This window comes from Leptidea sinapis, chromosome 3 (assembly GCF_905404315.1).
Source record: "Leptidea sinapis chromosome 3, ilLepSina1.1, whole genome shotgun sequence".
Classification (NCBI taxonomy): Eukaryota; Metazoa; Arthropoda; class Insecta; order Lepidoptera; family Pieridae; genus Leptidea; species Leptidea sinapis.
The window spans coordinates 1475357-1597252 of record NC_066267.1 but is presented as its reverse complement, the minus strand read 5'-3'; the positions used below and the strand labels follow the sequence as shown (position 1 = coordinate 1597252).

The window sequence follows — 121896 nt, the reverse complement described above, 5'->3', positions numbered from 1 at the left end:
CTAGTCTTTTTCTGGTTATATGCACGCTATCCAGGCTTTTGTTTTTAGTTATTTTATTTATTTAGAGCATTGCTAACAATACCAAAATATATTATAAGCAGAATATTTATATCATTTATAATATTTATTTAGGGAAGCTACTCGATTACAAGGTTAACCCTCGTTAGGTTTATGAGCTAAAAATATTCTTAGGTTAAACCTCCATTTGAAGTCTTTCTCTCCTGGCTTTTCAACTATTGCTACGAGACGTCAACAATCAATGTCGTATGTCAAGAGTCAGTGTTTGTCAACTGTCAAATCATAAATAAATTGCAGCGGCTTGTTGGCGATTTGACTGCGTGTATTGTTTAGATTTATATTTTTAAGATAATTAAATTTTATTATTATAATAAAACAAAATGCTTAATAGTCACAATTAAATATTAAAGTTATAAAGTTTTTTCCTGAATAGTACCTATCACATCTATAATGGCTAATGTAAGTGAAGTGGAGGCGATGAGAGACGAAACGAACTGTGAAGGAAACGAAAAAGAAAATTTAAACATTAAAGAAGAAGTTGTTATAAGTGTTAAACGCGAAGAAGTTGAGTGTGCAGTGTGCTTAGGCCGAAACATAGACTACTTAGAGCTCAATAAAACAAAAACTATGGCAGGGACTTCTCTCAGTGTTTTCCTTTCCAGGTACACTCAACAATTAAATTTGGCTCTCATCAACGCCAAATATATATGTAAAGAGTGTTCTGAGCTTATAAATGTATTAGAAAATGCCGAATTAGAGTACATGAAACTCAAGGAACATTTTGAGTCTGTTATTAGTAAAAATCCACTATTTGAGGTGCAGCAATTGAGCACACTAGCTATAGTCAAAGAAGAAGAGAACATACATGAGTCTCAATACAGAAGTGCTAATAATTCGGACTCTGAAGATCTACCTTTAATACTGACAAGAAAGAGAAAGACAAGAAAGAAATTGGTTAAGAAAAGAGCTGTATCAAATAAACAAGTCAAGAAAAAGAACACTAGAAAGAATAATAGAGAAAGGTAACATTAACAGCCTCGGTTAATTTGTATATGGTAGGAAATGCCCCTGCAATATTATTGGGGTCTGTAACAAGGTCTCCATTATGATTCCTTATTGCTGGTGGAATGCTTCTGTAATATGTGAATGGAAGGCTTTATCTCCATGTTCCAATTATTCACCTCAAACAAGCTTCTTTGTGTCTGTGTCAGTGCAATTCATTTGTTATTGACATCGTCAAATGATTTATATCTTCTTCTGATGATCTGTATTTGTTCTAATGTTTTTTGTTGATAATTACTATTAGTATGCACTCATCAATAGGCCTTGTTTTTGGTTTTAAGTTGTATACTTTTTTCTGTGTCATTTTTATTGGTTGTGGTTGATTGCTGTTCTAAATATCTGAACAGTTTAGTGTCACAGTTTAAGTCCACTTTGTCTAATTTGCATTCTATTACCATATTGTAGATAATATGGTAATAGAAGTGTCTGACACTGGACTCTAGCATGATGACTTTTACCTAGAGGGTCACCAGTTGATCGACAAGAGCTGACCTTGATGAGTCCCGGGCTATGCCTTTTGAATTGAATGTGTGATGGGCTGTGATCTGCCATCATTAATTACTACAGGGCTTGGTATAAGAATAAAAAAGCCCTTTAGTATGACATCAGCTACTGCAACAGCACTGGGATTTTCCAAAGGGCAACAAACCTTGCCCCAAGGATAGGATTAAAAAAGGATTACATCCTATCCCAATCTGCTGACTTGTAAAACATGAAATTTTCTCTCATTTTTCATTTAGACCCTTATAATTTAGTAGACTGAACTCATTTCATATAACAATTGTTATCGCTGCAGACTTGTACATGCAGAATGTGATTCAGCAGTTGAAACAGAGGAACAAGAAGCCACACCTTGTGCCTTAAGCAATACTTTACAAGTTGATGACATTAAGACCGAGGACAGTCATGACAAGTATGTATTTACTATCAATTCATTAATTAACCATGTTATGCTATTCAGTTGCGAGCTTAATAGTAGTTACACCATTTGCTTAGTAAACATACATTACTTTTTGAAGCTGTTTCCATTTCTATAAAATATTGTTAGAACTTGACAGAAAGGAAGAAAAGAGTTTAATAGCTAATATATATTTATAAAGTGAATGGTGTTACTTTCAATAAAACAGTAGCTATTTCAACCATATAAATATATGTAACCACCCTATTTTAACCATAAGGAGCATGGCATTTTCTTCATAAATTCATAAAAAAACAAACACCAATAAGTGTCACTTTATTAAATGGAGTCTTTTTAATTAGGAATAAATGTTACAGCCTTCTAGTATCATTTGATTTTTCTGAAATGTTTGAGGTTCATGTGATGATAAAAGTTGAGTTTGGGAAGCTTGCTATTATAAAATAAGTCAAAGGAATTGTTTCCATAATGTATAACTTATGCATATATGTGAGGTGGATAACCGCACAATGATATAAACAAACCATTAGAAAGATTAGAGAGTACATGAATGTTGCGACCCCTAGATTAGTGTACTTCAGTTATTTTCACAGCATCATGATGTACGGTATTTTACTAGAGATGAAACGGATAGCAGTTTGGCCGAATACCGGATACCGGATATTCGGCCAACCATATGGCAGAATAGCCGAATATCCGGCGGAACTTAGCCGTTTGGTGTATCGCACACACAAACACAGACTTGCGTAGGCGGGGCGCGAACTATAGAGTAGACTCGGTAAGATTCGGTTCTTTTTCTAATGAGCGAAGTTAGGAACCTCTCAATGTAGAGAAATTAGTATTTATCCACCATAATTTGCCTTTAGTGCAGTATGAGTACTAATTAATAAATTTTTTTCTATTACATTCATTTACTATGGTGTGATTAAAAATTTACAACTAAAACTAATTATATTTCCTAAGTGATACTAAAACTAACTAAATAAAGCAAATAATTACTTAAAAATATATTTTTTTATACAGTTTTTTTTAATTCGGCCTGATGCCTATCCGGCCGAATAGTAGATAGTTATCCGGTATTCGGCCGGATAGTGTTAAGGCCGCCGGATAGGCCGGATACCGGATAGTTACCGGATATCCGTTTCATCTCTATATTTTACTATGGGGTCATGCTGCAGACATTGATATAGTATTTGCTCTGCAAAAGAGAGCTGTTCGTGCTATATATTAGCTTGGTTATAGACAATCTCTCAAGAAAAATTTAAAGAAATAAATATTATGACCGTTCATTATCAGTATATTTATGAAAATTTAATATATGTTCACTAAAATCGTCACCTTTTTGCTCTTAATAGTGATTTTCATTATTATAACACTAGAAATGAGGGATTGCTTGTAACTTATTCTACTAGGCTTCATAAGATACATAATAGCTTTAAGAGTAAATGTATACACTTCTACAATAAAGTCCCAGCCACTGTTCAGGCATTATAGGCAGGCTATAAATAAATTTAAATGTTTTATAAAAAAATGGCTCTGTCGTAAATCCTATTACTCCACTGCTGAATATCTAAATGATCGGACAGCCTGGGACTAGATTGTGATTATTTTATAGCGATAGAAATGACTGTACAATATTGTATATTTTTATTAGAGCGCAAAAAAAAGAATGCTGGGAGAGTTTCTTGCGCCGCTTCTTCTCTCTCAGAGCGCCATTTGTTTCCGAAGCGGTAGTAGTATCTAGTATATTAGAAATGACATCAAATAGAATTCTAAAGGAATCAATTTTGAGAAAATATATGCCTTTAATGCCAATACAACTGTTAAAATTAGGCAGATATTGATGTACTTTTAGTGATAGTATACTGTTACAATTTATAAATCAGGCATTAAATTACAGATCAAACAGTGAAAATATGTATGACACAATGTTTAAAGTGGAAGATGATGGATTTGATGATGATGATACAGATTACGTTCCCGAAGAGCAAGGTGAAGAAAAGAGAAATGTAAAGTTGGTGAGGAAACATCGACCAAAAAATAAATGTAACCACACATGTGATGTCTGTGGGGCGCGCTACACCTCCCTGGGTGAGAACCATGGTCTTGTTGTTACAACCAACACTATATTATATGACGAGATGTGTAGGACGTTCAGCTGATGGTAATTAATACGCCTTGCCCAACAACAAAGCAGTGCCAAGCAGTGCCGCTCAGGATTCTTGAAAATACAAAAAATTTGAGTGTCTCTTCAATTGCGATTGTCACCTTGAGACATAAGATTTTAAGTTTTATTTGACCAGTAATTTCACTAGCATTTCATACCAAAACACAATAATGCTTCACGGCAGAAATAGGCGCCGTATTTAACCGTTTCAAACAAGCTGCTTTGGCAATGTTTATAAGTATGGAACTTAACTGAAATTTATCACTGACACACATCGAGGCGATAATATAAAAAAATATTTCTATCACTGCAAATTCAAATATTTTTATTCAAGTAGGTTATTAAAAATGCAATTGTGAATTAAATTTCTTATTGTACCTCTGATTCACAAGACTTGTGCGAGTGAGTTCAAAAAAAACATATCAATAAAAGTTAATAAGTAATCTATATTTCGTGAATCAAAAATACAGTTGGTTTATTTTTTATTTTTTCTATATATAAGAGGGGGCAAACGGGCAAGAGGCTCACTGGATGGGGAGAGGTGAGGCATCCGCCCATGGACATCCACAACAACAGGTGTGTCAAGCAATGCGTTGCCGGCCTTAAGAGCCCGCACAGACAGAGAGCGGTCAGAGTTCTGCGTTCTAGTACGTAGTACGAACGTACACAAGCGGCGTGCAAATTCTCGCGTTCTAGTTTCGTTTGGGTCTTTGCACATGCAACATGTCACTGGAAAGTTCGTCATCCGATGAAGAATTATTGATCTTGTGGAGCTCAGCTTCTAAGAAGAAAAGGAGTATTGGATGCACCCAATTAACATAACTCGAGAAGAACAAGGCGGATTCAGTAATATTTTTCAGGATTTACTTAAAGATGAACAACGATTCTATATTTATTTTCGAATGTCGAAAATAAACTCCTTTCCCAAACCAATTCAATTAACTTTTCCATTATTCCAAACTCAGACATCGCGGCGTTCCAGCGTTCTCTGTCTTGGAGCGAAAAGAACTCTTGGAACGCGACGTTCCGTTTTCACCGCCGCGGTCAGACTGCCCGCTGTGTGCGTTGTTGTTATAGACTCAGTATATTCTAATGAACGCCGAACGCGGAACTCGGAACTCCTGACCGCTCTCTGTCTGCGCGGGTTCTTAAGGTGGGAGTATGCTTTTTTCTTGAAGGTCCCTAAGTCGTATCTGTTCGGGAAAGCGCAGCCGGTAATTGATTCCACAAAGTGGCTGTGCGAGGCAAGAAATTTCTAAAAAAACGCGCAGTTGTGGAATGCCAGACGTCTGCGTGATGCGGGTGGTACTTTGCACGTAATGTCCGGTGGTGGAATTCGGCCGCTTTTATCAACCCGTACAGCTCCTCTGAGCACTCCCCGTGATAAATGCTGTAGAAGATGCTGTAGAAACTGGTACGGGGGAGCACCCGGCCAGAGATGAGAACAGTACTCCAGTGAGGTCGAATTTGCGCCTTATAAAGTTCCAGACGGTGGCTTTTAGTGAAGTACTGTCTCACCTTACTGAGTACACCAAGCTTTTTAGAGGCCAGTTTGGCCTTCTCTTCCAAGTGACCACGGAACTGAACGTCGCTCGATATATCGACGGCAAGTATGCCAATACAGGCTGTGGCAGTTAGAGGATTAATCTCGAATCGAGGGGATACGACAAAGGGAGACTTTTTTGTGGTGAACGCACAAACTTGTCCTCTTAGGATTGAATTGGACTAAATCTTGTCGGCCCCATTCGGAGACTTTGCAAAGCAAAGTCTCGATTTCAGTCACAAGTTTGTTCCGGTTCTCGTCGATGCTATCCCGGGACGTGTTGGCACAGCCGGTGTAGGAAGCGTACCTTGTGCTGTCGTCTGCATAGCAATACTGCCGATTTGCAGCATATCATTGATATGCAGGTAAAACAGTGTAGGATATAGCACGCAGCCTTGCGGGACACCTGCTTTATGGGTTTTAAGTCGGAACATGCACATGGAACCGCTTGCGCCCATTTATGGGTGAGGTATGTAAGAAGATCACCAGCTGAGCGACCCTGACGGAAACCGTACTGGCAGTCGCTGATGAGCTGGTGCTCCTCTAGGTATCCCAAGAGCTGGCGGTTAATGATCGACTCCATTACTTTGGAGAAAATGGAGGTAATGGCAATGGGACGGTAGTTGGACAGATCCGAGCGTACACCTTTCTTAGGGATCAGATGCACTAAAGCCGCTTCCATAATTTCGGGACTACGCCTGATGAGTAGGAGAGCTGGAAAAGACGGGTAAGGACTGGCGCCATTTCCGGAGCACATGTCCGCAGCACTATCGGGGGTCTGCCATCGAGCCCGCTTGATTTGTGAATGTCCAAGGTGAGAAGCGCCTTAAGCACAGCGCCATGCTGGATTTTTACCTCCGGCATGTATGACTCGCACCGCGGAATATGCGGTGGTGGTGCACCTTGGTCATCCAGAGTTGAGTTGAACACGAAGAGGGAGCCCAGGGGCCATGGCCAGGGCCGCGTCATGGGCCAGCGAGTCATCGTCTCTGCGCAGTGGCGGAATGGCTGGCTGGCAGAAGTTTCCTTAGACAGCCTTGGCGAGCGATCAGAACGCACGGGTTCCCGAGGGAAGGCATGCAAGTCTCTCGCCAATTCTGCCAATATGCTTGGACTTCGCGTCAGCAATAACTCTTTTGAAGGACCTGGAGACATGATTGTAGTGTTTTTTAAGTTCGCTGTAATTCACATCTTTAGATACCACCTATTGACCCAAGCCTGATAGCACTCCTGCTTTCGGCGAGAGGCCATTTTGCAGAAGCGGTCAAACAAAGGTTGGGACCTGCCACCGATAGGCACAGAAGAGGTTGGAATGAAGAGTTCCATACCTTACAGTACCACATCAGCAACAGCGTCAGCAGAGGCATCTTGATCACCCAGCGAAAAACAGATCTGCCTCCAAAGGAAGGATGCCAAAAAATTCCGCATCTCGTCCGACTCTGCTGACCTATAGTGCCACACACGGCGACAGCCTAAGAAGCGAGGCCGTGTTTGGCGCGTGATCGGCACGGTGCTCCGGATCAGGCAGTGGTCCGACGATCCCAGAGGAGGATCAACGGAAACTAGGTAGCCGTCCGGATGCGAGGTCAACAGAAGGTCCAACAGTGAAGGTGTATGATCTTCCACATCTGGGATTCGCGTTGGCGCAATAACCAGTTGCGTCAGACCATATGCTAAGGCGAAGACGTGAGCCTAGCCATTCGGCGTGGTGGGCGTTAAAATCGCCAAGAAACACGATCTCTGCAGTGGGGATCTGCTCCAACACGGAATCTGTAGCCATTTGGATGTGTTTGAGGAGCCGGTCAATTTCTGCGTTACTGCTATGAGACCTATACAGGCATGCGTAGATTCGCGGATGGTCGTCGCAGTCTACACGCAGCCAGATGATGGATAGGTCCTGTCCTCGAAGAAAACTCAGGCGTCGAGAACATACATCCTCCCTGACGTAAACGCACACGCCAGCCCGCGATATAAAGGAGTGTTCCAAATTATAGCCCGGGTATGAAAGGTAAGATCAATCAAGCAGAGAGGATATCTGGGTTTCGGTTAAAAAGAGCAGGGTCTCCAGGTGAAAGTGGACGGCATTTAAATTTGAGCGAAGTCCCCTGATGTTGCAAAAGTCCACAGCGAATGTGGAGGAGGATGGTATGAGCCTCCTGCTCTGTTTGCCCCCTCCAGAATACGCGGGGCAGCCTGGGCAACCACTATTAGGTACAGGGCTTAATTGTGGATACCCAGGGACGGATTCTCCAGGACTGCATAGCCTTAAGTAGTATATTTTTAGTCCGTGGCTGCCATTTGGGGATAGGGGGGGGGGGGGATAGGCCTCCGGATACCACACTCACCGGAAGAAACACAGCGGCAGAGCCGCTATTTCACGCCGGTTTCGAGTGGATGAGTGGTATTTCTCCGGGCGTGCCGGCCCAATTCGGTTGTGCGACTCCACTCCAGCCGTTTTTTGAAAAGAGTGGTGCTGCCAAGTCGGAAACTACGAGACTAAGAGAAATGTCGTGAAAGGAGTCATACCCTCAATTTATAAGAAACCAATAAGTCCATTGTGGGTCAATTTCCGTCAAAAGCTAAAGAAATTTTAAAAAACTAACTATGAAGTTTTTGGTTTTTTATAAATTGAGGGCATGACTCATTTCACGACTTTCCTCTAAGTCTTGTAGTTTCCGACTTGGCCATCAGCGCCCTTCTCACAAAACCATCCTGTATATTCTGTCAATTTAACACTATTGTGAGAGCGCCTCTCTGATCGGACTCTTGACCGTAAGTGTGTGTGTGTGTGTGTTGCAGTACGGCTGGAACAGCACAAGCAGAAGCACGGCGACACCAAGCCGCCCTACATCTGCGAGGTGTGCGGCGCACACTACAAGCACAAGCGGGCCTGTGACATCCACGTGGCTCTGCACAAGGGTAAATATACCAGACACTGTCCGACACGCTGCACTTACAAATACTAATGGTCTTATACACAACTAGCTTTTACACGCGACTTGGTCCGCATTGAAAAGTTACTTGGGGTAATTTATTTTTTATTTTTTAGGATACTTTTCAAATAATGCACATACAAACTGCTCTTTTCGCATTTTTTTTTCATTCCTTTCTTTAATAGTAATTCCCTGTGAACTTTAATCTGATATTTTATCCCCATGTAGGTCAAAGTTTCAAAAATGCTCGAACAATGTTTGTAAATTATTTCTTAGTTTTGATTTAAATGTATTGGTATCGTAAAGAGGCAGATAGTATTGAAAAATAATATATTAAACATAACAATATGTAAAATGGTGATGTGCCCTTCCTAGGTATCAGTGACTGGAAGTGTGAGGAGTGCAACAAGCTGTTCCCGTCTAAGTGTGCGCTGCGGAGACACAACAACATCCACACCGGGAAACTCAACTACCAGGTGCCTGCTACTTTCTACTGACGAGGAATACTCATCTACACAACATAGTATTTTACAACTACGTACTCCAAAGCTGTTGAATGAGCTTCCTTGTGCGGTGTTTCCGGGACGATACGACATGGGTACCTTAAAAAAAGCGAGTACACCTTCCGTAAAGGCCGGCAATGCTCCTGTGATTCCTCTGGTGTTGCAAGAGAATGTGGGCGGCGGTGATCACTTAACACCAGGTGACCCGTACGCTCGTTTGTCCTCCTTTTTCCATAAAAAAATACAATGGCTTATTGAACGTCAAAAGCTAACACCCATTCGCAAATGTATGCCTTAGACTGGAGAAGAACGAACGGGCACAAGGATCTCAGCGATCAGAGGGCGGTCGCTCCATTCCCAATCTGTGATATAATAAAAAAAGGGTTTTAAGTTATATTAACCTTTACGACATCGTTTTTGTACATTTATTTTGAAATTCGTAACATATACCCTGGTACATTTCACTATAATATTTGTTTTGTAAATTTTTCTATTAGTCCTAACACAAGTAAATAAATAAATTTTAAATTATTGAAAGCATGCTCTCAGTTATTATTTAAATATTTATAGAAAATATAACTTTAATTGTCCTTGATAAAAAATTCACTAGACTATAGAACCCAAATGTTTAAATGTGTAATGTATTAATTTGTTTATGACGAATGTAACTGAAATATGTGGTGGTAATTTGTAAAACAAAATAATCATTTATTTAAAAGGGCCATTGAATTGAATCCTCGTTCCACCAGATTACCGGATAGACTGGTTTATGGTCACACTCCCAGAACAAAATTATACCTAAATAGTAGCTACTTAATGTGTATAAAACTGTTTAATCATTTTACCTCTAGAAATAAAAAACTAACCACAGAAACAATTTACTGCACTATTGTTTAGATGGTTAATCGACAAAAAAATTTAGTGTTAAGGATTTTTTAAATTTTAAGTAAACTTTTGCATGCTAATTTAAATTAGCCCAATAGTCAGACACTACAATAAATTTCATTTCATTTGTTTGCAGTGCGACCTGTGCGGCAAGTCGTTCATCCACACGTCGTCGTTCAAGATGCACAAGCTGTCTCACTCCGGCGTGAAGCCCCACTCGTGCGACGTGTGCGGGCTGGCGCTAATGACTCGCTCGCACCTCAAGCGACACAAGCGGGTGCACTCGGGCGAGAAGCGGCACGAGTGTGCCGTTTGCGGCAAACGCTTCTCGGAGAGGTACGGACACCATGCCTCTAGCTCCTTCAACTGAAATACTGAAGCGAGAACGGTACATTGTCGGAATCACTGACTTCTACTATACCACTGGACTGGCGGATGTCAAAGTGCTTTTGTGCCTGTTTGATATTCGACATTTTGGCGCTGTTGGCCATGTAGCGAGAGTCTGCGGTACTAAAACTACTAATGAAAACCTCAGAAAACATCGATACATGGTGGGAATCTATTTACAAAAAAAAATTGTGTACTTTATTACGTTGATTCTTGAAGTATAAATAACACGGGACACGAACGAAATTAATTCAAAATGCAAAAATACTTCAGAGTATTGTACGTGTGGTGTCGAACCGGAATAGCACCACCCCATCTCCTCCCGTGGGTGTCGTAAGAGACGACTAAGGGATTCAAAGAATGGAGGATGGGCAGCAGCACCAACACCCACTGCGATCGCCAACCTGCATGCCAAGTGTGGCGATTACGGCAAAATACACCCCAAATATGAAAAAGGACACTGAAAGGCCCCGGTCCCCAGTCCCCGGCGGCCCCGCTCGTGGTGGCCACGGTAGCAGCCACATAAGCGAAGGGGCAGGAGGTGCTAAGAATCCCCGCGTACGGAATCGCTACCACCGACGCAGACCATTGGCCCTGGCAACATATAATGTCCAAACACTGCGGACCGACGAGAAGTTGGAGGAACTGGAGGAAGTTTTAAGCAGACTACGATGGGATGTCATTATCTGAGGTCCGAAGACAGGGTGAGGCCTCGATAATCCTAAATTCCGGACACCTGCTCTACTTCCGGGAGGGCGACCAACTGTCCCAGGGTGGTGTCGGGTTCCTCGTGCACAAGTCTCTCGTCAGCCACGTAACTGAGGTGGGGAGCGTGTTGAACAGGGTAGCGTACCTAATTCTCAGAATTACTCAACGGTATTCGCTGAAGGTCATTCAGGTTTACGCTCCGACTTCGACAGACTCAGACGAGGAGGTGGAGGCCATATATGAGGACATCTCAACAGCCATTGACACTCCTAAGACCCACTTCAACGTTGTCATGGGAGACTTTAACGCAAAGCTGGGAAAACGTAGCGGCGATGAGTTGAGAGTGGGGAAATTTGGTTATGGAAATCGGTGCCACCATAAATGAGATTGACTTCATCATGTCGACCAAAATATATATATTCAATGATGTCTCTGTGATTAACTCAGTGAAAACTAGGAGTGATCACCGCATAGTAAGAGGCACATTGAATATCAATCCAAAACTGGAGCGGTCGCGACTGGCGAAGGTTACGCTCCGGCCTGTACCCATCCAGATCCAAAACCCGGAAAACTTTCAACTCGAATTGCAGAACCGCTTCGAATGCCTCGGTGAATGCGTTGACGTGGACGAGTTTAATAACAGGTTCGTGACAGCTGTTCAAACTATAGGTTAAACTATATATAACTGCAGGGTCTAAATTCTTTAAGGCCAGCCGTTCAAAAAGAACCGGAAAAATCTCAGACTCTACCCTCACATTGATGGATGTAAGACGCCAAATGGCCCTTCAGTCACTGGACGATGCATCCCAGTATAGGCAGCTAAATAGACAAATCTCTAAGTCATTGACTCGCGATATACGCCGCCATAAGACAGATTTTGTGAAGGCGGCCATAGAGCGCAACACAGGCTCCAAAGTATTCGCACGAGATTTGTCTATTGGGCAGAGCCAACTGACGAGGCTTAAGACCGGCGACGGCAGGGTGGTTTCGTCTAAGCCCGAACTTTTGAGAGAGGTCGAGAAGTTCTACGGACAATTATACACGACTGCACGGGCACCTGTTACAAACAAGGCTGAAGACCAAAGAGCCAAACTAACCCGACACTATACTGAAGATATCCCAGACGTCAGCCTGTACGAAATTAGTATGGCCCTAAAACAGCTTAAAAACAACAAGGCGCCGGGTGATGATGGAATTAAAGCTGAGCTTCTTAGAGCTGGTTGTACTCCTGTGCTGAAGATTCTCCAGAAGCTATTTAATTCCCTCATCCTCGAGGGCAAAACGCCGCAAGCATGGCACAGTGGTATAGTGGCGCTATTCTTCAAAAAGGGCGTTAAAACGATTTTGAAGAACTATAGGCCCATATCACTTCTGAGCCATGTATATAAGCTGTCTTCTAGGGTTATCACGAATGGGTAACGCGCAGGTTCGACGACTTCCAGCCTCCTGAACAAGCCGGATTACGAAAAGGCTCTAGTACCATAGACCACATACATACGCTACGGCAGGTTATACAGAAGACGGAGGAGTATAACCAGCCACTATGCTTGGCGTTCGTGGACTATGAGAAAGCCTTTGATTCGATCGAGATCTGGGCGGTGCTTCAGTCTCTTCAGAGGTGCCACCTTGATTATCGATATATCGAAGCGTTGAACTGTTTGTATGATAACGCCACCTGACTGATGTCAGTCCGTCTTCCAGGATCAGTTCTCGAAGCCTATCTGGCTGCAGTGGGGATTCAGACAAGGCGATGTTATATCGCTGTTCACCGCTGCATTTAAAGATGTCTTTAAGCTTCTGGATTGGAACGGGCTGGGCATCAATATCAACGGCGAATACATCACTCACCTTCGATTCGCAGATGATATCATCATAATCATGGCACAGACCATGGAATACTTAAGCCATATGCTCGATGGCCTCAATACAGCTTCCCAATGAATATGGACAAGACGAAGATCATGTCAAATGTCCATGTCCCACCTACTCCCGTAACAGTTGGGAACTGTACTCACGAAATTGTTGACGAGTACGTCTACCTTGGACAAATAATCCAGTTGTGCAGGTCCAATTTCGGGAAAGAGGTCACTCGTCGAATCCAACTCGGATGGGTAGTGTTCGGGAAGCTCCGTAAAATCTTCTCGTCCAAAATACCACAGTGTCTGAAGACGAAGGTTTTTAACCAATGTGTGTTGCCAGTGATGACATACGGAACACAGACGTGGTCGCTAACTATGGGCCTTATGAGGAAGCTCACTGTTGCTCAGCGGGCAATGGAGAGGGCTATGCTCGGAGTTTCCGTGCGAGATCGAATCAGAAATGAGGAGATCCGTAGGAGAACCAATGTTACTAAAATAGCCCAAATGATTGCGAAACTGAAGTGGGCAAGGCACATAGCTCGGCGAACAGATGGCCGTTGGGGCAGTAAGGTCCTCGAATGGTGACCACATACCGGAAGGCGTAGTGTTGGTAGGCCCTCCATAAGATGGACCGACGATCTGGTCAAGATCGCTGGGTTAGGATGGATGAAGGCAGCGCAGGACCGGTCATCATGGCGATATTTGGGGGAGGCCTTTGTCCAGCAGTGGTCTTCCGGCTGAAAATGATGATGATGATGATTGTACGTTCCTTCGCAGCCATTTGTATTATACGTCAAAATTAGGTCTCAGGACGCTCGCGAGTGGCGCTTCAAAAGCAAAAAAATTGCTGTCAAACATATGAAATAGCCCGTCCAGTAGTATTTATACAGGTCAGTAGTCGGAATTGAACAGAGACTTCTTATTGAACCTTTGTCCTTTCTTTCTCTCCTCTCAACACATGCATGGTTTTTTTATATATAAGACAAACGAGCAAGAGGCTGACGGAATAGGGAGTGGTGAGGCAACTGCCCATGTATATCCGCAACACCAGGTGTCAAGAGATGCTGGCCTTTAATGGTTTTTTCTTGAAGGTGACTGCATAGGGATGATGTTTGGTAAGATCACGGCACATTTGTAATTTCTAAGCCTTTGTTGTTTTTATTACTTTAAAAAAAATGATCTTACTATCAAACTTTTGAGAAATTACTGGGCAAATGAGACTTGAAATCTTACGTCTCAAGGTGACGGCATTGTAATGGGCAGGGCGTATCAATTACCATCAGCTGAACGTCCTGCTCGTCTCAACCCTTATTTTCATTAAAAAAAATATATAACTATAATAAGAATTTGAAAGATTGAAAGTTCACGGCTAAATGGAAAGTTAGAAGGTAGCCGTAAGACTTAACATTGTATGTCTACTGAGCGGCACTGCATTGTAATGGCAGCATGTGTCACTTGTCACCGTGACAGGTCACTTTGTCTCACATTTTGTCACAAAGTTTGGTGGCCGCAGGTACAACTTGTTGGCGCACAGCAAGTCCCACGAGCAGACAGAGGTCCCGGCGCCGCGCGACCGTCGCCGCACGTTCCGCTGTCCCTACTGCCCCGAGCGTTTCGAGCGAAGGTAAGACCCCCTCTTCTGTCATGTTAGGCTCTTCACACATATAAAGATATACATTTATAGCACGAGTGTTTGTTTCCGAGTCATGGATGTTTATATGAATTTATGTATGTTTAAGTAAGTATATTGTATTAAATATATCGTCGTCTTGTCCTCATAGTACAGACTATGTCTAGTTTGAGGTAAGATAATTTGTGTAAAAGTGTGTCAATATTATTATTATTTTCACATCTGAATATATTAAGATACAAAGCGATACGAAAATATCCATTTATATTTCGATATATCTTTAAAATCTCAATACAAATTCAAAAAACAAAAAGAGAAAGATTCATTATATTACCTGTTGTGTGTGTGATACATTAAGATTATTTAAAGCTATACATCCCGGAATTTAATGTACATTAACATACATTATAATTGCCGTGTGTGAAGCCCTTAATACTAATAGTGAGGAGTTTGATAATAACGACCACAGTACATTAATACGTAAGCTAACATAGACGTGCAGCGCAGCGCTGCTCTAGTGCGGCTCTTCTCTACTTTCTAGTAAAAACTTGTATTTCATTAAACAATTTGTTATGTTTTTAAAGTGATAACCCTCACGTCTGGCATTAATTACACAAATAAAACGGAAAACAAAATTATATGAACGATGCGATAAAGCATACAAGATTTTATCAACAATACGTCACTCGAACGGTTGGCTCAGTTGGAAAGAGCGCTCGCACGGAACGCGAGTCCCGCATTGCTCATAAAATATTGTTTTCAGTTTTATTTTACTATGAGTTGTTGTTTAAGTATTCGGTGAGTTTTGGGTTTTTCATAAATTAATAAATATGTAAAACCCGGCAGGTACATGTTGGAGCGGCATACGAGCGTGGTTCACGGTCGTACCCTGGAGCGACCGCCGCCCACTCCGCGGAACACCATGAGCAAGCTGCTCAAGGCACAGGCGCAGCGACGTGCTCCCGCTGCCGCCACGCCTCCAGCTGGTGCGTACAGACACCTCCAGAGATGATACCAGAGGCTCGCACAGGAAGCCGGCTAGATTATGGGTACCACAACGGCGCCTATATCTGCCGTGAAGCAGAATTGTGTGTACTGTGTTTCGGTGTGAAGAGCACCGTAGCTTGTAAAATTACTGGGCAAATCAGACTTAACATCTTATGTCTCAAGGTGACAAGCGCAAGTAGTGCCGCTCAGAATTTTTGGGTTTTTTGTAATTGGTAGGGTGTATCAATCACCACCAGCTGAACATCCTGCTCGTCTCGTCCCTTATTTTCATTAAAAAAAAACTATAAGATATGGTCGAGAATGATTCTTCAAAAGTATAAATTATCTTGGATATGTTGAGAGACCGTATACCTCAAAGATCTTTTATTAAAGATGTTTTCCAAATGTATGTGATGGTGTCAAATGTATTACATGTAAATGTTTGTTTCAGATTCCGACAGTCAAAAGCAATCAAAAAGTCCAGAGTCAACAACAAAGTCGGAGCCTGTTGCGTCAAAATTAGTCTCTCACTTGAGTGAGTATGAGAACCATTCTCACATTGTTTAAACTGCTCTTATTTGTACAAGGGTAAGGCAAATGAGCATATGGGGAACCTGATACTAAGACCTGAGGAAGTTATCAGATTCCATCACTTTTCACTGGGTAAGCTGCACTTTAGGCCATTATTACGACTATTAATCTCAGAGTCAGCCAATACGATGTTTGCTTACGATTATGGTATAGAATCCATCTTGATAGTTTGATGCGAATATGCATCTATCAAACCATTATTCATCAATTTATTTATCAGCTGTATGTTACCGGCTAGTCTTCCTCGGATTTTATTCTTCAAGTAGAAGGTTCCCCTACGTACAAGGAACGCTTAGTCTTTAATAAACAAATTCCGGCGTGGAAACGCACCTGCTCACAACCAGAAGACGTAGGCTGTAATGTACAAATTATATTTTTTCTTCAGGAGAAGCATATAATATAATAAAGCGTGTAAAAAGAACTCCTATATTTTTTAAGTGATAACGCTCGCATCTGGGTTTAATTACACAATTTTAATTTAAAATCAAAATTTCTCAAATAGATTTAAAAAGTCCCGCATCGTTCATAAATTTAGTTTATAAATTTTATTTCTGTTAAACTCCTCTTTTAGGAGGAGTTCAGTGAGACACACAGTGGGCAGAAGAAATATATAACGAATATATTGAAATTGATGATTTTAACACTGATTCATACGGCTCGTAGGTAACCAAATTATGTATTAGCGCGTGCGTAGGAAAACATATGATATTATTTAAAATGCAATCAGTTATGGTTAACTAATAGGCCGACGTACTTGAGATTCTGAGGCGCGTTGGTCAGCAGCTGGTGCTAAGGTGCGTGTTACTACCTCTCGGCGTGTGTAGGAAAAGGATTTATGCGTTGCGTTACACAGAGAACTTAATTCGATGCGATTAGATCACTGTTGAAGTCTCAATTTACTTATAAGAGTCTATTATGCATATATTGCGATTTGCGTGCGATCTGTGTTGCTCGGTGACAATTTGGTTATATTATTATGCGGCGCAAGAGACATCTGTTAAATCGCAATCTAAAATATTTTTATATCATAGGTAAATCTAATTACACTTAAAATATTTCGTCATACAGCTCATTCGGAAGGCAGATTTGCTCATAGAAGAATGAGCAAGAAACTCTAAGGCTCTTTTCAAAACAGATTATGTTACAAGTAAGAACTTTTAATGCAAATTAGAAATCATTTCAATTACAATGTATGCAACCACTGAAACATCCACGCAACTAGAGCGGTTATTTCTGTGACGCAACAAAAATACTCAAACGTCAAAAAATAAAAGGCTTATACGAGTAAGTAAAAAAAAAGTAAATTAATAATAATTATAAACACGAGTTATTGAGTACAGTTTCATTAGATTAACCTCTGAGATGAAAATTAGTCTGTAGTCTATGGTATTTATCTCTGTAATTTTATTTCTACAGGAAATCGTCTGCACTATAATTTGCCATAACCAAATTACAAAAAAAGAGAGCAGATAATTTCGGCGCATCCAACCCATATTTAAGTTTATTTAATTAGTCTCCACGTGTTGAGGTACCTATATTGAAAGTTACTCGGTTTTGTTTCAGCGTCGTCGGATGCTCTCACTGCGTGGGCCAGCGCCTACACGGCTGAGTTCTCTCTGCGGCACGACTACCCTCAGTGATGCCGCCGCCTACGATAAGGCCGGCTACACAGACATGAGGCCGACACCACACACCCTTCTCTCTCACTCGCTTCGCTACATACACTCTTTCTCTTTCGTTTCATAGCTTTCATTCGACGTCGATGGTTATATGGACCGGGCCCAACGTACTGGCAAAGTGTCTTACGCTCTATGTTTTTAAATTGAAATCCACCGACCTGTATAAATACCACTGGACGTGTCCAGTGTTATTTATACAAGTCGCTGTTGTTGAACAGCCTGCTGTTCCATATGTTTGATCGCAAACTTTTTGTGCCTATTTGAATCGCCACTCGAGAGCGTCCAGAGAACTAATTTTGACGTATAATACAAATGACTGCGAAGGAACGTACAATACTCTGAAGTGTTTTTGCATTTTGAATTAATTTCGTTCGTTTTCCATGTTATTTATACGTCAAGAATCCACGTAAGAAGTACACATTTTTTTCGTAAATAGTTTTCCACGATCTATCGCTGAGGTTGTCATCACTAGTTTTAGTACCGCAGACTCTTGCTATGGCCAACAGCGCCAAAATGGCGAATATCAAACAGGCACAAAAGCACTTTCACAGCCGCAAGTCCAGCGGTATATATTATAGGTCAGTGTTGAAATCTAAGATAATTTATACGTCTAGATAGTGTCTTGCTATTGGACAACCGATATCAAATCAGGCCAGTTTAAATACTTATTAGTGTGCATATTCAAAGTGCATCAAAATAGGGGTAAACTCTAAACTCAATTTTTTTCACAGCGCTCATGGTCTATCTAGACGTATAAATAATCTAAACTTGAAATTATAAAATGTGGCGCTTTAAGCGATGTTGATATGAGTATAGTCAATAGAGAAAATAAACTAAAATTGTCACTTGCACTATAGTTAGTAGAAAAGTAAAGTAAAAGATAATTATCGCCTTTAATTCCGTTGTTCGATTGAACTTACCAGTGGGAGGCTCCTTTGCACAGGATGCGGGCTAGGTTATGGGTATTACAACGACGCCTATTTCTGCCATGAAGCAGTAATGTGTAAACATTACTGTGTTTCGGTCTGGTAGGGTGAAATTACTTGGCAAATTAGACTTAACATCTTATGTCTCAAAATGAAGAGCGCAATTGTAGCGCCGCTCAGAATTTTTGGGTTTTTCAAGAATCCTGAACGGAACTACATTGGAATGGGCAGGGCGTATCAATTTCCAGCAGCTGAACGTGAAACTCGTCTTGTCCATTTTTTTTAACTAAAGATTTAGACATTATTTTTGTAAGTTAGCGTGGGAGTATGAGGCAGCAATATGGTGTAACTAAGAAAGAATGATGAGTGACGACATTTTAGGTTCTCTTCTCATTGTCTCGGGCTATACAGTACTGTTACAATTGGTTCCAATGTGGTTTATTACAAAGACAATATTTACTTTTTAAATATTATCAAATGTAAGTACTGTATATATTGTTGTTATAAACAAATCAATATTGATCGACGTATACTTATTGTTTTGTATTTTGGCTATATTTAGTTATTTTGGATGTACTCAGGAATTGTCTTCCTTGTTAAAAACAAGTATCTTCGATCAAATATGTATTAGATTAAGTAAATAATGGCCTTAATTGTTCGTCTTTTTTTTAATGCGGTTAACCACGGTCGACGTGCGGACTCGCTATAATTTCACCAGTGTGAGGCTCCTTTACACAGGATGCCGGCTAGATAATGGGTACCAAAACGAGGCCTATTTCTGCCGTGACACAGTAATGTGTAAACATTATTGTGTTTCGGCCTGAATGGCGCCGTAGCTAGTGAAATTACTGGGAATATGAGATTTAATATCTTATGTCTCAAGGTAACGAGCGCAATTGTAGTGCCGCTCAGAATTTTTGAGGTTGTTCTGAAATCCAGAGCAGCATTGCATTGTAATGGGCAGGGTGTATTAATTACTATCAGCTGAACGTCCTTCTCGTCTCGTTCCTTACTGTCATAAAAAAGGTGTTTTTAAAGAACTGCAAGGTAAATTACCGTTACAGTAAAGACATATAAGTTTCTGTTTTACAGTACTTAGAAATCATTGTTAAACAATAAACAACAAATATTTCGTCGTCTGGCCAATACGCGTATAAAGAATAGTCTCAGCAAACATTGGGCTCACATCTAGGCACATCAACGAGACAGTAACATTGCTTTATACTTATAGAAAAGGCATTTATTTTCTCAAAATTGATTCCTTAAAAATTTATTTTTGATGTCGTTTCTAATATACTAGATACTACTACGGTTTCGGAAACAAATGGCGCTCTGAGAGAGAAGAAGCGGCGCAAGAAACTCTCCCAGCATTCTTTTTTTTTGCGCTCTTTTTATTTCTATGATAGGATAATGCATTTCCGAGTATAGTGGTAGGGTTTTTCGTTGTTAGCTCTTTTGAATATGGAACACTTAATCTATTACATATTTGATAGGAGATCAGTATCCCGATTTTTAGTTGAAGGGATTTTATAAAATTATCACAATAATAATAATATTGAGAGCATGGATCAGGGCGTTATATAAATAACATAATTATGATGAAATACACATATTATGAATAATGTCTGTAAATATTAGGTTTAATAATTCATTTGTATCTCGGAAAACGAGAATAGATTATTGTATTTTTATGGATAAATACGTACTAAGTAAAGTTTGTTTTATTTAATGAGGTGAGGTCCTGTGCTTTTGACTGCTTTCTCAGCATTTTCCGCGCAATATAAAAGTTGTCAAGTATTGATGATTCCATATACGAATACCGTAAAACGGGGTGTATAGAAATTGCGGGTTGAATAGAAAAAAATTAAGAAAGTTTCAAGGTTAAACAAAAAACATATAACTAATTTTCATTGAAGGATTGTGGTAGAATTTTAAATAATTAAAAATCAAAATTTTTTCTGTGCGTTGTCTACAATTTAAAAATGTCAAAATTGACATCTATCCTTCTAAATCTACTTCAAAGTTCAAAGTCTGCCTTCTGTGTATAGAGGTATAGGGTAGAGGCAAGGAGAATCATCTGTGTATATCTATTTATTTTATCAAAATACACACTATCATTACAGAATATTGCAATGCGATAAAGGTACACACATTATTACATTCTACATTTTTATATTTAAATTTTATAACATATTATAAATAACGCTACTTTCGTGAATTGAGATCCGCCTGTGAAGCTATTTCGTTAATTGTACGAAGTGCACGAGTCATCTCTGCCTGGCTTAACAATTTGGTGCTCGCGGATGGCACCATGAGCAACGGCGGCCGACGTCTACGCCATACGTACCTATCCGGAACAACAAAATGCAGTCTGCCCAATATATCCGCATTATGCACCTTCCCTCTTAAGACTTTAAATAGATATGAAATCAGCACTAGGTCCCTTCTTACCCTCAGCTCGCTATATCCTACCATACCAAAAATAAATAATGTGGGGTACATAAGCGGATAAAAAGGGTAAACCCCGTAGAGCCTCATGTACAGGTAACGCGTAAATTTGCTTTGTATACGCTCTAACATTATACTATACTTGGCTTCATGAGGCGCCCAGATAACGGCGCTATATTCTAAGTGGCTTCTAACCAAAGCGTTATAAAAATTAATAATAGCCTTAATATTTGAAAAACCACGAGCCATTCGCAATATAAACCCCAAATTCTGAAAAGCTTTATATGAAAGAGTCCGTCAAAATACATTAAATTAGTGTGGCGCCACAATAGCATCAGGGTAAATCTTAAAAGAACCGCCATTTATAATAATACCAATCACTCTAGCTACACGTTTTCTCATAATAACTTTATAAGGTTATAGTTACTAGATTATTTTGTACAGCGTAAGTTGTTGAAATTTTCACTATTTAACCACTTTAGTTGATAATAATATTTAATTTTTTAACTCAGCATACTTCAATTCGTTTTCAATTTCTACATTCATCATACTCCATACCATACCCTGTACCTACACCAGCGCCATTGTGGAAGCTTTTTGAACTGTTATTTACAGCATAAGTTGGACACTTACCCCCTTATTCATAATGGTCCGCTCACTTTAAACAGCCGCTTAGGAGTGTTGATGATATTTACTAGTTTAGGTTAAGATAGTTATTCTCATAAAGAATTATTACAATTCACTTACATGAGAACTTAAAATGTAAGTACTAAGTAAAAATAGAATTAAACCTCGCACTATATTTTCGATTCATTTTTATTTATAAAGCTTAGGGTAAGTTGCCAGACCCAGGTGGAGCTCTTGAAACTAAGGTTTTGGCGGAATCTCGGAAACTGCGCTTTAGGGCAAATGTTATGAATAACATTATTGATGAAAATAAAATTTCGCATCTTTTATTTCCTGTTAATATTACTGTATACGATTTAATGTACCGGTTTTGGATTGGAGTAATAAAAAATGCATCCATGTTTTGTTCAAAACTTTTTTTTCTAATGGCCATACTTTTTGAGTTATAGGGCGTTTAATGTTGGACTACCGGGCGTAAAGTGGATAATTTGAAGGTTCTGCGTACCTTTTAATTTAATATTACAAATTTATAAAAATGTGCCGTTTGGCTTTGTCTATCAAACTTTTGACATTTCATTATATTTCGTACAGCTAAAAAAAGAGTGTGTACACGCGTTAGAAGTTATACTTCTTTGCACCTCTTTGGCGTATGGAAAATAAATCAAATTTTAACAAATAGTTAAGATCAAAGATAGTATAAACACTCAGCATTTAAGGTTAATATAAACAAGTATAGATTTTTATTTATTTATACATATATTTTGTTAATATACCAGAAATAAAACAAAACGAAAAATATCACATATTTTTTAGATAATAATGTAATCATTTTTAATTAATGATGTAAATAAATTAAATGCACTCAAAACAGTTTATTCAAATCAGTTTTATCACTAATATTATATTAAGTATAAGTTAGTATTTACTAATAATTTATTAATATATATAGATATACTAATAAATTATTAGTAAATACTATCACCGTCGCGTCGTATATGAAATTGATTTAATAAAAACACCAAAATGGTATTTATTTATTCATTCATTCAATATATTATTACTGTCCGTATCGTACCGAGTACGACGCCTGACCAATTGGTGCTAGGCGCCCACCGGACCATCCGATGGTCCGTAACAAATCCGACCATGTGTTCGGGTTATTAGGTTGAGCGGCTGGAAGCTACTATTTTTGGTTTTATTTATTTACTATTTTTTATGATGTGATAGAGCATTGGTAGCCAGAGAGGATACTACGTAATAAAAGGTGTGACTGCCTACGTAAAAATTGAAATTTAGTTTAATAGGTAACGTGCAGTGATTTGAAATAATTTTGAAGAATATTTCTGTTTTTACAAGATTATAGCCACTACCTATCAATGACCTCACGGTTGACGGTCCATACAATCGCTTTTTTCAAGTTGAATCGAGTGAACGTAGTGTTGTCTTTGGAATCGAGATTCGCTGAATTTAAGAGACAAAAGAAGTTATAAACCATTATTTAAATATATTAAAAATACAATTCTAACAATATAAAATAAACTGAAGTGATAAGTGAACTGTGAAATGAAAAGTATACATATTTAGATAATAAAAAAAGACTGGACTTAAAGGTCTTAGTTACCAGGTCATAAAATCCCAAAAAAATAAATGAATTTAATATTCTCTTTGAGCTCAAGTTTAAGACTTGGCTGTATGGGCTTTTGACCCCTTTGCCTGTCCAGATGGACGAACAGAACCAAAAAAAAAATCTAAGCAAAATACAATAAAAAGAAATATTGAAATCTATTAATCGGTAGATTAGATAAGACACAGTAAATGTATTCTCGATTAGACGACTAGATAATTCTCAATTCCTATTTCTAACGATTTACTAATCTACTACTACCTTTTGTACAACATACCTATCTATATTCTGTAAATATTCCCATTGAAAGCCGGCACAGACAGACATATTAACTGAAAATGTCTGAGAAATACAATGATTGTGATGTAGTAATAAGGCCTGCAAAGCAGGAAGACATGCCGGCTGTTGCTGATATGATTCAAGTAAGACTTACAACTTTGGAGCATTTAGGTGCATTTCTGCATTCTAAAATACATATCATTTTTCCTCAATGGGTTCTCATAGATACACATATGGCAATTAAACAAACTTTTTTAAATACTATTTAAATTTATTCAGGAACTTGCTGATTTTGAGAAATTGCCAGATGGACCTAAATTATCTGTGAAAGGTATACTTACCTAAATTTTGTGTTTTCAGATTTATTTGATTGCAAACATATACCAGAGGGTATAATAATGTTATTTACTGCATTTTAGACCTTGTTAGAGACGGATTTGGGTGTGACCCCCCAGCATTTAGGTGTATAGTAGCAGAGTTGAAGAATAAAGAAAATAAGCCGGTGGTAGGATATGCACTATACTTCCCGACATATTCCACTTGGCAAGGCAAGTCTATGATGATGGAAGATCTGTATGTGCGCTCAAGTGAGAGGAAACATGGAATTGGTGGAAAACTGTTTCAAGCTGTTGCCAAGGTTTGATGAGTTCTCACCTGCTATAAACATTAAGTATATAATTTAAGTAATTAATAACTGTGATTTTTGTTAGGAAGCATTCTCATCAGGCTGCTCTCGTCTAGAGTTTCATGTGCTGGAGTGGAATGATGCTCGATGTTTTTATGAAAGAAGAGGTGCCCTAAATCTGACTCATTCTGAACAGTGGTGTTACTACAGGCTGACAGGGGAAGCTCTTGAAAAAGCTGCTCAGGATTATAATACAAATGAATAGACTCTTTCATCTTGTGCTGTCATATAATTATATTTCAATATAATATTTTGTACAATACAACCAATACATTTTATATTATAAATTTGGAGAGATTTATTATAATATATATACATTTGTAAATTCCATGTGGGTTCTAATTATTATTGTATGTGTCTTGATCTACTTACTACTCACTAGTAGATCATTCTTTATGTTTTTTACTATTCACTGTCACAGTAAAGTTATTTATTGGAGTCAGGATGAAGCCATTTCTTACATGTAATTATAAATGCCATCTAAATAACTTAATGGTTTAGATTTATATGACTATTATGTAATAATTCCTGAACCAGTGTGGATACAACAATATATAATATTGGTATGCCTATACTGACTTTTAATTTATTAAGTGTTTAAAACAATTAGTCAGCTAGTTAAGATTGTACTTTTTAATTTTTAACATAACAGTTAAGATACGATATAGTCAATCATCACTTACATCCCCAGGCTCCAAAATCATTATAAATCCTGTTCACAATAAAATGGTTCTTGTTATGGATATCAGATGTTTTAAACATTAAAATATTACATTGTTGATACATTTTATTTCAATAAAGAAGACTCATACTTAACATATTAGTGAAGACATGTTCACGTCCATGAAATTTGTAAATTAATAAACCTATTAAATGTTTGTTCATAATAGTTGAGTATTTCTCAAAATAAGTGTACATAGGAACAAAGTGTGCCTTGAACAATTAAACTAGTAAATAATTATTATGTGATTGATTATTAAATCAGACAAAAAAAAAAAACTAAAGGAAAAATACTTATTTGTCTTAAAATAGTAATGAAGAAATATATAAGCATCTTCTTTACTACCAACATATTATACTTTTTAAAACAATGTCTTCCTATAAAAATCAGATTGCCACCCAAGTTGCTAACTATGTTTATATCTCATAAAATATCTACATTATTATATTATGTTATATTGTGTTTTACTGTTGCTGTTTTTGTGAGGTTTTATAATACAGAAATAACTAGGTAAATACCATAAAATGAAATGATACCATTTACTCCCTAAGTATTTTTTTACTTTCAGGATACATAGTGAAAGCATCTCTTAAATTTTAAAACAGGCAAAGGTATCTAGCTATATTATGAGCGCTTTTTGATCTGCTGTTTTTTAAATGGATTTGTGTGAAAATCAGTACGTAACAACATTTTTGTTAGTTACGTGAATACATTTAATAAAAGTAAAATTAAAAGCCTTTCAAAATTAACCTTGAAGTTATACTGTATAGACGAAAATTATGTTAAAGAGAAATGTCTAATACATGAGTTTAAAAAATAATTCAAGCAGAGAAAATTAAGAAAAGCTCAGAGTACAATTGGGGCGAGCCAACACACAAATAAGAAGACAGGAATTGCGAAACAACCTTGTTTACTCTTGTAATAAAAAAAAAGAAACAAAAAAGGCGAAAAGAATCTTCGGAAAAAAAATTTACTTACTTAAAATTTTTATATTATAGATAAGTATTAATTGTGAGTAACAACTAGTAATAACTTTAGAGCTGGTGTTTCAAATTTAAGTCACTAAGTACGTTTAAAAATAATAAAGTTTAAGAAAAATAATGTTCAGTATATAATAAATACATACCTACAGTATTTTGCCGCAGTAGACCAATCCTATGCTTACAATTTTTCATTTCTTACACTTATTTTGAGAATATCAAGTTATTGTTTATGTATAGATTATAGTCTAAAGTATTCAAGATATTTTGATGGAGCTTTGAAACATGTAGGTATATGATTTTATCAAGAGGTTATTTTAAATTTAACATTGCCTGCAAGTGTCTCGTCAGGCTGTGGAGGTGTGCCTGTGGCCAGTGCCATACCAACTCCTATTGAAACAGCATGTAGCCAAACCTGGCCACTACCTAGGCAGGTAAGTTTAGGTATGTATCTATAGACTAGGAGTTGACATTAATTGTTAACAGCAAAGGAACTTAATCAGTTTGTAGGTGGGTACATTGCATAATATGTACCTTTATACCTACAGCTATATTATGAAAATAACACAATATAGTAAACCTTATCTATATCATACTTACAAAATAATAACAAAATAATACATTGTGAATCAAAAGCAGAAAATGAATCATATGTATAAATAAAACTGTTATTGTTTTATGTAGGTACCTACCTATGTAGTCTATTCGACCTGTAGGTACCTATTTTTAGAAAATATTTGAAATAGGTTTGTGTTGTAAGTAATATACTAATATGAAGTTGTATTACGGCCGTTTTCATTAACCTATCTATCCTTAGTTTAACTTACGGATACATTGCTGTCACAGTTTAATGACAACATCTTAATATCTATCCATAGGTATGTCCAATGCTATCTGTCAATAGGTTATTGAAATGTAAGTAAGCGTAAAAGGATAGATTTGTCTACCAATAGTAAGTTAAACTAAGTATAGATAGGTTATTGAAAACGGCCGTTAATCTACATCTTGTTTAGCTTGCAGAATGTCAAAGATAAGCTACATCTGCTACTAGTTATTGTATAGGTAATTATCACACTTTTTTAACATTTAGTGAAATTTCTTATCACGTTGGTTTTAGGCCTGTTGAACTAAAATGTTAATCTGAATTAATTACAGATTATGTTAAACCTAACAAGAACTATTCAGTCACATTCACTGTCGCACCAGCGTTGTAGTTGGTAATACTTACTTAAATACACAATATACACACACAAATAATATAATACTAGGGACCCATGACTACTGTGAAATGCTCTGCAATACAATTGTTAATCTGTATCCATCATGAAAGGCGCAACAACCACCTCATTCTTCGCAATAGTCGGAGGACATTTCGAGCTCCAACACTATCTATGATTATAAGTTAAAAGTGGGTTCCTTTTATTATAATGCTCTGTACTCATCAACAAGAAATAAACTTCTAGAACTATTAACCTAATGTAAGACTTAGCGCCTTTGAACAAGTACTTATTAATTAATGGCTAGTTCGCGAAGATATAGTGCTGTTTGACCAGTGAGAAGACAACGTTAGGTCGTGGGACACCTCCGCCTGCCCTTGCCAGGATCTGTGTTATAGACCACAGCCGTGACGGCAGCAACCGGCCGCGGAGTACAGCGCGCCCATCCTCGATGCTGAACATCGTTACGTATGCAGGTCACACCTCTCGTTCGCTACGTGGAGGCCATGAGTTTCGCGTGAGCGGTCACATTGCGCTGGTGGAGGAACCCGCTGCCCTCTTCTTCCTCGACGTTCCCGAGACCGTACTGGAAAGTGAGAATACATTTTATGTATTTGAGATAACAACTCGCAACTGTCTTATACCTATATTTATATTTCAGCCCCTAAACATCATAGGTATAGCGATACTAGTATATTCTCTATAGTATTTGTAGTTATAGTAGTGCTCTTGTGCATATAGTAGTACCTATAATAATAATTATTCTCCTTCATTTATTTTAAACGCCTGCTACTATGTATTTATGTTACGAGGGCGTCCCAAAACTAGTTAGCCTAGTAATGAAATAACTTTTTGAGGGTGGTATGCACTTTATTCATCGATGATCTAATCTTTTGGGCCCTCAACATAGCCATCTACTGCAGCCATTATTTCGTCAATGTTCTAAAATTTTTGCTCCGCTTAATTTTTTTTAAGTTTGAAAAACATCTAGAAGTGTTAGGGTGCCAGTGTGCCTTGCTTCCACATCCGGCTTATTCATATATCTATCTGTGTTATCCTACAGTTTTTGCTATATTTAAATTAATAGCGATAATATTATAGTTAATTTTAATATAGTGATATATTCCAAAGCTCATAATTGCTGGCTTACAACAGTCCGTAATCTCGCTATTTTACCGAGAAGATTTTTCAAAAACAATTACCCATCTAGTAATAGGTATTTTACTCGATCTGCCTTAAAGCATTCGACTGTGTTAATCATCAAATATTGGTAATAAAACTACGGCATAATGGTGTATTGCAATACTAAGCGCTAAGCGCAATTAGTCTGCTAAGGTACTTAAGTGACAGAAATGAAAAACTGATTATAAACGGAACTATCTTTTCTGCTGTGCCGTTATATATGGGAGTGCCCCGGGTTATATTGGGGCCTTTGCTTTTCTAGTTTATATAAATGACCTCCCTAACGTCACAAGAGATCTATGTGAGATAGTGCTATTTGCCGATGACACTTCATTGATGGTTAATTTAACCAGCCGTAAAAAATATATGTTACGATGTAGCATTGATTGTGTTAGTAAGTTGGTATATAAAGACTATAGTCTGCTCTCTATCTCTGCAGTACGGAGGTGGAGTGAAGAGTGTTGGGTACCTGTAGGGCGTGCAGGTAGTGCTGCTGTGAGTGGTAGCCGGCGTGCGAGCCGTGCGCCGCGTGCGAGGAGTACGCGTCATAGCCGCCGCCCGGACTGGGTTCGCTCTTGATGTTGAACAGCGACGGCGTCGAGAGGAACGCCGGCGCCGTGCTGGAGGGGATCGCGAGCGGGTACTGCGGCGCCGGCCCGTGCCCGTGTCCGTGCCCGTGCACTTGCGACCCGTGCGGGTGTGGGTGCGGCGACACGCTACTGGCGCCCGCCGACTCGGCGCGCGTCTTAGAGTTGGGATGCGCGTGAGCGGCCATCGCAGCCGTCAGCGGGAGAGGAACTTCTGCTATGTTTGCTTTGTTTTCTGCAACTGCCATCAAATTATTATTACTCGATGAATTATACATTTGTAGCTAGTTGTCCCGTGTATGGTGGTGTGCTGACCCTAGTGTGCAGTTTGCCTGATAGGATAACCCGGTGAGTATCAAATGTACGAATGTCAGTAACGGTAAAACCACATAAGTAGCAATATTTCTTTAAAATTCAAAATCAATACGCGGGTCATGCTCACTCATATACTTTTATACATACAGTTTAAGAAAAACAAAATATCTTTAGGCTTATCTTATACTAACAAAATGACTTTTAAATTTTTCATTGGATCTGTTCCAATGTCAGGTAGCTTGAGCTGGAAGACTCTTAACATCAGCGATATTGATGTTTTGTAAGTGTCTCACTTTTAATAATATTTAACTAGAATAATATCATTTGAGATTTGATAGGTACAGGAGTGCCAATCAGAATGGAATACACATGAAGTAATCAAGAGAGAGCTTGTGTGACAGTATTAGGTAGTGTCAGGTGTGTGTCAAGTAGACCCGCAGGCCACTGCTCCACAACGTACCGTCCATGGCGGGAGAGCCCCGGCCGTCCTTCTTGTGAGCGTCTCCGGCGGGCTTGGCGCCACTCGCTGATTTTTTGGGCTTCCTCTTGCGGGTCTGGATGCCGTCTTTTCTCATTGCCAACGGTCTGCAATATACCGCACACATTATTAGTAGGTACATTGCTTATCTACATAACCTATAATTATTTTCTTTAAATTATGTTAAGTGATCAGCACCACTCACATTCTCCTGCAATCGCAGAGGAATCACAGGAGCATTGCCGGCCTTTTAGCGAGGTGTACAGGCTTTTTTCGAAGGAACCCATCTTACATCGTCTGGAAAGTGTTCCAGTTCGCAGTGGCGCAAAGAAAGTTTATTCCAGAGTTTGGTTGTAACTTTTTTACGAGTGGGAGGCTCCTTTGCACGGGATGCCGGCTAGATTACGAAAACATTATTGTGTTTTAGTCTGAAGCGCGCCGTAGCTAGTAAAATTACTGGGCAAATGAGACTTTACGTTTTATGTCTCAAGGTGACGAGCGCAATTGTAGTGCCGCTCAAAATTTTTGGGATTTTCAAGAATCCTGAGCGGCACTCCATTTTAATGGGCAGAGCATCTCAATTGCGATCAGCTGAACGTCCAGCTCGTCTCGTCCCTTATGTTCATTAAAAAAAACTACCAACTTCACATAAATGTTATTGCTGTGTCTACAATCTTACGTTTATATTTATAAACAGTGTATCTATCACCAGGCTCGCAGCCGCTCCAGCTCACCTGTTGATCCCGTGCAGCTTGTAGTACAGGCCGCAGGCGTTGCACACGGGCTCGCCGTCGTTGTTCCGTCGCCACAGCGTGGTGTTGCGCGACCCGCAGTTGGTGCAGCATTGGCCATGCCGCCGCGCTGCCGACTGTCCACAGACGATACGTTAGCGACACTGACACCCGACTTCCTCTTTCATTGCGAACACGTTAGGCGAGTGCCAGAGCAGCGCTATCGTGTCCGCGATGAAGCAAGCGCGACTATACGACTACACTACACAGCACGGGGTGAGAGGAGGGGGGGTTCAGAGGGTACACAACTGGGTAAGCACCCATAGATAGATACATTTTTTATATTTAAGAGGCGGCAAACGTGGAAAAGGCTCACGGGATGGGGAGGCAACCGACCATGTACATTTGCAACAACAGGTGTAAAGAGATGCGTTGCCGGCCTTTAAGGTCGGAGCTCTTTTCTTGAAGATCCCTAAGTGGTATCGGTTCGGGAAAACAGCAGCCTGGCCTTCTCTTCCAAGTGCACACGGAACTGAACGTCGCTCGATATATCGACTCTAAATATGCCGATACAGGCTGTGACAGTAAGAGGAGTAATCTCGAATCTAGATGATACGACAAAGGGAGACTTTTTAGCGGTGAACACACGAACTGGTGTCTATATAGGGTTGAATTGAACCAAATTCTGCCGGCCCTATTCCGAGACTTTGCAAAGCATAGTCTTGATTTCAGACACAATTTTATTTCGGTTCTCGTTCACGCTATCGGGACATGTTCACACGGCTGGTATAGGAAGCGTACCCTGTGCCGTCTGCATATCAATTAATACTGCTGATTTGCAGCACATCCTTGATATGCAGAAGAAACAGTGTAGGGGATATATATGGGTTTCAAGTCGGATGTCGGAAGCATGCACCGTTTTAATCGATCCGATTCGCTAATGAACAATTTGCACAACCTCTCGGGAAGCCCCTAGGATGGCATTTTCGTTATAAGCGCCTTGTGCCACACTCGATCAAAGGCCTTCGCTATGTTCAAGCTCACCGCCAATGCCTCTCCCTTCGACTCAACCGCTTGCTAGAAGATCAGCTGAACCACCCTGACGGAAACCGTACTTGCAGCCGCTGATTAGCTGGTGCTCCTCCAGGTATCCCAAGAGCTGGAGGTTAATAATCGACTCCATTACTTTGGAGAAAATGTAGGTAAAAGCAATAGGGCGGTAGTTGGATGGATCCGAGCGTACACATTTCTTAGGGATCGGGTGCACTAAAGCCGCCATTTATGTTGGAATGGCTGGCTGGCAGTAGTTTCCCTGGACAGCCTTGGCGAGTGACCAGAACGCATGGGTTCCAGAGGGATAAGGCGTACAAGTCTCTCGCCAATTCTACAAATATGTTTCGACTTCGGAATTCGATAGTATTTTGCACTGCATGTAAAAATGCGAAAAATATTAAGGTCGATAGTCCTTAAAAGAAACTGACTTTTGCTCTAACATGAACATGCTCATGCATGTAGTAGATAATATTAACAAGTAACATAACACACCTTACTCTTGCTCTGTTAATAAGCATAAGAAGATCAATAATCGGTTGGCATCTTGTGAATAAGAACCTGACCTATGGCCACCTCTAGGTAGGTATTGATGGCGGTTATGATATACTTGAAACAGAAAGTGCTGAAGAATGAAATGAAGAACTAGTCTAGTTGCTTAAAATATTCAAAACAATTTGAACATGTTTCTTCTCATCAGTATAGGTATTATTTTATTACATAAGTTATAAAAATTCAACTAAGTAATCTTTATTAAAATAAGCATATCTTTTATAAAGCAAGTTGACTAATAATCATTAATTATTCCATATTTAGGCAGTTTTTAAGTCATCAAATACCCAAATTCCACTATTATAAGAAATTAAACTATACAGTGGAAATTTCCTAGACGTTTTTTAGTAATAAAAAGCGCAGAAACATGACGCGGACGTCCAAGCTCATCTTCATAACAAGTTATAAAATATTGCTGAATTGGTGATTACTGAATGATGATGACGCCGCGTGCCGTATAATACACTGACACATTACCGGCCCGTATCGCGCACCGAACCTTCACTACCCCTCACCCACAAACATGCTTGAACTATAGTGCGGTGCGCGATGCGAGCTAGCTTCAAGCTACCAGCGGTCGCGGACTGCAGAGCCCGCTACGACCACGAGCGCGTGCGGGCGGGGCGCGCGCTCATTGGTCGCGGCGGGGCGCCCTCGTCATCATACATAATGCATGCTCGCTGCTCACCGTCTGCCAGGCTACCTCGTGGCTCTTATGGCTCGCGACATAGCGCTCACAGTCGCGTATCCACTGAACTAGTATTTAAAGGGGCACGGGCCGAGTGTGCGCGGACAAAGTTATTATAGTCATTATCTGCGGAGGCTGACGAGGTAGCTCGGCGAGAGGAGGACAGTCGGTCAACTAATGAGGATCATAGCCAAGAGCGAGAGAGAAGGGTGCGGGGAGCGAGCGGTAGCGTGTAGTCCTAGCTCGAGAAGCGGTGCGGCGAGGCGGGGCGCGGGTGCGGGCGGGCGGGGGGTGGGGACGCGCGGGGCGCGGGACGCATGCACTAGTCTACACGCCACCGACTCACCTTCTTCATGCCCCTGGCCATGCCCTCGACACTCATCCAGCGCTGCACGGAGCCGTCCTTATAGAAGCGCGAGAGCAGCTCCGCGTCGGCACCTGTCGCAGAGAGAGCGTTACTAGCGGGCGGAGCGGGCACTCACCAGCCGCTTGCTGGGCTTCACGAGCGGCCGGTTGACGCCGTTGATCTTGTGGTAGAGGCCGCAGGCGTTGCACAGGTAGTGGCCGGTGGAGTCGCGGCGCCACAGCGGCGTGTTGTTAGCACCGCAGTTGACGCACTCACGACCCTCCTCCGCAGGCTCCAGCACGCCATCTGAGGCAGCGCCCGAGTCAACCACCGACCACTCACAAATATCTTCAAGTCTACTTATTTGAAACTTTATTGACAATGTTTATTATATAAGAGGGAGCAGACGGGCAATTGGCTCATATATCCATCAAGGTAGGAGGTGAAGACAAAATATGCGTTACCGGCATTTAAGATGAAGGTTTACTCTGAGCTTGAAGGTCCATAGCTCGTATCGGTTCAGGAATGTTGCCCCGGTAGATTATTTCACAAAGTTCTTTGGAAAGTTGTGGAATGCACATCACCATATGGCTCGGGTTCGCATTTTAAATGTCTTGTGTTGAAAGTCGTCGCTGGTATCAAAAGTAATTGTAATGATAAAAAAAAATAGTAAGTTATCTATGTAGCGTACTTGTGACACATCCATTTTCACGTACCATCTTAGGTCGGCCTGATATAAGCAAGTTCTTGATCGCACACACGCGTCCAGGCAGTAGGTATGAGTATATATGTGAATAGTGAATGTTGCGAAACTATCAAAATGTAGGGTTTGTTATTCTTTATCGAACTGCAAGTTAATACTATCGTAGAGTTCGTCGAAGTATTATATAAACAAACAGTTGGCAGCGGTGGACATCGTAGCGCCTGCGACGAACGTACACGTACATACATACAAACAAAATGCAACGATTCTCAAGCTTATCGAGCATCCGCCTGACTCAGATCGCTGACACGCATATTAGTAGGTATTATGACGTCACAGTTATACGGTCCACGTATGGCTAGCTAGGTCCTAAACAATAACTCTACATTGGTATATTATTAGATAGTTGTATTTTATTTAACAATACCTCTGTAACCTTGCTTTATCCGGCTATTGCATTAATAAAAATGAAGTAGACAATTTGTTATGTTTTTAAAGTGATAACCCTCACTTCTAGGATTAATACACAAATGAAATTTGAAAAAAAAAAATCTGAACAATGCGGGACTCGAACCAATGACCTCTGGCGTTCCGTGCCAAAGCTCTGCCAACTGAGCTAACCGTTCGAGTGACGTATCGTCATAAAATCTTGTATGCTTTGTTCCACTCTCAGGTTGTGGCTTCATCTACAGGATCTACTTTACAGTTACCTGCTCAACCCCAAAAAATGAAGTTTGAATAATTCATCAGTAACATATGTTACAATTGTTAATTGTTGACTGAAAACTATATTTGTAGGCTATATATCTATATATCTATTACCTTTAACCGTGAGGCGATAGATAACTGACAAGTATATTATTCACCACAAATATGTAGCCCTTGATTTATCAAAGACTGGTGCTAAAGTTGCCAATTTTTCTGGAATAAAAAAAGTATCATAATATATTTCAATTTGAAAAAAATATCTTCAAAAACTGATCATTTGTGGCCGATTAGGGCTGCGGCCCGAGTTTTATGGCTTTGGGTAAAGGGTACCAACAAGCATAATATATTTCTCTGAGAAAGTCATTTTTTATATTAAAAAATGTGCATCTAAGTTATTGCATGTGCCTAAAAGTCATTTTATGGGAAAAGAGTATTTCAGCGTACTCGATAACTTTTATTATAATTTAAAGAGAACATGTATAAGTATGAAATGAATAAAGTGAGTGAAATACCAAGAATACTCTATTTTAGACTACGATTGGCAACCCTATCTGGAGTTGGTAAACTAATAATATTATATGGGTTCCTGTTACTACTGGCTTACAATAATTTATATCTATATATATAAAAATGAATTGCTGTTCATTAGTCTTGCTAAAACTCAAGCACGGCTGGATCGATTTGGCTAATTTTGGTCTTGAATTATTTGTGGCAGTCCAGGGAAGGTTTAAAAGGTGAATAAATATGAAAATGCTCTGAATTAAATAAAAACAACAATTTTGTTTTTCCTTTGATATGTCCCCCGTCGTTCAGAAATCAAATTGAAAGAATAGTTTAAAATGAATAACTATTTATTTTTTTAAATATTTCCAAATTTCTTAGCAGGTGAAATATAAACTTAATTTAAGCTCAAATAAAATTTGAAAACAAAATTTTTATGAACGTTGAATCTTAGTTTTGTTAAGAAATAAATATTTTTATAAGTACTACGTGCTTAGTCATATGTGTACACGGACGAAGTCGCGGGTATCAAGCTAGTTTGCTAATAAAATATGTTTTTTTTGAAGTTATACTTCTTTAGGCGCGTTATGAAAAAATGATGAGAGTGAAATTTGAAGATGCGCGCGCATCACTGTCGCAAAAAGTAACCGGTTGAGGTTGGATCCTAAAATTTTCTGACGTTTGCGTCATTCGTTATATTTTTTGGTTTCTTCGTTCTTTATTAGGACAGGCAAAGGGTTCAAGCCCATACAGCCGTATTCATTATTTAATAATTAATTGTCAAAGCCAACTTTGCAAGATTTTTACAAAATTTTTCTTTCTTAAAACGTAGAAGAGCACGAGGAATAAATCATTTTAATGATTTTTGCATCGTTAGGCCAAATAAGTATAACTTCTTACGTGCATATATAAGTACACACCCCCTTTTTTATATCACTGAGTACACTAGAAACATACCTACTTATTGGAAAAGTTAAAAAAAAAACATGCAGGTACCTTACTACGAGTACAAACATTGTTTCAACGTTACCAAATACCAAGAGAACTGTATTGTAATCTAAAGTATTTATATTGCATGAGCTGAGAGGAAACTAACTCCTACATAAACCACAGATAACCTATCTCAGAGGCCGATACATAATAATAATTACACTCGAGATTCGTTTGACAATAAAATTTTAAGTAGGTACCTATTGAAACCGTTAAACTTGTTCCACAAGATCGTAACAGTGTATCTTAATGACGGTTCATTGAGTAAGTACCGGTCACTGGACGAACCTACCATACTGGTACCTACCAGACATCCTGCTGGCAAGTCCGTTGTAACAGCGGCTCTGTCATTTCTCATTCATAACTGTTTAATATTGTACTATTTTCATTTAAAACTTAGTATCCAGTAGCACGAATTGTGCGGTAAAAAATATTGTAATTAATAGAGTTTTAGTCAACGATTATAATGCTACCACTCTAATTACAAGGTAATGCACCGTTCCGGAGAAAAAAGCATTATAACCTAACCTCAAATTATGACTTTAAGGGTTGGGACATTTTTATAAGGATGAAAGAAAGGGAAACGCCTATTTTCTATTTCTTTGAAAATTTGGTTACATTTCTTGGAACATGTGAATTACATTTTAAATTGAATTTAGCAGTTATTTTACACTCTGGTTACGAATACACCGTGGTAGGAACCTATATCTAATGACAATTCCAAAAAACCCAAACAGGTCTAGGATATGAAGATGTTTCAATAAGCCTCGATGGCTCCGGTCTACAGATCAGCCGATACTACTTTTCATCATGAAATTATTTATATAAAATTAATTTGTTACCAAAATTTATGAACGATGCGTGACTCAAACGCGCGGAAAAGTGAGGGATATCACTTTTAAAAATAACAAATTATTTTTTTATTTGTTTCGTTATTAGTTGCTAAACTAACTTATTGCTGACGCCACACGTAACATTCTTATTATTAAAAAGTTCCGGAGGCTTTAACTTACTCTTTAAGATTAACAAGAGGGCGTGCTTAGCAGGGATCAGTGATATGTGAACACGGGTAGGATTCCCTGGGAGCCAGTAGGAAATGCTGTTCAAGACTCAGAGAGTGGCTAAGTAGGATGATAGATGCAGTAAATCTGCTACTACCATAATGGTGAACTAGTCAGTTTTCATCAGTTGGGTGCCATTCGTACCACATGGAGTCGCAACATAACACCGTGATCAGAACGGTCTGTGAACTGGTCAGGGATGAAGACCTCATTGAGTCATGTTGACACCTCGTCCTGGATTAAAGAATTAATTCAACCAGTTAAATATCGCCCTGTCGGTTTGGTGCTTATATTATTTGGCGATATAGTTACTCGTATTTTTGCAAGAGAACTACCTACGTGTGCCGTTAAAGGCCGCTATCCCAAGAAATCTCCAAAATAGCGCATAATTGAAACCATTTCTTGACGGTTTGTGTGAAAACTGATATTGTTACAAAAAGATAATAATATATCTACAGAATATGAGAAGAAATTTTTTTTTACTTACATTCCTTTTTTTTATCGACAGTGCGAAAAAAATCACCAATAAACCCCTAATTTTTACAGTTGGAGCCATGCTAAACATTCAATCTAGATTAAAATTGTAAAAAAAAATATTAATTGTATACAAATACTATTTAACATGACATAGTTTTGTTAGTTTTGTAAAAATAATTGTATTATGTTTGTAACAAATTCAAAATACTTCTAATTCTGAATTAAAACTATGGCGGTCTTGTGCGAGAGAGGTAGCTCGGTCCCCAGCCTTAAAACCAGCAGCAACGTCTGTGGCTAGCGTCGATGTCAGTCTATGACGTAAGTACACAACAATATCTGTCCACCGGTGGCTGGGCCGACGGGAGCGTGACGCGGCGGCCAGCTTACAATCACTTGCGGTTTTCCGGTTGGGATTTTACTCTGATCAATAATAATTAATTTATTGTTATTTTTTAACTACATAAAGGAAAATCACAAACATATAATTTTAATCGGTAAATAGTAACCTAAGTAACATGCTTGTCGTGACAACGCATCTTCACTATTAGTTAAGAATTGGTAAGATATTTAATATTTTAAGTTTCTACTATTTACTACCATTTCCGAGTTCGTACGCAATAGTTATTAACGATACTGTGAGTCCAATTCAGTTACCTACCTACCCTTAAGTAAGTAACAGAGATACATGGAGCTAAACTGGTTAGTTTAGTATGTTTATACTTACTAAATGTTTTGCTTAAAATAACTGATTGTATATCTATTTATTTTAATTTGTACATTTTGGGCGCGCCTGGCAATTTTAGTACCACCACTCTTTGGGAATGAAATTGTTGTTTGCACGGCAGTTTCAAATGTAATAATTGTTTCATTGTTACAGGACCATTTTTTATGTCAAAAAGTGACAAGATTCAATGATGCGGCCTGACACCGTGCCGCGGCACCGCTCAGGGTTCTTGTTACACCTGAGCAATATTCTGAATTCTGAACCCATATCTCCGATTTTTTTTTTTGGTGGACTGGTACACTCTCGGATTGGTCCCATTTGAATAAAGTAACATCTAATAATGGAATCTGTGAGTAGGTGATTAGGGTACTCCTGTGAATTTATAGGAATACATAGAGCATTATTAGAATTTTAAACAAAAAAGCAAGCATTTGTATACAAAAGCATCATTTGGTGATTTCGATTGAGGTAAATGTTGTTGAAGACCACTAACGGCCACCAGAACTTTTTAAACGTAATAATTGTTCATGTGGTGACAAAATGTCTAATCAAGCGACCAGTTAAATGGAATGACAATAGTAGACGAACTGGTCTGATGATCCAGCTGGAAGGGGGGTTTCGGAATTCCTGAATAGACCCAATGCATGGTAGCCGTGTTTAGATTTGTTGTAATTGTCACGGAAAAAATGAGATAGAAATCATTAAACAGTGTTTTGGTACCAGGCGATCATAGTTGAAGAAGACATTGTGTTATTTATGACGCGAGTATAACTTTATATATTGTGTATATCTAGCAAGATGTACCAGGACTTCATATGCGGTTTAGAGCTTCATGCACAATGCAGGTTTCATTAATGACATGTGTTCATAGTACCTACGCAATTTTTTGTATACTCGTAACTATATGTAAATATTTATATGTGATTTTTCGTTATCAAATGCCGTGAGGATGTGAAAAAGTGTTGAATGAAAAAAAAATACAAAGCAAATACCGACTTCAAACATGCATAAAACAAATAGATATAATTAAAAAAAGATCTCTACAACATATTGATGCTTCATGATCACAGTCTAGTAAAAAAATAAGGTCTCCGTGTCACCTTACATAACAGAGTAGCACCAAAACAAGCCGATTAACGTGTACAAATAGTGAATAAATACATAGCCCCGCGCACACACTTAAACTACTGCAGGCCGATAGGCGGCCATTATGAGAATTGTCATCGTCTGTGACAGATCAGTTTGCGTCTCAATAAAATATTTTAAAAATGCCGTCGTCGTTGTGAAAACGTGTAAAAACGATACTATACAAGTATTTGTGACCATATATGATTATTTAAGGGAGAAAAAATTGTGTAATTAGTATCCCCCGTAACCGCACACACACTAGCATAACGGTGCTTCACTTACTAATATCACGGCGCGGAGTCCTTCTTTTTTTACTCGTCCGTGATACCTATATGTTATATTAAAAAAATTAAAGTACTATTAGTTTAACTCAACTTACTGAGTTTCACTGTAGTCTGTATGGAGTCATTCATAAGGAAATTATGTGTATAATATGTTAAGTCTCTATTTATAATGGTTGACCTATACTGATGATAGTTTAAAATGTCGGACAAATCACCAAAATAAAAATGGTGTGAATATTTCTTTTTTATATGTCTACAGAAAATTCCGCAAAGTCTATGTTTTGAGGATAAAATATGGCTACGTAGGTATAATGAGCTAATTGGAAAGCTATTTAGACGGATTCTTCCTAAAGACGCTGAAACAATTCAATTTAAATTGATTGTTGTTATAATGATAGCTACTTACCTATTTATTTCCTATATACTAAGTAGGTTTGATTATGTCGAGGTCTTCCAACGCATACATTACTCTTTGCAATTAATGTAGGTATGACAACAAAATAATATTGATTTAATATTACGATTACATACCTATTTAAATTATAGAAAAAACTGAGCTGTTTTTATAACATGACCTTATACTAGGTAGGTACAGTTTTAGGTAAAGAAGTCAACCCTAATGTCGTCAGAAGAGGTAAGAGTCACGCGATAGAAAGAGAGGCAACTTCTAGGTGAATAAAAATGTAGGTTAGTAGCGCTGTGCGATTATTGTGTGACCGCAAGAGTTCCTATTTCTTAAAATGATAGAGAGGCGTCCGTAGGTACTTGTACTGTTATATATTTTTTGCTATCAGGAACGTGGACAATCATTTCCATGTGTACGTGTAATATTACTGTATGTCTGTGAGGTGGGTATATGTTAAGTAAATGGTTGTTTCGTCGAGAGATACCATACTTGACGTCGATGGAGGTACACGTGGTCATACATCGCCAGGGGCGGACTCACCGTAGTTGGACGTGCGCTGCAGCTCGTAGGGAGCGCACCACGAGCCCATCATCATGTTCTGGGGGTAGAGCGCGCCTGGCACTCCACCCACTCCGACACCCACACCAACACCCACGCCGCTCACGGGGCCGCCGCCTGCGACAACAATCATTATTGTAATTCGGATGGTTATCATCGGTTCATTGGTACATCTAACATAAACATAAAATGCAATCAAAGAAAGAGCACTTGATGATGATGATGAAAGACTGTGTTGAACTAAATGACATCACCGTCCACTCTTTTATTTATTTATTTATTTATTAGGAAGACCAACAGATATTAGCTATGTTATATGTTAATTTACATAACTGTGAGCCAATTATAGGTCTGCACCCGTACTGACAGAATAATGAAATTCAACGATTCGAATAAATATTAAAGTATACTAGATACTAAAATACAATGCACAATTTAAAATAATAACATAATTAATAACAGTTAATACGCAAGTAAAGATTCAGTGTCATTACATTACTGCTTTTAACATAGAACTTAATACTTATTAGAGAAACGCCGGCTTTCGGCCGTTCCCAATATTCGGTCTATCTCTTAGTTGAGATAAAAATCGTAACTATTGTTGACTTTTCTGTCCCAATAAACATATCGACGGTAACTCACCTTATCCGTACACGCTGTGTGTAAATGGACGACGTATAGCTTACCAGCGACAGAAGTTTGTATTGAAATTGTAATTCACGCGTCCCAATATGAGGCGATAAGAATGACTTATCAAGTATATTGGGACAGCTTCAGATTATTGACAGCTAATTACTGACAGTAGAAGGTATTAATTTATCTCTATCTGTACATAGTATATTGGGAACGGCCGTTAGTCCGAAAGCGCTATGCTTTAGTGTCTAAATATTGAGGTTGTGTTTCGCATACAGTTTGCGGGCCATTTGTTCATCCTAATACCTATTTTAGTTTGTCTCATTCTAGGTACAAGTACCTACCTAATAATATAATAGCCAGAAATTTAGGTATTGAAGCCAAAATAAAATAAAACAATTTTTACACTAGTGCTATAATTACTTAGGCTCATAACGAGGTGAGCACTGCCAATTGCTTATATTCAATGCAGGCCCCTGTGTTTATAAAATAATTATTTAATAAAATCGTTACAAAGTAAAAACTTTACATTAAATCCTTTTTTAAAAGAATGAATAAACAATAGGTTTGTATGTTCGGGCAAAACACTAAAACTACTGAATAGATTTAATTCACACTTTACAACAATATTAACAATGGGTAAAACTAAATGCAGGCATAGTATAAATGCTGCTTTATAACGTGCACGCGGAAAACGTCGCAGCCAGCACTTGGTTAGTTAGTTATGAATCGGGACAACATATAAAGGCTCATTTCCCTTAATAGCTTCTTAGGGGTCCGCGTAACATAATTGGCTATAGCTGGAGATCCGTATGATAAGCTGTCACTAGAGGTCCGGGTCTCCGAATAATTCCTAAATCATGCATAGATCATGAGAGCTCTACAGGCCATGAATATCATGGTCAGGGGCGTAGCAACCGCCGTATCAGTCGTATCAATTATACGCGGCCCCCGGGACACGAGGGCCCCAGACTTGCGTCAGCACAATTAATAAAATGTGTTAATGCTGTTTGTCGAAAAAAAGGCAAGGAGAGTGTATTTTTTTTTTATTATATTTGAATTGATTGTAAAAATTTTGGAAAAGTGACCGATAATTATGATGAATAAATATTACTTTTAAAATTCTGCAAACATTTTTAAAGTGAAAATTTTATTACATCGTCTCAAATTTTTCGTCTGTGTGTTGCATGTCGCGTGACGGTCGGGTGGCGCCTATAGTTCGCAGCAGCTGACCGTGTAGTGTATAGACTATTACTCATTTGTGCCAGTGCTCCAGGCTATTTTGTTTGTTTTTATTATTTTCCAAGCAAAAAATTAAGATTGATAAAGTGATTCTTATATGTACCTTTAATGGAATATTATTCCAAAAATGTTTAGTTAAATGTCTATAATGTGAAAATAAGTTTCACTTTTACCGTTGTTTCATAAAACCACACAATCCTTATTTTTCTTTAGTGAGAAATCTTTACCCCTCTTAAGGCCTGGTAAGCTATCGTGTAATAGTAACAATAATAATTGACACACTTTCTTACAACTAATCAAACACGATACGTACCTCCTGTGGATGCCATCTGCCAGACAACGACATTTTATGGAATACATACGCACATACATAGGTACCTACATATAAACATCCTTGAGTCGGAAACCACTACAGCGATTATGAACATTATAATACTGGTCTTTATCTATGTTAATATAATACAATACAGTGAGTAATTATTTAATGAAACAATAACCGAGCTCGATAAACAAGCGTGGTGAGATCGTAAAAGTAATTAGAAACGAAGTAATGAGCAGATAGACACAACAAGATAAGGATGAGCGGTATCTGGTGCGACTCACAGTCCACTACTACTGTAAGGTGGGACCTGCACAGCGAACTGGAGCACCTCGCTCGCATCTGGGGCAGTACATCCGTTAATGATACTACTCGGCTAAGTCGAGTTAGTAAGTCTTTTGTGGGGCGATGTATATGCTTTTCAAGATCCCAGAAAATGTTAAAAACAAATGTATTACGATATTCAAAAGAATTGTTAAAAAGCGGTTGTGTGGTAAAGGTTACTATAACATAAATGACTTTCTTAATGATTTCAAAGATTGGAAATGGAGCGACCATCAGGGTTTTAAATAATAAGTTTATTTGTAAAATATTACTTTGTAAACATATTTTTTGATAAAGCCCGCTGAGTTTGTTGCGCCTATTCTTCTCAGGTCTGAGGCATTCTTTATGGAATGGGTCATCCAATTTTAAATTAGATATCGCTCAGACGGGTGAGGCAGCACGAACCTGTCAGACGCGCTATGTTGTTCAGCATGCTCTCCACGAGCTGGTAGTCCATGGTGGCTGGGTGGGGTCACAAGTAGTCCTCGGTGCACTAGCAGCCACGTCCGTGGCGGTCAGAGGTCACGACCGGACTGACACGAGCACTCAACTAGTCACAACGCGGGGTAACTGCGATAGCGGGTCAAACGCGATCCTCGCTCGAATGTCAAGTGTCAACTAATACGGCTGCCGGGCTAAGGGACTGGGGACTCGTGCTTATCAGCTCTGATTCACTCAGCCATCAGCCTCAACGTATGAGTTCTCCAAACAGGCGACACCTCCTACCGCCGTCCGTATCACACGCTCACATATATATTTAAGGAAAATATAACAGGAACTTATTTTGATCCTGTCAAAATATCGACAGCAAAATTTTCCTCTGATCTGATTAACCAGAAGTGGCAAGTGACAACTTGGACATTGAAACAGTGCAACGGGCAAGTACTTTACTTAGTATCAATGTAACTACCTATATATAATATATATTGTGAGCCAATGGCGACAAAACTATATCGATTACCTAATCAAGTTTTGATTAATTATTGTTTTGTAACAATATCAAATGTTCATTGAAATGTGTAATTTAAATCGAAATTATCTATTTTGCCCGCTCTGGTATTGAAATATTACGCATTTATGAAATGAAATACTAATCAATAATTGAAACACATGTCATAATAATGTTTCCGATTATTTCGAGTTGAAACACACTCGTTCCAGTGCTCCGCGTGCGTACTCTGATCGTCAATAAGCAGAGAATTGCTTGAGGCTTGCGCGGGCGGTTCCCAGAACTGATTAGATAATCCCGTTAGTGGAATAGAATGGCACTGTGAGTACGCGGATAATATTGAAGTGTAACTTCTTTAGAACCGTTCTGATTTGAATCTCGATGAAACGAAAAAGCGAGACGATAGAGGCGCCGTTGCCAGCTATTATTAATTAAACTATTATTTTGGCCTTCGCGCCAAATTATGATTTTAACAATATGGATATCCTATCCGAGGTTCTCGAGGGTGCAGTGAACGAATTTGGGATCATTTTTTAGTTGGCAATTGCTAATGCCTCTGACAAAATTTAAGAAAATTAATTATGTAAGTAGATCACTATGTTCGTCCTACCTACCTATACACAGTATAGTTATCAAGCCATTTGCCAAATCATTCCTTCTGTCGCGCTGTCAAATGGATTTTACTTATTACATTGGTTTGGTACCTGATTAATACAGAAATAGAGTGAGGGGCCCGCCTGGTGTGTTGTGATGACGTATGGACCGACTGATAGCAGCGACCGCGATGTACGCACGAAGCGATACCGGGAAATCTGCCGCAGGGAGCTGTACCTACTACCTCTGTTGTCTGATCTCAAGTTATTCATTGATTTAGAATTTAGTTTTTTTTTGGGTTGACCCAAAGAAATCTAAATCATTACTAATATTATAAATATCAATGTAAGTTTGTTTCTAACGTTTTCACGTTTAAACCAGTGAACGGATTTTGATGAAATTTATTAAAGAGATATACAAGAGCTTGGGGAAGGACGAAGCCTAGTTTTTTTCGCGAAATTTGTTTGAAATTTCGTCATTATAGAAGATAACAGTATGAAAATTATTTATTATTATGTATTAAGGCAAATGATAAGAAATAAATAAAAGAATTAAAATTAACAAAGGGGATGTAAATACTACGTAATAAGTGGCGGGACTGCCTAAGTAAAAATTGAAATTTAGTCTAGTATGAAACGTGCAGTGAGATTTGACATAAGTTTGAAATAGTTATTACAATTGGGCGACGAAGCATAATTCGGCTAATTTTGAAAGCGACAGTTGAATAAAACGTAGTGGATTTCGGCTATCTCCGTTTTTAAAAGATATAGGCTTCAAATATCAATTTATCAATGACTGCACGTTTCAAACAATGTGAATCGCTTTTTTCTTAGAGAGTTTCGCTGGGTTGATCGTGAAGTGGAATATTCTATTCTATTCTATATATTGTGGCTTTAAATAATGACAGAAGCAATGACAACTTGTCGACATGACAACTGACATTTTGTTGTCAATTATATATATAATTGTATATATAATTATATATACATATAATTATATGAAAAAAGAATTAACTCTATCTCTACAATCAATTAATTAATTATTAATTGATTGGATGATAAATTAGGTCAATGATTCTCTTCATAAAATATTATTTAATCATAACAGTATCGTATAAATCACTTAAAAGTTGAATGACGTCGTATGCACATGTATACGACGCGTACGAGTTACGTATGAAACGTGTTTTAGAAATATGAACAGAAACGCTAAATACCTTAGATTAGACAGGCCAGGTTTATTCCTTTACGGCCGTTTTCAATAACCTACCTATCTTTAGTTTAACTTAATAGAGGTAGACAAATCTATCCTTTTACGCTGAGTTACATTTCAATAACCTATCGACATAAAGCATTGGACTATAACTATCATATTTACATACACTTACACTTTTATAATAAAGCCACTGTTGAGGCGTTTTCTATAAATAAATTTAAATGTTTTATTAAAAAATGGCTCCGTCGTAAATCCTGTTACTCCACAGCTGAATATCTAAGTGATCGGACAGCCTGGGATTAGATTATGATTATTTTATAGCAAAAGCAATGACAGTACAATATTGTATATTTTTATTAAAAAGAACGCAAAAAAGAATGCTGGGAGAGTTTCTAGCGCCGCTTCTTCTCTCTCAGAGAGCCATTTGTTTCCGAAGCGGTAGTAGTATCTAGTATATTAGAAATGACATCAAAAATAATTCTAAAGAAATCAATTTTGAGAAAATAAATGCCTTTTATGCCTTTTTATTGGGCATAACTATGAATTGATAAGATCTTGTCATTAAGCGGTGACAACAATGTATCCGTAACGAGAGATACGTTATTGAAAACGGCCGTAGGTGTGACGTACTACGTCTACACTTGCAATATGTATGTCACCTTAGATCATTTATACGTTTAGATAGACTATGACAGCTGTGAAAACTAACTTTTTGATCTAACGTTTAGAACCTCTATTTTGAGAAATTCACGCAAACTAACACAAAGTGTCATACAAATCGCGAGTGTAAGACGTAGATTGTCACGCGCACTAAACTAATATTCTTGGCCTGTTTTTATCGGTTGTCTAACAGCAAGATACTCTATCTAGACGTATAAATTATCTAAGTATGGCACTTTGTTTTATTGTGCGTGCTTTCCTGACCATAGAAGCTAACTGTTCGCCGCTATTTTTTTCGACATGTTCACAGCTGTCATAGTCCATCTAGAAGTATAAATTATGTAAACTAAATACATTGTTTGTTGTGTAATATGTACCGATGCCTCTGTGTGTTGTCAAACCAGGATTGGCAAGGTATGGATTGTAGGACTAAGGATTGTTTCAAGAAATAAGAGACCGTTGGTGACCATGAGAGTGGACTGGCATCGCGAGTGCGGCAGAACTATTTCGCCTCGCGAAGGCCAAAAAATTTAAACTACAAAGCTGACCGCTATTAACCTTCGCTAGTATTATATTCATATTGCAAATTTTTTTACAGAAATGTCAAAATTCTTCAATTAATTCCTGAGTCTGGGTCCTGGATGACTGAGAATCGTTCGGGAACACACGGACCTTAAATATACAGTTTTTATATATAGTAGGTCTAATAGGGATTGTCATACGGGATATGAATGTGTACTCAACAATCGCAGCGTTTATGTGCAAGCCCTTACTAATACGAATCGTAGATAAAATTGCAGGAAGTACCATGGGTTCTTAGTCGCCTGTTATCGCGTCATATTTGTTTTTTTTTGTGAAAATAAGGGATGAGACGAGCAGGAAGTTCAGATGATGGTAATTGATACGCCCTACCCATTACAATGCAGCTCGTCACCTTGAGACATAAGATACTCATTTGCCCAGTAATTTCACTAGCTACGGGCCCTTCAGACCGAAACACAGTAACACATTACTGCTTCACGGCCGTGCATTGGTTTTCTAGCAAGGTAGGCACTGTAGATCTAACTAGTCGTAGTTGAGCTTGGAGATTACTTACGGATCGGTTAGGTATCTTAGGAAAATTAATGAGTTCGATAGAAGTTTGGTTATAAAATAACGAAACCTAAACTAAATTAACTTTAACACTATATTTATTAGGTGCATAAAGAGGTAGGCACTGCCTTATTGCCTATATGATATGCACCCCCTGTCACGGAAGAAATAGGTGCCGTTGTGGTATCCATAATCTAGCCGGCTTCCTGTGCAAGGAAGTCTCCCACTGTATGCAGGGTGTGGTGACGTACCGTAGGTGTCGTGATGCGGAGCGTGGTGATGCCAGCCCTGGTGCGGCGCGAAGTGAGCCGCGTACTGCTGCAGTCGGCCGCCGCCCACATAGCCCAGCCCGTAGCCCTCCGAGCACTCGCCCCCGTAGGAACCGCCGCCTCCACTTCCTCCACCCGCGCTACCCCCACCACCGCCGAACATCGTCTGGTGCTTGTCAACCACACACACGCTTCTCACAAGTACATCTGCTCACACACCTGTAAAGAAGCACTGACGTCAGGTAACAAACAATCTTGTAATGCCTACTACGGTTCGGTTAACGGCCGTTCCCAATATTCAGTCTATATCCGGTTATGGCTATTTGAGCTAAAAATCGTAATTATAGTTGACTTTTCTGTCTCACTAAACTTATCGACGGTAACTCACCTTATCCGTACCCGCTGTCTCTCAATAGGAGGACATATAGCTTACCTACCAGCGATAGAAGTCTGTATGGAAATTGCAATTCACGCCTCCCAATATAAGGCAATAAGAATGACTTATCGGGTATATTGGGACAGCTTCAGATTATTGACAGCTAATTACTGACATTAGAAGGTTATAATTTATCTCTATCTGTAGATAGTATATTGGGAACGGCCGTAACTAAGTTGTGTTAGTAAATTCTGCATAACATAAATAATTTTCTTAATAACACCACATACCACACTATGGGATTGAAACGACCGCCCTCAGGCATTTAATTAATAATATTCTTTCTAAGCCCGCTGAGTTTTATGCACCCGAGTGCCAAGTGTGAGATTTGTTACCTATTCGATCATGTAAAAGTAAACTACGATTTGTATTGCGTCGAAAGAGCGCCATCTAGTAACATTAGAGGAAAACATCATAGACCGTTCTTCTCAAGTCTGACGCATATTATATTTTCGAATGAGTAGATTAAATATATTATTATATTATATTATCATAGATGTATTTATTATACTGACAATGGGATAGTATATATCTATGTATTATATGGTGAATTAAAAAATATATATTCATTTATCATTATAAAAACTGCGGAGTAAAAGAAGGCTTGTTTTTATTTCAGTCATAATATGTCAGTTTCTGTTTTACGGTACTTTGAGATCATTACAAATATTTCGTCGTCTGGCAAGCACTGAAATAAACAATAATCTCATTGACGTTATTATCGCGGAGTACGTACAAAGTACCTACTATCTACGCGCCTCAATAATGCTACTGGAAACCCAAGCGCTGGCAGCTATTTCGGTCAACGGATCAGCCTAGCTATCCAACGCGGAAATGCTACCAGTATTCTTGGTACATTTCCCCGTAACGATAGTTGTAACTTCATGCAATCAAAAATATAGTTTGTTCAATATTTCGTATTATAAAAAATGTTTACTAAAACATAATTGTTCTATAGGCTTGGTAGATATCTGCTGGAACCTTTTTTTAATATAGAGAAGGATAAACGAGGGTATGGGTCACCTGATGGTAAATGATCACCACCGTCTATATTCTCTAGTAACATCAGAGCTACCACAGAAGCTTTGCGGGCCTTTTAGAAAAGTGTTCGCTCTTTTTTTAATTTCGTATGGTCCCGAAAATAGCGCACAAGGAAGCTCATTCCAAAGCTTAGTAGTAAGTGAAAATTCCTGGAAAACCTCAGATGAATGCCAAACATCCAGATGGCGGGGATGATATCTTAAGTTGCGGCGTGTCGTGCGAAGATGGAATTCGGCGTCAGGAATCAGGAATGCGGTAGAAGCCAATGCTCTATTCAATGCTAAGTGATCTATCCGTTCACAGAGCACTGGATCCTCGACAATTTGAGCAGCTCTGCATTGCACGCGGTCTAACAGCTCAAGCTGATGCTGGAGTGCGCCAGACCAGTGATGATAGGAATTCTCCACATGTGGCCTGACTAGCAAGCGCTAGAATGTGGGCCGGCTTAAGTTATTACCGTGCTCTATCTATGACCCCTAGTTTCTTCGAAGCAAATTAGCCTTCACCTGACTGCATGACCGTGGGAATTGAAATCTTCGGCATGTAGGGGAGTATTTCAAAATGAAACATTTTACCCCATACCACGACTTTTCAAGAGAGGACTCTATAGAAGATTCTCCTGGTCGACGATTCTATGAGAGAGACCTGCCTGGCCCGTGTATACGGCATCTCCAGTAATGTCATCCGTATATCAATGGATGTTGGAGGCGTCCAATATATCATCGATATGCAGGGTTGGCAGTGTAGAAGGTAGCGCAGTGTTCACAGGCTTTGTGTTAGAGCAATACCTGTATTCTGCGCACAGTGAGGATCTACCTCCACTTACATAAACTCTCGGGAAGCCCAAATGATAGAAGTTTCGAGAGGAGCGTCTTGTGCCAAGCCAACCCTCCTATAGTAGTAGTTACTCAGGCCTTCTTCCTTGCTATCGATGCCCGCCGCCCATCTGTGTTAAGTATACCAATAGATCGATCGCTTTACTTATGTTGCTGATACCACGAGATTCAGTAATGAGCTAGAATACTACTGACTAGCAGTATGGTAAGGCAGCCACTACGATGTGTATGATCAGATATTATTGCAATGATTAACTCTAGTTTATTTCGCTTTTTCTTTTCTCTCAGAGCGCCATTTGTTTCTGAATTGTTGGTAGTGATTTAGTTAATACTATAATAATTAAAGATTCATAGACTTTGCTCAGACTTTACTTACGTAGAACTTTACTGATTACGATAAAACGCGAACTTAACTTTTATGTTCAGCTATCTTACCTTAAGCTAACTGATATAATTTCAGCCATCAAATGATTATAAAAACAAGATAAACGAAATAAAAGATTATGCTAAGCCTACACTTAGCTATGTTTTACGTGAGTAAGTCTGAGCAAAGTCTGAGTTTTTTTTATGAAATAAAGGGACGAGACGAGCAGGACGTTCAGCTGATGGTAATTGATACGCCCTACCCATTACAATGCAGTGACACTCAGGATTCTTGAAAAAACCAAAAATTTTGAGCGGCACTACAATTGTGCTCGTCACCTTGAGACAAAAGATGTTAAGTCTTATTTGCTCAGTAATTCCACTAGCTACGGCGCCCTTCAGACCGAAACATAGTAATGTCAACACATTACTACTTCACGGCAGACATAGGCGCCGTTATGGCACCCAAAATCTAGCCGGCTTCCTGTACAAAGGAGCCTCCCACTGGTATGTACGCTCTATAGATCACAACCTTAGATCTATGTGTCAAGTATCAAGCGACGTGCAATCCGTTGCATCAATATTGTAATACGAAGTGTTATAATTATTAACATTATCAGTTGGCGGTGATAACGACGAACACCGCGCCTCACCGCGCCCGTGCGACGCCTCCGCCGGCCGCGCGATAGGGCACGCGCGGCCCAAGGGTCGAACATCGGGCCGCTAGTTACCACATTGACTCACTCACCTAATATCGCGGCCGGCAATAATCTCTAAGATTCAGATTCTTTGTTTTTATCGAAAGTGGGAGGCTTCTTTGCACAGTATACCGGCTAGATTATGGGTACCACAACGGCGTGTGTTTCTGCCGTGAAGCAGTAATGTATAAGCATTATTGTGGTTCGGTCTGAAGGGCGCCATAGCTAGTGAAATTACTGGGCAAATGAGACTAAACATTTATGTCTTGTGTTTCAAAATTGTGAGGCTTTTTGCACAGGATGCCGGCTAGATTATGGGTAGCAGGGTAATAAGGGACGAGACGAGCAGGACGTTCAGCTGATGGTAATTAATACGCCCTGCCCTGCAGGATTCTTGAAAAACCCAACAAAAAAGTCTGAGCGGCACTGCAATTGCGCTCATCACCTTGAGACATAAGTCGCAATTGCCCAGTAATTTCAGTAGCTATGGCGCCCATATCTGCTTCACGGCAAAAATAGGCGCCGTTGTGGTTCACATAATCTAGCCGGCATCCTGTGCAAAGGAGCCTCCCACTGGTATGTATAATAATTAAGAATAGATTATAATTGGTGAGCACAACGTGTTAGTTGATCGAATAATAGGTGACGAATATTGTTCACACGAGCACAGCACACGTGGGTTCCGTTCCCAGAAGTGATTGTGAGTGTTGTGGCTGCAGCCGTCTCCGGGGCTTACGCTGCAGATATCATGTTTCGCTGGGTGTGCGTCTTAACAGTCTCTGTTTGTAGAAACGAGCTGATTAAGGTGTTCTAGCACTCGGAGCGACGAGAACTGAACAGACTCCGACCTGCGTCGACTCTAACTTAAGTTGTATGTTTTGTTGTGTTGCCGACTGGCTCAAGTGTATTCTGCCGAAATACTAATTTATATTAGATGGCGGCGTAAATATCGATAATTATACTATGTGACTAGCTGATGTCCGCGACTTCATCCGCGTAGAAAAAAGATTTTAAAAATAATAAGCAAGTTTGGAATTGAAGATTATCTCATGTCCTAATCCAGTTTCGGTTCCCGTTTTCGCTTCCGTTCCCAACATATTATATGAATCTTACTTCGAGGAAGATAGCTATGACTGTGAATTTCAGTTTTTTTACAAAGTCCGCGGGAATGATATTTCCGGGTTAAAATGTATCTTATGTCCTTTCCCAAGCTCCAGTCTATCGCTATACCAAATTTCATCAAAATCGGTTCGGTTGCTCCGGCGTAAAAACGTAACAAAACAAACTAACATTCACATTTACAATATGAAGAAGGGGTTATGTAAGAGTTTCCGTGTCCGTTAGGCTGTAGGCAGTCAGGTGTCGACACGACCACGGGTTTGCTGACAGTCGTTTAAAACTCCTGTTCAATATAAGTTACTCGCGTTCCAGTCGTGTTCGGTTTTGAACCCAAAATTTTCTTTTAAACATCTGTTTAGTTCAAGACGATAAAATTATAATTAGAGTGGCAAAAAGGAAGCCTTATTTAGCTTGCTATTTTTTACAACAGCCCAATGCATTTGGCTCTCTACCTACTTTGTGTAATGCAATCACAGCGATTCGGTTCTCTTTATCACCCCACTCCATTTTTATATCGCAAAATACTGTAAGTACAATGTATTGGCGCCAAAATGAAAAAAATCAAGGAATATTATATAAAAATGACAGATTCAAATGTAATATTTTGTTTATTTTTAATTTATGGCCAGACTAATTAGTATATTAAGGTGACGCCGGCTCAGATTCAACAGACAAGGTGTGGATGCATCCTACTAAGTAATTTATGAAGAATTTCACGCTGAAACGTATCGTAATTACCTAAGTTGTTAATATGCGCGATTAGATGAAGAGTGCCTTCAATTGATAAGTTTGAAAATAGAGTCAGAACGCGCGCGTGCACGCTTTATACCCGTAACCCGACTGTCGCCTATTGCTTCCCGTTGAACTCGGAAAAGGCTATCCTGAACCGGCGGCAGTGTAGGAGATTTTTTACCAATTCGATCGCGTAAAAGTTAAGTTCAATTTGAATGGCGTCTATGATGTTTTCCTCAACTGTCACTAGATGGTGCTCTTTCGAAGCCATACAGATCGTAGTTAGCTTTTACGCGAACTAATACTGTGATGTTTCGTTTTCAGATAATGCTGGTGGCCTGTTCTGTTAGCTTGAACTTGACTTGCCACGTAACCACGTGTTCAATACATTCTGATACATACAACACACAAACATATTTAACTATTATTATTTAAATAATTGATTTTCAACTTTCATCTCCATCGTCAACTTCGTCGGCGACATCAATAAAATCGAGTATAATAATAATAATAATAATAATAAAGCCTTTTTATTTCATTTTCTTAATATGTATATGCATTTCAGATGTTGTTATTTAGCGTTAGTTAATATTTTTCTTAATATCTAGATGTGAGTACGTGTTACTTATTTGTTTGTATTATTTTTGGATATTCTCGGGTGAAAGCCTCCTCCAACTTTTTCCATGTGTCTCTGTCTTTACTCATTATTTACCACTCAAAATCAAATCGAGTAAGACTGTGATATTATATGAGTAATATTTAATAAATAGTAAATTGGCAGTGCCCCCGTCAAGTCGAGCAAAATTCATTTTTGACCCCCTCTAATTGTGGATCAAATTAGAAGCCATTTAAAATATTTTCAATATTGATATGGTCACTATAGGATGTTGTCAGGTTAATTAATTATGTAATAACTTAAGGCAGAAGAAATGGGGACTAAATTAATTGACAGACTTGGTATTACATGGATCTAACAACTTGGCGTAGAAGAGCTGAGTTGCGAGACTTGGTTATTTTACAAGTTATGATTTTGATGGCTTGGATGGATTATGGATGAATTACATTCAGTTATCGCTGCACTGAACTTGACCTACGCATGGCAAGGAGTGTGGAAGATGTGCTAATGAAGCTGCGAGAGAGAGAGGAATGTGTCGTCCCTCGTCAGGCAAGCTGCGGGCGGTGGCGCGGTGGCGCGGTACGACGAGCGACGAAGAGCCGGCTGTCGAGTGTCGAGTGTCAAGTGTCGGCTGATTTATTGTAATTACACTAATTAAGATTTCTTCAATATGATCGCGCCGTTCTTATTATTTATTACTGTCATGTTGATGAAGGGTGAGAATGTGAGCTGATGTAAAATATAGCTCTATCTGTCAGGAATTGGAAAAAGAATGCAATAGCGTTAATAATAATTAACACCAGGAACAGACATAAACTGATGATGCCTACACGCGGCTAAGTCGAGTTAGTAAGTCTTTTGTGGGGCGATGTATATGCTTTTACAACAAGATACCAGAAAATGTTCAAAACAAAAGTATTACGTTATTTAAAATAATTTTTAAAAAACGTTTGTGTGGTAAAGGTTACTATAACATAAATGACTTTCTTAATGATACCACAGATCGGGAATGGAGTGACCACCCTCAGGCTATTAAATAATAAGTTTAATTGTACAATATTACTTTGTAAACATATTTATTCGATGAAAAAAAAAAACCCGCTGAGTTTGTTGCGCCCATTCTTCTCAGGTCTGAGGCATTCATTTTGGAATGGGTGGTAGTTTTTTGACTTTCAATAAGTGAGGTTACATCCTATTTTAAATAAAATATTTGAATTTGAATTTGAATATCAAGCAAAGTATATGGTGACGGTGGACTCCAGGCTGCAAGGACTGCATTATCAATTTGGAAGAAAGTAAGTATACCTGTTCTATAGAGAGGTAATATAGGTATTTAATATGTTTTTAATGAAGCTTCTTAGTATTCGTATAGGACATACAATTATAAGGACAGTTTGAAGTCAACCTGGTTCAGTGTCGGTCATTATATCACATCACTTGAATAGTTTCATACTAGAACATTATTGACCGAATGGAAATTGTTAGCGGTATCTATGAGAGAAGGCCCTTTTTGTGAGACAATGCTAAGCTGAAAGGCATAAGTATATCCGACTTTCTCCTAATGTATACTGAACCTACGGAAATTGGCAATATAAAGCGGTAATGTAAATGCTGTTTACACAAATACGATATTAGTCCTTATTTTTTTACTACATAATTTATGAAATCATTCAGAAATATAATAAATATATCATTTTAAACTTTAAATCATTTTTAACAATTGCACATTTCCAATGGCTATGTACATATTATGCCCGAATTCTTACATAATTTTTTTTACTGTTGACAGAACAGCGTCTATCGGGACAGCTAGTATTAAAATAGTAATATTAGTATTTCAACAGCAATTCTGAGCTTATTGTATTGAGACACACTGTGAAAGTTTTCTAGATATCACGCGTTATAATAACGCTACTTAAATTTACCAGTGGGAGGCTCCTTTGCACAGGATGCTGGCTAGATGATTGGTACCACAACGGTGCCTCTTTCTGACGTGAAGCAGTAATGTGCAAACATTATTGTGTGCGTGTGTAGCTAGTGGAATTTCTGGACAAATGAGACTTAACATCTTGTCTCAAGGAGACAAACGCAATTGTAGTGCCGCTCAGAACTTATGGGTTTTTCAAGAATCCTGAGCGGCTCTGGATTGTAACAGGCAGGGCGTATTAATAACCATCAGCTGAAGGTGCTTGCTGTCGCAAGGGACGAGCCGAGCAGGAAGACAATAAAATAAATATAATTAGTAAATACTTGAAACAGAAAAGTCACCTAAATGTGTTACACTAAACACTTAAGAATAATGTGACCTTAAAATATGTTTTAATTAATATTATAAGTATATAATACTTAAAGTCTATTTCGTAAAATAATTTGTAAAAAATTGTTTTAGTATTATTTATTGAGTTTAACTTTCTTTCTAATTACTCGTAAAAGATTATGTCGAAGTTACGTACAACAGTGAGTCACATCCATAATATAGTAGCCATTAAGCAATGAAAGTATAATGTAGTATGTATTAGGTAGATTCACTGACCTGTTTAAATACCACTCGACAGGCTGTTCCATATGTTTGACAGCAATTTTTTTTGCCTATTTGAAGTGCCACTCGCGAGCGTCCAGAGAACTAATTTTGACGTATAATCAAATGGCTGCGAAGGAACGTACAATACTGTGAAGTATTTTTTAATTTTGAATTAATTTCGTTCGTTTTTCGTGTTATTAAAACTTCAAGAATCAACGTAATAAAGTGCACAATTTTTTTTGGGTAAATTATTTCCCACCATCTTTGTTGTCCACTAGGTTGTCATCACTAGTTAAAGTACCGCAGACTCTCGCTACATGGCCAACAGCGCCAAAATGGCGAATATCAAACAGGCACAAAAGCACTTTGGCAGCCGCCAGTCCAGTGGTATATTGTAGAGGTCAGTGGGTAGTTTGTATTCGTAGTACATTGTATATGTTGTCGGTATATTATCGAAGCCGTATTACAAATTCACTAGTGATACTATATTAAAACGGTAGATTGTCAATCGACTTCATTTCTTACAATTTAACGGCCTAGATTTAGTGACATTGTAATGTCACGGGTACACTATAGTGATATTGTAAGGATATTTTGCCAATTTTACTGGTCGTTAGTTTATTATGCCGGCTCTGATTGGTCTGTTTCTTGTATTTATTGTATTGTCATTATTATTTTGTTACGCGTTAGTGTAATCAACTAATTGTTATCTAAGCGAATCGGCCTTTGTTCAATACGAACAGGCACGTGCTAACATGGGTGATCTAGGTGTAAATAACAATATCTGTAGCTCATTATGTTGAGATATTTGTAACATATACACACGTAAGGTACGAGCCTATCCCGCGGAAGATAGTGGGCGTTGCGCCGCGTACATTTACTGTCTGTTAGATTCACAATTTTAGGAAACTAGCTGACCCGGCAAACGTTGTTTTGCCATATAAAGTATAATTCACGCGATAGTTTTATAAATAATAGCCTATGTGTTATTCTGGTGTGTAAGCTATATTATTGTAAAGTTTCATCAAAATCCATTCAGTAGTGTTTGCGTTAAAGAAGTACAAACATACATCCAGACATACAAACTTTCACATTTATAATATTAATAGGATAATAGGATAGTGATCATCCTCTTTGATTTTAATGAATTTATTCTATTTATTTTGAGATCCGGGAGGCGAGGTGGCTGTACATTGTGATGGACATAATTTAATATAATACCTTTGGATTTGTGAATATATATTGAAACAAGCTTTATTATTTTCAAATAATACGCATTGGATGTTATTGTCGCAATTTCTTTTAAGTAATTGTAGCAGCTATACATGGTATTAGTGAGATTTATGTTGTTATGTTTCTTAAAACTTTAATACGCGTTCCTTCTTTTTCCTAGCCTAAAAAGTTGTGTAGCTATTCCCATGTTTAATATTCAAACGAAAATGGCTGTACGTTTCTGTTGTATTAATCATTTATAAATAAATAATTTTGTAATGTAATTGAATGAATGAATTTAAAAATCAGTAATAAACAACAATAGTTCAGCGTGCTGTGACGTCAGCCGCAACACGCGTGGCGGTGATGTGATGTTCATCGATCACCGATATTGAAATCTATTTCAAAGTCAAAGTCAAATAAACTTCATTCAATTAGGCTTACACTAATTGCCTTTGATCGTCACTATAAATATTACCTACTTTTAAATTACTGAATCTACCATAATATTTCATATTATGTTCGGAAAGAGTAGAAGCTCGTGAGAAAAACATACAAGAAACTCATTTTAATATCTATTTACATAATATTATGTTGTAGATAATGTCCCTGTGTGTGTACGCGTACTGTGCAGGGTTGTCTGCAATACAGTGAATGACATCGGAACGTACTTATTATATTGAGTATACAAGTACTAACACAAACGATGGAGTCTAACAAAATGGTGTTCTATTCCATGAACAATGGAAACACAATGTGAATATTAAACAATATTGAACAAGGTGGACTGCGGGTGACACCCCTGACTAGATTAATGTGTAGCATTACCGCGAGCGATCCCCTGCCCCGCGCCCCTCCCGCGTGTGCACTCCACAGTCTGGACATGTTTACGATTGTATCATATGCATACATACCCGTATTAATGTGCATTTATATTTATTTTATTATCCATAATTCATTTGCAAGTGCAGGGAGAAAGTCAATGTCGGAGTCGGTGTTTCAGCTTTATTCATATTCATATTCAGCTGAATTTATATTACCTAGATATTTATAAGATGTACATTGTATACCTACTGTCCACTGCCCTGCGGAGTGCCGGCCGTCCGCCAGACAAAACTGTTTTTTTTTTAATAATAATAAGGGACGAGAGTAACAGGACGTTCAGCTGATGGTAATTGATACGACCAGCCCATTACAATGAAATGCCGCTCGGGATTCATGAAAATCGCAAAAATTCTGATAGGCACTATAATTGCGCTCGTCTCCTTGAGACATAAGATTTCAGTAATTTCACTAGATATGACGCCCTTCAGACTGAAACACAGTAATGTTAACACATTACTACTTCACGGCAGAAATAGGCGCCGTTGTGAAACCCATAATCTAGCCGGCATCCTGAAAAGGTGACAAGAGCACGTTGAGCGACACTAATGTTTTAGATATTTATCTTCGGCGTTCCTTCTACTTGGACGTTACTAAGTCGAGCAGTCCAGGTGGTATTTCCGTCATCATCCTCAAGTGTGCCCAGAGTTGCCGGTGCTGAACCATTTAAACCGACACTCATTCTTAAAGGACGTATTCTATCGATAAACAACTAACATTACAGAGGACTTGTTACATAACTTACAACATATGGGTTTGCCCAGAGTTTTTTCAAGTGGCATCCCACTGCGCATGGTGTAAAGGTCGCCTAAGCCCGTACAAAAAAAAACGTAAACGTTGTTGTTCCCCAAAGCTATGTGTGCTGGCTCCTAATATATACTATTTATTCTACACATCCACAGCAAAAAAAAGTGTGTGGGTACTTATTTATGCACGCAAGGAGTTATACTTCTTAAGCCTAACGAAGCAAAATTCATTAAAATGATTTATTCCTCGAGCTATTCTACGTTTTTAGAACGAACAATTTTGTAAAAATCTTGCAAAGATGGCTTTGACAACCAACTTCAACCCGTTACTTTTGTGTTTTAGTGATGCGCGCGCATCTTCAAATTTCACTCTCATCATTTTTTCATAACGCGCATAAAGAAGTATAACTTCAAAAACCCATTTGGCGAATCACCGCACTTCGACAACACGGAATACTGTCCTCGATATCTCAAGTGAACTCCCTGTGAAAGAAAAAAGCAAGACAGTGCTTCAAGCCGGCCCACATTGTTCTGTGACGCGCAGGTCTGGCCACATATGGATACTACTGTCTATAACTATTTGAACACGTGCAATGCATAGCTGCTCGAATAGTCGGGGGTGTAGTTCTCTGTATTTAAATAGGTAGTATTGTGTATAGACATCGCCTCATTGAGTGTCTGTTTGACCTAATCCCTGCCGTCGAATTTTACCAGTGTGAGGCTCCTTTGCACAAGAAGCCGGGTAGATTATGGGTACCACAACGGCGCCTTTTTCTGCCGTAAAGCAGTAATCTGTAAACATTACTGTGTTACGGTGTGAAATTACTGGGTGAATGCGACTGAACACCTTATGTTAAGGTGACGAGCGCAATTGTAGAGCCGCTCAGAATTTTTGGGTTTTTCAAGAATCCTGAGCGGCACTGCATTGTAATGGGTAGGGCGTATCAATTACCATCAGCTGAACGTCCTGCTCGTCTCGTCCCTTATTTTCATAAAAAAAAATACCTTCTCATCACACGCCACTAACTTATGATATAATATAATTATCATTTGGATATGTGGCGTCCTTCCACAGTTTTCAAGGAATTTTCACGCATCACCAAATTATGAAATGATCAGGACAATACACGACATGGGTACCAAAAAAGACGCGTATACCTATCCAAGATCGCGGCAGCCTTTTTGTCATTCTTGTGTTGTTACAAGTCGGAAATATTGTTCGCGGTGTTCACTTATCATCTGGTAGCTCGTGTGCTCGTTTGACCTCACATTTTATTGAAAAAAATATAATGTATTTCAATGCTCTTGTAGAACATTAAATTAACTAAAATATTGCCTTAAATTGTATACAATTAGCAAATTGTACATATCTAATAAACTGTACCTACTATCCTAAATAATTTAATTAAAACCGAGGACCTTGACAAGTTGATAATTGGTATCAGACTTAATTTGAATAACTATCACTGGCAGAGTACTTGATAAAGAGTAGGTACTTGAGTTGTTGCGAGCGGGAATTACGTTGTATGTTCACGTGCCCGAGTCGAATGTACCCATGTCGTAAAGAAAAGGGAGTAATATTTTCGTTTCAATTTGGTCATTCTCGACTGAAGCGAACTCATCAGAGGGGCAACTCTATGATTTCGTGTTGGTTAGCTGAGCCTTCGAGTGGTGGAGGAGTTTGGTAGATTCCTAATTAAAGAGGTCGATGATACAATATTAGATATTCACCAGCGGGAGGCTCCTTTGCACAGGATGCCGGCTAGATTACGGGTATCACAACGGCGCCTCACAATTTCTGTCGTGAAACAGTAATATGTAAGCATTACTGTGTTTCGGTCTGAAGGGCGCTATACCTGGTGAAATTACTGGGCAAATGACACTTAACAACTTATGTCTCAAGGTGACGAACGCAGTTGTAGTGCCTCTCAGAATTTTTGGGTTTTTCAGTAATCTTGAGCGGCCCTGCATTGCAATTTGGCAGGGAGTATCAATTACCATCAGTAAAGCGTCCTGCTCATCTCGTCTCGTAATGGCATAAAAAAATTATAGGAAGGTATTTTTGGAGAATAATAGTCTTATGGATGGTACACGATTGTTTAGTAAAGTCAGAAATCTGTACGTTATCCGCACCTGCAGCGTGATCGGTTATAGGAACAGAGAATCGCTAGCAGCTAGAGCTTGCAACACAGCGGCCCCTGTTATGCGTCTTGAGGCAGCGGGGTCAGCGGGACGGCACTGCTGCATTCAATCACATTTACAATCAATAAAACTAATGCCATTAGTGAGTGTGTGGTGGGTGTGCGACCCGGGCTGGCGGCGCACCGATATAGAGCACTTGAGAGCTGAGACGCGGCCGGTGGCGCCGGCGCACTCCGCCGCGGCCCGCCGGCCATGTGCGCCCGCAAGGGGGGTCGCACACCGCGCTGCACGCCCGCACACACACGCTCCGCGACTGCACTTATCGACAGATTCAACTTTAATCCGGTTAACAATAGATCCATTATTAGTACAAAGCGACGATCACCGGACACGTAACGTTCCTTGCGAAGTGTTTAAAATTTTGATAAACTTTTTAAATTAAATATTAAGAGAGCACTGGCTGTTTTTATAATATACAAACGTGGTCTTACTTTCATTATCCACTCATCGACTCATGGAGAAGAATGAAATAAGTTTGACTTGGTAAAGGAGACATCATTCAGATGCGTTATTATTTATACATATCCAAGATACTTAAACATTACGATTGATTGGGTGAAGTCACTAACGATAACAGACGAAAAAAACAAATACCTACACTACACGTATTTGTTGTTGTTTTTTTCGTCCGTTGTAAGACGATATTGCCCTGATTGGTCTGTTTCTTGTATTTATTGTATAGTAATTATTTTTTATTTATGCATTAGTGTAATCAAATAATTGTTATATAAGCGGATCAGCCTTTGTTCACTAGTAGGTTCCAAAATAAAATTAACACTGTAAATCACAACGCAAGAACCGTGCGTAGCGTGCCGCGGTAGCAGCCGGCGAGTGCCAGAACTGAATCGGTCCTTGTTCACTACTATTGCAACAATAATTACGGATGGAACATACGCTCCGATGTTTACTATCATTGTTTTGTAAATTGCATATAAAAAAGAAATTGACCAATCAGAGCGCTCGACGTCTCACACTGCTAACTTCATTTGTAATATACCTAGATTTATTGTAATATCATTATAGTGTACCCATGACATTGCAATGTTAATCAAACCAGGCCGTTACATCTTAATAAATGTGACAATCAATCTTTTTATTATCATATTACGGCTTTGACAATATACCTACGACAAATATTATGTAAATTACCGTGATCGAGAGTGTCTACCGATGACATAACATTTAATAACGCCCTCAAACGTCAAGCGGGTGCTCATCACAGTTATCGGGAATATAATAACCGTTATGCATAAGAGAGTGGATTAAAGTGGCGGTCGAGACGCCGCGGCCGCACGCCGCATTACAAAACCGCTCAGCCACATCTGTGATTTGTCGAGTTTAACATGAGCACTGCACATAAGAAACCAGTGTGCAGTTTTAATATTAGCGCTGCACTGGCTACAAACTATTTATATCGTTATCAATTTATAAGTAATGAGACCATTACCTTATTTAATTTTTTAAAGCATATTATAAAATCATGAAGATAGATCACCAGGTATAGTAAGTATCATAGTAGACGGTGCAGACACTCCGTGCATCAATATTTAGCTTTATTTATATAATGTAAGGATTTACTCGTGTTCTCAAGCATGCTTGAGTGACTGAACTCTCTTCGGCTATAATAGATCATTCACAAACTCATTGAACATAGATAATAATTATGTTACCGTTACCAAAATATTTATAATTTTAATTCATTTAAATTATCCAGAGTTTTTGTTTAGTGTTAATTCCGCCAATATTTGTCTTTTAAACAATTCGACACGTGTTTCGCCTCTTCACGAGGCATCCTCAGCACATGTTGACTCGCCAAAATCTGGCACGAGACCGGTCAGTCTGTCAGTCTCGTAACGGAATTAACACTAAACAAAAACTCAAAACATTTGGATAATTATGGATTTCCGCAAAGTGGCGTTACTTTTACTTCAATAAATTTTCATTTAAATTTTAATATTTGGTTGATTTTATTTAATTTGCATTATTTATTTAATCATCAATATTTTTGTTAAATTGTAATAATCTATTCAAATATAAATTGTAGACAGTCAACAACAATAAAACGACTGACAACACAAATATGACGTTGTCAGTTGACCACGAATACAGACATTAACGTTTAAACACCGGTACGGGGTGATCGATTTAAATGTTCTAAATTCTATTATTACAGTTATTTGTAACGAAATACGATCTTTAATTATTATAAGGTTTGATCCCAAAACAGTGGGTAGTGCTAATAATTCCATTTTTTTTTATTTATACCATTCCAACAGGTTACGAGCAAAATAGTTTGATCTGCGTTGTATTATAATTGTTTAGCGCAGTGTTCATCTGCCATTAGACCTGATAGGTAATAAAAAAGAAGACTTTATATTACGTACTACAACATTACATCTGTACCTATAATATACCTTGTACACACGTAATACCAGTGGGAGGCTCCTTTGCACAGGATGCCTATATATAGCACAATATATGGCGCCTATTTCTACCGTGAAGCAGTAATGTGTAAGTATTATTGTGTTTCGGTCTGAAGGGTGCCGTAGCTTGTGAAATTACTGGGCAAATGAGACTTAACATCTTATGTCGCGAGCGCAATTGTAGTTCGCTCAGAATTTATGTGTTTTTCAAGAATCCTGAGCGGCACTTCATTGAAATGGACGACCATCAACTGAACGTTCTGCTCGTCTCGTCCCTTAATTCCATAAAAAAAGGAAGGCACTCGCAAGATTCGACCTCAAATTGGGATACACCAGGAGAACCTGTTAAAAAGGAGTTAGTTTTTGCTCGTTGCGCTTCCCTCTCCCATAATCCAAATATTATCACAAAACTTACTTTACCGTTTCCACGGTTCGTAGATTTTAATAAAGCATTCGACACACTCCAACTCAAATTTATGTGATAGCTCGTATGCTCTAGAAGCAAATAAAGTTAAAATAGTCTCTATCATCATCGTGAGCTATTAAGGGTACCACAGATTGCATTTGATAAGCTCTTTCCATCTGTATAAACTCTATATTCTTTTGAATTATACCAAGAGAACCTGTTAAAAAGAAGTCGATGCTCGTTGCGCTTCCCCGAAGTTAATTTTGATTTTGAATCTAAGCCAGTTACTGACTGTCTGTGAAGGTTTCACACAGGTCATGAGTAGGGGCAGTTCCCACAGCGTCGCCGCACGAAAAGCGGCCGTGTCTCCACGCCGCAGGGTGCACATTACCCCGGCGGCGTGCGGCGCAGCTCGCAAGTGCGCCACTTGAGTTAGCTGGGCCGCATGTGGCTGAGAGTGTCTAGCCTCGGTGCAGGTGCAGCTCTTCGGCAGTATGCCATCTGGCGGCGGCCGCTCTCGACTCCACCGTAACTGTACTTTACGCACATTTTTTATCGTATTTTCAAGAGAACCTTTAGTTTTATTGCTCGTTGATAGATTTAGGAACATGAGCACCACAATACCTCATAATTATTGCTATTAGCACAGTTATTGGTGCCGCACTTCACTTATATAAGGTATCTGCCGCTGCCAAATGAGCAAGTTGTTTTCTTCTGTTCCATCCACTGACCTCTACTTTAAACCACTGGACTGGCGGCTGTCAAAGTGCTTTTGTGCCTGTTTGATATTGTAGCGGTCGAGTCTGCGGTACTAAAACATGTGATATTTATGCAGGTCAGTGACCTCAGCAAACATCGATAGATGGTTGGAACCTATTTACAAAAAGAACGTGTACTTTATTACGTTGATTCTAGGAGTATAAATAACACGGAAAACGAACGAAATTAATTCAAAATGCACAAAAACTTCAGAGTATTGTACGTTCTTTCGCAGCCATTTGTATTATACGTCAAAATTAGTTCTCTGGACGCTTCAAATAGGCACAAAAAATTTACTGTCAAACTTAAGGAACAGCCTGTCCAGTGGTATTTATACAGGTCAGTGGTTCCATCACTCACTAACTAAAAGTAACTTACTCCTTTCAATGACCGCTGATGTTTTGAGAAATCGATGCTAAGACATAAGGACTCAGGTATTAATTTTTCTACGTATAAAATCAATCCGATTTTATTCTACCTATACATAAAAACTCCTTGCTAGTAAACTTTTTAAATACACTAAGACATTTAAAACTAAACTGCAAAAGTAATGATTGAGCTTGTAAAAGGTAGATGCCTATGTTAAAGATTTAATTTTCGAATTATACGAGTAGGTTTAGCTTCTGAGAGTTCGCCATGTTTAACAACTGTATTGAAAAAGTTTTTACAACATTTAAATAAATGCGTCTTTCATTATCATTTACATTGTAATACCTGATTAATAACCTTGCTTTACACTTGAAGTATTTGCAATATGAACAATGTGGAAACAAACGGTCGTAACTTTCGTAACAGCAGTTATACTACGTTACTACGTTAGCACACCTCGTGTGTATGCGGATAATTATTGTAAAGTGGGCATTAACACGTGTGTATGACAAATGGGTTGAGTAATGATATGCGGCCAACGGCGCGCGGTGAGCAGGTGAGATAGCAATCTGATCTGCAGATATATTTATCTTATCTCGCGCGAGATCTCGGGCCATCAGCTCGGGGAGACGTGGACGTTGTGATCGGTCAGTGTCAGGGACTCAAAACATATGAAACCTAATTGAGATAAAGCGGGTATTTTATGGATAGATATGCAACGTACTTTATCAGAAATGTTATAACAATTTCAAAATACATAACAAATTCAACTTTAGACCCTATTGCTTTAATTTAAAATAACAACATCGAAAATCCAAACATTATCACAAAACTTACTATCACGTTTCCAGGGTTCGTAGATTTTAATAAAGCATTCGACACACTATAACACAAATTAATGTGATAGATAGAAAGTTTAATAAATATTAGTGTATTCCATACATGTGGGTTGGGCTACTAAGTCATGATGTCATTTAAAGAGTGACAGTAGGGCTGCCATTTTTTGTCAGTCCTTGAATATGAATCACGTGACCAGTTTTGTGTTCTTAACTCAATTTCGACATGATTGAAGCTTTGAACGTTTTTCTGAAATTGCGTCCAATTATAAAGGGTCTATCTAGTGTTTTAAATTTATTTTTTCAAATTTCTATTGTTTTATTGGAAAGGTTGAACTTTGTCATTTAAGAATGAAATATAATATCATTCATATGATCACCACGACTGGCTTGGCATTACGATCCGATCAACCCAATGTTTCAGTACATTTTCGATTGTTTTCCCTAGAATCTCTTCAGTGGCAATTTCACGTTTCAAGTTTAAACGCTTCAATTATCTCTGGATGGTTTGCGTAAAATTTATCGTTAATGGCTCCCCACAGAAAATAAGCAAAAGGGCTCAAATTACAGCTCGAAGCTCCTATTCAAAATTGGATATAATATATATAAGTCAAAAAATACCCATTCGAAAAAAAAAAGTTTTTAATATTTCCCAATTTTTTTCGAGGATTTAGTGACCCTTTTTGGAAATGTCAAACATAAAACTAACTAACTGTCAAAAAATGAATGTCATTCTACCTTTCAAAGTCGATCAGCTGAATGTCCTGCTCTTCTCGTCCCTTAATGTCGTAAAAAAAAAGTTTTCGTTTCTAACGTCCAGTCCTACGACTGTTATTTTTTTCCAATACATAACATGAAAACTAGTAGAAAGAGGCTTTAATTATCAAAAGACATAACAAAGAAACAGATTTTTTTTTATATTTTTATTCTTTTATGGAAAAGGAGGACAAACGAGCGTACTGACCTGATTTAACCTGATGTTAAGTGATCACCGCCGCCCATATTCTCTTGCAACACCAGAGGAATCACAGGAGCGTTGCCGTTGCCGTTTAAGGAAGGTGTATGGGCCTTTTTTTGAAGGTTTGATATGTCGTATCGTCCCGGAAACACCGCACAAGGAAGTTCATTCCATAGATTTGTAGTACGAGGAAGAAAGTTCCTTGAAAACTGCACTGTATTGTTCGTATTTTGTTACGTCTCTCTTCTCTCTACTTAAACTCTAACATTTATCAATGGACTTCCATTTTTTATATGTCTTATAATAGATGAACTAACAGCTTAGTCCAATTAGTTTTAGTTTAATCCAACCATGGAATTAATGACATTTATCTGAGACAGAATTGGCCTAGATTAAACAACGCTACACAGTTATTATGCCTTGTAGATAAATTTAGGTAATCTAAGTAGTCTCTGCCAAAAACTTCATACAGCAATTAATACTTCTACTGGTTTTTGGTAAATAAAGAACAATCTTCAACAAAGTAGAAGCTATCAGCTACTCCTTTTTAATGTGTGAATATTTTATAGAATTCATTCAATTTATATCTGCTTATAACAATTAAATTAAGGATTGGCAACCCTAGCATCTAAGCCGGCGCGTGCGTAGAGCTACATGTCGTGCAATTGTATCTTGTGTGTGTGTAGGTGGGGGAGGTGGGGGGAGGTTGTAGTGTACTGATAAGATAACAAGGTGACATATAGCGGCGTGGAAGCTGTCTGTGCGGGTGTAAGCTAGGTCCTCGCACGTGCAGTCATAGTACATAGCGATACTTCTACCGAGAGCACTACTTTCAATATGCCATTGATGTTTCCGATACCATCAGCTCGCCTGTATCTAAACGTTGAGGTAATTAATATCACCGGAAACCAATTATGGAGTAACAGTGCTAGTATTTTTTGCACGCATTCAAATTTGTCTCGTATCTTAGTTAATGATTATTGTTATTATCCGAATGTTTTGAGTTTTCTTTAGTGTTGTGCAGTCTCGTGCCAGAGTTCGGCGAGTCAACATGTACTGAGGATGCCTCGTATAGAGGCGAAACACATCGAATCGAAGACAAACATTGGCGGAATCAACACTAAAGAAAACTCAAAACATTTGGATAATTATGGATTTCCGCAAAGTAACGCCTACATTAATAAATTTTTTGTTTGATTATAGATATTAGTTTGGCCTTATACTTACTTATCAGTTTTTGCCTTATTTTTCTACTTTATATTATAATTATATTGTATATAAATTGTTACGCTGTAGATTATATGAAAATAGTCTTGTCCCTTATTTTCAAAAAAAAAATTACAAAATTAAACTTAATGTTCCTAGTCGTAGTCTTAGGAAACCGGCTTTGTTTAGCATCGGGTCTATCTGACTACCGGAAAAATACCTTTTTTCCTCATTGTATGCGGCAGTTCAACAAGCTTAACCATGATGACCGTTTTGACTTATTTACTTGTAGTCCTCGTGTAGCTAAGAATTAGTTTCCCAAAGACATTGTCCATGTAAATCTAACTTAAAAAAAGCACTTAAGCTCATAAGTTAGAACTTATTTTGTATTACATTATTGTTTGTGTGTTGTAATTGGCATATATTAATCTATTTGTTGTGTAAAATTTTGTAAAAATGACTGTATGTTTTGTAAGGCCCAAATAAAATAAAAAAGTGTGTGTGTACTTATGTATGCACACAAGAAGTTATACTTCTTTGGCCTAACGAAGCAAGTCATTAAAATGATTTATTCCTCGTTCTATTCTACGTTTTTAGAAAGAACAATTTTGTAAAAATCTTGCAAGGATGGCTTTGACAGTTAATTATTAATTAATAATGAATACGGCTTGAACCCTTTGCCTGTCCTAATAATGGACGAAGAAACCAAAAAAAAAATAATGAAAGTCGACAACGTCAGAAAATTTTAGGAACCAACTTCAACCTGTTACTTTGATGTGTTATAGTGATGCGCGCGCATCTAAAAATTTCACTCTCATAATTTTTTCATAACGCGCCTACAGAAGTATAACTTCAATAAAAATAAAAATTATTCATTCAATCTCTCTGTTCAGATCTGTTCAGAAGTGTTTCTGATAACGGTATCTTTATCGGAACGCGGATGTATTGTTCACCATGGTTTTTCAAGTTTGTAAGATGAACGAATATTAAAAGGAGAGAAAGTGGAAGATGAACTGCGCTCCAGTAAAGAGAATAATAGGATACTAGAAAGAGATTAAAAAGACCATTGTTGATATCTTCATATTGTAGATGTATGCACTGTGAACTAATTATTATGTTTTTTTTATGACATTAGGGACGAGACGAGCAGGACGTTCAGCTCATGGTAATTGATACGCTGTTCATTACAATGTAGTGCCGTCAGGATTCTTGAAAAACCCAAACATTCTGAGCAGAACTACATTTGCCCAGTAATTTCAGCTGCGGCGGCCTTCAGACTGAAACACAGTAATGCTTACACATTACTGCTTCACGGTAGAAATAGGCGCCGTTGTGATACCCACAATCTAGCCGGCATCCTCCCAATGGTGAATGAAACCTTTTAGCATTATTGATTTATATAATATGTATGTAGGTAATACTATGTTTCTACTCTGTATCTCAAACAATAAATGAAGTCTTGGTTGAAACAATTGCTACAGTAACTAAGTTGATGATTCATTTTGTGAAAAACTAAGTGCTTGCTTAACGAGAAACAAAGTGATGGAGAGATAACGTAGATACTGATTACATTAAGAGTCGGGAACAATAACTGAAGCAGCTCATGTCAGTTTTATGAGCCACGCTTATGTTTGATACACTGAATCTATTTTATGTTTTTTTTAACAATCTAGAGATAAAAGCACCCGCTGTACTCACCGAGCTTCCAATTAGCACCACAGTATTAGATACATCGCTGCTCCGGTAGGCGACGCCGGCCGCGGCTCCCTTACGGATCCGCAATGTATTCTAGCAACTCTATATTATATAAATAATATCTCATTACATTTTAATGACTGCTTTATGAGTTTATAATACCTCGACTTGATTTATCGCATGGTTATTTCATACTGTATCCACTGCGGGTTGTGTACAACGGTAGACAATGATCGGTCGCTGTATTTAGGTAGGTATTATGCTAAAAAATCTCACAGAGACAATTAACAAAATATTATGTGAACCGCGTCACACGTCAGGTACACAATCCAATATAAATGTAAATGTAAGTTTGTTTATTACGCTTTCACGCCGGAGCTACTGAGCCGATTTTGATGAAATTTGGTGAATCCACTAGAGCTTGGACTTAGGCTTCATTTTATCCCGGATCAATCCATGATTCCCGAGGGGTTTGTGTAATTCACGTCGATGAGCTACAACTATTCCAATAGTAAGTTTAGTTTGCCATTGCAATCTTCCTCGATATAAGATTTAAGTATATAAAATTTTGGGAACGGTAGCGAAATCGGGAATCGGAACCGGACATGGGATTATCTTTAATTCCAAACTTGTTTATTAATAAAAAAAACTCTTTATCTACGCGGACGAAGTCGCGAGCATCAGCTAGTATCTGTATAAATTTGTTTCGATGAATTACTTAACTTTGTTCCTTACCATAAATAAAATAAGCTAAGAGTAATGTACCACAGTAGCTTATATGGTTGAACTAATAAGGCAACAGTGAACTTCTTATAACTGATTAAAACCAAAACACACTCAACGAACAGACACACACACCAACATAAATGCATAGTTATGTAGTGTGTACATATTACAACTAATTATACACACACATGCAGCTAATCAGTCGCGCGATATAATGTGTCAACAGATAAAAAGCGGCCAAGTGCGAGTCGGTCTCGCCCATGAAGGGTTCTGTAGCAGCAAGTAACATAATATAAAAGTTGTTGTAGTTCGTTGTAACTATTTATGACGTATTCAAAAAACTTTTCGCTAGATCTCGTTCAAATCAATTTTCAGTGGAAGTTTTCATGGTAATCTATCATAATTTTTTAGTTTTATCATTCTCATATTATAGAAATTACGAGGGGGGGGCACATTTTACCACTTTGGAAGTATCTCTAGCGCAATCTCAATATAATTTTTGAAGACCCATCCATAGAACCCCACACGTATGGGTTTAATGGAAAATTTTTTTTTGAGTTTTAGTTCTAAGTATAGGAAACCTCCAAAATGTATTGTTTTTTTTTCTATTTTTGTGTGAAAATCTTAATGCTTACAGAATACATCTACTTTCCAAGTTCCAACCGTATAGTTCTTATAGTTTCGGAAAAAAGTGGCTATGACATACACGGACGGACAGACAGACATGACGAATCTATACGGGTTCCGTTTTTTTGCCATTTGGCTACGGAACCCTAATAAACACGTGTATTAGTGTCTGATCTGATTGTCCGGCATTGGTTGTGATGATACAAAGGTTAAAGTCCAACTACTCCAAGAAGTACCCACTGTGCACTTCCTATCACATTCTATTTGATCCAAAATCATCACACCTCAGTAATTATTGCGTACAATCATGTGTGTAGACACGCGCGGACGATTGGAAAAGAGCGGTGTTCGTTAGTGCCAACGGGACGTGGCATTTATGTTGAGCGTCATTGATTGTCATTTAAAAATCTTAATATATATAAATTACGTGACACGTTGTTTGTCCGCGATGGACACCTAAACTAATGAACGGATTTTATTGGGGATTACTTCATGGAGTGCAGTTTGCTCCAACTTGAGAGATAGGATAGTTTTTATTTCGATTTTGGTCCCATAATTATTTTTATTTTCAATATTTGTTTTGAATGGACATATTTTCTATGAGAGAATTTAGTGACGCACGGTTTGACAGTTCCGCTGTGAAACAATTTCGTTATAACAACAGTGAGCATTTTTTACGAAATAATTCTTGATGTTTTGAAATATTATTGGCAAATTCCTATAAAACAGCTTTTGTTTTTTATTATCTACAGAACAAAGTCTGTCGGGTCAGCTAGTTAATTGATCCTACCAGTGCAGGCTGTAGTCATCGATACCGGGGGTGGCCCGGCGGACATTTGACCGGCTTACAATCATAAGAGAGACGTTAATATGTTAATTTATTAGCTGAATCAAATTGTTACTCCTGTATAAGACCGTTTTGTTTTATAGGAACCATGTCAAAAGTAACACATTTTTAATTTCACCAACAAGGATGTAAATACTACGTAATAAGAGGCGGAACTGCCTAAGTAAAAATTGAAACTTAGTTTAGTATGAAACGTGCAGTGATTTGACATAAGTTTGAAATATAAGTAACTAGTTGACCCAGCAAACGTTGTATTGCCATCATAGTTAACAACTGTCAGTAGTTAATCTACCAACTATAGGTAGCTAAAATTAAGTTTGTTTTATACCTCCTGAGAAAGTTAGAAAGATACAAAGATTCTAATTAGTTATTAATTTTTAACTTATTCTTTCAATTTGATTTCTGAACGACGGAGGACACATCAAAGGATAAAACAAAATTTTTGTTTTTATTTATTTAGTTTTGAGAATTTTCATTTTTATTTACCTTTAAAACCTTCCCTGGACTTCCACAAATAATTCAAGACCAAAATTAGCCAAATCGGTCCAGCTGTTCTCGAGTTTTAGCGAGAGTAACGAACAGCAATTCTTTTATATATATATAGATTACAGTATGGCGATTGGCGACGAAGTATTATCCGGCTAAGTCTGAAAGCGAACAGTTGCTTAATTAGTTTTTACTACGTTTTTTGCAAGATTATAACCGTCATCTGTGAATCAATCAATGAGTGCACGTTTCATACAATCTAGTTAATCGCATTTTCTTAAAGAGTTCGTTACGCTGAATTTCGACGTGTTTTGTTAATTTCAGCATCAATTAGATTATTTTGAATTATATTCAATAAAAGGTGATGAAGAAAATGTCTGATAAATATAAACATATGATATGCGTACACAATTAATTCCTCGAATATTGACAATAATAGTCAATACACAGTGTCTACAGTCTATAATATATCATAGTTATTTGATGTTTTTTTTATGGAAAAGGAGTACAAACGAGCGTACCGTAACGGGTCACCTGGTGTTAAGTGATCACCGCCGCCCTTATTCTCTTGCAACACCATAGGAATCACAGGAGCGTTGCCGGCCTTTAAGGAAGGTGTACGCGCTTTTTTTGAAGGTACCCCTTAATGTCGTATCATCCTGGAAACACCGCACAAGGAAGCTCATAACACAGCTTTGTAGTACGTGGAAGAAAGCTCCTTGAAAACCACACTGTGGCAGACCACCACACATCCAGTTGGTGGGGATGATATCCTAGTTTGTGGCGTGTTGTGCGTGGAATTGGGCGGCAGGAATCAGGTGAAACTGCTCTTCCCCGTGATAAATGCGGTAGAAGACACAATGAAGCGACGTCTCTACCCAACGCCAAGTGATCCAGCCGTTCACAGAGCACTTGATGCTGTTAATAAGATCAATAGCTTTTTCATTACGGCAACTTAATATTGTAGTGTGTATTGGCTATTTGTAAAGATACCTTCGTGTGTGGAGTCTTGACACTCAATGGCATCTTTCAAATTTTGTAACTTATATAATGCGCTTCGTGTTATTTTACATTGAAATTTATAAAATACAAAATACTTACTGATGATATGTGATCCAAGTGTCTTTCTAATTTCTTGTAGCATTATTTTTACAAAGTTTTAAACCATAGTAGTTTCAATTATTAGCAAAGTTTAACAGAACGTGTGGAACGTCAACATCATTGTTCGAGACTGGCTCGTGCTCCACTTGGGTAGTATTAGGTGCCGCTCTTTACGACTACGCCTGCGTTATCTAGTTGGAGCACAGCGGAGACTAAACCTTAACCTAATCGTACCTACATACTTATAATATGATATAGAATAGAGCGGACGACACCAAATATGTGAAAAACTCCAAAGAGCGCTTAATGTAGCTACCAATTTAAATCTTTTTAAAACACATTTGAAAGTTGAATCAAAATGGTTCATTATTCAAAGCTATATTTCAATTCAAAGCGTATCTGCTGTTTTTTGAATATTATTATAGTAATTGTAAGTAATAAAGTATGGATGAAAATTGATGAAAGTACTGATATATTTTAATGACTTTCTTTGTTGACTTAGGTACCTGTTTTAATAACATTTAAATTATTTTTCGCGTAAGACAGGGAACATTAAAATTATTTCTTTTTATAAAATAAAAATATTGATGTTAGAGTGTTCTGTTTTCAGAAGTAGGTACCTGAACTTTTTTGTGCTTTTTGAGATCACAGATATCACTAATAGATGAGTTCCAAACATATTATTAAGACAGAAAGAAGAAGAAGTTTTATATTTAGCAATTAGATAGTCACAATCTATGGTTAGTAACAAGCTTTATAGCTTAGATAATTAATAACTCTAGATAGACACCCATATTCTAAGTCGTTACCTCGAAAGTCCCTCGACTCGAACTCAGTCGAGGAGGCCCCAAGGAATGACTTGAAAGGAACTCAAGTTTGGTATTCATAGTTGTCAGTTTGAGGAATTCATGAGGTTCCTCGAATGAGTGTGAGTCGAGGTAAAACTCATGAATTACGTCATCGTTTGGAGGAATGCTAACCTTATTATTGACGATTTTTTATCTGTGGCTTTCAACTTCTTGTGTCAAGTGATTAGTGAAGTGTTAAATGAAAGCGAACACATAAATAAACAAATATTAACGCAGCGTAATTCGAATTCCTTAAATGCACTTGAAAACAAAACCCATGTTTTGCGCAAAAAATACTGTGATATTTGTGAAGTGGGTGGCTTGGAGAAGAAAATATTTTGTTCGCTTCGCAGTATACAAGTGAATTCAATCGTGTGTTGTCCTTATTGAGCAATTATTTAAAATGACTGCAACTGGAAGACAGCTTTTCAATGAAGCCGAAAAGATTTGTCTGCAGGAGTTAGTGATCAAATACAAATTAAATTCGATAGCCACTATGGGGAGCGCAGTGGCTAAAAAAATCCCTGGCTTAGCTTAACAGAGGAGTACAATGCCATAGAAACGAATTCAAAAGTAAGTACTTACTGTAGTTGAAAATATATTTTATTCTATTATATTCACTTAAGGCAAACTTTACGAAACATTTGAGCAATTATTTCTTTATCACTTTATTTTTAGAGTACTGAAGCTCAACTTAAAAAATGTTGGGACCAGGCGTAAAAGTATGTTGGCCTTAGAGAAAAGGGAAAGGATGAGGACCGGTGGTGGTTCCTCTAATGCTTACATACCTAGTACCTGTACTGGAGGATGCTCTCGCTGAACAGACAGATGTGGAGTTGGCAGATGTAATCGACAGTGATAACATACCTTGTAGTGCAGGTAAATAACATTAAAGTACTTCTGGTACTTACTGCTTTAAGTTTATTGCCATTTGTGATTTTTTATGACTGTTTTTCTGTTTGGCAGTAATCCAAATTGATGATGTGATGTTGTTAGACATGTCATCTCAAGTACCAGCAGTTGAACATGTGTCAGAAAGAGGTAAAATAACCAACCTTTTTAAAATTATAAAAAATAATATTATGTTATTATATATTATGTTTATTGTTAAGTATTAATGTTATACGTAATTTTACAGAAAACATTATAAACACTCCTCCACATTTGACAGAGTTGGTTGGTCCAGGTTGACTGATTATAGTGCAGCTCCATCACAAGGTAGTTATAAAAATATTTTGTCAAAGTTTAAAATGAATGTACATTCAATTAAATTAAATAAATGTTATACCTGAACACATTATAATAACCACTTAATTAATGTCTGACTGTTCATCACTGGTGTCTTTTCTTATTATTTGAAGATAGGGGATATAGAGCCTCAACTCACCATGCTGATTAAATACTGGTTGATGGGCTTAGATAACTTATGGCAACTCTTTACATTTATTATCAGTTGTTAGTGGTAGTGACTGGGTCGACAGTTTAACTTGTTCTCTATTGATGGTATGGTTAGAGAGACGGAGACCACAGGCCTATTGTTATTATTTAAAAAAAAATCAATAAATGTCTGAAATTGTTGTTTTACATTTACAATATAGGTCTTATTATATGATTTACATTTCAGAGTCAAGAAATATACGGACCAGAGTGATTCAAGAAGAATTTCATATCCATCAACAAACATATGGAAAATCTCAGAAAAGGGAAGTGGAGCTGCATAAGCTCAGAATAGCTGAGAAGGAGTGGATGGTGAAGGCAGCAGAGGAGATTTTTCTCAAAGCCAAAACTGAGAGAGAAGCTGCAGAGGAACTTCTCCTCTGCAATAGAGCCAAAAGAGAAGAGGCTGAATTAAGCTTAAGAATATTTAAAAATAAAAAATTTTGATAATTAATTTAGTATTAGGTTGTATGTATATGTTTATTTCAATTCTATTGTGTAATAAAAAACTTTATTGCTTAGTATTCATTCATTTATAAATCATCCAAAAATTTAGTTGTGAACAGTATTTAACAAACTTATTAATAGAACAATAATAGTAAAGATTAATATTTAAATTTTCCTTAAAGTAACATTTAAAAAAATAAAGTAACATATAAAAAAATGTATATATGTATAAAAACATAATAAGATGTAGGTGTTAACTAAAATGTCTTGCTATAAATGCAGCCCTTATAACACTACCTCGTGCTGTATCACCAGTGTGAGGTACTGGAACTACAGCAAGATTGGTTAAGGGTTCAATCATTTCTTGATTGGTCTCAATACTAATATTATGTAGCACAGCACATGCCACTATAATATTACATGTATTTGACAGATTATTTTGTAGTTTTCTATTCAAACATGCAAATTTTCTTTTCCATATCCATTAAACCTTTCTATAATATTTCTAGTACTGATATGGGCCTTATTATGTTTGAATTCAGGTTGTGATTGTGGATTATGGACTAGTGTGTATACACTATAGATTGTGATTGTGGATTATGGACTAGTGTGTATACATACATGTATATGTATGGTGACTGTGCATAACCACTATCACCAATCAGTAAACCTGCAATTTCCCCTTCTTCAAATCTCATATAACACCTGCTATTATTAAATATTCTAGAGTCATGGACAGATCCAGGCCAGCGTGCTACGATATCATACATTTCCATCCGAGGGCCACATACTATTTGCACATTAATTGAAAACCAACCTTTACGATTGCGAAATACTTCGCCGTTTTGTCGGTTTGGATTTTTTATTGGAATATGGGTACAATCAATGCATCCAATAACCCCAGGAAATCCAGCAACACGATGAAATTGAATCTTCACATTAGCTTGCTCAGGGACGTCAGGAAATTTAATGAAGCGCCTTATTTTTAAAGCTAAAGCTTTCGATACATTGGCCACAATCTTTGAAACGACTGATTGACTTATTTGGTGCAAGTCGCCGCAAACAATCTGTAAAAATACCGATTAAAGTAAAAATGTATACATACAAAGCTTTGTATTGCAATTTTATGAATGTAGACAAGTTATAAGAATACTTACTTGAAAGTTTCCAGTTACGTAAAATTGTAAAGCTGCTAGCATTTGGATCACGGGTGGACTCGGCAATCCACGATTTCTGTCTCCAGTATTTTGGAAGAGCAGGGGTAACAAAAAGCTTGCCACAATATTTTTGGTGAAGCGGAATCTTATTCGAAATTCATTTTCATCATAAATTTCCATCGGATTTTCTGCATCTCGTAAATATCGTCGCGATAAGTAGTCGTAAGGACTATCGTACATATATTCAATAAAACTTTCGAAAGACATTATAAAAAATTAATAAAAATAATGTCTTTTGTAGCTAACAATTACTTATAAACTTCCTCAAGGTAGATGGCGATCAACCTTACATTTGACAGTTGGTTCCTCGACTCAAACTCACCTCGAGTGAGGAAGGTGTTTGAGGTAAGGACAAAAATTACAACTGTGAATATGAAAACCCCTCAGAGAGGTTGAGTCGAGTCGAGGAAATCGTGAGTTTACGACTTAGAATATGGGTGAGAGTCTCTTTCTGTTACACAACTGATAAAATTTATTGTTTCTTTGAATCATTTACTACCGTAATTGTAACGCCTGATATCTTTCCGTAGCAAATAGTTTATTAATGTAAGTTATTAAGTGAACTAATGTTGTCGCGGTACTCTCGCCCAGTCCTCTGGGTACAAATCTGTCTAACAGACATTAATTCATAAAATATCTACCGACTGTTACCTATCATGTTTTTCCTCATACTCCTATAGTACATTTTGCTAGTAACAGTAAAATTTGAATATAGGTACAGTACTATGTACTAAAATTATACATAGATTATTGCAATGGCGAATGCTACACTTTCGATATTTATTGCGATCTCTATATACGATATATTTGGATCTCAATCCAGGATCACGATATTTATCGAGTGTGTAGTATTTTAATGTATCACTGAACTTAAAACGGATCGCTGGATTCCTAAAAATCCAGAAATCTTCAATCTGTATTAAGTATTGCCGAAAAATATCGAGCATATAGTCTCTGGTCGATATTTATCGTGTTAATATCAATGGAGGAGGTCGCGCTGAACGAGACTGCCATTTACGATATAATATATAACCATCTATTTCTTCGTACAAACGAATCTAATTCAATAAGATTACGTGCGTCATTTTATCTCTGTGTGGAAGGCAATATTTTGACCATTTCTATCTCTTCACGTGCCTTTTTAATGCTAATATAATATGATAGCAATACAAGTCTTTTTATATAGTCACTCATTGCAGTAATCACAATGCACGTGTTTGGTGAATCAAATTTATCTCTGAACTGGTGCGATCCGTATCGAACATGTAGTAAGCCAAGATCCGCTCCAGAATATCACACGACATATTTTATCAAATATGTAGCACTTGCCAATGACTTGCAAAACAATATGTTGATCTGTTCGGATCTCGGCCAGGTAAGTACGTCATGAATGTTACGAACACTGACACGCAATGGTCCCAGCTGTCTTTGCCCGGGAAGCGGTCGCCAGTGACGCGCGGGGTGAGGTACAATACACTGGGTACTGAGTACCGCAGGCCGGTAGAGGTGGTGGGAGCCACCGCACCTCGCGAGGCCACGCCCCTCGCCCCGCCCCCTCTACCTTCATGTAGCCCTCGGCCCTCGCCCTCTCAGCCACAATGCCACAACGCCAGCCCGCCGTTACATATAACATTCTGGACAAAGTGAGGCAGGTATGACTTGAATGTTAAATGTGCTTAACGCTCATATGAACATACTGTTATATTGTTTACACTGTGACATTATTTGTCTTACTAATGGTACTTTAAAAGTTTGTGAATCAACTTGTTTGGGATCTCATGTATCGACGGGTGTGCCCCAGGGCTCTATCTGTGCGCCCAACTTATTTCTCATCTCCATTAATGACATTTTTTTGTTTTATTTGCAGGCGACATCTCAATTTTATTTAAAGTAACACTACAAAATTTATCTTCGGATGATGTAAATAATGAGATCCCTAATGTGGTCCACTGGTTTAATATAAATAGTCGTTGGTGTGTTAAATGAAAACCAAACACAATACAAAATCTATAAAATTTGTAACAATTAACGCAGAAGATATTTACCCTTAAAATAAACTTATTTGGTTGGGCTATCCTTTTATTTAATAATTACCTAATTAGATTGTAAACTCACATCGGGCCCCATATAGAAAGTCTATTGAACAAACCAAGATATGCAATGGTTGCAGTTAAAAAAGTTCGCAGGTTTAATATCGACATAGACACTGATAAATTGTTTATTTGAGCTATAATCACGGTGTTATTATTGCCTACTTTTATTTACATCGCTATCCAATATATAAGACAAGCTGCCTGGTCATAATTAAATAATTTACGCTACCAAATATTTAGCTACCTACATAATTTGATATATTTTTTTAGCTATAATACCTACCTGAACGAGAAACATCAAACGACTAGCCTTCATAAGATAAGTAGGTAATTATTATCAAAGAAATTGTATACGTCACTCTTAATGAATTTAAAAAGTAAGTACCTACATAAATAAAAGCTGATTAAATGGCCTTTCATAACCTAGCACACGACTTTAAAAATGCATAAAAGGCATCTAATTGCTCAAAATTGGTTCCTTTAGAATTCTTTCTAATTTCTAATATACTAGATACTACTACCGCTTCGGAAACAAATAGCGCTCTGAGAGAGAAGAGGCGGCACAAGAAACTCTCCCAGCATTCTTTTTTTTTGCGCTCTTTTCAAAAGAAATATATAATATTGTACTGTCATTTCTATAGCTATAAAATAATCAGAATCTAGTCCCAGGCTGTCCGATCACTTAGATATTCAGCTGTGGAGAACTAGGATTTACGACAGAGCCATTTTTTTATTAAACATTTAAATTTATTTGGAGATAATGCCAATGACTGAGATTTTATTATAAAAGTGTATACATTTACCCTTAAAGCTATTATGTATCTTATGAAGCCTACTAGAATTAGTTACAAGCAATCCCTTATTTCTAGTATTATAATAATGAAAATCACTATTGAGAGCAAAAAGGTGATGTTTTTAAAGATGTGGACCCATGTGATTATAATAATATTAAAACCTATTTATTTCCAATCTATTATTAAATTACATTCTAACAGTTATATTTCAGTTATCATCTATGATTACATCCATTATAATAAATATTACTTATTAATATTGTTACAATTATTTACCTTTTAAATATATATTATTTATATTTTACCTTACCTTTTAAATATGAAAACATATAATTTTTATTAGCATTAATAGCTGTTGTTATGTACTGTCTTCATCATTATTGATTGGAACCCCTTTTTGGGTATAGACCTCCTCGTGCTTATTTCAGTCTCTCTGTCCATTGCTTTATTTTTCCATAAGTTTCCTGCTGTCGCTTGAATGTCTTCTATCCTCCTTTTCCTAGGACTGCCACTGAGGTCCATCTATTGTCTATAATCCATGGTATTGAATTACCCTTATAAATATTTCTCGTGTCAGCAATGAGAACAAATGTAGGCATGAATTGAGAGATCCGTAGGTGGCTGATGTCATAACAAACAAACGTACCTACGCTGGTTCCCAATGAACTAACTAATGAACAGTTCACTTAAACCTGATACATAGAGTTTTCTGATACCTACATATATAAGGCTTAATTGTAAATTGCTTTAATAAGTAGATTTAAGTAATTTTGTATATATAATTTAATACCAAATATAGAAATTTTGATTTTTTTTTTTTTTTACCATACTAGTGTGTAGTTAAATAAAACACTTTTTAATGGATTTAAACGCGTGTCATTGTAACTGTGTTTTTAGCACTATTCCATTACCATTTCCAGCATATAATTCCAGCAACAAACACTATCTCCGAGGCAATAAATGGCGCTAAGCTTCATAATGAAAACTACCTATGACAAATACTGTTTTGACTCATTTCATCTTCAGTCCTCCTGAAAACGAGATTTGGAATGGTCTTGAAACGTCGGATTAGCTAAAATAATAATTATAATGTAACTTTTACGCAAAAATCTAATGTATGAAGGAACAAAGTTACAATTATACGCGTTTTAATCCATTAAAAAGTATTTTATTTATATGTGTAACACTCGCGTTAAATACCTAAACTCTTTAACGGAGATACAGCAAGATAGAAAAGGAATTTGAATCTATTATTTTCACGGGTCACGCATTGCCTGTCAGGTCGTTTATACGCTAGTCTAATATTCCACCTTCAGTTCAATGTACACTTTGCTGTTAATATTATTCCAGGCTTTATGCCTTTACACATCGCACTCTACAGAGCACAATACTAACAGGAGAGGCCACATATAGAGTATTGCTGTCATCTCTGGTCTGGCGCAACCCTGTATCAGCTCGGTCCATTTGACCGCATGCAACGCAGAGCAGCTCGGATTTTCGGGGACCCAGTGCCTTGTGAACCGCTGGATCACTTGGCGTTGCGTATAGACGTCGCTTCAATGTGAGTCTTCTACCGCATTTAACACGGGGAGTGTTTCGAAGAGCTGTTTCACTTAATTCCTGCCGCCGAATTTCACCTTCGCACGACACGCCTCAAATTAGGATATCATACCCAACATCTAGATGTGTGGCGGTCCTCCACAATACGGTTTTCAAGGACCTTTCATACATGTACTACAAAGCTGTGGAATGAGCTTCCTTGTGCGGTGCTTCCGAGACGATACGACATGGGTGCCTTCAAAAAAAGTACACCTGCGTACGTACACCTTCTTCCTCAAAGGTCTTGCCGGCCTTCTGTGATTCCTTTGGTGTTGCAAGAAAATGAGGCTGGCGGTAATCACTTAACATCAGGTGACCCGTATGATCGTTTGCACTCCTTTTGCATAAAAAAAACCACAGATCATGTAGGTTACCTAACGATAAAAACTTATAGTCATACATGTAACAATACATACTTAACGATTTATAACTCATCTTATGGTGTGTGACTAACATCTAGCTGACCTAGCTACCGTATACTATGTGATTCTCTGTCAACTTATACGACCGTTTAACGAGGTTACTTTGTTAATAAGTAATATGTATTATTAGTTTGTCTAGGTCACATCTCGCAACAAAATATCGAGTCTGTTATGCACGGACCAACCTCCAGGAGCAGCTTAACCTCCATTAAAAATAGCGCACAAAAATGCTGGCAGAGTTTCTTGCGCCGCTTCTTCTCTCTCAGAGCGCCATTTGTTTCCGAAGCGGTAATAGTGTCTACTATATTAGAAATGACATCAAAAATAATTCTAAAGGAGTCAATTTTGAGAAAATAAATGCCTCTTATGCCTTTATTGGTGAAAACCACAGACGCGGACGTACCTATTAGCACACGGACTGGTACCGACCACGATAATTGAATAAACGATCTCATATTACGAAGGACACGTCACCGATAACATTTATAAATGACGAGTTGGGTGACTTGTAACGCACTTTCACTAAATTTAATTATGTCACTTTATCAGCCAGCCATGCGCCGCGTTGTAGTAATATGAACACCGTCGTATGAGTGTGATATTTAGTGGCAAGGCAGCTACCAACACTAGTACTATCCGAATACACAGAGATACATACAAACACTTAAAAGAACACGAACAATATCAGCGAGCATGTTAGGACCGAAGGTTTTTTATCAATTTACCACTAGAAGGCTGGTTTGTACAGGATGCCGGCTAGATTATGGGTACCACAACAACGCCTATTTATGCCGAGATGTAGTAATGTGGAAACATTACTGGAAATTACGTGACACGTTGTTTGTCCGCGATGGACTCCTAAACTAATGAACGGATTTTAATGGGGATTACTTCATGGAGTGCAGTTTAGTCCAACTTGAGAGATAGGATATTTTTTATTTCGATTTGGAACCCATAATTATTTTTATTTCCAATATTTGTTTTGTATGGACATATTTTCTATGAGAGTATTTATTAACGCACGGTTTGACAGTTTTAATTTACGAAATAATTCTTGATGTTATGAAATATTATTGCCAAATTCATATAGAATAGTATTTTATTTATTATGTACCGTACAACGTCTGTCGGGTCAGCTAGTTATTATATAATTGACTTTATCAAGAACTCCTGTAGTACTGGCACCACTTACTGAACACTTCATGCAATTCTGACGTAACGAAGCCTTTCAGTATTTAACGGCATTGACTGTTGTTCTTGTGGAGAGCGTTGTCAGTCATAAAAATCCATAATTTTTTTTAAAAGTAAGTTAAAACAATACTTAATTATAGAGTTTCGATAAATCTTTAGTTTTCTTTACAGCTTAATACTACTGCATAATCAAGAAGGAATTGTTGTGTTAGCTTATTTCGGATTTTCTAAAATGCTGCTAGACCATGTTTGATGCCAACACTCACTTACCTCTTGTTAAAGAAAGGTGAAGGTGAAGGAGGAAGGTGCTTTCCCTGATAGGCTTAAAATTTCGATCATAAAGCCTCTTCATAAAAAAGGTGATAAAAATGATATGAAGAACTATCGCCCCATCACTCTCATACCAATTCTTTCCAAACTCTTGGAAAAAATAATGCAGAATAAAATATTTACCTTTATATCATCTTATCATTTACTGAAAAATGAACAGTTTGGTATTATGAATAATAGTAGTACTACCTTTGCTTGTTATGCTCTAAAAAAAATTATTACGAAAAGTCTAAATGATAAATTGAATGTCATAGGAATATGGTGAGTTACCGTCGATAAGTTTATTGGGACCGTAAAGTCAACGATAGTTTCGATTTTTATCTCAAGTAAGAGATGGATTGAATATTGGGAACGGCCGCTAGTCTGTCATAAATCTCTTATAGGTAAACTTGTAAAACTAAGACTGTATAGTTAACACCCTGTCTGTCGTGAAAAACTTGGCCGTTGGAATGTGGACACCTACCGCTAATTATTCCAAGGAAACAAAACTTTCGATAAAAATAATTTAAACGTATGATTTTATTTTATAAAATGACATTACCACTTACCGATATCAGTAATTATGTAAAGCCTTTAATGAGATTTAATTGAATGTTCAATAAATAATAACGCAAGGTTCAGAATTTTGAGCAACTACCAACTTACTGGTCGCATAATAACCTTATGGATAATAAATATTATAAACGAAAATTTTTTATTGATTTAATTACTAATTATAGTGGCGAAATTTACCTTTGTTTTCTAATTGTAATTCTAAAGTTATTGTCGCTGTTTCTCATTAAAACACGGATAAAACATTTTTTTTTAAATTGAAACCTAGCTTGAATAATATATATATTGCTTAATACAAGAATTGCTTGTTTAAAGATATTTTATTTTCATGTAATTGATTCATCCAAAAGTGTTTATATCGTCAATTAATACAATATTCCACTACTTCAAAGTTAGTGTTGGTGATCGTCTGAGTATACATCGTTGCCACCATCTCTTTCAATTCATTGTTATTCACCTTTATGGGCAGTCTTCCACGTGGTTCGTTCTTCAAATCAAAGTTTCCATTACGAAAGCGGTTAAACCAAAATCCCACAGTGCGTTCATTAGTAATCTCCTCTCAAAACGCAACATTGATAAAGCGAGGTGTTTCTGCCGCGTTAGTTCCGCGTTGAAACTCGTATTAAAAAAACACTCGAAATTTCGAAGTATCAATCTTTCTTGTCTAAGCTGAATAAAAAAAAACAACTGAAAGTCGATAATCGAATGTTGCACATTTTTTAAAAGAACTACATAAGTACCATGTGAAAAAAGTTTCACTCAAAAATCTCAAACCATAAAGGTTCTATTTCATTTCGAAGTACCTTTTATATTATAACGGCAATTTTATACTTTAACCCTTATTATTTAATCAGGCTGTCTATGCCTCTTACCTCGTCTGTGTGCACCTAAATATATATCTGCGTGTTAATGTAATGTAAATCACCGGTACACGTGAGGCCGCAACAGGTGCTGGTATACCTGCCTGGATAATCTCTGTACTTCAAAATAGAAGTAGAGTTTCCAGACGAGTTATTGTTAAAGCACAAAAAGTAACTTAAATCTGCGATGGAAATAGTTTGTCATTCTAGTTGTTTGTGGTTACTGCGTAAGATAAGCTCGCGGAAAACTTTTTAAAATTAAATGGGAAATTATTAGAAATAAAATAAATTTGGGATAGACAAACTCTATCTATCTAATGTGAACCAATCAGCGCCGGTTGAAGTTGGAATGGTCTGCTCTCTACACTCAGGAGTCAGGGTAAAACACAGCAGCTCAAAGCGACACTCAGCACCTATGAGGTGCTCTCGTGATGCTCCCCCCCATACTACCTACATTCCGTAAACAAAGCGAATGTTAACCACTATAATTGTTGAGTGCAATTATCTCGCGCGCTACGTGTGCACCTTATCTATAAAAGCTGACAGCTCGAACAAGCTGTGTAGTACATTTTTTATTATAATAATAATAAAAATAATAGATATGTTCTGGTCCACCTGTCGTCGTTAACTTCATTTTGAAACGTGTCTCGTATGTTCAATTACGCGGTTACACAATGTTGATATTCCTAATCTGAATGTTGTCAAGTAAATAACCCACGATCCTGGGCCGTGAGAGGACGTAGCATGTGTATTGTAGCGGAGCAGGACTGTTCTTCGAGAGTGTGATGGTGATTGTTAGTTTTTTTTTTATGAAAATAAGGGAGACGAGCAGGACTTTCAGCTGATGGTAATTGATACCCACTACCCATTACAATGCAGTACCGCTCAGGATTCTTGAAAAACATATAAATTCTGAGCGGCACTACAAATGCGCGCGTCATTTGAGACATAAGATGTTAAGTCTCATTTGACCAGAGATTTCACTAACTACGGCGCCCTTCAGACCGAAACACAGTAATGTTTACACATATTACACTGCTTCACGACAAAAATAGGCGCCGTTGTGGTACCCATAATCTAGCCGGCTTCCTGTGCAAAGGAGCTTCCCACTGGTCAATAAATGCAAAGGTAAAAAAACTTGCGTCATAGAGTTGAACAGAAGGTTAACGTGTTGGCTGACGTCAGCACACGCTGGTGGTAGAGTTATAGTGTTGTTAAGCGCTGGCTGCCGGATACAGAGAGACTACAGCGCCTGTAGTGAGTCCGCTATGATTAACACACGCACACATACAAGACGTCCGCGTCGGCAACGGATCATTGTGGTAACGAATATCGGCCGGCCTGGGGACACTTTCCCAGGGCCGTGTTATCGCGCGGCCGCGGCGCCTGCATTAGTGCGGGGATGGTCTCCCCCCCGCGACCGCCGCCCCGGCGCCGCAGCTCTTAGTGCGACAACCTCTAATGTTTTTTTTGTGGGCCGCATGTCGAAGGTAATTAATTAGGCCGCCGAGAGCCGACCCTGCGACATTGGCCGACAGTTCTACATCGAGTGGTGGCCGACCGTCACCCGGCACTCCCTTGATTGATAAACAGTTTCGAGAAGAGGAATTGAACCGGTGACTATTTCTGCCGTGAAGCAGTAATTTGTATGCATAATTGTGTTTCGGTGTGAAGGGCGCTGTAGCTAGTGAAATTACTGGGCAAATGAGACTCAACATCTTACATCTCAAGGAGACGAGCGCAATTGTAGTGCCGCTCAGAATTTTTGGGTTTCTCAAGAATCTTGAGCGGTACTGCATTGTAATTGGACAGGTCGTATCAATTACCATCAGCTGAACGTCCTGCTCGTCTCGGTCCTTGCAGTCATTAAAAAAAACCGATTATATATTGTGAACTAAATTTTACAACGATTATCTACTGTCCCATTTCCCAATGACAGCAACACTCATCAGATGAACATTCATGAAAGTGAACACATTATAAAGGACAAGTAAGCTGCCTGCAGAATCAACCTGGTAGTCGGCGGATGATTGTAGTACAGGTGATCACCTGCCATCAAGTGAGCTCCATACTTCGTCGTGATTTCTCTGAGGAATCAACTTTTTGACAATAGTTCTCCATCTGTGTCCGTCTTTGGCTACGTGCAGTGCGTCATGAAGTCCGTTGTCCAGATATGTGCGGCCTTGGTCAGACCATCTTATAGGGCTGCGACCTCTGGGACGTCATCCGTGCCTTCCCAGTAACCATCAGTTGTTCGAGGTTGTGACCATCTTTTTGGGGATCTTCTCTGATACTTAGTATACCCCAGATAAATAATACAGTGTTTATCAGTTTATTACAAACCTTATTTCCTAATATGATAATAAATAATTAGTCGCGGCTATGATATTGATACGCTACCAGCAGCTAGGAGCCGCGATATATTAGGACCTCTAGAGGCGCCCCGCGTGCGTCCCTCTCGCACTCGGGCCCGCGCCGCAAGTCCGACAGGGATGGCGAATTATTTGTGGGCTATTAATAACACAAAAACAAGAGGCGTAGAGTGGATTAACACATTACACATTAAGAGGTCCGATGTCGCCCGGTATAAAAGCATTCCCGGTGCGTGTCGTGGGGGGCGAGGGGGAAAGAGGGGGGGTAGAGACGAGGCGCCACGGACGCAATTAGTAGCCGGTTGGGATCAGAGACGGCGGAGCTGAACATTTGAATACATTAGCCGAACTTTATAGCTGCTGTTTGATCTGTGGCGAGACATGCCACCGCACTGCAGCACCGGTCACTTGCCACGCTACTTACGACACTACTTCATACAATAACCATACTCATCTTTTGGTAGACATCATACCATACCATTTTTTTCTCAACTTATAATAACTTAACTACTTTAGTTTAGTCTGATTTGAACCAGTTGTACTAGTGGGTGTACTTGTGCAGTGCGTTATTTTATTGTTAAAATTGACATCCCCCCCCTCCTCCGGCCAGGCTGAGAACCCAGACCCCCGTGTTGATCACTAATAATACGAATTTCCTAAAAATCATTCTATTCATTATGCGTCTTACCTATATATAAAATTATCGTGTCCCGGTATTTGTCACCAAACTCCTCCAAAGCCGCTTAAGCGATTTGTATGAAATTTTGTGTGCACATCGAGAAGGTCTGAGAATCGGTCAACATCTATTTTTCATACCCCTAAATTTATTTATTTTTTTTGATAAAATTTGTTTTTTGCAGTATTAACATTGAAAAATACATTCAACTTCAAATTTTCACTGATATACAATCAACCCCAGTTTTTTAATCACCATTTTATTTTATTCTGTTCTATCCACAGATCCGTAATAGGGTTGCAAGATCGGTAATCGAATACAATAATTATTGTAGGGCGATAAATTTTACGTACTATATAATTGGTAGATCAGAAATCGGTCGTCATCTATTTATTAGCTGGATCAGCTTGTATCTTATATAAATTACATTATTATTATTATACTCGTTAATTTATTACATAAAATAAGTATATTGTGTATCGTATTCTACACATATCGGTTCCTATATTTTCTCTGTCAAATGTGAAGACATTTGACAGAGAAAATATAGGATATTTCATACTAGCTGACCCGACAGACGTTGTTCCGTCAATAAACGGTTTGAGAGATATGGTAAATGCGGGGGTGGGATCGTGACACGACAAACTATATATGGAAACCTTCCTTGAGCTTCAACGAATCTATTACAAAAGATTTCATTGAGATCGGTCGAATAGTTTATTAGTTATTAGGGAACACACAAACATACATTCTTTTTTATATATTATGTGTGTGTTAATTTCAATAAACATACCTACCTACATCTCGTTAATTATTATCCTCATTCATAATTTGTCACAGCGGACACAGGACTGCGGCAAGAGGCCTGCAGAGTGCAGCTAAGTGGACATTCTCGCCGCGGCGCCCGACTTGATTCATCAGCGGTGCGCGTTGATTACGGGCAGGAGGGGGCACGGGGGGGGCGCGATGTGAGCGCGGTACACGGAAAGGCTTTCGAGGCGGCGCTTGTGAAGCCGCGTGCCGCCGACTCCTTTGCCACACGGCGGAGTCGCGCCGATGATATACTTATTGATATGTATCATGTTATTATGGTCGGGATATATTGGACAATTGCAACGATCACCGATCACCAACATTTTTAGGGTACTGTCTATTGCACCTGTGACTTCGTCCAACAGGGCCACGTTTTAAGAACTTTTCCCCTTTATCTTATTTATCTATACCTATTTTCCTAATAATATGTACGAAGCTATGTCAAAAAAGGTATCAAAAGCATTTCTTTTCTCAAAATTGTTTCCTTTAGAATTCTTTCTGATGTCATTTCTAATATACTTGCTACTACTACCACTTCGGAAACAAATGACGCTCTTAGAGAGAAGAAGCTGCGCAAGAAACTCTCCCAGCGTATTTTTTTTTTTGCGCTCTTTTTAATGAAATATACAATATTGTACTGTCATTGCTATTGCCATAAAGATATGATAATGTAGTCCCACGCAGTCGAATCACTTAGATATTCAGCTGTGGTGTAGTAGAATTTACGACGGAGCCATTTTTTAATAAAACATGTAAAATTATTTATAGATAATGCCTAAACAGTGGCTGGGACTTTATTATAAAAGTGTATACATTTACCCTTAAAGCTATTAAGTATCTTGTGAAGCCTACTAGAATTAGTGACAATCCCTTACTTCTTGGGTTAGAATAATGAGAATCACTATTAAGAGCAAAAAGGTGACGATTATTTTTTTGAACGTATATTAAATTTTCATAAATGTACTGAGAGGAAGAAAACACGACGAAACACTTAGTGATTCACTTAAAGAAAACCTGGTGAACCACGAAGATGAATCTTAGCGAGGGCACTACCCTTCCCCAGAAAGAAAGCTGAGTACTGAGTAGGACTCTACACACAAGAGCTGATGAAGGGAAGTTACTTGAGCCCAATTACTAATTGTGACAGTAATAACGACCATCATGTTCACAAACAATGAGTTCAAGCTTTAAACGTTGATGCATCCAATATACGATAATTTATATCTATACAGTTAATTCTTTATTACTTTTTATTAAATAATTCACATTATTTAAACACGACATATATTGGATGTAACACATTACAACCTAATTTGATATGTATATTACAGCGAGTAAAATACTCTATTTGATTGAAAAGAGTGGCCGTTGAGTTTCTTGTATATTCTTTTCACGAGCTCTACTTTTTACGAACATAATATGATAATTCAGTAATTTAAAAGAAATATTTGTAGTGACGATTCAAAAGCGCTTAGTTTAAGCCTAATTGAATAAAGTTTATTTGACTTTAATTTTGACTATATGTCCCTCTTCTCTACGATACAATGATCCTCGTGTTATTAGTACAATTAAACGTATTATTTATTTTATGGCATATATTAATTGTCTACAGTGCTGGGTGCTGGGTGCGACAATCCCGACTGTTAGTAAACTGTAGCTAATGTTAAGCGGTAGGTGGTCAGTTTCCCCTTGGCGTTTCTCTGCAAGATCGAATCAGAAATGAGGAGATAAGTAGAAGAACCAAAGTCACGGACGGACAGATGACCGGTGGGGCAGTAAAGTCCTCGAATGGCGACCACGTACCGGAAGTCGAAGTGTTCGTAGGCCCCACTGCTGGAGTACATTGGACGAGGGCAGCGCAGGACCGATCTTCGCGGAGATCTTTGGTGGAGGCCTTTGTACAGCAGTGGACATCTTCCGGGTGATGATGATGTGGTCAGTATTGGAGGTAAAGATTAAAACAGTCGGAGCTAAGTTGTCGAGGGTCTCCCTAATCTGACATTCTCCACTCATTTCGCATTCGTGTGACGTTCCTGGAGCCCTATTACCAAAATCAAATTACGAAGTTTCGGTTGACGAATCGTACATTTTCCTATTACGAAAGTGTTTCGGATCCGAAGATCGATACGAAGTTCGCGATGAGACATTTTGTTTTTCATCTACCTTATTCCCAAAGTCACTTGACATTTACTTTTTCGGTGTTTGACATTATTATGATCGTACCGATACGATACCGAAACGAAATCCGTCCGCACCATTCGTATCCGAAGTACTTCGGTAATAGGATTGAAGGATTGAATTTAAAGTTCGCCCTTCTTTGGTTTCGGACCGAAACTTCGGCTTTCGAATTGTACCTCCTGATGTCTGTATGTGTCGTATCACGTACAGCGTCATTGACACATTATAGCCACAAGTTAGTTTTTGTACAAAGTAAAGAAGCGATGGCTTACGAGTCACTAATCACTAATCTCCGCGTGCGACAATTAGATGCATGTGGGTGTGTATTGACAAATAGCGATTAGCGATAGTTAGGCGACAGTGTGTTGTAATTAGTGCGCGGCGTGAGGGTCGGTTGACGGTCGCAGATCATTTGAACTGAGGTAACACCGGTGGCTCGGCGACACGTGTTGCATCTCAGATGTTCAAATATATTTTGACAGTTAATGGTACCTTTGTAGAATATTTTATTTAGGTAATAATATAGCAAAAACGTAACCTTTTTGCTCTAAATAGTGATTTTCATTGTAACTTGAAATAATGAATTGGTTAACTGTAATTATTATTTCTTGTACGCTTCTTATACCCTTTACTTTTACTAGCTGACCCGGCAGACAATGTTCTGTATATAATAAATAAAACACTGTTTTTTTATGAATTTGTCAATAATATTTAATAACAACAAGAATTACTTCGTAAAATATACTCCCTGTTGTTATAATGAAATTGTTTCACAGCAGAACTGTATAACAGTGCGTCAATAAATTCTCTATTAGGAAACATGTCCATTCAAAACAAATATTGCAAATAAAAATAATATTATGGGTCCCAAATCGAAATTAAAAGTATCCTATCTCTCAAGTTGGACGAAACTGCAATTCATGAAGTAATCCCCATTAAAATCTGTTCATTAGTTTAGTTCACTGAAAGAAAACATCAGGACACTGGATTTATATATATTATAGACTAGCTGACCCGGCAAACGTTTGTTTTGCCATATTATTTTTAGAGTTATACCGTTTCTTGGACATTGCAAAATTACTTTACTTTTCTAAAATAAAAGAATTTTTCTGAAATAAACGTAGCCTAATTTACTCCTTATTACATAAGCTACCCGCCAATAAAAGTCCCGTCAAAATTAGTCCAGCCATTTCATTGATTGCCGGAACAAACAGACAGACAGATAGACAAAAATTCTAAAAAATGTTATTTTGGTGTATGTTCCGTATGTATATTCATATACATGTAGTAAAAACGGTTATTTCAATATTACAAACAGACAGTTCAATTTTATTTAGAGTACAAGTACAATATATGTATATATAGAGAGGTTATTGCGTTCAAACTGCTCTTCAGGTGAATACTATGAGTAAAAAAAACTCATCTGGTAATGTTACTTCTCAACAACAGAATATCTGTATATTATATATCAGGATAGCGACCGGACAGCCGGGGACAAGATTATTATTATTTTATAGCAATACAAATGACAGAACAATATTGTATGCCTTGTTTTTTTTTTAATATTTGACATTATTCTGTTCTCTCATTGCCATTTGTTTCTGAAGCGGTGTCAGTGCTTTAATATACATAAAAAGTATTCGAAAGAAATAAATTTTGAGAAAATAAAACGCATTACCCTTTTACGGGGTTCTGTTTGCTGATATCCGATCGACTTTTATGTAACTTCTTGCCAGTAATGTGGTTGTTTCATTAGGTACAGTGTTTCATTATTTATTTATTTATTAGGTTTATTTACAATCACTTACAATAATACACACAAATATAAAAAGTAGAACTAAAAACTACGAACTAAATGTAGTGATTACTTACAAACAAAACACAGCATGCACAGAAATAATTAATTTTAGTTATTAATTATATAGAATAAGTTAAGAATTAAAAAATATAAAAATGATTAGGTTACATAGTTATACACAGTTACATTAATTTTCCAATTATAACATTATTAAAAATTACCAATAATGCTACAAATGGTCTTGCGGAATTTGGCTAAGGAATCAGCAAATATGTCAATATCAGCTACGCTATAAGAATTTAAAATTTTACATAACCGTGGGACTGGCGAATTGGTACCTAGAATCGTTCGACGAAGTGGAGGACAAAGTGGAGTAATAGGCTAACGTGGAATTCTTACTGATACTCTTAGACTTAATTTATTTAGCAATTCGGGGCAGTCATTACCACCACGTTAAAAAAAAAGTTCGTAAAATCTCAATCTCTGTTCTGACCTGCAAGTACAACTGAATGGGTGCCAACCTTGGCGAGTCTCTCAGCCACGTTTACTAATACATATTACGCACGTGAACGTTACCTAATGAATATTATATTATTGTCGCTTACAAAAAATGCCCGTCTCGTTCCATATCACATTTATTATACCAAAATGATTGTTATTTTAAGACGCAACTAGTAATAGGTATAGGAAATTACTGTTTTATTGTGATAGGTACTTCGAATTGACATAGAACCTTCATGGTTTGAGATTTTCGAGTGAAATTTTCTACACATGATACAGTAGTTCTTCTTTTAAAAAGTGTGCAACATTCGATTATCGACTTTCAACTGTTTTTTTGTTATTCAGCGTAGATAAGAAATATGGATACTTCGAACATTCGAGTGACTTTTGAATACGAGTTCCGACGCGGAACTAACGCGGCAGAAACAGCTCGCAATATCAATGTTGCCTTTGGAGAGGGAATGCTAATTAACGCACCGTGCGATTTGGTTTAAGCTTTGATTTGAAGAACGAACCACGTGGAAGAACACCCACACAGGTGAATAACAATGAATTGAAATGGTAGGTGTAATTGAAAGTTGAAATGGGTTTTAATGTTGTCCAACGGACAGCTAATGATATTCTTATAATGGAATCGTTAGATCTTCATACTGTTTCTTCTGATCTTCATACAGGTACCTTGATATTTGGGAGGTAGTTAGTCCTCTCAGAGGAGTACTAAGGACTCGTGTAACTCGGTGCAGAGTACCACACTAAGCATTGCTCACACAACTAAGAATAGGGACAAACACTAACCATAAAGTGTCAGTTCTATGTCGCTTTACGCCGAAGAATTTAATTTATTGTTTTTATGAGGAGATACAGAAAAATATTAAGCGTATGTTACAAATAAATGATATTTCTATAGGATGTTACATAATTGCGAGAGGTGTGAAGTGTTCGTAACGTGGGGCAACAGATAATGACACGCTGTCAGACGGGCCCCACCCGGCCGAGGCGCCGCACGAGCCAACCTTGCGCAAACCTCTCCCGCAGCAAAAACTATCCTATTGTCCGCGAGAGTTATTGAGCTATCGGTGACAGCTTGGGGCTAATTGTCGCCGCGAGGGAGACGGCATCATGGGACCCCGCGGGAGCGAGCGGGATGGCACGCTCCGACAATAATCCGTATAAATAACCAGGCCCCTAATATGCAGGCGCCGCACGTTTTTTCTCTCGAGTGCGATAACTCCACCCGATGTCTGCAGGTAAACAAACAAAACACTTACCGTGCTCGGTCACCACCACGGACTGATGGGCATGATTGACGTGCTGTCACTGGTACTGTGCCCTCGACATAGATATGTAGACTTTCAGAGTTCCTCTGTCTGCACGTACGAAGTCATTCTTTTAGTAATGAGGTCAGTTTACAACCTGAGTATCCACTGTGTTAACTTGTTATTATTCATATTGCCTATGCTACGACGAGTTATTAACGTGATCATTATATCATACCAATAGCAGTGTGGATAGGTGCGAGTCTGTCTCGAGCACTGAGGGTTCCGAACTCATGAAATAACAGAACAGTTTAGATGTACGCTTCACTTGCTAATAGTATTAGGCTTAGACTTATCTGCGAAGTGTTAATATAAAGCTTCATTTACTTGCACTTGCACTTCACTTACAAGCTTGCTTGTTAGAATAAATTTACAGCTACAACTGTTTTATTATACATTAGTATTTACTATTTAATGCTAATTTCGACCTCATTCACTCTGTTGTCGAATGTCACTCACACACACACCACACTCATCATCGACGGCCGCACTAATCCGCCCGCACTCAGCCACTCAACGTTCAACACTCCACTGACACATGATACAGTCGCGGCACAATTTTTTGTGAATGTCCTTTCGGTGTTTGTGTTTTTATAAACAGAGCTAATGTAGTCATATTTTAATATTAGTGGAACTGGTTTATAATAAGATTTTTGAGACTATTTTAACTGTGATTTTATCTACGTAGGCACCGGTGCTTCACGGCGATGGTCACGTTAGAGATGCATGCATAATGTATGCAGTCGAACATAGATTCGAGAACGAGCTACCACCGTGTCCACATCAGTAACATCACTATGGCACGTGTCTCACAGAGCACTCTGACTGCTATTTCACAAGTTCAATTGTTATCATATAGTGCTGTTCTACAGCACTACCTGCAGTGCATTATCGATACAGCACACAGCGAAAACGATTTCAATTCAGTTTTACTGGCTAGAATTACAGCCTGAACTTTGTTTTTACTTATGTTGAAGTTACTTTGTTAAATGTTCCTTTTTATATTGTAACTTATGACCTATGTTTAGCAGTGTAATGATGTTGCCAATAAAGTTATTATTAATGTGTTTTTTTTTATAAATTTTGTTAATATTCAAGAAGTAGAAGGGTCCGGAATGTAATAAAGGTGGATTTTCTACAAAAAGAAATGAGATGCCATCAAAAACATAGAAATTTTACTCTTTAATGTATTTGCTTCTTACTTATGCATGTTATTTGCGACTTATAATTGAAATTGCACTCAACCTGTCATTTGTCCATATTATTTTGTATGTATTAGTGTATACTTTGTTGGTGCAATAAATAAATTCCTACAGGAGGTCCAGTAACAAAGAAGTCGGGCGCTACGACCGGTCGCTGTCACCGATGATGTGTCCGGCGGCCTATCCGCTTGATTTACGACGGTCCGGTCGTCGCATACGTCACTTCCGGTGCGGTTCCGCCCGCGCGTTCTCTCATCGATTGTTATCTATAAGTCACCTTACGAGATAACTTTTAGCACGTTTGAAGATTTATCACTTTGTTGAATAATTACTATTTTCTATTGACGACGGATAACGAAATATATATCAGCTACCCGCGTACCAAATACATTAGAGTTTAGAATGTAATGCATGTAGTAAGTTTTACCAGGCTTACGAGATAAATAAGTCTAGATTGTAAGAAAACCACTTACTTAATTGTTGTTATTTATGTATTGGTCGCTATGGGCTTTATGAGAAAGCTCATGGTCGCTCAGAGGGCAATGGGAAGGGCTATGCTCGGCGTTTCCCTGCGTAATCGAATCAGAAATGAGGAGATCTATAGAAGAACCAAAGTTACCGACATAGGCCAAATGATTGCGAAATTGAAGTGGCAGTGGGCAGGGCACATTGTTCGACGGACACATGGCCTTTGGGGCAGTAAAGTCCTCGAATTGCGACTACGTACCGGAACACGCAGTGTTGGTAGGCCCCCCACGAGATGGACCGACGATCTGGTCAAAATCGCCGGAATACGTTGGATGAGCGCAGCGCAGGACCGATCGTCGTGAAAATCTTTGGGGGAGGCTTTTGTCCAGCAGGGAACGTCTTCCAGCTGATGATGATGATGATGTACTGTCGAATATCATACAAATGTGACTCTATCTAAATATTACAGTAGTATGTACAATGTTATCTACACACATACATATAATATATTTGTATTCAAATTCAAATATTTTTATTCAAAATAGGATATAAAATGACTGAAATCAAAAACTACCTCCAAAAGGTATGCCTCAGACCTGAGAAGAACGAGCGCAACAAACTCAGCGGGCTTCTATTTTTATTTAAAAATATGGTTACAATGTAAAATCGTACAATAAAATTTATTATTAAATAGCCTGTCGATCTATTCCCAATCAGTGGTATCATTAAGAAATTTATGTTTTAGTAACCTTTACCACCTTAACCGCTTTTCAACAATTCTTTTGAATTTCGTAATACATTTGTTGTGATCTTGTTGTATGGCTCCAACAAAAGTAAAAGTTAGGGTTTATTTTGGTGATTATTTTTTCGCATTGACTATAAAAAACAGAATTGTAATGAAAGCTTGAATTTTCTTCCCATATTCTGTAGATATATAATTATTTTTTGTAAATATATAAGCTTTATATAAACGAATGGGTTCAACTATGCGCTATTTTTGCGATTTCTTGGGATACCTGCCTTAAGTGAGTAAGAGATGTGCAATGTAGACTGTAGTGTGCAATAAATATGCGAGTGTCTGTCTGTGTCAATGATGGCGCCCCGGCCCCGGCTACCTGTGCCCGCTGCCGCCCGGGGTCTGACGGCGTGGTGGAGTGCCGCTGGGACGCTGACACATTCCAGGGATCTGACTCACGGTACTCTTAGAGGAGAGTGTCACAGCCAGACAGACATCACAGTAATTCAATGTCTTCGTCTTATTACATGTATTAAATATTTTATTTCACTTATTGAAAGTTAAAAACTATCCCCCATTCCAAAAAGAATGCCTTAGACCTGTGACGAATGGGCGCAACAAACTCAGCGGCGTTTTTTTTCATCAAAATATTTATGTTTACAAAGTAATATTGTACAGTTAAACTTATTATTGAATATCGCTCCATTCCCAATCTGTGGCATCATTAAGAAAGTAATTTATGTTATAGTAACCTTTACCACACACAAGTTTTATAACAGTTCTTCTGAATATCGTAATACGTTTGTTTTGAACATTTTCTGGGATCTTGTTGTAAAAGCATATACAACGCCCCACAAATGTCTTAGTAACTCGCCTTAGCCGAGTAGTAGGCATTATAAGTTTATATCTGTTCCTGGTGTTAACATTATGGTGATGATAGTTTCTAGCAAATTCATTTATGTGCCTATGTACAAACATTGTCAAGAATATATTGTATTAAGTAGCTTCATACAATCTGTACGAGGAACACAATCAGTTCTTACGCAGGTCAGTGGAACTAATTATGACGTAAGTAAAGTGTTGGTCACACTGTGTTATTAATAAACGCGAAGTAAAGTTATTCCAAATTTAAAAAGATTTGCCTTTATCTCATTGTCACTACAGAATTACATGACAGTGAGAATGATTTGTCATTATCTTACCTTTGTCAATACGGAATTAGATGACAGTGAGAAGTAATTTTAAACTTATAGTAACTTTTCATTGCGTTTATTTAATAAGACACATAGTGTTCTGGTGGGTGGAGGCGGAGCATCAGACACACGATACACTCCCCGCGGGACGGGCGAAGTTAGTTGCGATCGGGGTTGCCACAAACATATCGTTGTGCTTAACATCCGATGTTGTTGCTTAGTTTTCTGCTTGTTTTGTCGATCCGTCAAAAAATAATATCTTTAGGGCTTTCAACTGCTCTCTGCAACTCTTCTCTTTGGTCGAACATTAATTATAACGCGCACGTGTGTGTGTGTTTTTGTGTATGTGTTAGTAGTTGTTACTACATAATATATAATCACGCAAGATACTTCACATAAACCTGTGCAATTATGGTTTTATATTTCCTATAGAGAAAGTGAACTAATAAACATGTGTAGAACCTGACGGTGCTCTGTTTATGAGAGCGTGAGAACGCCAAAAATATTCTAAAAAGGCTAACGGCCGTTCCCAATATACTATCTACAGATAGAGATAAATTACTACCTTCAAATGTCAGTAATTAGCTGTCAATAATCTGAAGCTGTCCCAAGATACCCGATAAGTCATTCTTATCGCCTTATGTTGGGACGCGTGAATTGAAATTTGCATACAAACTTCTATCGCTGGTAAGCTATACGTCGCGTCGTCCCATTAACAGGTAACGTGTACGCATAAGGTGAGTTACCGTCGATAAGTTTATTGGGACAGAAAAGTCAACGATAGTTACGATTTTTATCTCAAGTAAGAGATAGACTGAAAATTGGGAACGGCCGTTAGTAACTAACATAGGTAGGTAGTTTGTACAAGTAAGGTATTGAAATGAAATTATTTTATTTGGAAGAAACATTGTTCTTAAGATGTTAACATAGTATTATTAATAATCGAATATGTTTCGTCAATTGACATGCAAAATATTTTATCGAGTTGTCTTACGGCCGTTCTCAATATTCAGTCTATCGCTTACTTGAGATAAAAATCGTAACTATCGTTGAATTTTCTGTTCCAAAAAACTTATGGACGGTAACTCACCTTATCGTACACGCTGTCTGTCAATGGGACAACGTATAGCTTACCAGCGATAGAAGTTTGTATGGAATTTGCAATTCACGCGTCCCAATATAAGACGATAAGAATGACTTACCGGGTATATTGGGACAGCTTTAGATTATTGACAGCTAATTACTGACAGTAGAAGGTTGTAATTAATCTCTATCTGTAGAGTGTAGATAGTATATTGGGAACGGCCGTTAATGATTCCCTTTATTTGTAAAATTTCGCTAAAATTTATAAATTTCATTGTGGATTATGCCCAAAGTACCAACACACTACTGTTATACTGTTATATGTATAATGTCAACAAATTTAATGTCACAACATATATTATTATCAAATAGGCTAGTTCAAAATAATAATTCATTTTGTATTGAAAAAATCATTTAAACTATAGAAGCACATATTTGTTAACCTTTGATGCAGTCTTCTTTTAAAATCCTTGAAAGGTAAATCTTTCAATTCATCAGGCAATGTATATATATTTTCATAGACACGCTGTAACAATTTCTACTAAAAGATGCAGTTCTACAGAAGGGAATTATATGAGTCTATTTCGATACCTTGAGTCAAATCCTTATGGCTTTTTTGAAGTTATATTTCATTAGGCGCGTTATGAAAAAATTATGAGAGTGAAATTTAAGATGCGCGCGCATGACTGTAATACAAAAGTAACAGGTTGAAGTTTGTGCCTAAAATTTTGTGACGCTTGCGTCATTTTTTTTTTTTGGTTTCTTCGTCCATTATTAGGACAGGCAAAGGGTTCAAGCCCATACAGCCGTATTCATTATCTAATAATTAATTGTCAAAGCCATCTTTGCAAGATTTTTACAAAATTCTTTTTTTTAAAAACGTAGAATAATAGCACGAGTAATAAATCGTTATAATAATTTTTTCTTCGTTAGGCCAAAGAAGTATAACTTCTTGCGTGCATACATAAGTACCTACACACACTTTTTTGTATGGAAATCAAACATATGTTCTTGAACAAATAAATTTGAACTGCAAATGTATAATAATTACAATAAATTGGTGCCGGGTGCCGGTAGATGTTGTTGTCGGAATAGGTCATCGCCGCCGTGGACATCTGCACACACACACACACACACACACACATACCGAAGCGACATAAAATCCGCGACACATATTTATAACATGTACTACCACACAAATCCATTACGCGGCGCATAATTTTCAAATAAAATAATTAAGTTACTTTATTTATATCCCAATGACCCCGTCAGTCATAGTTTAATATGTATGTCGTCGGATGAGATAGATGAATGAAATGGAAGCGCACGCCATCGGATCTCTCGACCTGTGATGAGGACTGACCTACTGAGAGTCCTGGGTGCCTGGTGTACCGACCAAACAGTGAGTTACGCGTGCTGGCTGGAAGTGGATGACGTTAGAGTGCTTTTAAATGTTTCTATAAATAACGTCTCAAATTTACATACTTATATGTTAATTTATGCAAATATTATTGTGCTGTCCGAGTACGGCGGAGCTAGCGCTCTCGACCTCTCCGGAACTCTCAACCTCTCCGGCACTCCAGCCACAAGAGTCTCGTGACCAACACAAACCTATAATATTATAATCAGCCAATTTACACAATCCACGTCGTCACGCTCAACGTTTACCTTTCATTGAAACTTTAAAACACTATCTCTCTATCTATACTGACCAGTATGGACCGGGCTCTGTCCATCACACTTAAGGTGTTGTCGAGTGTCTTTGGTCCTTCGATTGTGGGGTCAATGTCGCTACAGTGTTTCCCAGCGACACAATGTTTATCGGATAGTTGAAAGTAAAAGTTATCCATGAAATTCAAAATTATTTGCATATTGTTGTCGATAATTTACAGTCACCATCACAGGAGGTCAATAAAAAAGACATACCTACCTATTTAAATATAGTGTAGGTATCTGTACCTATAGTGTATCTGTAGAACCGACAGATTTATATACCTAGTGTAATGCCTACGACTCGGCAAGTTGAGTCTTTTGTGGGGCGATGTATATTACAAGATCCCAGAAAATGTTTAAAACAAAAGTATTACATTATTCAATAGAATTTTTAAAAAACGTTTGTGTGGTAAAGGTTACTATAACATAAATGACTTTTTTAATGATACCACAAATTGGACGGACGACCGCCCTAAGGCTATTAAATAATAAGTTTAATTGTACAATGTTACTTTGTGAACATATTTTTTGATGAAAAAAAAGCCCGCTGAGTTTGTGCGCGTTTCTCTTAGGCATGAGGCATTCATTTTGGAATGGGGGTGTAGTTTTTTTGACTTTCAATAAGTGATGTCACATATTTTGAATAAAAATATTTGAATTTGAGTTTTTTCGAATATCAGTATAACATTTAACCAAGGTGTGTATAAGGCTTTATAATTGATATAGTTCTATTTATCAGTGGGAGGCTCCTTTGCATAGGAAGCCGACTAGATTATGGGTACCACAACGGCGCCTATTTCTGCCGTGAAGCAGTAATGTGTAAAAATTACTGTGTTTCGGTCTGAAGGGCGCCGCAGCTAGAGAAATTACTGGGCAAATGAGACTTTACATCTTATGTCTCAATGTGACGAGAGCAATTGTAGTGCCACTCAGAATTTTTGGGTTTTTCAAGAATCCTGAGTGGTTGTATTGTAATGGGTTGGGCGTATCAATTACCATCAGCTAAACGTCCTGCTCGTCTCGTCCCTTATTTTCATAAAAAAAAATATAGTTCTAGCCTGAAAGCGCGGCAGATGAACGAATAAACGTAATATTAAATATTTTGTATTCAATTTTGCTTTATTATCGTTTGTAAGTTTATAACAACCAGCTGAGGCTCTTCAACAAAAAGATAGCTGTGCCCGATACTTGTAATAACAAATAAATTCCAACAACTAGTTGTTAGATCTTGTTATATTGCGTTTATGATAAACTTTGTTTGTGACTAATGTTTCATTGATACAGCTATTTTTTGTAGCTTAAATCTTTTTTTTACGGAAATGGAGGACAAACTAGTGTACGGGTCACCTGGTGTTAAGTGATCACCGCCGCACACATTCTCTTGCAACACAAGGATGGTGTACGCGCTTTTTTTGAAGGTACCCATGTCGTATCGTCCCGGAAACACCACGCAAGGAAGTTCTTTCTACAGCTTTGTAGTAGGTACGTATAAGAAAGCTCCTTGAAAACTGCACTGTGGAGGACCGCGAGTTGGTGGAGATGATATCCTAACTTATGTCATGTCATGCGAAGGTGGCAAGAATTAGGTGAAACAGCTCTTCGGAACACTCCCCGTGATAAATTCGGTAGAGGACACACAATGAATCTTTTTAAACTGAAACAGACTTTTAGTACACATGCCGTCGCAATTGTACTGCAGGTACCTCAGAAGTTTGTAGGATCTATCTTATAAACTGTTATGTGCTGAGTATATCACAGCTTAATAATGTACTCAAGCCTTGCTAAATTTATTTAAGAAAATGTTAAATATTGGTAATTAGGTACCTTTAAATAAAAACTTTAAATAAACCTTTGTAAATTTAAGGAGACCATAATGTCATAAAATGGTCACCAATAGCCACTGCCTGAGAACACTTTGTTGGTACACACAAGCAATAAAACAGAGAGAGAGGCTCCAGCGGCCGTCCTACAGCCTCCGGGGACCTGTAGTGTGTGGCACGGGGTCCGGGGGGCGCGGGGATATTGTCGACTTTGTATTCAAAAAAATAACCATTTAAATGTGCTACACGAAAACCCTCTACGCTTTATAAGCAACATTATATTAATGCGAACTAAATTATATTGTTATATCCTTCAGTCGCGACATACTGCCTCTTATGTTATTGGCAATAAATGTCACAAATTTTTAATGCCTGTGCTATTTTAGTAATGAATGTAAATTAAGTTAAATTTAAGTTTTTTGTCATCGTTAGTTGCCGTCACAATAATAATTACAATTAGTGAAATATGACGATGGACTGACGACTTCGCCCGCGAGCTCGACTCATACGGCCTTACAAATAAAACTGGCATAAAGTTATAACTAAGCCTAAACCAAGAATATGTAAAATGTTTACAAATAGGCATTTTGCTGACGAATGGTTTTTTCGGACGTATAACGTGTCCCGCGTTTATTTGCAGGGCAGCCTGTCATTCGGAAAACTTCAGAATTATCATTGTATTGACAGTGTTGTCAACGATATTGTAAACATTTTGCATTTTCTTTGTTTATCATCAGTTATAACTTTATACCAAGTTTATTTGTAAGGCCGATAGCGTTTATGTTTGGGGCCCATTTCAAATATAATTTACTTTAGTATTACTTTCCCATCCCACCTATCTGAATAACTTCATAGTTAAAAAAAAACTACTTAAAAAAACGGACTTTAAAAACTCAAAAGTATAAAATAACTCGCTTGCCCGCTTGGATTGTTTGATTCTAGACGATATCTATCCCGCTCAAAGTCACGCGTGGCGAGTGTAGGTACCTGCTACTACATTTTCCGCGTGCCTTAAACAATATAGATCGCCTATTCCACGTTTCTAAGACACTAAAATATAATAATAATATATTATCAATTTAAATGAAAACTCCTAAAAAAACAGTACACAAACTATAGTAACATCATCCACGTAAACAGAAATATTCATAAAATGAAAACTACTGATCCAAACTATTTCAACCAACCAAATGGCAAAGAAAAATCATGAATATCGGATCATAAATCTCAGCGTAATCGGTGTACATAGGTACATAAAAAAAGTACCAATCGAAATGAGAACCTCCTTATTTTCGAAGTCGGTTAGCAAAAATCCGTCTCGAGACAATACTCCTCATCTAAATCATTACATAATTGAAAATTGAATTTTGTGTGACATTTTTATTTTTAGTTTACTTTAGTTACTTACTATTATTATGTCCTCAGTGTTATTCGTATTATTATGTCCTTTGGTACATTATTATGGAGTATTTGTAACCTATGTCAATAAGATAAAGAAATTAACATTTTAACTGTTAACATAATTATATTATCGATAATGTTATATTCCACATAAGCATACAAGCTAATTTTCATATTGATCTTGGTTTAAAAGGGTGGCAATGAGTTTCTTGTTACTTCTTCTCATTAGCTTAACCTAACTATATCTAATATATATCTTATCTATATATCTATATTAGTATCTATAATAATAAATATTAGTCCTTAACATTTTTATCATTCAAAATATAATCATTTACATTATAGTAGGCCTTAGATGGAATTTATTTTTAATGATACATTTAGGTACGATATTTATGACAGGTAGGTTTATTTTTTCTTATTTTTTTATATCATTCGGGAGTTTATTATAAAATAAAATACAATCCACTTTAAAAATTAAGCAATTTTACGAAGCCGAGTTGCGATACAATAGAATTGCGAGCTTATTTTTGTTTCGAATATTGACATAATATACACCACTATTCTTTTTAAATTGGCTTATATTTTGTGGACATACAAGAGGCTCTCGTATATATACTGGCTGTGTACTGTCATAATATTAATTTAACTAAACTCTTCTCAAAATACCTTGAAACCATTTCATAAGCTACCTACCCATGGCCTACCCCACCATATACCTATACCTACAAGTCTAGCCGTGTTAACATCTGTCACCTGCCTAATTTATATTATTGTAAACTAGCTGATCCGACAGATGCTGTTCTGTCAATAGAGAAAAAATGATGTGACTATTCGGGAATAATGTAGTCTAAAGCCATCGGTAATGTGTAATCAAAGTAAATGATTTAAAAATGAAACAAAAACATATTTCTGAATGATTTTATAACATGTTGTAAGAAAATTATAAGGATTAATATCGTATTTGCGTATACAGCTTTTATATTAGCGCTTTATAATTGTTGTCATTTTTTGTAAAGTATTATAAAGGATATAGTATGATATCCTTAAGACATAGACATATACCATCATGGAGAATTCCAGACAATTCCACCATTCATTATTTTGTTATATCTTAAAGGATTTAGACAGCATTTTCGTTAAAAGCTCGGCTTAGTTTTTTTCCGACACCTTCAACAAATGTCGTTAATATATACAAAATGTTGAAAAAAACTTAACAAATTATACACTAAAATCTTCCTCAAGAACCACGCTATCCATTCGTCTAAACAGCATGAAAAACGGTAATGTAGTCTTGAGTAAATCGCGAACAGACAAACAGACACTCACACATCCTCGTACTACAAATCTGTGGAATGAGCTTCCTTGTGCGGTGTTTCCGGGATGACACGACATGGGTACCTTCAAAAACAGCGCGTACACCTTCCTTAAAGGCCGGCAACGCTCTTGTGATTCCTCTGGTGTTGCAAGAGAATGTGGGCGGCGGTGATCACTTAACACCAGGTGATCCGTACGCTCGTTTGTTCTCCTATTCCATAAAAAAAAAAGACAGACTCGACGGAGGACTTTGTTTTATAATTTGTAGGGACACTGCAAAGCTTAGTCTATATAATAATATGAGCGCCCAATGGCGCTAATAATGTAATGGGGTTCTCATATTAAAAACTTGAAGACAAAAGTATTGCCTAGGAATGTTGTTATGTCTGATGCATCAAGTTTGTCATTATTAATAATACGAAACTATAATTAGGTAACATTTGTGTGGTAAAGGTTAACATTAATTATAGGTACCACACCTTGATAGAGGACCGACCATCCCCAGGCTATTTTAATTAGTAAAATATTGCAATTACCATTCAAACTATCGCTGGTAAGCTATACGTCGTCCCATTGACAGACAGCGTGTACGGATAAGGTGAGTTACCGTCGATAAGTTTATTGGGACAGAAAAGTCAACGATAGTTCCGATTTTTATCTCAAGTAAGAGATAGACTGAATATTGGGACTAATAAGCCTAGCAACAGGTTAAGTTGCTGCATTTCACATTTATGCCTTACAATACGCTCTGAAACAGAAGTGGAAGTGGGCTGGATATATAGCAAGATGTAGAGACAATAGATGGACCTCACTGGCAACTTTGTGGGAAGGGCCAATAGGAAAAGGTGGATAGAAGACATTAAGGCGACAGCAGCAAACTTATGGAAAAGATAGCAAGGACAGAGAGGCATTGAACAAGCTGGATGGGGCCTATAGTCTATACCCATGAATAACCCAGTATTAGGTATAAGCTCTTCTATCTTCAATATGATGAAGGCAGTAAGTACATAACAACAGTTATTAATACCAATAAAATTATATTATTTCATATTTATTTAAGTAAAATGTAGATAATATATACTTACTATGTAAATAATTGTAACAATATTAATAAGTAATATTTATTATAATGGATGTAATCATAGATGATAACTGTTTTTATATAATTTAATAGTAGATTGGAAATAAATAGGTTTTATTATTATTATTTCACATGCATGAAGAAATAAAATATTTCACATAGAACGTACTATAATGAACTGTTTGCGGTTCACGAAGTATTTAAGTGTTAATTACTGGGAGTGTGTTGAGCTTAGGCCTAAGTATTAAGTTTAATGAAATGAATATTGCGGCCGGCGCCGCGCCAGTCGACCTTCGCCGGTACAGACATACATACATAGGCAGGCATTAATTATTTATAATTTTATTAAATTATTCGTCAGTTGCCACGTTACACGAGCGTGATACAGCACCTATTGTTATTATACTTCCGTCTCTACGAGTGTCTGTCTGTCTGTACGTAATGTAACGGCCGGAGGAGCCCTCCTCGTACTAATTATGATAATAGCATTCTTGAATTGTTCAATTATAAGCATATTATCTTAAAAAGCTAATGTATGTTAATTAAATTAGTTTAATAACATTTAATATTCGTTGTCTATGAATGTGAGCTTATTAAGTAGTTAATTGTAATATTTTTAGTAAAATAGTATAAACCGTACTCAAGTGAAGGTTTACTCACCTGATACACACAAACTTATCACACACCAGTTCACTGATCACGAATGTATACGTCACGCGCGCCGACACGAGCACATCTAGCGGCGGCTGGGATCGGACTGCGGGTCGCGGCCAGCGGGCGACGGGCGCAGACGGGCGGGACGGGGCGGTCCGGGCACGCCACTCGCCGCGCTCGGATTGGAAGCACGCGCTCGCGGCAGATCGATGGGCGGAGATTTAATGCACTCGCCGGGTTACCCTAATGGAAGGCATTGTTTATGACGGCGGGCGCGGCGACCACGCGGGTGAGGGGGGGGGGGGAGGTTGTAGACGCGGCCGCGGCGCTCTCTAATTAATTGGTACTTAGCTTAAATCAAGCGCGACGTTAATTATTTTTGTAGCCGGCTGCTCTCAGCGCTACGGCGTAGATGGTTCGTAGCCGTAGTGTCCAGCTACGAGCACTACCGCATCGTACACCACTAACGGCCGTTCCCAATATTCAGTCAGTACGATAGACAGTATAGAGCCATTTGAACTATTCATACAATTACGAGTGCCATCAGTTCGCACTGGACACTCATCAAATTCAAATTCAAATATTTTTATTTAAAATAGAATGTGACATCACTTATTGAAAGTCAAAAACTACCCACCCATTCCAAAATGAAAGCCTCAGACCTTAATGGAACGGGCGCACCAAACTCAGCGTGCTTTTGTTTTTCATCGAAAAAATATGTATACAAAGAAATATTGTACAATCAAACTTATTATTTAATAGCCTGAGGGCGTTCACTCCATTCCCAATTTGTGGTATCATTAAGAAAGTCATTTATGTTATAGTAACCCTCACCACACAAACGTTTTTTAACAATTCTTTTGAACTAACAAAAGACTCTATAATATATATATATATATACATACTCTAACATATATATACCTACTATATACTCTAACACTCTATTCCAACTATCGCTGAGTAATACCAATTATTATGAAAACTGTTATTTATTGTAATCTGTTATTTATTTTCTTTATTAGGACCAATAAACAGTAACACAATAACATTTAATACACACATATAACTCTTAATTATTAATTGTGAAACCAACTACATTTACAGATAATTTATATGATAATAATAATAATAATATTGACACACTTTTTACACAAATTATCTTGCCCCAAGTTAAGCATATATAGCCTGTGTAATGGGATACAAGACAATGATATATTTAATACAATCTACTTACTTAAATATACAAAAATTCATATAACATACATATAAACATACATAAATACATTTAAACATCCATGACTCGGAAACAAACATCCATATGCATCATATAAATGCTTGCACCTACCGGGATTCGAACCCGGGACCTCTAGCTTAGTAGGTAGGTTCGCTAACCACTCGTCTCGTATACAGGTCGTCGACATTATATGACAGAGATAAACACGTACATCTATATAAACAATAAAATAAAATATATGTGGCTAGAAAAAAATGAAAAAAAAATTGAATAAAGCATGCAGATTATGACGGCTGTGTTAATAAATATTAATGCTTATTACATAAGCATCAGTTGTCCGTTTTAATATACAATATTTAAATAAATTAAATTATACTGTAAGTTAAGGTTGACTAATTAATTTAAACTTTTAAATCTTACTTGTTATCTTTTAATCATACTACCAAAATTATCTTATAAAACATTAATAACTTCTACTCTAAAAGAAGAAACACAATTACTTACTGAAAATATCTATATTTGTTAAGTACTAATTACAATTCTTAAGGAGTCTAAACAACGGTGCGCGAAAACCAGCGTTTGTAGACCATCTATTCTTGGCAACCGGCACTAAGTAGCTGTAGACTGTGACAAATGTCATATATTTGCATCACTTTAAGATAACATCTTCTAGATTTTAGATCCAAAATTTAGTACTTTTTTAAACAGTTCATCATAAGAGACGTGACTGTTATGGCATTTATACTGCATTTTAAAGACTTTTTCTGTATACGTTCCATACTATGAATATACTTTACAAATAACAAAAAAACAACCGACTTCAAAAACACTAATCCAAAACAATAGATATAATATGCACTAAAAAGTATAAAAATAATTGCGTATTTTTATACAATCTAATTAATTATTTTAATTCTAGTAACGATTATTGTTATTTTTGGAGTCGGATATAAAAAGAATTATCAAAATCAGTTCACCCAGTTGAAAGTTCTGAGGTAACTAACATAAAAACCTATCGACTAATTGAGAACCTCCTCCTTTTTTGAAGTCGGTTAAAAAGGATTCCATATAGGGACTACGTATTCTAGCTGACACCTTATTAACGTTTATATAGATAAATTTAAGTACTTGGCTTTTTAAACTGCTTTCTCGATCTTATAACAAAACTAAACATCTTAAAAGCTTTATTACAAACATTATTAATGTTTTCAGAACAGAATCATTAAGTTTGTAACAATAGTTTGACTTACTGATTTTCCCGGTAAAGACAATATAGTGAAATTTGATTATACTGAGTTCAAGTTTATTCAATTCACAATAGATAGTGAGACGAACGAGATCTTCGGTTGCACTCTATACAACTGTAATAAGCACTTCAACATTACCTTCCGAATAACAGTAAATGTTGCTTTCTAAGGATAGTAAATAAAATGCTAAAGGACGGTATAGTTTAAGAGATATGCACACACATATACCCCCATACACTCACACACACAACCACACTCACACAAATACCACGTTATTAACTTAAGGTCTGAGGATTTTGTGATGTAATAAATAAATTAATAAATCCTATATGTGTGAGATATATAGACGGGTGCACTGATAAAAAATAGTATAGAGTTACAACAAAAAAAAAATAGAAAAATTATTATGACGACTTACTTAAATATCGTAAAATACTGCCAGTGCAGACAGGTTTAAAAGGTAGGGTGCGTAAAGTCAGTTTGCGTAAATTGGCTTCATAAAATAGGTTTGAGTTGCCAAAACCAATAACATATATTGGCAAAAGAAAATGGAACTATATATTGTCTAGAATCGTAAATGACTTGCCACATTGTATTAGAGATGCCGGTAATACATAACCATTGTTTTTAGGGCGATGTAAGAGACATTTCTTGGGAATGAGTGCCGCTGATCATGGCCACATACTCCAGGAAATGCCTATTACTAATGAGCATAGTCTGGGTCTCATTGTCTCATTTTTCCTATTGTTTTTCTTTGTTTTTATTTTGCTTTGTCTCCCCATTGCTATTTAATTCAGTCATGTTAATTTTTAGGGAATTTTTTTCGACTTTAATTGGTAATTTTTATCATTATTAAATATTAAAATTAACTTAAATAATCTCGCTATTCCTCACATAAACATTTTAGTTTCATGATGATGGCGTAAATTGTTTTTAGATTGTTTTTGTATATTTTGAATAGTACATAAAAAAGTCTATACCTAGTTATAACTATATCTAATGTCATACGTAATCCCAGGGGCGTGCATTGGTTTTATAGCAAGTTAGGCACTGAACATCCAACCAGTCGTATTTGCTCTTTAGTCGGTCAGCGGCAGGAATTGAGCTCAATGTTTTTTTTGTTTCTTTCATATAGGAAGACCAACAGCGTACAATAGTTTTAAATAAAATCTAATAGTGACAAAAAGCCAATTAAAGGTCCTCACGGATAGAATATTGAAGTTGTATGTACTTCGCATATAGTATGTAGACCTTTTGGTCAACCTAATACTTTTGTATGTGGCATATTGTAGGTCCTTAATAATATAATAGTTAGATGCACACATAACGCGAAAAGGTCGACGTTGTCTCCGCTGGGTGTATAGCGGAAGGTAAATGAAATGAAAAAAAAAATATTTGCAAGAAACATTGTACTTAAGATGTTAACATAATATTATTGATAATCCAATATGTTTCGTCAATTGACATGAAAATATGTTATAGAGTTGTCTAAATACAAACACACTACTGTTATATTTTATTTGACGACCTGTATAGCCGAGTGGTTAGCGATCCTACCTACTAAGCTATAGGTCCCGGGTTCGAATCCCAGTAGGTGCAAGCATTTATATGATGAATATGGATGATTGTTTCCGAGTCATGGATGTTTAAATGTATTAATGTATTACTATCTTCGCGCCTCAAAATACTATCTTCGCGCCTCAATAAGGCTACTGGAAACCCAAGCGCTGGCAGCTATATCGGTCAACGGATCAGCCTTGCTATCCAACGGGGTAATGCTGCCAGTATTCTTGGTACGCTTCCACGTAATGATAGTTTTAATTTTATGTAGTCGTAGTATTGTAAATATAGTTATAAGATTTGTTTTGTTTAAGTAATTATATTGTATTTAATTATATTAAAGATATAATTGAATTAATGTATTTATGTATGTTTAAGTAAGTATATTGTATTAAATAAATCGTCGTCTTGCAACCCATAACACAGGCTATTATATGCCTAATTTGGGGCAAGATAATTTGTGTAAATTGTGTATCAATATTATATTATATATATTATATACTGAAACTGATATTATAACTTACTACTACTGGTACTCAATTATAGAAGTTCGGTTATAGAATAACGAAACTAAATTTACTTTTACACTAGTGGTACCAACATATTAATTAAGGTTCTATAGGTAGGCATTGCCTAATTGCCTATATGGTATGCACGCCCCTGCGTACTCCAGGGTCCCTACACCCATACAGATAGGTACCTGTCTCAAAGATCGCGGAAGATGACCGTGGGAACAAATGCAATGCCTCACCAATTAGTAATACTTTTGAGAAAACAACGAACAATGTAATAAGGTAATGAGCCACTACACACCACACTTACAATACTCCGCATTGTTAACTTAATCAGCTTAAGGCTTCGGGGCCGCGATGCTTCCGCGAAGTGATTTAGAAGGGTGAGAGTCAGTCCGGCGTGTGTGTGCTGCACAGGGCACAGGGAGGGACACACAGCGGTGTCAGGGCGGTGCCGCTACCTGATGGCTGATCCGACTGTCACGGAGCGTCAAAATGGGATTACCACTCCCACCACATATTTGTTACATATTAATATATGAGCAACATTAATACCAATTCCTATCAAATTATCGGTGATTTCAATTTCATGGAATACATGAGCGAAGCTTCTTACCCTCATTGGATTAGAGATTGACGTTCATCATTACTCGCCCCCGCTGCTGCTAGAAGCCAAATTTATTTATTTATATTTGGGAAACAAACAGTATTTAAAACATTTAAAAAATACATATAAATTGTATACACACCAATAAAATTTCCACTAATATACATCTCATGTGAGCAGTCAAAAAAGAGGATTAACAAAAATAAAACTTTCAAAATTTTAAAAGAAAAAATAAACGGATTATAGCTAACTTAAATAAAATTAAAAATACAAGTATTCTAGTGTCAGTTGTTCAAGTGTGTAAATCAATATTATTAAATTTTACATTATACGTATTACAAGCCCGATATATAAAAGTATTTTGAACATATTTAGTACCTACTTGTTAGTGGAACATAAAACAATGACCTATTTCTAGTGTCAACAACAAAGCAGGTACCGACCTACCAATCTACTAGCCCCCGTATTCATAATAGTCTGCTAACTTGAAGCATTGCTAATTCTCACTCTGTCTTCTTCTATTGACCTAAGTCAGAATGAGAAAAAACACTCCTAAGCGGCTGTTTAAAGTAAGCGGACCATTATGAATAAGGGGGTATATGTTCAGTATAGCTGTGCATGTTATCGTAACAAATCATAATTGAACATTAGAGACTGTAATACACCACATTCAATTTCAACAATTATCTCTCTTCTTTCATTGAAAGTAAGCAAACTGATAAACCTTGGTGCAGATATAGATCTTAGATAATTTATACGTCTAAATAGTCTTTTATTTTGAGAAATTCACGCACACTAACACAAAGTGTCACAAATAGAAAACTGTTATCTAGATAACTGATAAAAATAGGCTAGGAATATTAGTTGTGTGTGCGTGACAAGCTACGTCTTACACTCGCGATTTGTATGACACTTTGTGTTAGTGTGCGTGAATTTCTCAAAATAAAAGATAGTTCCAAACTAATTTTTTTTTGACATTTACACAGCCGTTATAGTCTATCTAGGTTCTAGACGAGTAAATGATCTAAGATATACTTATATATAGGTTTATCTTACCTACGTTTAGAACACTGTGGGGCAAATTATGTTACTATGATAAAATTATGTCCTAAAGATCTTTTTCTGTAGCGTAAAGACTTACACACCTAGCGAAATTTACTGTCCAGTATGGATTGCTGAATAGACTTGTGGCCCTCTTATATATTTTTGGACTTTCAGATTCAAATCAAATCAGATTTATTCAATGAGGTACAAAATTACATTTATGATTGTCAAAAGTTATACGATTTACGATTTACCATTACGTCGGAAAAGATTAAGATTGAATAGGAAGAAGTGGCAAGAAACTCTTCGTCTCTTTAAAGCAATATTCACAATGCTTTAAGTTAGCAGACTATTATGAATAAGGGGGTTAGTTTCAAAACACTTACTTAGTAGGTACTTATATATTTAAGTGTTATAGATCTCAATTTTAGAAGACAACATTATCATTTAAATGATTTATTTATTTAGATTCACCAGTCGTAATTACAATACTACATATATGCTACAATTATGCTCAGTTACAAAGGTCTTATTACTAAAAGGTACCGGTTAAAGGTCTTATTATTAATCTTATCACGTTATAAAACATTCATTCTATGTTGTAACGAAATTAGGAAATTCACAAAATCCACCAAACAAGTCAAGATATAAGTACTAAACAAATCAAGAATACATATTAATTATTTATTCATCATCATCATATCAGCCAGAAGACGTCCACTGCTGGACAAAGGCCTCCCCCAAATATCGCCATGACGATCGGTCCTGCGCTGCCCTCATCCGGCGATCTTGACCAGATTGTCGGTCCATCTTGTGGGGGGCCTACCAACACTACGCCTTCCGGTACGTGGTCGCCATTCGAGTATCTTACTGCCCCAACGACCATCTGTCCTACGAGCAATGTGCTCTGCCCACTGCCACTTCAGTTTCGCAATCATTTGGGCTATGTCAGTGACTTTGGTTCTCCTACGGATCTACTCATTTCTGATTCGATCTCGCAGGGAAACACCGAGCATAGCATTCTCTATTGCCCGCTGAGCAACAGTGAGCTGAGTGCGAATTATATATTTGTACTATGTTTTGCGAAACCTTGGCAACGAATCTCTGAATAGGTCTAAGCATTTATAATAATAATACTTATTTGCCAAGTTTGATCATTATTATAACAGGTAATATTGAGTACACGAGTTAGGTATACAGTTTTGGAAAATTAAACAAAATTCTTAAGTACCAATCTGTAAGTATATACTTGTCATTCATACTACTGATACGTTTCAAAATAAAAAACTTCTTCTTCCTTTCTTTCATATCATACGATTCATAAAGTAAGCAGTTTTGACGAAACAATCATAAATACACTGGCCTTCAAAAGTAAGTATCACACTTTTAAAATTGGGATAACGTTTTAAGTTCACAAGATATACGTTCGAAATTAAAAGGACTCCAAAGAGAATTTAATTTTGTACATAAATACTTTATAGTCGGTAACCTTCTTTTAAGAATTGGCTGAAAAAAATTCAAAAACAAAACCATTCCTTTTTCAAAGTGGACGTTTCCCAATTACAATTTTACCATTCACATTTTTCTTTCTGTTTTAAATTTTTTTCAAGATCGATGGGTCTTGTTTTAAAATTATGCTAAAAAGCACATAACATTTATTTATCATGCCTCTTTCAGTTGAAGAATGTGCTAGGATCATGGCTTTTCTGGAACTAGGCATCAGTATGCGTCGCACTGCAAGAATGGTGGGTGTGACGGTACGAACGGTCCAGAAGGTAAAGCGAAGGTACGAAGAGACTGGACACCATCTGAGGAGACCTTGTAATGGCAGACCCAGGTGTACCAGTGCCCGAGAAGATCGTTATATTATTTCCACTGTGTTAAGAAATCGCCACCTAAATGCAGTTGAAGTCCAGCAACAGCTACTTCAGACCCGGAGAGACTACATTAGTGACAGTACAGTGAGAAGAAGACTTGCTGAAGCAAATTTGAAACCCCGAAGACCAGCGAGTGGCCCAAAACTCGAGTGACAGCATCGAGTAGCGAGACTACGATACGCCCGTGAACACATGCAGTGGGATGAAGAAGAATGGTCAAGAATTTTGTTTGCAGATGAGTCTCGATTCTCCCTTTACACTTCTGATGGAAGGCGAAGTGTTTACAGGCGGCTGGTGAGCGATACCTTCAAGCCTGCATCTCAGAAAGAGTCCAATACGGTGGAGGCAGTGTACATGTCTGGGCTGGCATATCTTCAGAAGGTCGCACAGAGCTAGTAGCCATAGAAAATGGCACCCTCACTGGGCAAAGATATGCTCAAGAGATTCTCAATGAGTATGCAGGGCCGTATTTAGCAAATATGGGTGATGGATCGATGCTGATGCATGATAATGCCCGGCCAAACACGGCTCATATCGTACAAGAGTATATTCAGGAGGTCCGTATCAGCGTGATGGCTTGGCTATCAAGAAGTCCTGATCTCAACCCGATTGAACACGCCTGGGATAAGCTTGGGAGGCTAGTCAGAAGTCGCAGACCACCACCTACTACCCTCAGGGCACTAAAGCAGGCCCTGGTAAAAGAATGGGAGATTATTCCCCAACATCGGCTCCGAAACCTAGTGTTCAGTATACCAAACCAACTCGAAGCTGTAATCAGAGCTCGAGGAGGCAATACCAGTTATTAAAAAATAAATAACATGTAATACATTTTAGTTGAATTTTTTACACTAAACTAAAAATGTCTATTTTCATTATTTTATCTTTTTTAAGTTAAAAATGTAACTAATGTATAATTTTAGTTTCTAAGAATAAAAAGAATTTAGCCTATAAAATTTGCAACAAAACGTTTTTAATCTTAAATCTCTACCTTCTATAGTGAAGAAAAAAATTCAATTTGAAAAGTGTGATACTTACTTTTGCAGGCCAGTGTATGTACAAAAATACATACAACTTATTATGAATATATTCTCCCTTTTTTTAAGTTGTTTGACTTTTCAAATTCAGTTCAAATTCAAAATCAATTTCTATTCAAAATAGAATTTATAATCACATATTAAACGTCAAAAACTATCACCAGTACAGTTTACCAGTGGGAGGCTCCTTTGCACAGGATGCCGGCTAGATTATGGGTACTTAACTCGTTCTGATACCCCACAACGGCGCCAATTTCTACCGTGAAGCAGTAATGTAGCTAGTAAAATTACTGGACACATGAAACTTAACATCTTATGTCTCAAGGTGACGAGCGCATTAGAAGTGCTGCTCAGAATTTTTGGGGATTTTCAATAATCCTGACCTGCAATGCAATGGGCAGGGCGTATTAATTGCCATCAGTTGAACGTCCTGCTCGTCTCGTTCCTTAATTTCATAATAAACCCCCTCGAAATAGTTTCCCTCAGACCTGAGAAGAAAGGACGCAAGAAACTGATAGGGAGTTTTCATTAAGTGTAAAATGTTGTCATAAGTGAGCGGAAAATGTCAAGGATCTTTGGTTTTTTTTATAATTTTTGATGCTGCAAATATAAAAATATCATAATGAAGTCAGTTGACTACATTTCATCAAAAATAAGACTAAGTTTGCAATCACTAATCATTGTGACAGTAATCACGACCATCATCTTCACGAAGCATCCTTACACAAACAATGAATTAAAGGTTGATGCATCCAATATACTATAATTTATATTTGAACTTCAGAAAATGACTGTTTCCGATTATATTTATGTGTTTCTTAAATAATAAAAGAATCTATACATGATTTCAAAATAATTTTTTTTTTGGATAACTCGTCTGAAAAAAAAATCCATTTAATTTTGATAATAATTTGGGCCTCCACTCCTTTATTGCCTCGACTTTATTACTTCTAAATCCAGCATGGACATAAATTCAACCTTTGTATAGAAAACATAGTTTTAAATATAGCTTATTGTAACTAATAGTAATAATAAAAGGTTTACAGTTCTAATTAAAACATATTTTAATCTCCGTTAGTCAGACAGCTCCAAAAACATGTCTTAATTTTTCAATAATAAAAACTAGGAATTAATATTTTATTAATTAACTAATGAGCTTATTTAAATCCGATAACAGCTGTATAATACCCACTACTTAATTTGTTATTAACACTCTCTTCTCAAGAACTACCAAAAACTATGAAGAGTATTTTTTTGTATGTTTGCTAATTCATATCTTCGCCGTTTATAATTTATTAAAAAAAACTAATTTAAAGGGTTTTACTGCCAAATTAGAATCTTTGTCAAAAATCTGTGTATCCAACCAAATTCAAAGGAAATGACAATGATGCCAACGAACTGATGGTAATGATGCTGGAGGGTTGGCATCGGAACTCCTGGATCAGTCGTGTCTGTTTTAACACTAACTTCAAAAAGTTAGTAGTAAATCTATTGTTTACTTTTAGCTACCGTGTATTTTTTTAAGGAAAAGTAGGACAACCAAGCGTACGGATCACCTGGTGTTAAGTGATCACCGCCGCCCACATTGTCTTGCAACACCAAAGGAATCACAGGAGCGTTGCCGGCCTCGTACCGTCCCTCATTCCACAACTTTGTAGTACGTGGAAGAAAGCTCCTTGAAAACCGCACTATGGAAGACCGCCATACCCAGATGGTGGGGATGATATCCTAATTTATGGCGTGTCGTGCGAAGGTGGAAATCGGTGGCAGGAATAAGGTGAAAAAGCTCTTCGGTACATTCGGTTTCATAGTAGGTACCTATGTGTATGGATGTTCCAAGTCGAAGGCTGCACTAAAAGTATCGGGAATGGAATATTTCCATTGTTCCTGTCATATTAAAATCTTTTTAATTGAAAACTCCTTGCTTTTAAAAATAGAATACCATTTATTTATTAAAAAAAAAGAAAATGGAACTGACTCGAGAAAATTCTAGAGCGATTATTTATTATGACTTTCGAAGTGGTTTAACACAAAACAGTGTGTTGACCGGATGATTTCTGCATTTGGTCATGAAGCCCCATCCAAAACCACAATTTATCGCTGGTTTGCTGAATTTCAACGTGGACGTGCCACGCTCAGTGATGATCCCCGTCAAGGTCGTCCAAAAACTGCAGTCACCAAAGAAAACGTTGATGCTGTGCGTAAGCTGATTGAGGAAGATCGACATGTGACATACCGCGAAATTCAGGCAACTTTAGACATTGGCATGAGTCAAATACAAATAATCTTGCATGAACAATTAGGTGTAAAAAAGTTGTTTTCCTGATGGATACCGCATTTGCTCTGTGAATAGCAAAAAGCGGCTCGCGTTACTTGGTGCGTCAGAACTCTCGAAAGATTCCATGGAGGATCCTCAAATGCTGTATACAACCTCGTATCAGGTGACGAATCCTGGATATATGCGTACGAACCCGAAATAAAAAACCAGTCACGAGTTTGGGTGTTCGAAAATGAGTTAAGGCCAACAAAAATTGTTCGTTCACGGAGTGTTGCAAAAAAAATGGTGGCCACTTTTGTCTCCAAAACCGGCCATGTTGCGACTATTCCTCTTGAGGGACAAAGAATGGTTAATGCAGAATGGTATGCCAGCATTTGTTTGTCATAGGTCGTTTCTGAACTCCGTAAAGGGAACTGCAACCGCCGCATCATTCTCCATCACGACAATGCGAGTTCTCACACCGCGCACAGAACAAAAGAGTTTTTAGAGCAAGAAAACATAACATTATTAGACCATCCGCCGTACAGCCCCGACCTAAGCCCTAATGATTTCTATACTTTCCCTAAAATAAAGAATAAATTGCGTGGTCAGAGATTTTTATCACCTGAAGAAGCTGTGGACGCCTACAAAACGGCCATTTTGGAGACCCCAACTTCCGAATGGAATGGTTGCTTCAATGATTGGTTCCATCGTATGGAAAAATGTGTCAAATTTCGCGGAGAATACTTCTAAAAGCAATAAATACATTTTTAAATAGTTATGTTGTGTCACTTCCTTGATTCCCGAAATTTTCAGTGCAGCCCTCGTATTAACTGCTGTCACGGAATAAATATGTGAATCATTGTTAAAGTCAAGACTTATACATCGTTGTGATTTGAAAGTCGATGAAACGAAAAAGCGTGACAATGAAAAGAGACAGACACATGAATTCATAAGATTTATCGTGGGAGAAAAGAACATAGGAAGCATTATACCACAATTATACAATGTTTGGTACCAGGTGATCATAGTATACCTTAATATTATATTCTAACGTAATGCGCACGACATTTTACTACATAGAAACCAGGAGAACATAAATATTGTAACGGTGATAGTAATTTCTTTCATAGCGGTTGCAAATCATGTGTCATCCTAGCAACATGTACCAGGACTTCATATTATGCAGCTTAGAGGTTCATGCACAATGCAGTTTTCAATTCTGACATGTGTACTTTGTAAGCAAGCAATTTTAGTGTTGTTCAGCTGAAGACGATAATAAATAAACATAATTGAAATACAGAGATAGCGATATATAGCCTACTGGTTACTAGTTACTAATAAATAAAAACATTATTAAATAATATGTTAAATTACTGATGACAAACTGTGTTATAAAGAATCGAAGACTATCGACCCGAGTGGCTACGTTACGAAGTCTGATCACTGAGGAATTAGTACTTTATGAAGCAAAATGTTGAGAAGAAAATGAGTTTCTTGCGCCACTTCTCCTCTCTCAGGGCGCCATTCGTTTCCGAAGCAGTAGTAGTATCTATTATAATAGAAATGACAACAAAAAGAATACTAAAAGATTTTTTTTTCTTTATTTATTTAGGGGCTTTTATACGTATGTACATGTCAGCCCCATTATAATCTAAGTACATTAAAAAGACAAAAGAAAAACAAAATTCTTAACTTAACAAAGTAAAAAAAAGTTAATAAAACGAAAAGCAAGCTATATCTATGGTGCTCAACAATAAGACTTATGGATTCAAACAGACTTATGGCATCCTTAGATGCAGGGCGGGCAAGTATATTTACAACATTACAACACCGTATCAAATCTGTTCAAACCCATAAGTCTTATAATTTTGTCTCTACTAGACTGTAATCGGACACATTCCTTTAACAATCTAAAAGAATTTGTTATGTTTTTTTAAAGTGATAACCTTCACTTTCTAGGATTAATACACAAATAAAATTTGAAAAACAAAATTTTATGAGCTATGCGGGCCGCGAACCCACGACCTCCGGCGTTCCGCGCCGTTGTTCTACCAACTGAGCTAACCGTTCGACTGACGTATCGTCATAAAATCTTGTATGCTTTGTTCAACTATCAGGTTCTGGCAACCCCAATATTTGCATATTAGGAAATCGAATTGAAATGTCGCTCTTCTAAATCTAAACAATTTGTTATGTTTTTTAAACGCCGGAGGTCGTTGATTCGATTCCCGCATCGTTCATAAAATTAATTCTATAAAAATCATTTTATGAAAATAAATATTTTATGTCTTTAATGAAATAAAGTCACGTTCAATTGTTATGAGTACTCCCGGATCATGAAGAGAAATGCGTTAACAAAGTGGCAGCTATCGTTAGTAATTAATAACGTTATCAGCCCCAATCTCTTACTGTGCTAGGGAGAGGA

At 37.5% G+C, this 121896-nt stretch overlaps 4 protein-coding genes and 2 long non-coding RNA genes across 8 annotated transcripts; 4 read left to right on the top strand and 2 right to left on the bottom strand.

Annotated features, from left to right (window-relative positions):
- The first annotated feature begins 320 nt into the window (after positions 1-320).
- Positions 321-20508, top strand: LOC126979409 (zinc finger protein 239-like). Its single transcript, XM_050828699.1, has 10 exons — positions 321-1040; positions 1877-1993; positions 3897-4087; positions 8506-8625; positions 9015-9115; positions 10164-10363; positions 14495-14605; positions 15458-15597; positions 16050-16133; positions 17753-20508. The coding sequence occupies exons 1-10, from the start codon at positions 469-471 to the stop codon at positions 17827-17829; spliced, it is 1713 nt and encodes a 570-aa protein (XP_050684656.1). The 5' UTR covers positions 321-468; the 3' UTR covers positions 17830-20508.
- A 3086-nt stretch (positions 20509-23594) lies between these two features.
- Positions 23595-24785, top strand: LOC126979480 (thialysine N-epsilon-acetyltransferase). The gene is made up of 4 exons (XM_050828805.1): positions 23595-23915; positions 24052-24103; positions 24192-24409; positions 24483-24785. Exons 1-4 carry the CDS (start codon positions 23832-23834, stop codon positions 24660-24662), a joined length of 534 nt encoding a protein of 177 aa, XP_050684762.1. The 5' UTR covers positions 23595-23831; the 3' UTR covers positions 24663-24785.
- On the bottom strand, positions 24667-48352 carry LOC126979441 (GATA-binding factor A-like). Of its 3 annotated transcripts, none has more exons than XM_050828748.1 (7): positions 48124-48352; positions 40827-40961; positions 33441-33610; positions 30672-30805; positions 29920-30044; positions 29027-29379; positions 24667-27961 (listed from the first exon to the last, which is right to left on the bottom strand). In XM_050828748.1, the coding sequence occupies exons 1-7, from the start codon at positions 48302-48304 to the stop codon at positions 27869-27871; spliced, it is 1191 nt and encodes a 396-aa protein (XP_050684705.1). In that variant the 5' UTR covers positions 48305-48352; the 3' UTR covers positions 24667-27868. The 3 variants fall into 3 exon arrangements, with proteins under 3 accessions (XP_050684705.1, XP_050684706.1, XP_050684707.1); XM_050828749.1 differs by lacking the exon at positions 33441-33610 and adding an exon at positions 33305-33396 and having other exon boundaries at positions 29027-29385; positions 48124-48343; XM_050828750.1 differs by lacking the exon at positions 48124-48352 and adding an exon at positions 43768-43996 and having other exon boundaries at positions 29027-29385.
- LOC126979510 (uncharacterized) lies at positions 48280-54656 on the top strand. Its single transcript, XR_007732836.1, has 2 exons — positions 48280-48383; positions 54435-54656. It is a non-coding gene; the product is annotated as an uncharacterized LOC126979510 (long non-coding RNA).
- A 20169-nt stretch (positions 54657-74825) lies between these two features.
- On the top strand, positions 74826-76790 carry LOC126979497 (uncharacterized). The gene is made up of 5 exons (XR_007732824.1): positions 74826-75405; positions 75511-75711; positions 75799-75873; positions 75971-76050; positions 76457-76790. It is a non-coding gene; the product is annotated as an uncharacterized LOC126979497 (long non-coding RNA).
- A 258-nt stretch (positions 76791-77048) lies between these two features.
- On the bottom strand, positions 77049-78358 carry LOC126979467 (putative nuclease HARBI1). Its single transcript, XM_050828791.1, has 2 exons — positions 77874-78358; positions 77049-77783 (listed from the first exon to the last, which is right to left on the bottom strand). The coding sequence occupies exons 1-2, from the start codon at positions 78138-78140 to the stop codon at positions 77280-77282; spliced, it is 771 nt and encodes a 256-aa protein (XP_050684748.1). The 5' UTR covers positions 78141-78358; the 3' UTR covers positions 77049-77279.
- Positions 78359-121896: the final 43538 nt, after the last annotated feature.

Coding starts and splice junctions, on each gene's coding strand:
- LOC126979409 (XM_050828699.1), top strand. CDS start 469: ATGGCTAATGTAAGTGAAGTGGAGGCGATGAGAGACGAAACGAACTGT. Junction 8,626..9,014: donor CCACGTGGCTCTGCACAAGG/GTAAATATACCA, acceptor TGCCCTTCCTAG/GTATCAGTGACTGGAAGTGT. Junction 9,116..10,163: donor CCGGGAAACTCAACTACCAG/GTGCCTGCTACT, acceptor ATTTGTTTGCAG/TGCGACCTGTGCGGCAAGTC.
- LOC126979480 (XM_050828805.1), top strand. CDS start 23,832: ATGTCTGAGAAATACAATGATTGTGATGTAGTAATAAGGCCTGCAAAG. Junction 23,916..24,051: donor CTGTTGCTGATATGATTCAA/GTAAGACTTACA, acceptor AAATTTATTCAG/GAACTTGCTGATTTTGAGAA. Junction 24,410..24,482: donor TGTTTCAAGCTGTTGCCAAG/GTTTGATGAGTT, acceptor GATTTTTGTTAG/GAAGCATTCTCATCAGGCTG.
- LOC126979441 (XM_050828748.1), bottom strand. CDS start 48,304: ATGTTCGGCGGTGGTGGGGGTAGCGCGGGTGGAGGAAGTGGAGGCGGC. Junction 30,806..33,440: donor TGAAGCCCAGCAAGCGGCTG/GTGAGTGCCCGC, acceptor GTCTGTGGACAG/TCGGCAGCGCGGCGGCATGG. Junction 29,380..29,919: donor GGGCTCTCCCGCCATGGACG/GTACGTTGTGGA, acceptor TGGCAGTTGCAG/AAAACAAAGCAAACATAGCA.
- LOC126979467 (XM_050828791.1), bottom strand. CDS start 78,140: ATGTCTTTCGAAAGTTTTATTGAATATATGTACGATAGTCCTTACGAC. Junction 77,784..77,873: donor ACGTAACTGGAAACTTTCAA/GTAAGTATTCTT, acceptor GTATTTTTACAG/ATTGTTTGCGGCGACTTGCA.